The 106005-nt window shown below is 47.9% G+C and overlaps 6 protein-coding genes across 6 annotated transcripts; 3 read left to right on the forward strand and 3 right to left on the reverse strand.

Annotated features, from left to right (window-relative positions):
- Positions 1 to 9926: 9926 nt before the first annotated feature.
- NUF2 (NUF2 component of NDC80 kinetochore complex) lies at positions 9927 to 23099 on the reverse strand (the record flags this gene model as incomplete). The annotated part of the gene is made up of 13 exons (XM_080348801.1): positions 9927 to 10076; positions 10652 to 10787; positions 12522 to 12697; positions 13423 to 13563; positions 14470 to 14607; positions 15354 to 15416; positions 16364 to 16460; positions 18256 to 18329; positions 18932 to 19029; positions 20004 to 20065; positions 20747 to 20823; positions 21766 to 21840; positions 22977 to 23099. The coding sequence occupies 13 exons, from the start codon at positions 23097 to 23099 to the stop codon at positions 9927 to 9929; spliced, it is 1410 nt and encodes a 469-aa protein (XP_080204927.1).
- A 2937-nt stretch (positions 23100 to 26036) lies between these two features.
- Positions 26037 to 29450, forward strand: LRRC52 (leucine rich repeat containing 52; the record flags this gene model as incomplete). The annotated part of the gene is made up of 2 exons (XM_080349094.1): positions 26037 to 26661; positions 29179 to 29450. 2 exons carry the CDS (start codon positions 26037 to 26039, stop codon positions 29448 to 29450), a joined length of 897 nt encoding a protein of 298 aa, XP_080205220.1.
- A 1351-nt stretch (positions 29451 to 30801) lies between these two features.
- Positions 30802 to 36551, forward strand: MGST3 (microsomal glutathione S-transferase 3). Its single transcript, XM_080348957.1, has 6 exons — positions 30802 to 30846; positions 33065 to 33188; positions 34277 to 34350; positions 34969 to 35026; positions 36120 to 36192; positions 36342 to 36551. The coding sequence occupies exons 2-6, from the start codon at positions 33072 to 33074 to the stop codon at positions 36467 to 36469; spliced, it is 450 nt and encodes a 149-aa protein (XP_080205083.1). The 5' UTR covers positions 30802 to 30846; positions 33065 to 33071; the 3' UTR covers positions 36470 to 36551.
- Positions 36552 to 36777: 226 nt separating this feature from the next.
- ALDH9A1 (aldehyde dehydrogenase 9 family member A1) lies at positions 36778 to 48032 on the reverse strand. Its single transcript, XM_080349167.1, has 11 exons — positions 47562 to 48032; positions 44110 to 44255; positions 42858 to 42987; positions 42396 to 42530; positions 41696 to 41892; positions 40763 to 40903; positions 40036 to 40224; positions 38460 to 38547; positions 37942 to 38083; positions 37289 to 37401; positions 36778 to 37178 (listed from the first exon to the last, which is right to left on the reverse strand). Exons 1-11 carry the CDS (start codon positions 47926 to 47928, stop codon positions 37084 to 37086), a joined length of 1743 nt encoding a protein of 580 aa, XP_080205293.1. The 5' UTR covers positions 47929 to 48032; the 3' UTR covers positions 36778 to 37083.
- Positions 48033 to 48417: 385 nt separating this feature from the next.
- On the reverse strand, positions 48418 to 67707 carry TMCO1 (transmembrane and coiled-coil domains 1). Its single transcript, XM_080348578.1, has 7 exons — positions 67570 to 67707; positions 66161 to 66238; positions 62697 to 62756; positions 59110 to 59156; positions 58451 to 58518; positions 54764 to 54908; positions 48418 to 49610 (listed from the first exon to the last, which is right to left on the reverse strand). Exons 1-7 carry the CDS (start codon positions 67637 to 67639, stop codon positions 49512 to 49514), a joined length of 567 nt encoding a protein of 188 aa, XP_080204704.1. The 5' UTR covers positions 67640 to 67707; the 3' UTR covers positions 48418 to 49511.
- Positions 67708 to 71356: 3649 nt separating this feature from the next.
- Positions 71357 to 90716, forward strand: UCK2 (uridine-cytidine kinase 2). Its single transcript, XM_080348750.1, has 7 exons — positions 71357 to 71498; positions 81016 to 81175; positions 82048 to 82144; positions 82997 to 83139; positions 87548 to 87645; positions 89615 to 89663; positions 90433 to 90716. The coding sequence occupies exons 1-7, from the start codon at positions 71400 to 71402 to the stop codon at positions 90570 to 90572; spliced, it is 786 nt and encodes a 261-aa protein (XP_080204876.1). The 5' UTR covers positions 71357 to 71399; the 3' UTR covers positions 90573 to 90716.
- Positions 90717 to 106005: the final 15289 nt, after the last annotated feature.

A 106005-nucleotide genomic window follows, 5' to 3' on the forward strand; every position in this document is an offset into this window, starting at 1 on the left:
AATACAGATCTACTTCACAGGAAGAGATACTCTCTGTGTTACCAGAGATGGATTTTCATCTGGATATCACTCAGTGTGAAATTAAATCCTGGTGCATTTGGGAAATGGTCCACGGAGAGGTGATTAATTCTATTAGAGGATCTGGAGGGAACTCACTCCTGTTTGTGGTTTTGGGGTTTTTTTGGTGGTTTGTTTTGGATTGTTTGGTTTGGTTTTGTTGGGGTTTTTTGTGTGTTTTTGTTTGTTTGTTTTGTTAAGGAACAGAAAAAGGAGTCCAGAATTCAGATTATAGCAGAATTTCTTCTGGAGCTGATCCTTGAGACTGTCATTGTCATTGACAGGGTTATTATTAAGTGGCTGTCCTCATAAGAAGCACACTTTAAACTCTGCATTTCCTAACATTTTGGAAGTTTGAGGGCTTCACTCTGGCTTTCCTTCCCCTCCCATAGTGGCTCCATGGAGATGTACCTGCAACTGGACATTTCATGGTGCTGCAGCATTCACCTCCCTTCTTTCAATAGAATAAACCAAAGGACTGTCCTGGTTTTGTAAATTACACTGGCCCTCATTAAAAGGCTTTCTTGCAGTCCCAGTAAGAAGTAGTCCCTTCATAAGAAAACAGATCCAAGATGCCAGTGAAAAAATCACTTGGCCATCAATTGTAGGAAAGGAGCCATTTTCTGGTTTGGTTGGGTTATGCTTGTTTGTAGTTGTTTTGTTTGGGGTTGTTTTGTTTGTTTACATTTTTCTGGGGGGGAGGGGTGGTGGTTTTGTTTGTTTGGTTTTTTTCGTTCCCCTTCCTCATATTTCATCACCTTCCACTACAAGCACATCTTTTTGCTTACTCTGTTCCTTGTATGTTAACACACACTGCTTATTCCAAAACAAACAGGATTTCTGGCATTGAGAAGTGAAACCTCTCCCTTAGACATCACTAGAAGCACCTTTCAGTACCAGCACCCACTGGAATTTGCTGCCAAAGTAGAATGAAACAGGTAGCAGGGAAGAGGAGCTAAGTGAAGATGAAGAAGAGGTATGAAACCTTCTACCCACAAAGGCTGTAGGAACACAGGGCATCCACAGGGCAGAAGAAAGCTCAGTTTTGCTGAGTTAAGAAGAGAAGCAGGTGGAGTTGAAGACCAAAGGACACATCCAGCAGGGTCCAAGGTTTTTTCTGGCAGGCTGAGTATTGAGCATCATAGCTTATGATTAAGGTTTTCCTGCTATCAGCTTAACTCTCCCTTACTGTAAGTTGTTTGTTTTTCTCCCACTAAGACTTTCCACTACTTATCCCACAGGTCACAATTTCCCCGTTCTTTCCCATTTTTGGTTTTTGAAATGCAGCATGCAAAGCTGGATACATTCTGCTAGCCTAGGCTTCACCAAGTACCACAGAGTAGTCTTATCTCACTCCTGACCCCACAACTTGCACATGACATTCCTATTAATACTCCCAGGAACAAGATTTCTTTTTGAAGGAGCATCACTCTGACTCACTTAGCTGTGATCCACAGCTGCAGTACTGATCCTTTCCTGCAGTACTGCCTGCCTAGGCAGTTGTTTCACATTTTTTTAAATCAGATATTTCCTCCCTAAAAGTAATGTTTGTTGTGAATTGCATCCTATTGATCTCTAACCATTCCTTCAATTTGCCTAGATCATTTTGAACTGTATCACCTAGTGCAGAGAGCTCACAGAAGGAAAAAACACCACCACACACACCCCACACTAAACAACATTTTGACAGTAAGCAAAGGGCAACTATTCTTTGAGAAAAGTGGAATCACACCCACTGGAAGAACCTGTTAAGCAGATTCAGTTTGTGCTGCTTCTACAGTGCTGTCCTCAAGGACAACACCAGCAACTGCAGTCCACAGGCGTTGCCCCAACTACCCCATCACCCACCCAGCAGCTCTGCAGCCCAGAAGGAAGTTTCCCCTTTGAGTGATCCATGTTCAAAGGAAACAAGCTCAGAGTGCTTTCTTGTGCCATCCCAATCATCATAGCTTGATCCTTTCTATCTGATAGTTCAAAAGCCTTTAGAATCCCAATGGCATAGACCTTTTCACACACGAAGCACCACATACCGACCCAGACAAACTCTGTTTTTTTTCATTTCAAACCATAGTGAGAATGCCAACACAGCAAACACTGACCAGCTGACACATCTCTACTGATACAGGGCAGGACAGCTCAGATGGAGCTAACACGTGCTCTACAATATGTTCACGGCAGTTTTAAAACAGGAGATTACACTGATGCCCCATTCAGAAGATGTCAGACTGTGTTGGCACATGGTCACAATGTGTTGTTACATGGTAATTTTCCCCTCAGCCCAAATATCACCAGCTAACATTCTGGCCAGCCACTGTGTGGTAATCCCAGGCAGAAAGAAAATCCAAAATTCTTTCCCTATTAAATCTGTGTACAACATAAGACAGTTTTTCTTTTTCCTTGCATTTCAGATTTTTGCCCGGCTGCAAGGAAATAGGGGTTTAAGAAGAACACATTAAGAAAATGCTTTCTTAACACTAGCTGCAAATTCATCTGTCTCCTCGATGCTGATACATTTTCCTTCAAAAGTTCGCATCCTTTGACATCTTTGCAGTCCCTTCATGTTCCTGCTGCTGTTTCTCAGCAATAGATAAGAAAACTTCAAAACCTTGCTCTGCACCGGCAATAATGAGATGCAAAAGAAAAGATTTTTTTCCAATCTTTCTACATAAAAAAAGGCCTGAATCAGAGCCCAGCAGTGCACAAATATTACTCATGTCATTGACACTAAGAAAAGGGGAGCTGTGAATAAAAAATGTTAAAAATGAACACAAGGAGCATTGTTTGCATATCAGAAAAATTAATCTACATAGGGAAGTGTAAGAGCCTGCAATTCAGAAAGCAAAGAATTAGGACAGCCCAGCTGAGAATAATTTTCTAGCCAGTTAATTTAATTGCATAAATCATTCCTTTGTTAGCAATAAAGAGATATAATTAAAATGAGATTGCTTCTCATTTCTATTCTCTGGAAACTAAAGGAATTGATTTTGGGGAAAGCATTCTTCCAAATACCAGATCGGCAAATTACATTTACCTTTTTAGAAAGGCTAAATTATTTTGCACTAATATCATGGAGGGTTTAATTAATTATAGATCTGCCATATGATCTTAAAGAAATAATTTACTTAATGCCCACAGAACAGAAGTTTTTAAGTGTGCATATCCCTCTGATAGATGGTGTGCAGATTTTTACAAACAGGTCAGAAGTTGAACAGGTGGCTGTCAGGAGAAATACAAGGAAATATAATAAATGTTTAAAGATAGGGGATGGTTTGTAAAGAGATATTAAAGTACTGCTTCCTATTTACTGGGACATACCTGGATTACTGTTCTTTGAACTCCTCTGGTTTTCTTCTGTTGCAATGAAGGTTGTTTGCTATCCACAAATCTTCAGGGCTCCATAAGTGTTAAGAGGTTAATAACAGAACAACAATAGGAGAAAAAAAGTGTGAAGCCCACCTATAAATACCAACTATTGTAGGGGTTGGCCACCATCAGGTCCTTAACAATGGTGTAACACAATACATCTAAATACAGAGGTCCCACGGCAGTACCACTGTCACACTGTACACCTCATTTTGTAGGCTCTGCTTTCTCCTCACAAAGAGTCACAGACCTTGGGAGATCACATAGGGTATTGAATTCCCCGTTCTTCACTTACAGACAGAAAGGCAATAGGTCTCAAACAGAAACGACCAAAAAAATCCCACACTACATGTAGACCAAACACCACAGCACTTCACCCAAATTCCTAAGACCTACAGTAAAAAACAAAAGCCATAACATGAAACAAAGCATCACCAACACTCCAGTTTTCACCAACACAAATACAGAAGAGTGTTCTTAGAAACAGATGAGTCTTCCCAAATCTTCATAATGCCCACAGCTCATACACCCTGCTGAGGGTCATCTGATGGGAACTCTGAAATTTAGTGATCAGTTTAGCACTGAGTTTGCAAGCAAGATGCACCAGATGATCACTCAAAATACCATTATGCTAAAGAGGAAATACCAGAGGTCTATACTAACACCCTGTCTGTATCATGCCCAGCTCCTATGGATTCTGGGGAAGAAGAAAATTAAAAAAAAAAAATCTCAGAAGCTTAGTTAATAAAGTTGGCAGGGAGGAAAGGGAGTCTTTTCTATATGTGAGGGATGACCAGGGGAAATACTCCATCACAGAACTCATGGCATGAACAGGAACATAATTTCCTTCTAAACCTCTCCCCACCAGACTGAGTTTCCTTCTAGAGTAGTCTCCAGCTCTAAGATTCCTTCCATGGTCTTATCTAAGCGCCTTCACTAGGCAGATTGCCAGCTAGTTTCCAAATTTCATTCCTTTGAAGGTTACAAACTCTTCCACCCCAAAAGCAGTTATAAAGGTATATACATACAGCATCATTTCAGGGACCTGCCTTCTCTCATCATGTTCTCTTTGTAAATAGTTATCATGCAGGAGATCTCAGATATGGTGGTGACATCGGGGGGGGGAGGGGGGACGACGACACAACAAACAAAAGCACACAACCCAACTTTTCATCTTCCATTGACAGTCAAACAACCTGAAAAGCAGGAGGAATACAGAGAAGAGTTAAATGACCTGAGCAGTTAAATCAGCTGCACTCAGCTTCTGCTGAAGCAGCCCCAGGCACTCTCCCTGGCCAGGCAAGCATCACCATCTCATGGACACGCTGAGTTACAAACACCACACTGTCAAGAAGGGCAAGTCAGGCAAACGTCTTCTGTATCCACTCCAGCCTTCCTTCTACAAGAAAGGAAGAACAGACACTCCCTTCTACGTTGTAGAAACCACTAGTAACTTCAAGGACTTTTGTCACGCTGCCCACTCTCTCAAATTGTCCTTTTTAATCAGGTGAAAACTGCCACCCTTCCACAAGAGGCTTCCCCTGCCATCGAGGATTCCCAAATCTGATGCTCTTCAAACAAAGGTACAAATTTAAGTCAGGCTGCTTTGATGAACTCTCCAAACATCCGCAAAAAGTTTTCTACATATCTCAGACAGGTATTAAGCTGCATCATTTCTAAGGAAGACACATCCTTATGCAGTAAACCCTGCATGCTATGGAACAGCTCAGCAACATACCTGCCTGGCAACTCCGCTCTCAGTACCAGCATAGTCCATCCTCTCAGATCTGCAAGAAATAGGAGCTTCTCAAGAAGCCAGTAAACTTCTTCAGTACAGCCACTAAGTCATTCCTACATAGAGCCCATAACACACACATTGGCCCTGTCTCATCAGCTCTTCCTTTTCCATGTGCTTTGTACAGTGGGGGAACAGCACAGGGACAGCCTTGTCCCAGGAACATCATTCTTCATGTAGGCCACCACTGCATAATGACACACATCACTAGAGAGGATGCTGTGGAAGATGGCAGGTAAGCTGAAAAAGGAGAAGGCTTTGCATGCAAGAGTTAAATAGCAGATAGATTAGATCTCATCATTTGATATTTCCAGCAAAAGTATTGTGTTGCTATGGAAACCTCAACATAACCCAGGTTTTCCCTCCTTTTGTTTGTTCATTTTCTGCAAACACTGGCCTCTCCCAGTCCCCTCTGGTGACTTGCAACTCACAAAAACAATTCTTTTTCCAATGTCCACTTCCTTGCAAGTATATTTTTCAGTACATTGCCTTTCACAATATCACTGACACAACCTCCAAACTCCTCTTTTGCAATAAGTACTGTATAATTTGCTACCCATCACGAAACTCAGCTCCTAGGCATGTTGCTCTCTTTCTGCTCAGGAAAAAGGGAGAAAACCTTCATGGGAATAAAATTTCTCAGGCTTCATTCAGGGAGAAACCACATCTACAACCTCCCTTCTCCTATAGTCAGCAAGGTGTGCCTCTAGTTATTGTGTTTTAGGGCTTGTAAAGACCTGTCTCACTCTAGGCATTGCAGGTGTTTACTCCCAAATTGCAACAGCTCCACCTGTGAACTTTCCATAGAGAAAAATGAGACCAAACCCAAAAAAGCAACCTAAATCCCCATGAAATTGACTTTGTATTTGCAGTAGGATCAAACAATGTGGTCAGGCATTGGAATGGCCTGCCCAAGGAGGTGGTGGACTTGCCGTCCCTGGAGGTTTTTAAACTGAGATTGGACATGGCACTTAGTGCCATGATCTAGTAAACGGACTAGATTTGGACCAAGGGTTGGACTCTATGATCTCTGAGGTCTTTTCCAACCCAGTCGATTCTGTGATTCTGTGAAACTGACTTTGTATTTGCAGTAGGATCAGACAACCACATTGAAGCAAGGAACAAAGCAAGGTCCTGTGGATTCTTCTGTGTCAGATGGCCCAGGCCACAGCAGTAACTATGCATATACAACTTGAGGATGCACACAGAATGAGAAACTTGCAGTACTACTGCAAACTGGTGAAGAGTCGCATACAGGTGGTGACATTGGTGACACCCTGGAAGGGTCACTTTAACTTACCTGTCACACTGCCCCTTTTAGATTGTCAGAACTGTAAGGCAAAGACCATCAGGGACTGTTATACAATATACAGTATAGTAAGCGCCAAACCTGATTCTGGCCCATTGGTGCTAAAAACAAAAGTGACACAAGGTGATATTGAATGAGAGGAACAAACCTGACCCAATCCCCATCAAATCACACACATACACAAAATAAAACCTTGGTCGCTATCTTGCAAGACGTCAGTGCAGTTTTTAAGCACTGCTGCTGTGTTCTGCCCCTCTGCAGTCACCCTGCTCTTACTTGGCAATGCAATACAGACCAGCAAGAGAGAACCCAAACCCTTTGGGGTTGAAGAAACAGAAGCATATTGCAGTAGTGCTGATACATACCTACCACTTATTTTGTGGCACCCACTGACATCAGGAAAGTCCACCATCATCAATATTCTGCAAACTTTTTCATACAAATTCTAGCACTAAAAATACCACAAATCAAGAGGTCCCTTGAATGTCACAGGAGATCAACTAAGTGTAAAATGCTACAGAGTTTCATAGTGTCACATACAGTTCTGTCCCCATTTAAAAAGCCTCAAGCAACAGACCATTCCCTTTTTAGCTTTGTAAAATGCAGGCAAAAGGAATCTAAATATTCAGCTCAAACTTATCCTTGTTTTATTCCCAGGCATCTCTAGCCATTTATTTCACTCTGTCTATACCTGGTCCATAAGCTTTGGAGACTTGGTGCCTTACCTTTGCTTTACAAAAGGTAAATGGGCCCTTCAGAGCTGAGACCCAATACCATATAATGCAATGTGCTTTCATGGGTACTGGCAACTTCAAGATACCTTCATATTCCCCAGCTGGAGGACAACACCAAGAAGGACACAGCAGCTTTTTGCAGTTGTTTGGATGGTCTGCACACAAAGCTGACTATCAGTCATCTGAAATCTTTACATTTAAAAAAAAGTTTTAACTTTTAATTTACCTGGTTCTGGCTAGTCCTAGAATATATGAATCTCAAGCTGCAAAGCTGCTATTCTAGGGTTGCAGATTCAGCAAATTTCCTTTGGCTTCCTCAGCAAAGCTGTGACAGAAACAAAAACATGAATTCATCACCACTCTGTGCCAAGAGCCCCACCAAGTGGGCAAACACACCTGCAGCTCCTCTTCCAGCTCACCCTACATCAGAACAGTAAGAACTGCTGAAAAAACAAAGCTTGTGCACCTAACCCAGCCCTACTCACTGTGGCCAAAGCCTAACAGAAAGGGGACTTCTGAGACAGAGATCTGAATATCTCCTTTCCAGCAAGACTTTTCATTAAAAGCAAAACAAGAGAGTGAAAAAAGCTTCCTTCACAAGGAAAGCAGCAGCAAGACATATAAGCAGGGAAGAGGCATCACATAGTCTCAAAGTTTCCTTCACGTTCATGTACCATGACAAACCATAATTTAAGTTGCCCACCCATTTCCCATCTCACCCATTACTATTTTTATTCCTTGCAGAGATACCCAAGCTGGTTTAAATTGGACCAAAGCCCTGTCCTCCCTCTGAGACAACATATCTTCACAGCAGGAGACACTTACCTTCCTTTTTAATAGTTTATGGCGAGGAGTCTGTGCAAAGGAAGGATACTTACAAATAGCAGGAAGTTCAGGCTCTGCTGTCTGTACGTGTATTCTGGATGTTCATAAGTCTGAGCTCATCAGAAGAGGTATTTTCATCTGTGTTCATGTACAGAACTCTCCCAGCTGCATACCATAACTGCTGATAAGCTCTATGCCCTCTCCTCTGCCCATTTCCCACCCCACCTTGGCTCCATACACACTTTTTTTTAATTCTAAGCTAAAACTGTTCAGCTCTAAGTAAGGGGGCTTGGGAACATGCTATGGACAAGCTGATGGTCAATCCATCTTAAACTTCCTGCTCCTGGAAAGGGACCTCCTGAGTGGTAGCCTACATTCACACCAACCTTTAGCTGATCTAAGCTACTGCCTGATCTATGCAGGTTCCATAAAGAAAAGCTCTAAGTAAGACCCAGATCATGCTGAACCAAAGCACAAAGCAAGTGTCTCAGCTCTGTTCTGTATTGATCTGAATTGGCAGTTACCTGGTTACTCGAGCAGAGGTGTAAAGCCAAGTTTGCAGGATATTTATATGAAGATGAGTAGATGTTATGTCTTCCACAGAAGTTTTCATACTCCTGTCAGGGCTACATTCTGCCCTGGTTTCCTAAAGATCACCTAACTTAACTGTAGCCCAAGCAGCACAATGCAAATTTGGTACAAGCTTTATATAGCACATAAAACACTGAAGTACATACAAAAAAAAGTGAAATGTATATAAACAGTGGTATGCCAAACTGCAGAGCAGCTACTAACATTCAATTAGTCTCAAAGGTAGACCACAGGGAAGGTTGTGAATGTCTCATTCCACTATGCCTAGTCTTTTATATCAGCTTAATGATAAATGTCCATCTATAATTTGCTTATTTCACACCAGTGTCTGAAAATAAAGGAGTTCTACAGTTCTGTTTGATTTAGGCCTTGACAGATGGATGACTCTAGGCATTCAGACAGAAGTACTAACAGAAAATACCAAACATGAAAATTTTGAATAACAGTGCCCTCTTGAGGGAAATTGAGCTGTATCACCTTATCAAAGCCACCCTCCCTTCACTGCTCTTCAGCTTACACTGAAACTCCCCCCACTCCCTTGCCATCAGTTCAAGACCAGTAGAAGTTCTTGAAAAGCAGCAATAGTCTCATTCCAAGGAATCATTTCTCTCTAGATAAAATACAGCTTTATTTATAGGTATTTTAGCTACAAACAAATAGGCCATTCTGAAGGCACAAAAATCATACTGGAAATACATAAACCTGATACTGGAAACCATAAGTTTTGCTTCTTCATGAATTGCAGCCTTTTATTTTACCCAACAGCTGGTGTTGCAAAACCCAAGAGGAGGAGCCAGAACATAGCCTTTTCATTGTCCTGCAAATTCCTAATCACTGGGATAAGCAAGCACGATCTTTCTAGAGAAAGTATCTTAATATTTATAAGCAGTTACCTGAAGGACAGTTAGTTTATCCCATCAAAATCACATGCTGGCTGGAGTAATTCCTTCTAGTATCTATTTGAAGCTTTTGAGAATCTCTTTCCCAATAGCTGCTGTAACATCCAGGCTGCAGAACACAACCTCCAACCTGTCTTTATGAGAAAGTAGATATGACTGTTCTACTTACACACTACCAACTCAAAGGAGTTTACTTTGAATGTGTACTGCACCATCAAAATAGAAAGATAACCAACAACCCAAAAATTATCAGAGCAGTCAAAGGAGGAATGCTTGACTTGTTGTATCTTGTCAAGCTGGGATACAGACTGGACTGACATGAGAATACAAGTGGAATACAACTGAAAACAGGTCTAAGAACTACTTCCAGAAGTCTGAAGTCCAAGCAGCCCCTTCTTCAGTTCAGCAATTTTTTCTTCTCTTGAGGTTGCATAACTTTCTGCTGTCTTAATGAGAGATTCATGAAACTTCTCCAACCCAGCCTTCAGATTTCGGGATATTTCCTAGAAAGAGGAGATAAAGGGAGGAGCAAAAAACAAAACATCCATCAGCAAAGTTAACATTTCTGCTTCATAAGGATTTAAATGAGAGCAGTCCGGTCGTCTCAAGCGATTTCAAAGGTAACTCATTCCAGGCTTAAGAAGCAGCATTCACAGAACACAAGAAAGTTACAAAACATCAGAAGAATAAGAGCAGCCACAAGTAAAAATCCCAATGTTATAATTCTGTTGTAACACTAGAGGTGACAATACTAAGACTGTCAAAACCAAAACAAAACAGCACTAGCTCAGTATTCACACTACTATATGTTAACTTGTGTCCAGAATCTTTTCCCTCAGGTCTGCAAACCTCATTTCTCCCGTGGGCCACCTACGGCCTGCAAAGATGAGCACAAACCCAGTTACACCACAAGCAGGACATGCTCTCCCTCCCACTATCCACCCAAACCACCACCTGTACAAGCTATTTGTTTTTAGGGCAAATGTTCCTTTTTCTACACAGTCCAAGTTAAAAATCAGTTTTGAGAATAACAAGCAGAACTCCTTCAGGAAAAAAAACACAAACAAAAACACCTCACCTTGGCTTTCATTTCTTCTTTCTCAGCATTCTCCTTCAACTGCTGAATTTTGAATCTTGTATGTTGTTTTTCCTTTTCAATAGCTGTCACTTTATCACAGACAGCACCCCTCTTCTCCTGCAGTTTGTCACAATATCTAAAAGTGGGAGAAAAAGTTAGTACTGAGACATGACCAATCCCAGATTAAACTTAACCCCATCACAAGCCAAGTTTTCATTTTATAAGCATGAAACTAGCAGCTTCTAGAAGCCATGCTATATAGCATTTACTTGCTTGGAAACTTGTCCCATTCTTAAACCATAACTTAGGTACAAGAAGTGAAATTCAAAGTGAAGTTAAAGGAGTATGTTGAAGATCCTCAGCTGCTGCCAATCAAGGCAACTCTGTGACATCTGAACAATGCATTTTCCTGCTTTTGTGTAACATAGTACAGGTGTCAGTGAAGAGCTCAGCCTAAAGGTCAGCCACTGGACCATGTTAACCACTCTGTTTCAGCATAACTGGAAGCTACACATTTTCCTTAGCCTCAGATCTCCTCCCACTACTCCTAGACATCTATGTATGTTATCTGCAACTTCCAGGCCATCATTTCACTGTATATCAAATAAAGACCAAATAGTATTTCCCCAGCTTGCAGATAAATTCAGATTGCTCCAGCTGTGAGCTGCCATATAATCATCAAAGGAAACAGGAGATTTACTCTGATTTCAAGTGTAAAAGCACCTATGAGTTTATAGTAAGCATTTGTATAATAATTACAGTTGGAACTGTAGCAGTTGCCTTCTCTAAAGAATGGCTAAAATCACTCAGAAAGAGCTTTCTTACATCTTCCTATTCGAGGGAAGAGTCAGGACACATTCTCTTATTCACTGGCAAAAAATGCTTTTTCAACTCAATACCTCCCATACCCTCTTTCTTATCAAAGCATCTAATTGCATCACTCAAGGGAAATATCCAACACATTAAAAACATAAATCAGCAACTTCACATAAAGGGCATTACATTATTTTCATTCATTATTTGGAGGAAAAGTAACTTTAATCTCATTTAGCTGGTACAATACACTAAATGAGGAGCAAAGAAAGCCTGGAAATCTCACTGCCGTTCTACACACCACACGAGCCTTTCAGCATGACTAAATTGTAGCTGAATCTCTTAGCTATATGGAAAAAAATCTCTCTTCCATCATAGTTAATCTACCCAGCTAGTAATTTCCCATATTGCCTTTCCTATCCATGTAGCAAAAAAAAAAAAGATATTAAATAAGGTTTCTCTATAAGAGTTCCGCACTTCTAATCTCACAGTGAAGCCATGACCTTACAACACTGCAGTTTGCTGCTGTGCTGTAAACACTGCCTTGCCACTTGCCTTTAGCATATGGTAGGAAGGAAGATGGGCTAAGAGGCGTTGATCAAATGACACTTTTCCTTTTGTTTTAGAAGCATCATGTCAGGATAATACTCCTCCGAGATACGAGCCCCATTTCCCCATGGGTCTCAAACATCTTTGATAACGAGCAAAAGTGGCAAGGGAAATTATGAAAAATTCATGAAAGGCAAATGGGGCTTTGTTGAAGTCTGATAAGTTGGAAAATTATCCCAATGTGACATTCTCTTTAAGAAGATAAAAGAATCAAGAATAAGCATTATAAATTAAATTAGCGCGCCAATGAAAGAATTGCTGTCAAGTCACACTGCAATTATTGATTTGAGACCCTAAGTCCCTGCCTGCAGCGCTACTGGTCTTCACGCAGAGCTATCCCACATCACTCATTTTCTTCTTATTGCTAAGCTAGGTGTTTGTTCCAGACAAGAATTTTGGTAGCACATAAAGACAGTAGTATCAGGCAGCAGTGTCAACTCATCCATACTCAAATACAGTGTGCTTATATTGCTCAACTTCCTCGCGCTTCTTTTCTCTCCTTATTTCAAGTGTAGACAGCTTCTCATGTTTTGCAGTGACCAGTCTCTTTAAGGACATTTCATCTGTCTTTGCCTTTTTCAGTTCTATGTGTGCATTCTCAAGCTGGTCCTCCAGATTTCTGACCTAGAGAACAAAAGTATTGAAATTAATTAAATGAGGGAAAGATAATGGAAACAGCACACCCTGTTAGTTTATTGAGATTAGAACTAGCTTCCTGCTTTTTGAAGATCTGATTGCTAACTAATTCTCCCAGTTAAATCCCAGTTCCCTAGTCTTTATCCGATTCTAAATATACCCAAGTTAACAAGATCCCAGGACTCTGAATCATTTTCAGAAGTTACTATGAATTCTGCTATAGCTCTTAGCCAAGGGTGATTTGAACACGTGCCATACAAATACCCCGAAAGACTGCATACTATTTTCAAAATGCTTCTAAAAATTGCATTCTCCCAAGACTGAGTAGCAAATAGCAAAGTATTGTGTTGCAACAAACCTTGCATCAGGGAAAGGCTGGTTTAGTAACATTAATAAAACTAAAGGCATTTAACATGATTCTTCAAGTATTTATTTTTTGCCCTTAGTTTCTGCAGAAGAAACTGGATCTTTTCTTCCATCATTTCCTACCAACAAGTCCAAGATAGCTCAAACTATTTTAGGTCATGTTTCTATAGTAACTAAGGCTTTGACCATTAGAAGTGGTCAACAGTCCATTAGCTAGTGGCATGCAGCAAAGTAGCAGCTCTGTGTTACTGATGTGTTAAAGAACACAATTTTGAAGTTATCCAAATTCTTTATTTTTGGAGAAGAGGGGAGGTGGGAACTTTCACAATACAGACGATAATACAAACCTCTGCTAAGACACTGGCCAGTCTCTCCACATTTGCTCCTTGTCTTTCCATCTTCTTTTGATATAACTGCACCTCTTGTTGGCATGATGGCAGAACCTCAACTAGGTCTCTATAAACTTCATATTTCTCAATAACTTCTTGCTTTAAAGAGAAAAGACTATTAATAAACCAGCTTTGGAGTTCAGCATTTATTTTGTGTATAATTAATACATATTGACCTTTTTACCCTTTCTCTCTATTAAGTAGTTAGTGAAATAAGACCTTCAGTTTGTTAAAAAAAACACCACACTTAGAAAGCACAAGAAAAGTAACATGCAATTGTTTTACTTTGAACTAACTAGCTTGTTACAAGAGCTTTCAGGAAAGAAAAAACTGTACAGTGAAGAAATTATACACTGGAAGTTATGTAAAGCATTATAAAAACAGATGCTTGGAACTACAGTAATGAAGTTCACACCTTTGAAACAAAAAATACACAGGGAGACAAAGTTACACAAGTTTAACTGATGTATGAGCAATCGTGAACTATAAACATTGAAAGACTGGACATTACTATAAAAAAAAATAAGCTAGGAAGAGAACTCAGTGTTCCACATGCTAGTGGAGACAGCCACCAATTCCAGAAATAAGGAATGATAAGAGAAACACTATGTAGTACGTGTTCTAAATCCAAGGACATTTGTGAACTGCCAAAATATTGTCATCTCTTGAAAAATAACAGCCAGACAGGTAGAGTATAGATTCAAGAGTTCTACATCTAGTTTCACAAAAACAGTTACTCATCCAGGACAAAGCAGAAGTGACTGCAATCCTGATTAAAAAAAAAAAAAATCCACACCCCAAAAAGCCACCAACACAAACAAAAAGCCACCTACAACCAGTCTTCAGTTTTCTCTGAAGCTGTGATTTCCTTTCAGACTAACTACTGTCTGTTGATTTGTGACTGGATGTGTAAGTCGTTCAAGAAACAGCTCCAGATGATGACAGTTCAGTAAAACATGTGCTTTTTATAACAGAACACCTTCTGTGAACCGAGAAAAACCTCACCTTGGATTTCTTGAGTTTTTTAACAGTCTCTTTCATCAGTTCTTTGTAATTTTTCAGTTCCTCTGGACTCTCCACTATTTTTGATTTTAGCTGCTCTTGTTCTTCTTTCAAAGTAGCCATTGTCACTTTAAGCTCATTCTAGTTAACAAGACAAACACACTTTCATTATTAACAATTAAGTGAACAAAGGAATTGTGAGGGATGGTTTGCCTGGATCTTTTGGTTAGACAAGTTCTTTTCTCTGTTCTAAGTCATTCCTCATTAGAAAGTTTGTTTAAAAAATAAATTCTTCTAAATAGCATTAACATTCCCAATCAAATCAGTTAACAGTCCTTTTTTCTCCCTGAGCATGCTTATGGCTGTGGAACACTAAGTCACAAGAACAGCAATTAACTAGTACTCCACAAAATACCTGCTAATTAGTGTGTATTACTTCAGAACCCCTCACTGAGGGCAACCCAGGCAGTCACAAGGTTTCAGAGCCAGATATATCAGCCTAGGAGAACAGTAACAAGCTTCCTGTGCAGCTTCTCAAAAATCTCCTGTTTTGTCCCCACCAGGTAGATCAGCGGCTGCCTCATTAGCCATTCTATGCACCCAAGGTAAGGCCACAGCTTCCCAGAAATCCAGATCGGCTTCCTGAACACAGACAGAGCTTTACATTGCAAAGGTGTGTATTCAAAGTTAACAATAAAACAAGCTACTGCAATAAAGCTGCCATGGGAAGAACAAAAAAATAAATGAAGCCAAATCAGTTAAAAAAACCCTAATAATCACCACCTGAACATCACCTAGCTCCAAGAATAATTTGATCCTAGAAAGAGACAGACAATCTCTTAGTTGACCTGAGATGCAAGCTACAGTTTACACAGAGGTGTACTTACCAGCTTTCGGGTCCTCTCTGCAATATCTGTCTTCTTTTGTGAAATCACTTCTTGCAAAGCTGTCTAAAAAACAAGCAACAAACTTCAAATAAGCATCTCTACAACCACTGCCTCCTTTACCCTTCTATCACAGATCTGTCTACAAGAGAAATCTTAAGTATGATTTCTTTGGAGTGGCATAAGCAGCAGACAAAATTGCATCCTGTAAAATTTAAAAGATGAGTAAGGAGATAATTGTCACAACAGCCACTGGGATCACTAGGGATGCAGCCAGCAATAGATAACTAGGAATAGGGATAAGAGATGGACCGCCGCTATCATACCTGACCCTGGCACTGTTACACACACAACATCCTCCACCAGAAGCACTGCTCTCAAGAATAAAACTAAGTTAATACAAGATCACAAATAACAGGTCAAACACATGGTTAATAATATTAATAATAGAGACAGGATTTAACATAAAAAAACCTACATATTTTCTGTTTGTTTTATTTTCCAAAACAGCTGAAAACATTACCTATGAAATCTTAGAGGCAAGTTGCCATTGCTGATAAGTTACCCCTGCAATCAACCCTAATATTTTTGCCAGGCATTCCCTCAGGTGACCCTTTTCTTAGGCCTCCTTTCCTGCCATGGCTCATACCTCCAATTCAAATTCTTCAAATTCAGGTGGAAAACAAAGAAATTCAACAAGGAAACCATACACAACACACTTCTGAACAGTAACACAAGTATCCCCCAAGTCATTCCAGTAATGCATCTCAAAAAGAGTCTATTACACCTTTGTATTCCCTGATTTCAAGTATGTTTCACGTTCCTTACAGTGAAGTGAAGAGTTGGTGCTATCAATTAGACAAGACATTGTATTGTGATGACCTTTGTTTTATATCAGAAAAATCTCCTTTATCCTTTGTAGAAACAGGAGGGGAACAAAATCAACAGGAATAAGGAAACCTATGATCAGAAGCCACAGTAGCATTTCAGAGAAACACATAACAAGATCATACTTGCTTCCGACGATAGTCTTGCCTTAGTAGTTGCTCCAGCTCTCTAATATCTTCTGTCAGTTGCTTGACCTCTGCTTGATGTTCAACTGGAATGGTGCTAAGCAAAAAATAAAGATATTGGACAGTTTCAGCATTATTATAGTCAGGTCAGAGTACAGTAGATAAAACAATCATTCTCTCTAAAGAGTTTACAACCAGTAATTTCAATAAATAGGGCAAGACAGTCTCAATCAATAGACCTTGTTCTCTTTTGCTTGTACGATTTCATAGTTAAAGTATAATCTAAAGAGCTATTTTGGCAAGAAGTGGTACAAGCAAAACAAAGGACTAAATTTAAAGATAGTGCTAAGCAAAGCACAAAAGAACAATACTTCTACCAATTTTTGTTGTGATTTTCATTTATGATATTTGCATAGTATTACCTGCCATAGAAACAACTTGTACAAGGGTAGACCTATAGGTAGCTAGAGAAGGTCCTGTATAGCACATACCAAGAGCAGCTATCAAAGACAAGAAAATATTTTGGAAGCTAGCCATCTCTGCATCCTATTATCCACAGCAAACCCAAAATTTAATGGTGCAAAGACACAGGACTAAACGGCCTGAAACAGAGAATGGGGCAAACATGCCAAATAACTAAGGAAGCCAACTTTACCCACCTATTAACTTAAAGATAGGCTTCTTATAGCTATAATAGAGATAAAGACATACTACTAAAAACTATAACAGCAAAAGCTTTCATCATAGTCCCCCCAACATACAAAATACAATATCTTCTCAAAGCACCCCCCCACACACAAAGCCACATTTTCATTTTCTGCCAGCAACTCTTCTAGCCTAGTGCCAGTAGCGCTACTTCTATAACTGAGTGCAACTCAACAGCAATACCTCTATATTTTCTGGCTTATTCCCTGGGAAGGCTCATTCCTCAAGGGGGCTAACCAGCAAAGTACTCAGAAAAGGGCCAAAGGAGAAGTCAAGTCAGCTCAAATTAAAAGTTCCTATAGTAGTTATCAAACAATTCTGTCTGATAACACAGCTCAACTACTCAGTTCCTGTTTAGACACCCCATATAGAATCAGAATCATTTAGGTTTGAAGAGACCCTTAAGTTCAAGTCCAACCATTAAGCTAACACTGCCAAGTTCACCACTAAACCATGTCCCTAAGAACTGCATCTACACATCTTTTAAACATCTCCAGGGATGGTGATGCCACCACTGCCCTGGGCAGCCTGTTCCAACACTCAACAACACTTTCTGAGTAGAAATTGTTCTCAATATCAAATCTAAATCTGGCACAACTTGAGGCTATTTCCTCTGATACTATCATTTGTTACTTAGGAGAAGAGCCCGACCCCCTTGGCTCCAACCTCCTTTCAGGCAGTTGCAGAGAGTAATAAGGTCTCCCCTCAGCCTCCCATTCTCCAGGCTGAACCCCCCAGGTCCTTCAGCCGTTCCCCAGCACACTTGTGCTCCAGCCTCTTCTCTGAACTCACTCCAGCACCTCAAGGACTTTCCTGTAGCGAGAAGCTCAAAACTGAACCCAGGATTCAAGATGCAACCTCACCATTGCCCTGGTCCTACTGGCCACACTAGTGCTGATACAACCCAGGATGATGGTGGTGTTCTTGGCCACCTGGGCACACTGCTGGCTCACATTCAGCTTCTGTTGACAAGCCCCCCTAGGTGCTTTTGCACAGGCAGCTTTCCAGCCACTCTTGCCCAAACCTGTAGCATTGCATGGGGCTGTTATGACCCAAGTGCAGCATCCAGCATTTAGTGTTGTTGAATCTCATACAATTGATCTCAGCCTATCCAGATCATGTGCACTGAACAGAAACAACAGCCAAGTCAAGTAGTGCATCTCACAGTGCTTACTCCTCATACTCACTTCAGTTTCTCCAGTTTCATTGCTGCCTCCTGATTTGCAGCCTCCAGTTGTTGGCGTTTCTCCATGGCCAGTTTCTGCAAATTAATATTTGGATTTTTTTTTTTTTTATTTTAAAGGAATATGGTTTCTTTCTGGGCTTCTATTAGAACCCTGCTCATCATTATTTCACATGAAATGCACCATTTCTAACCTACTTATATATTCAGAAGAGAAGCCACCTGCAATTCCCACTTCAGCCCATTGACTTACATTTATCTTTTCTCCAAATGATGTGAGGTGTGAAACCTTTGCTTACCAGACTAAACTATCAAATAAGTTACTGGAAAAAAAATTCAGATAATAGCTCAAGTAATAACTTGGCCATGGTCATACAGAAACCTTGACAATATTGACAAACTCATCCACTCTTCAAAACTGACATGTTTCCTCAAGGGCTTTGACAAGATTTTTGTTAAACCATTTACAATAGCTGTGCAAGCTTATTACATGTAATACAGCTGTACATGTTTTACATAATATTAAACTACTACTTTTGTGTATTACTTGGCAACATTGAAGATTCAAATGCCATGTTTAAGCATATGATTAAAAACCCACAACCTTTATGTTCCCAGTTCCAGGTTAATATTAATTATCCTTAAGTAGGTATCTGGAGTAACATGGCACCCAATCTTACATAGTTCTGCTGTAACTCCAAGTAAGCCTCACGTCGGAATTCTCTGAAATTCACAAAGTTGAGAATGCCGCTCAAAAAGCGAGCTGTCCTCTTTGTTTCTGAAATAGGAATTACAAGCCATCAGTATTCTGGTTTCCACATGCATTACCATTGCTTAGAAAAAGTTGGGCAAAACATAATTCAGAGAAGAGACAGAAATTACAAAACAGAGTCTAAATTATTTCTTCCCCTACTTGTCTCACAAAGATTTCACTGACTACACAAAAACTAGCACTACGCTACAAATCTCCAATGTCTTAGCAGTTCTATGCAATTCCACAAATGAAAACGGCATCTAAGAGAAAGACAATGAACATACAGCCTCCCATTAAAACAGAAGTCAGGGAGAAAGTGTATCGATCTTCAACTACAGGTCTGAAGACAGAGCCTCACTGTAACTATGAGGCTAACTGAAGACAGCAGTTTGAACTGCAGGGACTTTTTGGCTCTATTGCAAACAAACTTTGTGGAAGATTATTACAAAGGCTTTGAACGTCTGAGACAAGGCAGAGCCACAAGAATTCTTCAGAATAGCCTTTACTAAGCTGTTTTTAATTGTACCAGAATCACCAGTCCTAGGTATCAAAAATGGTGAAGGAAAAATTAAATTGCTTCCCACACAGGCACCAGCATAAGAAATACCTACAGCATGCCAGAGTTGTCAGGATAATTTTCATTACCACCTATTCCTATACTATTTCAAGTATGTCACAGTCTGCTCTCCAGACCAGCTGTTCAACAGACTCGTCGCATGCAGAACTCCCCTCAGTTATTTAACTGGATTAGTCTACGTAAGGAATAAGGAGGAGAACTGCTCATTAGAACCAGTTGGTCCAAGGGCCACAATAGTAGCTCTGTATGGCAATATAGCACAAGAATGGCGAGGAGGTTAGTTAAATGGCTCTTCTTGTGACGTGCCTGCAGACACAAGCTGGAAGCCAGGGACAATCCTCCACCAAAGAGAAAAAGCACCTGGATATCAAGAGACACCCACCAGCCCAGGAAACACAAGGATTAAAATGCATGTTCTTACTTGGGTTTAAGATATCATCAATTTGAAAATCAGTAATCTGGCACACTGAAAGTAAGCGCTGCCTGCAAAGAAAACAAAATAAAACCTTATCTGCAGTGACCATTACTCAGTTTTTGTGCTATATCCATTTACTAAAAACCAGAACCTGTCCTCTCATTCCAGAGCATATGTACAGCAAGCACATAACAGTAAGTCTCAGGAGAACAACACGGTAGGACTCTACACACAGATCAGCATTAAAAATGTGTATTCTTACAGCATCTCAAAGAGATTTCTATAGACAAATTACTTGCCTATGTAACAACTTCTCAGCTTAATTAGGGAACACCTACACTTAGCTGTTAGTCTTTTCTCCCCTTATAACTGAAACAAAGCTTGAAGTCAAACTCACCCCATTCCAACAGAAATATCTACACGAATTCAGACAGCAAATTTACACAACAGGTACTTAAAATCCCTCTTCTAGGTGTAATGATGACCCTCTAGACATTGAGAGTATAGATGTCCACTCCATCTTGGTGAGGGTGGATTATTCAGTTAACACATTCATTTTCACAAGGTGGCTGGCTGCTGAGAATTTTACTCTACTTAGCACTGCTGTCCCTTCATATGCAAATTTCACCTTGCTCAGAACCAACAAGCAGTACAACCACAACACCAAAATCCATAAAACCCTGCTACTTCTCGTAAATCAGACCTTTACAAGGAATAGCAATTGAAGAGATGCAGTATCTTTTACTTACATGTGAACATACAAATTACAAACAGGTAGAAAGCCTTCAAATAACTGTGGATACGTTATCTCAGTGTTGACGGGCATCTAAACAGTAAAGAGAATAAAGGCATAAGTAGAGAATACTTAAGAACGCACACATTTATGTCCATAACATAAGATACTCCAAGTAGGTTAAACACACTGAGGATCTTCTCTCCATCCACAGGGAACACGTGCTCGAGGCTGAAGAATTCCATCAAGTTAACCAGCAGACTATTTTAAGTGTCAGGTTTGGCTGGTCAAAATACAAAAAGACAATAATGACTAAAAGCAGCAACATGACAGACTCAGGAATTCAGTCTAAACTCTGTTTAGATTTGTTCAAAACTGGTACCTAAGGACAGACTTCACATTATCCACCTAACAGGAAGCAGCTCTTTCTTTAACCACCCAAAAATTCCCACACAACTGTGTTATGAAGAAGTTGTAAGGAGAAGGTAGTGGTATACTGTCACTTTTTACAATATTTTAAACCTCATAATGCAGTATTCCAGCCAATGTAATTGCCTGTAAAGAACTGAGTTACCTTGTGCACATATGAACTTCCCTTTCAGTTTATCCAAAAACTGCATGAGAAAATACTACTTATTCTCACTTTCAGGAATCAGTTCTTGTCTAACAGACACAGGAGTTAAGTTTCAGTTAACCTCCAGCTGCATTTCTCCTTATTTTCCTCTCAGATAGTAGAGAAGCATAAATGATCAAACCTTAAAAACAACATTTACTTTCCTTCTACATGAGTTTAACATCTACACAGAGACCCTCCTCCAGTCATAGCCAAAGACGTATACAGCATCTCTCACACAAGTTTTTTTGCAAAAGAGGCAGAACTACTGAGCTCCCATACATGCAATTACAACGTGGAAAACGGTAAGCTACTTGCCATTTGCTAGAGAGAAGGCAAGAGGGAGATACTTCAACATTTAATTTGTTAAGTGCAATGTGTTTTCCTTTCATATTTCGTTACACCTGCTGCTACAGACTTACCATGTAGAAATGCTCCAAGCTGATTCCATACACCTTCTGCAGGATTCTCATGTAAATCAGGCGTAAAACATCAGGCTGCAAGAAGAAAGGGCATGAATCAGTATTCCATATGATTCATTGTCCACAGCTCTCAGACTAGGCCATAAAAGTAGTTCTGCCTTTAACACATCAAAACTGATTTCACTGAGGCACCAAGACGAATAAGTCTTTCTTTCCAATAGTTGGCAGTTGAAGCATTACTGTCACATAATACAATCATAAGAGACGGCAATCAGCTCAGACAACTACAGCCCTCACTGTCACAGCCACTTATTGTTTATCATTACACTGCTGCTCACTGAGCAGTTTTCAAACCAAGTGACATCAAAATAAGAAAAAGTCACAGGAACTATAACCCCATAGCAAAGTGTGCCCTTCATCTCATCATTAAAACACAGAGGAAAAACATCTACAAGCTAAACAGTTATTCATTTATAACACTAAAGCACCATCAGTACAAACCAATCTTCTTAAAAGCAATCACTCCATGGTTCCCTAAACACACAGGGTCAGCTCAGTCCTCTAGCAGGGACAAACACAGAGCACAAGGAAACACATCGAAACATCAATTCAACTCTAAAGCCACTGCTCTTTTGCCAAGGACACCGCAAGACTACCTTAGAACTAACGGCAAGACCATCAGAAGAAAGAAAAGGCGAGGAGAGGATGCTTTTTACAGGACTGGTTTAAGGGTATTAGTAAATGTTTACAACGAAGCAAATGTCTACTCAGGTTAGTAAATGTTTACTCAGTTTACAACGAAGCTATTGAGACTATGAGCCTATGCCGAACACAGTGGCTTATACCACGGGACTGAAATAGACAGACCTTGTAATTTCATGTTTGTTCGTCTACGAACCCACCCCCTTCCTGGCGAGGCTTGAACAGGCTGCTCGCAAGCTGAAGAAGGGAGAAGCGCTAGGTTTAGTCCTTGAGCTCTTAAAAGACCGATCTGCCCCACCGGGAAAACTTCTCAGTTTACCGAGAAGGCGCCGGTGTCCGCCACGCACCGCGCAAGCCGGGGGGCGAGCGGCCAAGGAACCAAGCGACGTGCAAGGAAACCTCTGGTGCCACGGCACACAGAGACAAAGCTCTTCCCCCCACAAAAAAAAAGGGTTAAGAGCCGCCCGAGCGCAGCGGGGCTCGCAGCCGCGGCCCCCGCCTTGGCGCACCTTGGGGTTGTCGAACACGTCCTCCCTGACCAGGTTGCGGGCCTCAGAGCCCGCCAGGATGTGGCTGCGCAGGTAGCTGATGATGTCCTCGGGGCTGTAGCGCGGGAAGGTGAACGCCTCCATGCCGGCACCGGGCAACGGCCCGCCGCGCGCTCCCAACCGCCACCACAACCGCGCGCAGCTTGAATATGGCGGGCGCCCCCTCCGGCCCCGCCCCACCTCTCTCGCCGGCCCGCCGGTGGCCTATCGGCGGCCGCGCCGGTGGGAAAAGGGGCGGGGCTTGTTGAGGCTCCGCCCCGCCCCGGCGCGCGGCCGCCCTGGACCGTTAGGGGCGTGTGTCGGGCGGTGATCTTAGCGCCGCGCCTGCTGCAGAACAGCGTTCAGATTTCCTCAACACAAGCGCCACTTTAAAAAGTTCGGTGACGGGTTCACTCTATTATTTACCGCATGGGGGAAATACGCCAAGCAGAATGCTGCTGACCCTCTCTGCAGGTGCCTGTACCCGTTCACAAAGCAAACTGTAGGAAACAATTATTTGTAAATATAATAGGCTCAGGCAGGATCTCTCAGCAAAGCCATTTTTTAATAAGATATTGCAACACCGGGTGTTCTGCCTAAAGGTAGGCACACCAAATAGTGCAAAAAGCCCCTGCTTATATCCCCCCCAAATCCCTCCCCTGTTCCCCATTGGTTGGTACATCAGGATTTACAGACTATCCCGACACCTGCCTCAGTTTACACACAATACCCTTCCCCTTATCAATCTATTTAAAATATGGATTCCTTTGGCTACCCTTCCCCCTAAATTAACTTGTAAATACAGGTATCAGTATGCATAAAGGTATCAGTATATATTCCGGGAAGAGATTGTGTTTTACATTAAGGATTCATAGTCCGATGTCTCTTGGTCCTCCACCCCTGCTGGGGTCAGGCACCAGGTCCTCTGTTATGTAAAAACAACAGTTCTTCATTAAATGTTCCTTACACAAACTTTCAGGCTCTTTCCTCTCTGATAACCATTCGCCACGGAATCTGTATTGTAGAACTGTGGCAGCGAACTTTCAGGCGAGGCCTTATGACCATACGCAGAGCAGGCTTTCAGGAGACAAGATTCTCAGAAAATAAAACATTTACTGGAGTAGGATAGCAGAAGGGCTGGCTCAAGCTGGGTACCTGCGCACAGGTCCGCCCGAGCATAGAAAACTACAAACTTTTATATCTTTACAGACCATTCACATCAAGATCCAGTCCCACAGCAAAATTTCATTTGCTCCCCATTGGACCCTTTTTCTCTGACTCCACACGGGCCTTTGTTTTGTTCAGTTGTAGACATTGGTTTTGGTCCATATCCTTGAAGGTGCCATTTTGTCTAGATAATTCTTTCTTCTTAGTAAAGTGCAAAAATAGGCCCTGCTTTCCAGATGTCTGTGATGTCTCTGTGTTAGCCTTGGATCATTGTTTTCCCAGTCAGTCCTATTTTTCCCAGCAAAATGCAAGCTAGACTTTACCTTCCAGGCGTTTAGTGTAGTCTGCAGTTACTTTTGGTAAATACAAGTAGGACCTTACAGCTTAAAATTGAGGGGGGGGAGGGCGGGGGGGCAGTGCATCCGTTTTGGGGGGAGAGCGAAGGCCAGAGAGTGCAGGGTCCTGCGTGAAAATGCCCCTTCAGACACGAGTGTGGTGTGTTTGCTATAACAATTATTGAAAAAATATCTTCTTTAACCTCTTGGTCCAGGCCCATACCTGTAAAACCTATCAGTTGTCAATGGCTAATAAAGAGGGGCTCTGCACTCCTTCCTCAACACGATCTCTGCCTCTGTGTGCATCTTTGTCTGCGTCCCAGTGCGCGTCGGTCCTCATCACCGCAAAGTCCCTGAACAATATCAGAGTCACAGAATAGTTAGGCTTGGAAGGGACCTCTGGAGATCATCTCGTCCCCCTTGGCTGCCTTGTCCTGTGTCCTGCAAGGAGACAAAGCCTCTCCAGTGCAGCACTGTGCTAGCAATGAGATCAGACTGGGTGATATGGAGATATATGGCTTTGACTACGATTACACATTAGCACAGTATTCTGATTGACTACACTCTAGGATTTTCAACACGGCCAGAGATATCCTCATAGAACAATTCAAGTATGCAGAAGGGCTTTGAAAGTATGACTACATTCTAGGGTTTGCCATACACGGACTCCACTATGATGTACAAAAGAGTCTTCTGATGAAGATCGATGCTTTCCATTTGGTCCAGCTGTGGACAGCATATAGAGGTCTCCAAACAGTGCCTGATGAGGACGTAATTGAACTCTACGGTGGTACGCAGCACATCCCCCTGTACCAGATGAGTGACTTCTAAGGCAAGGGTCCTTCACTTAAGCAGTTTAGGGACATTCTTTCTCTTCCTGAAATGACACTGCTCTCTTCAGTCACTGATCACTTCATAACTCATGGCACTGAGTTTGACCAGCTGCATCTTTACAAGAATATATCTGATGCAATTAGAGATGTACATGTGAAAGGAGCGATGTGCAAATGGATTGAAAAAGATCTGGAACAGTGTATTCTGCATGGGGACGAAATCTATGCTGTGCTAAATCACCTGGTAAGCCACAAGAAGAAACTCTTCCTCTTCTGCTCAACCAGTACGAGTGACCACCTCTTGCATTTTTACACCATTTGTGACAAAGTTTGCACCGTTCACACCTGCCCTGTGCATTTTGGGTGCTCAAACCCCATGCACACCTTCACTGCGCCTCCACTCAGCCGAGAGCAACACCACGTGAGGCCAAGGCACCATGCCCAAAGCCGAGCGGCTTTTGCAAGCCATTGACATCACCCAGGTGTCACCTGGCACCCAGTGCGACATGGAGATGCTGCAGCCACCGTTCCGCACTTGCCGATGTACAAACTGGGCTCAGTTTCCAGCTGGGCGCGCTGCCAAGGAGTCAGGTGAGACTCAGACACAAAGTGCTTCTTGACAGCCTAGCAGCCGGACACCTCCTCAGCATGGCCGTGACAGTAATGCAGCTTCCATAGGCTGCTGGCAGCCGGGAAGGTGTTAGACGATGTCTCCTTCAGGTAGACCACAGCCTCTGAGCCTCATGTTTCTTCTGGGGATGGGGATGGCGTCGGAGAGGAACAACTGCCCGAACAGGTGTAGCTGTCAGTACCTGGAGGTGAACTGCACAGGACAACAGCTGCAGGAGTTCCCTGCAGCCATCCCGCTGGACACCAGGCAGCTGATTCTGGCAGCAAACAACGTCTCGTACCTGCCGGCTGTGGAACTGAGCTTCTTGTCTGATTTGGTCTATCTGGACTGCAGGAAGAACCTCTTGGGGGATGACCTGGATTTTGCTTTCATCGGTGTGACCAAGCTGGTCTATCTGGACCTCAGCTTCAACAACCTCACGCAAGTCACCTTCAGCACCTTCTCACACCTCCTCAGCCTAGTGGTGCTGAAGATCTCAGACAATCTCAACCTTGTGGCCATCGAGAAGGATGCTTTCGCCAACAACACCTGGCTGAGGCACCTGGATGTGAGCCGGACGGGCTTAACATTCCTGGACACCAGCACTGTCCGGGATCTGCCCAACCTGAGGTTTCTGGGGCTCAGTGACAACCTGTGGCACTGCAACTGTTCCTTTTTGGACTTCATCACCTGGATGACAGAGAGCAACGTTCATTTCCCAGGTGAGGGCTGTGCAAAGGGACCTCTCCCCTCCCTACTCCTGCAGATCTGTGTAGAACGGAGAGGGCCTTCTGTTCTCTTTCCCAAAACTGTGCTGATGCATGTTGACTGTGGGGCCCGTCTTCTGCTGTTGCAAAAACACAGATCCGAGCAGCTGGGTTCCACCCACCCTCACACTTGCTCACCTCCTCAGGACAGTCAGGGAAGCATAGCCTGCAGTGAGGACATTGCTGCAGCTCTGAAACACCTTGCTCCAGCCTCAGGAGGTGTCCCTGTGCCCACAGCCCCCCATGGCTGCAGCACCAAGAACAAGGAGCCCAACGTGGCTCTGGGGAGATCTGCACTGGGAAAGCTGCTCCTGCTCTGAATTTCCTGCTTTGTCTCCATCTGCTCTGATCGTTTGGTGCTGCTGCAGCACCAGCATGTCTGTAACGATCAGTTAAACCCCTTCTCTCTGTGCAAATGCTCTCCCACCTCCATTCTGACCTGCTTGGGGCAGCCTCTCCAGCCATGAGCACTCTGCCATTTTGCCAGTGTCCCCATCACCTCGAACACCTCCCGCTGGCCTCTTCCCGCACAACCTGCTGGCAGGCAGACCTCATCCCTGCAAACTCTACAGCAGTCCTGCTCAGTGCTGAAAACAAACCTGGGTTGAAAGCCTGGCAGCTCCTCTTCTGCTGTCATCTCTCACTGACAGGGGCTCCAGGAGAGTTTAGCTGCTGACTTCTGCGGGGCTGTGATCACACCCTGCTCTCCACCGAACCATTTCCATACATCAAGATTGTACACAGTGAGCTTTTTCTTAAGAGCAGAGCAGCTGTTGTGCTAGGACACATAAAAATTACAAATCCTGCAACTTCCAGCCATTATGGTGCTCCTCAGCCCTCAGAGCAGGTACATTTGACTGATTTTCTGCCAGACTGTGACCTAATGCTCAGAAATTGGCAAAAGACCTTTGCTGTTCCTATGGGAGCTCTGGTTTGGGTCCCAGCTGATATTTCATGGTCAAAGTAAAACAGTATTAGCTGTGCTCAGAAAAGCAGCCGTATCCTTACAGCTGGGAGGCTCCATATGTTCCCACTCTCCTGCCAGCACCCCAGAGCAAATTTGCTCTAAGTTTTCCAATACAAGAAATGCAATGCAGGTGAGCGCTGAGTCCCACAGGCTGCAGCAGCATACGGGATCTCCAGGACTTCTTTCCTTACAGCACATTGGATCCCCAAATCAGCTGTTTCTCATGATATTGAGAGATTCTAGAACTGGGCCATGGACACTGAGTGTTCATGAGGCAGGGTAATCACCAGCTCCCTTTCCCAGAAAAGCACTGGTCCCAAGGGCAAAGGTTTATTTTGCAGCTGCAGTACATGAACGTGATTTTCCAAACTGAAAAGGAACACAGCACAGCACATACTAATCAAGGAAGTTTGGTGTCCATCAAAGAAGAAAGGGGCACAAAAGAGCCCAGAGGAGAAAAGGGAAGGGCAAATGGATGCTGGTGTTAGGACAGAACCGAATTAAGGGCATCTCTGTGTCTTATTAGATGTAGTAGCTCCCTAGAGAGAGTAAAGATTTTTATTTTCCTCATAGATGTTACAAGCAGTACTGTTCTTAGCAGTAACATTGGATTCAGCACACTGAACCCTGGAACAAGTGAATAAATCTCACTGCGGGCAATTTGAGAGGGCAGGAGTAGGAAAGGAAGGGGCAGCAAAGTCCAGGGGTACGAGTGTGGCTCCCTGCACCATGCTCTGGAAAACAGGAAAGCCAAAGAAACCAGGGAGGCTGTGGAGCTGCTCTGCTTCCCTGCTGTGTTGGGCTTTGCTGTGTCCTGGAGAGATGCCCACAGGAGAGGGTTATACTTGGGATGATGAGATATCGCCATGAACAACCACTGCAGCTATATCACTCAGTAATATATCATATAATGTAATGTAATGTAATGTAATGTAATGTAATGTAATGTAATGTAATGTAATAAAAATCCCCTGTATCTTGGTCCTCTCCCCTGCTGCCTTTCCATGAGGTCCATCCATCCAGTGCATGAAGTTGTGACCAGCCTGTGTCTGGCACTGTAACTGTGCCTGGTCCAAGGAGTTCAAAACCTGCAGGAAAAGGAGAGAACTGTGCTGCTACAGACACCAAAAGGAGATGGTGCTTTTTATCGCGCTCAGCCTTTGCTACCTTCAGAGGGAAAAGCCAGCATCTGTTTCGTCGTGGCATATATTACAATACAACAGGCTATAGTCATTATTTCAGTAGAACTGAATCATTGACGAGTTTCCTTTTCCTCTCTCGCAGAGCAGGTGAAGCTGCGCCTAACCGCAAAGCACTGCCATTGCCAAACTTGACTCCCTGGCAAGGGTTTGCCTGTCTGATTTTACCTAAGCCTAAAGGAGAGGGGTGTGAAGTCTGCAGACATTTTTCAGGAGTCTAGCAAACTCCTCCATCATTTTTATAGCAGGACTCCTGCTAATTAATGCTTAATAAAGAGAGTCTAGCTTCTGTTTATCCCTCTGCAGATGCCGACAACATCACCTGCTACACTCCAGCAGGGCTGCGAGCCCTGAAAATACCTGCAGTGGAGGCACAGCTCGACTTCAGCTGCCTGACTCAGCTGTACAAGCAAGACTACATTTTTCTGTGCCTCATTGGCTTCTGCATATTCTTTGCTGGCACTGTGGCAGCCTGGCTGGCCGGCATCTGTGCGGTCATCTATGAAGTCCACACTTTGAAGGGGGAAGAGGAGAAGGAAGAGGAGGAGGAGGAGGAGGAGGAAGACACAGTCACTTAGGATCAGCCCTACAAATCCTTCTGGACTCCCATCATGGGAACTGAAAGCAAGCCCTTCCTGCCTGATTTCCCACATGATGTCCTGCTCTAGATGCTATTTTTTTTTGAAGTGAAATAAAACTGCAATAGAAGAAAGAGTCTCTGTGCTCCAGTTTCACTCACTGTGCTACTTCCACTTGTCTTCTTCCACTGGGACTCAGGACACTGGCAAAATATTCATTTAGGGAGGGCTGGCATAAGAGGTGTGCACAGTGCCAGGTATTTATGCTCCTGCTTTATGAGACCACGGAAAATCAGGGCCGTAGGGTCAGGCTCAAAGAGGTATGACCCAGGTCATGGGAAAAGCCCCAGCACTCTGCTGTAGCCGAGGGGTTCACCCAGCCCTTTCTGGCCAGAAAGCCCAGCAGAGCTTCTTGGGTACAGCCCACATAGTTCACTGGAGCCCCAGGGTGTGCCAGGTGCACCTGGTCCCCCACCTTAACAGCACCAGAACTTTCTGCAACGCAGGGAATCCAAGAGGTTTCTGCTGTCAACAGGCAGGTACGTGAGCAAAGAGATTAAACCCAAGACTCCTAGGGGCCTGGGGTCCCTCTGGGTCTTGCTTTTTTCCCCATTACACTGGTGGCAGCAAAAGACACCATCTGTTCCCCTACAACTTCCTGTAACCCTGCCGGTTTGTGAACATTGACAGAACTGGAAAGTCCAGCTCCAGTTCTGCATCACATATCCCTAAAACTGGGGGGTTTAAAATGTGAAAAATGTTGCTTACACACACTCCACCTATTCTTGGAAATGGTATGTGCTTTGGTGCCACAGTCCTGGGGTTGCATATACAGACCAGAATAAAGGGAGATGTGAATAAGATCCTTCATCTCACTAACACTGGTAATTGCCAAGAGAAGTATCTGCTTACATGACCAAGTACAGCAACTCCACGTGTGAAACAGTGGCTTGTGCATCCAATACTAGCAGGACCTGCTGCAACAAATGGGAGAAGTGGCAGAAGATTTCCGCAAGCATGGTACAAATTACCATGCTGTCCTAGAGCCGTTAAACTATAGGCTGTGAATCAAAGCTGAAATCTTTGTATAATTGCTATGACAAAAATGGTTAAGAGCAGACACGGCGGTGCGCTTTGCTAAGGATATATATGTGCTGGGACACATATGGAGAGCTACCGGGTAGGACACACACCTCCTGTGCAACGCCCCGGGCGTCCTGGAACACATCATTTTGGCAAACCCCGCTGCAGATCTAGAAGGATCCGTGCCAAACCCGTCTGCCAGAACACCGCCCGTCCCCCGGCCGCCGGGCCCCGCCTGCGGGCGGTGCCGCGGGCAGAGCCGGCCCCGCTCCCGCTCCACTCCGCTCCGTGCTGGGCTGCGCCGCGCCGGACGGTGAGTGCGGGCCGGGGACCCCCGCTGGACCCCCCGGGGCCGGGGAGGGGGCACGGGCGGAGCGGATGCATGCTTGTGCTGATTAGCCTGATGATAATGAAAATATAACGAGCGCGGTCACCCTCCTCCTTGACTTCCCGTTTATCCCTCTGAGTGCGAGAAAGTGCCTGTAGGACGAGTTTAGGCCGGGTCCGGCCGCACGGGGAGTTCTGCCTCTGTGGCTGAGCCTGCCCGCTCGCCTGGTGACAGAGGGGACAAAAGACTCCCTTGGCTTGAAACCCTGAGCTTGTATCTGGTAGCTCAAGATTCCAGCCACGGTGCTAGAGAAGTTCTATTCCCTAAAAATTCCCTGCACAAGGAGACTTAATCGGCTTTGCTGATTCATAATAACTGTAGCATTAGGGCAGACTTGGTAAGAACCCTTACTCTGGAGCAAAAGCACCCCCGTGCAGCTCTTTTCTCCCAGTCTGTGCTGTGTCATGCTCCACAATCTCTTAGGTGTGTAACTCCTGCTTGAAACATTGCTGCGTGGAAGGTACAAATCCAGCCCGGTGCAGAGCGGCGGTGCTTGTCAGCAAAGTCCTTGCAGCTGCAGACAAGGTTGCAGAAAAGCACAGGCCACCAGAATCCGGGAGCAGCTGCACAGCATGCGGTCCGAGAGAGACCGAGAGTCCATGGGCTCCAGATTGATAGAGCAAAGGCTCACGGTAGAGTTTTACACCAGTAGCGTAAGAGTAGGAGCTTTGTAATACACCTGGCCTAGTGCTTTGCGGGAATGAATTGTGCTCTTTGCTGCTGAGATAAAACCCCAGGTTATAACTTGTTATCGTGAAGATAAAATGCCGCGTCCTTGCTGACAGGTGGGGTTCTTCACCCACCTTATAATTTGAAGAGGGAAATGTGACCATCAGCCTGCTCTGTGCACCAGGAATGTGTTGTATTTTCAGTGTTTCATCTGTCAGGCACTAACCTCTGTTACACGTGGGTGTAGCCACCATTTCTACTTGAGATTTCCAATGGTCTTACTTAAAATTGTTCACCAGACTTCACATAGACAAAGCCAGGTGATATTTTCACCATACTCCATCAATAATAATCCCTTTGCAAATGAGAAATAAAAGCCTGTGGTCCCTGAAGGCCCCTTGCGAGAGGTGCTGCTGCAATAGGAAGGCTGTTGGCACCGGTTCTGTGATGTGGCCTGTTTTCCCCTGCACTGACAGATTGTGTTGGTGGGATGGTGCAGGACACACCAAAACCTTGCTACATTGTGGAGGCACCAGATGGAGGGAGGCATCAGCTGGGGTGTGGTTTGTGGAGGGAATGGCTCAGTGGTGGTGAGAGGTCTCTGGGATGTGTCACCCAACGCCATCTTGGGTGTTGCAGACAGCAGACCTCTGAGGTTTGGGATTGTGCGAGAGGACTGGTGTCAAATCGCAAGGGCCCTTGTCCTCACTTGCAGGTTGCGGGGCAGCATGGCAGAGCCTGCTGGATGCACCTTCTGCTCCGTGCTTTCGTCTCAGGCCTGTGCAAGGAAGCCAGAACTGTTGAATACAAACCACACAGGCCCCGATGTCCCCTGGCCAGCAGACATGCTGGTGCAGGCATTGGCAGGTGCCAGCAGCCGCATGTTGCTGCGGCTGCTCGCTGACTTGTGACTCTGAGAGGGTTCCTTGAAGCTGCAGCATTGCTCATCTTGCCAGTGCCTTTTTGCTGAAAAAGTTTGGTTATTATTGCAGTTGTGGTGGTTTTTATTGCTATTTTATGTAAGGATGACATCAGTGGTTCAAACTAACTGTCACATAGCCCAGCTTCTTTCAGCTTTGGGTATTTCTGAGCCAGTTCTAGCTTGTCTGTATTTTAATTCCCAGTTTACCTCTCATTCCCAGAGCTTGCCCAGTTTCCCCTTGAGTATATGAAAACTGCCCGCACTCAGAGCACCTCAGCAGGGAGTTCCACAGGTCTGTTTCCTCCTGCACGGAAAAAAACAAACTAACAACCAATCTCTTTTGGTTTGTTTTGAATCTATTTCCTGACTTCATTGATGGTTCTGAGTTCTGGTGTTGGAAGTGGCTGTAAACACTCAGTTTCTGTCCACCTCTCCCATGCTTGGAGGGCTTGGGTCCGTGCCCAGCAACTCTTCCACGCACATCTGCATGGAGCGAGCTGCCACCTCTCCAGTCGCACCCCGGAATAGTAACGGGCTCTCTGTTTCTGACAGCACCGAGATGGCTGTTCTCTCCAAGGAGTATGGCTACGTCATCCTGACGGGGGCTGCCAGCTTCGTCCTGGTCACACACCTCGCGGTCAACGTGGCCAAGGCCCGCAAGAAGTACAATGTGGATGTAAGTGCTCAGGCTGAGGGAGCGGGAGGATCAGAGCAGTTCTGTAGGGGATGTTGCAGATGAGCTAGGTAACACCTTGCTTATTTTTGGGTGAACTGCTGACAGTTCCTGCCCTGCACACGTACACAGAAGGGAGGGAGCTGGTGTTCTGGCTCTCCAGATTGGAGCAGACGGCACAACAGAGCTCAGGGTTTGGCAGATTGGGCAGTTGGCACCGAGCTGAGATGGCTGAAAGCTTTGAGCTCAGAAACTGTGATGAGCAAGAAACCACACAGCCGTTTTTCCTGCAGAGAAGGCCGATGCAGCACTGGGGACAAAGGGCAGTGGAACATAAGCAACAGGAAGGTTTCTCAAGCTCAGAGGGAGCACGTGAGCCCTATCACAAGCCATCTTTCAAAGTGACCTTCCCTCGCATCTCTTGAGGAGCCCATGAGCTGGGCAGGGCTGTGGGCTGCATGAGGGTGGCCAGTCCTGCCTGTGAGTCAGAGCAAAGGCTCCTGTGCCACCCCGAATGCAAACACTCCTTTGCTCCTTTCCCACTCAGGGAAGTGTCAAAAAGGGGTGTGCTGCAGGCCCCGGGTGCCTCTTGGGGTCATGCCACTCCTACCACATGAAGTCAGGATGCACAGAGATTTCGGGCTGGGAGAAGCTCAGCTCTGCAGCGGTGAGGAGTACAGCACCCTCCCAGCCTGTTCTGGGTGATGTCCACCACCAGCTCCCCAGAGGACACATCCTCAGTAATGCTGCTTTGCTCTCGCAGCCAGAGAGATGCGATTTAAACAGGGAGGTCACAGAGCACCTGGGTATCTTCTTTTCGAAGCAGGGCCACCGCCATGGTAGTCAGGTTGCTCAGGGAGTTCAGGAACTGGCTTGGGGCAAGCAGCAATTTCAACAAAGCAGGTGTGGGTCACAGGGCAGGAGATGGGCTCTGACTTGCTGATGCGAGTCAGCCTTGCAAGCACTGCTGCAGCTTGGGGTTCTGTGCGGAGAGGTGCTGCAGGGCACGCTCCTCGCTGCTGGAAAACGCCAGGCTCCCCAGCTCAAACCACACTTGTTCACGTTCTGCTGCTGATTTATTTTTTTGGCAGTATCCAACCATGTACAGCACAGACCCTGAAAACGGGCGTATATTCAACTGCATCCAGCGTGCACACCAGAACACGTGAGTAATGCCTGTGAATGCAGACCTTGAAAACTTGCTGCTGCCACATACTTGGGTTCAGGCTCAACGCTTGAGGAAAACACATGGCCACGTAACGCTTACAGTGAGGCCATGTGCTGGCTCCTTACCATACCTTAAACCATGAGACAGGGCTGTGAAGAAGCCTCTTCTTCCTTCCCCATTGCCCGGCTCTTTGCCTCCATGGGTGGATCTTAAGACACTGGAAGCCTTGTTTCCAGAATAGTCTGTCTGGGGGCTGCTGATCTATCGTGCTGCCCAGATCTCCCTGGGGAGAGGCATTAAGTCCACCCAGCTCGAACATCACATCAGAGTGGTGTTGGGAACAACTCCTCCTGGGTTAGTTAGCATTAGTACGTAGCATTTAGCAGTGGCTTAAAGCACAAAACAAAACAGGTGACCGTGGAGAGGGCACACAGTGTGATGTCCCTAAGAGTGTGTGTGTGTGCTCAGATTCCCTCCTTCCTCCATCTCTGACCACAGCACCAAGCACAGAGACCCATAACAGTCAGACCCCAGCAGGGGATACTTGCAGCTTCTGCTGTTTCCTCTTTGTAAGTAACTCCAGCTCAAATACAACCTCTTTGCTTTTATTTTCAGATTGGAAGTTTACCCCACCTTCCTGTTCTTCTTAGGCACCAGTGGACTCTTCCACCCGGTAAGTGATGCTACGTTGCAGGTCTGTGAGACTCAACTTTGCTCTTGCTCCTTGACTTAGGGAGGGCAGGGGGCAGCAGGCCAAGCTAGCCCACCTAGAAGCCAAGTTGGCTAGCAGCAGACTGCTTCACAGCTGTGTCCCTTCTGAAAATGTAGTTTTGGAAGGTCTTGTACAGGGGACCCACAAGTATTTAATAAACTCATTACTCCTGCTTCAGCTTTAGACCCCTTTCCTTCTCCTAAGGATGCCTTGTTGGATAAACTGAAGCATTTGCAGCCTCCACACCATGAGTGGGAAGGGTCCCACCAACCCTGCCTGGTTCTTCCAAGCCCTGCAGGGTCCTGCTAGACAGGAACGAGTTCCCCTGCTTCTAAGCACACTTTCATGAGGAGTTTATCAGCTAAGAATAGACAGGGAACATAGTGATCTTCCCACTCACTTCCACCACGAAAGGAGGTGTGCAAAGGATCAAAAAAAGCCTGGAGTAATTTTAACTGAAAGATGTAGGCAACTTCACAAGGACACAGGTGTGTGGGAGAGGCCAAAATCAGTAGCTCGCTCTTTGCCACCAACAGAAAAATCAGGTCCTTACTGAATATTCCTTTTCAGAGGGAAGGAAGCAGCATAAGCAAATGTGGCAAACTGGAGCAACATTGCAGTAAACTCTAAATTAAGAGGCAAGGTGGAAGTTTGTAACATCTCCAAGAAGAAAACCTGTACAGCAGCTGGAGGCAGTGCAGAGGGGCCTGGGGCAACAGCTGCCTCCAGGATCCTTGCACTTGCTTTAGTTCACTAATTGGACAGTGTCTGAATGAGATTCAGCACCTGCTTGCTGTATGACTTAATCCCTTGCTTGGCAAGAGCTGTGCTACAAAACAGCAAAGCTCTGCAGCACATGGCATCCTGAAAATGGCTCCTCCTGTACAAAACTCAGCCCAGGATGCTGCAGGAGTCACCAGCTCCCCAGTGTCCTCGCACAGGCAGGACCCATGCCGTAGTTGGTGGTTGTTTCTCTGAAGCAGGGCTGCTCTAACAGCTATGCGCACAAAGCAGCAAGTCACCAAAACCTTTAATGCTTCTCCTTTCTCTCTAGCGGATTGCCACAGGGCTGGGCATCACCTGGATCCTTGGGAGAATCCTCTATGCCCATGGCTACTATACAGGAGGTAGGTCTGTACCCTGCAGCACTCATAGTAGCACAAACTGAGGGCAGGTATTAGGGATTTGTCCCTAGTTCGTGCTTCCTGTAATTTTCAGGATGCAATAGTCCTTCAGCAATGGGCTGCTGACCTGACAAAACATGTTTTTTTTCCAGATCCAAAAAACCGAAGGAGAGGGGCCATGGGTTCCGCTGCACTGATTGGGCTGGTGGGCACAGGCGTCTATTCGGCTTGTCAGCACCTTGGCTGGATCTGCCATCAGAATGGCTGCTGGGGAAACTAAAGCAGTTTGTGTTTGTTTTCTTCTAGAACATTTCATTTCCTTGTTCTGTTTTCTCCACATTCAATAAAATGAAGTTGTTGATTCTGTATTTGCATTCTAAAGTTAGAGGGTTTTCTCAAGCAGCTTTGCAGAATGCTAGAAGAAGTGTGGTTTTGTAGGACTATGGAAACCTGCCCTGCAGGCTGAGATGCCTGAGCTTTTATGATTCTAGTGACTGAAAAGCCATCTTGCAACCTGTTTAACCCACACAGCAGCAGCCCTATTTCTGCACCCCTCAATTCATGTCACTCTGAGATAAGATGTTCCAAACAGAGTTAGTGTTTATTTGCTAAAAAAAGATGTAGGCAAACATTTAAAGTTGTTGCTTTGTTATGATTATAAAGAACAGTAGGCCTATAGTAAGGATGTCAACTAGCTTTCACTCGAGAGGCAGCGCTCTATCCTATGCTTGAGCTTGCTACCACTCTCGTTGTGCTCCCTACTCTGCTGCTCCAGCTACGCTCCCCTCCCAGGCACTTTGAATTTTAGAGCACGTTATCGCTGTGCGAATGATCCACATCTCTGGCTGACAGGCAAGAACTGGCTGGTGGTTCCTTGAGCAGGCCCCAGAGCCACTAAAACACAGATTCCACATCCCCCATCTCCACGCAGACAGTCTTCAGCTGCGAGTAGTACTCTATGGCTGCGCGCCCGTTCTCTCTGCCAAATCCTGCAGGGACAAGCCAGAAGTGAGAACACAGCCCCAAGCAGTGCCACGCACTGCTCGTGCCCTCTGTAACTGTCACGTAGTCCTACCAGGGAGGGTCAAACAGAGCTCACCTGATGCCTTGTATCCTCCGAAAGGCAGCTCCACGGGGCTGATGTTGTAGTTGTTAATGAAGCACATCCCAGCCTTGAGAGCAGCTACTACCCTGTGAGCCTTCTGGATATCCCTGCAGGAAAAGGACAGTTCAGCTGGATGCCTTCCCATTCATCCCCTGCCAGCTGACAGCCCACCGGAGAAAGGCCAGCAGGTTACAGTGGTTTTTGGAGCCTGACCTGTCCTACTGTCTCTGCCTGCTCAAAGGATGTAGCACCTATTCCCAAGGACACTCAAAACCGCATTTGAGAGGGCAGGACAAGGACACCAGACTCTGGCAAGTGGCCAACAGCCATCTTTGCGTGCTTGCAGCAGCACAGCAGGCTCCTGGTAGACGTCTCCTGGAGATGCAGGAAGGCAGGCAGCAAGCCAAGCACAGGCTGGAAGGAGTCTGAAGGACAGCCGGGCCCACCTAACCCCTCAGGAAAAACTAGGAGGAGATGTGCAGTCACGTACAAAGTTCCCTGTCGGCAATCCCTTGCTCCAGCTTGTCTGGAAGAGGATATCTGTGCCCATGCCAGGTATGGCAAGAGGAGCATCAAGCTGCTGCAGTATTTCCCTTCTCCTCTCCTCCCTAGACCACTTCCACAGCAGCCACGCTACCCAGTCATACCTTGTGAAGACGCCACCTGCCAGGCCAAATTTGGTGTTGTTGGCTCTCTCCACAACCTCCTCCTCCGTGTCAAAAGGCAGAATGGACATGACAGGCCCGAAGATCTCTTCCTTCACGCACGTCATGTCATCCCTGCAGTTCCCTGGAAGCATGGCAGAGTTCATGAGCTTCAGGAGGAAGAGGGAGCAGAACAGCCTGTGCATTCAGCAACCCACGCAGCTTCCAAGACAGCACTCAGCACTGCACAGCCTCCCCAGCCCACCTAGAAGAGGGGCAAGTCCCACCCTGCATCTCAAGGCAGCAAAGGCACTAACTACCTGTGTCCTGTCAAACCCTCCAACAGCAGAGATTTCTCTGGATGCAGTTCTGCGTCCCTCAGCTCTCTCTAATGCACCCATACACCTGTCCACACTGTGGATGCACAGTGAGACAGGTTACACTGAACACAGCTTCCTCTAGAAAAAACTCAGCAACGTCCATATAGAAGACAGCAGTACCATGAACAGGAAGGATCATACCTAACACACAGGGTCGCATGTAGTAGCCATTTTTCAGCTTCGGATCATCTGGTACATACAGGTCCCCACCACAGAGCACCTCTGCTCCCTGAAAAAGAGCCAAGCAGAGGGTGGGCAGGCATGTCTAGGGACATCTGCCCCTCTGCCGCAGCTCTGGCTGGACAAAACTCCCTGCTGGGTTTGCAGTCCTATCAGAAGAAACATGCCTGTGTCCTCCCTGGTGTCTCTGCATGTCAGGACTGCTGGTAGAACATCACTGATACACCAGGTCCAGGGGGTGAGACCCATCCTAAAAATCCAAACAATGCTGCTTCGGGGTGCAAGTGCCACAGGAGCCACTGTAGGCTGGAGAAGCAGCTACAACTAGGAACAGATCCTCAGCATCACATTAACTTCCACATCTTCACATTGTGTGATTTCCCTCATTAGCAAGTCAATCAGTTCCTTAGCAAATCACCTGATGAGAAACACCTACCTCCACAAAACATCCCATTGCAGAGATGGGGATTTCTCTTCTCATTTCTCACATCTCCTTCCACATATCACAGAATCACAGAATTGACTGGGTTGGAAAAGACCTCAGAGATCATCGAGTCCAACCCTTGGTCCAACTCCAGTTCATTTACTAGATCACGGCACTAAGTGCCATGTCCAACCTCACTTTAAAAACCTCCAGGGACGGCGAGTCCACCACCTCCCTGGGCAGCCATTCCAATGCCTGACCACTCTCTCTGCAAAGAATTTCTTCCTAATATCCAGTCTAAATTTCCCCTGGCAGAGTTTAAGCCCATGCCCCCTTGTCCTATTGCTGACTGCCTGGGAGAAGAGACCAATCCCCACCTGGCTAGAACTGCCCTTCAGGTAGCTATAGAGAGTGATGAGGTCACCGCTAAGCCTCCTCTTCTCCAGACCAAACAAGCCCAGCTCCCTCAGCCTCTCCCCATAGGTCTTGTGCTCAAGTCTCTTCACCAGTCATGTCTTTTCCTATTTCCAAAGCCTCATCTAGCCCTCTTGGTTTTCACTCAGTTCCCCTTCTACAGCCCATCCCCAAATAGGCTACAAGCTGCTCATATACCTAGTGCTGGCATTTAAAACACTTTTACACTACAATCTGGAGAAAAAAAATTCCTGGGTAGATCTTACTGTTCTTACAGAGACTGTTTCCAGCTGCCTGTAAATTTGGCCACTGATCCTTAGAAAGCTCTTTCTACAACCAACAAAACTGGAACCAAAATGAGAAAACAGCCAAGTGTGCCAGGTGTCACCACAACTTTTAAGAGAGATACCAGCTCAAATGTATGAATTCTCTCCTATTTCAAACACTGCCATGCTGGGTATCTCACAACCTCTAAAACTTGGCAACATCAAGATATGAAAAGTCACATCACCTTCAATGCTGATTTAGAGACGTGCACTGGGTCACTTTTAATCTAGTCACCTATCAAGTGCACCTATCGAATAATTCTTAACCACAACATAAAAACCAGCTTCAATGGGAAAGCATGGGGCAAGAAAAAAGCTGCCAGTCTGAGAGACAGACATTTCAGGGCAGGGACAAGGCATCATCACAACTCACCTGCTCCTTTGCCTGCTTGATAAAGCCCTGGACACGATCCAGGTGAGGCCGGTTGATGAGGGCTCCCATCCGTGTGTCTTCCAGAAGCGGGTCTCCAACTTTAATTTTCTGGGTGCGTTTCACCACCTCCTTTGTGAAGACATCCAGTATCTTCCTCTCCACAAACACCCGCGTGCCATTGCAGCACACCTGGGATACAGGACAGGCTGCTCAGAATAAGGCACACAGCACTCTGCAGTCCTTCCCTGCTTGGGTGCTGCTAGGGAGGCTCTCCAAAAAGCCCCTGCACAGCTGCTAACACACCTCACTTGTCCCTGGGGACAAAGACAACCAGATTTACCTCGCTGCTCCCGGCTGCACTGAACAGTCTGTGCTGGACATAGTGGTACTGATGCCACCAGGTGGCAAAAACGCATCAAGTCACCAGCAGGAGAGACCTTGAGCAGCCTTTCCAGTTCTCAGAGATGACCCCAGTAAGCCAATTATAGCAACAGGATTACAGAAAACCTGCAGCACACGTGCAGATCCCAAATTTGGGATGAACAGAGCCCCATAGGGCTGTGGCTCATTGCACTGGACTGGAACCTGCTGCCTCAGGGAAAAGGGTGACAAAACTGGAGCTTCAGAGCACCCCTTACCATGCAAGGTCCCAGGCTGGCTCTGCCACCCAGTTCTTAAACCACCCCACCACAATGGGGCCAATTGCTCCTGCCCCACAGACACACACCTCGCCCTGCGTGAGGAAGTTGGCCATGAGGGCTCCGTTCACGGCGTTCTCCAAGGCACAGTCCGAAAAGATTATAAGGGGGGATTTGCCCCCCAGCTCCAGGGTGACTGGTTTGATCCCTTTAGCTGCCATCTCCATGATCTGAGGGAAACAAGGAGAGAAGAGACAAGTGACCCACTGGTAAATGTAAATGGGAGGCTGGCAGAGCAAGGTAAGAGACACCCAAGGGGAGAGTCCCCACAGGGCCCTTCACCAGCAACAGAAGCAGCGTGAAGGGCAAGCTGGGTTTCCTAGTGTGTTTAGTTCAGACCGGGACAGTCTCAGAGGGTCTGTTTTCTTAAAAACAAAAGCAACAAAACCTAACGAGTCATTTGCGGGAAGCTGTAACTGCATCTGTGTCACTGCATCCCACGGGTACACACATGCAAGGGGCAACAATTCCCCTCTTTCAAATCAGAGCTTATTTTTAAAAGTCTTTTTAGGGACTTGTAACTCTTTGAAGAATAAATTGAGGGTGAGAAATTCACAGAAACTAACCTCCTGCTTAAAAACAGTGGCTTGCATGGCACTAAATGGAACTATTACCACCAGAAACACACGTTTTCCCAGTGCTGCTCTGATTTACATGCCCTTCTCCCCACACAGATTTTTGGCAGCTCTGAGACTTCACTGCAACCAGGAACTAAATAAGTGAAGATGAAAAATTGCTCCTCTGAAAGGACTGAGTGCCCAAGCCCATGCCCAGCAGGCTACCTGGAGCCCCAGTATAACCCTGGACATGCAAACTGCTTGCTCAGACCCACAAATGCTAACTCACACCCCATCTTTACAAGCCTCATGCACAAAAGCTCAAGGAGGCGTCAACATCCACGGCGCGTGAGGAAGGCTGGCACTGCAGACCCCTCGCGTCCCCGAGCGCAAAGGTGCCTTTACCTTGATGCCAGTTGGCACACTGCCAGTGAAAGAGATTTTGGCCACGTCTGGGTGATGACAGAGGAACTGGCCCGTGGCCACTCCGCCCTGCACCACATTGAAGAGCCCCTTGGGCACACCAGCCTCTGTGTAGATCTCTGCCAACCTCACCACTGAAATGGGGGTGAAGGGAGAGGGCTTGTAGACCATCGCATTACCTAGAGGAACCCAGACAGAGGCAAGGTGCAGTTAACATCCAAACTGCTTTAGAAAAAACAAACAAACAAAACAGCAACAAACAAAAAAAAACCCCACCCCACACAATGGATTTGTCTCAATAGATCCCAGAAGATTCCCCCAACAGAGGGGGAAACAATTTCAGCTGCAACCAGGGAAAGGGAGGAACTGCACCTTCCTGCTGGGAAGGGCTGGGGGAGATGGGGCTGCTGGTCCTGCGCTGCAGACGTTTCCAAAGACGTTCCTCATCTGGCACAAAGCCAAGCGATCGGCCTGTTTCCCAATGCACTCCTTGCCCCTCTTAGCTTCTGCTGTGTTCCCACTTCCATTTCCTTTCCCTTCCTGCCACAGGAACAGCCTGAAGTTTCTGCCAATCCTTCAACACCTCTTTCAAGGTAATCCTAGACTTCATCCCCCAAATGACTCTCCCCTACAGAATCATTTGACTTCAAAGAGAAGCTCGCGTGGGCAGAGTCTCCATTACCGCAAGCCAAGGCCGGGGCAGACTTCCAGCAGGCAATCTGGAACGGGTAATTCCAGGCTCCAACCCCAGCACACACCCCGAGGGGCTCTCTACGAGTGTACCCAAAGGATCCCCCGGGAAGCTGGACGTGTTCACCTGCAAAAAAAAAAAAAAGCAGCAGTCAGAATGTAGAGGAGAGCAAAGCCCATTCCTGTCTTATCAGAGCTTCAGGGGCCAGACCTCACTTTGACTGGGAACAGAGACACACTGCTTTTACCCCAGCAAGCTCACAGAAAGTAAGTGCACACAGAGCATGGCAGCGTTAGGTAGAGATCTCTGAAAACCCTTCCAGGATCTTCGGAAAAAGGAGCAGTCCATCTCTTAGAGAAGTCAGCAGCAAAGATGATCTCGTGCCATGGAAGTTATCAGGGAGCACAAGTGGCAGGACAGCGAGTAAAAAGCAAACTCCAGTCATGTTCTCACCAGCTAGAGATCCTGCCAGTCCTGCGTAATACTCCAGGCACTGCCAGGATATGTCGATGTCCACTCTGGCTTCAAAGATGGACTTCCCATTGTTGATGGTTTCCAAGGTGGCAATTTCTTCTCTCTGCTCCTGTGAGAGGTGCAGGACAGTGACAACGTGTTAGAGAATCCTGTAGCAGAACTCTACATGGAGACAGCTGCTTCCCAAGCACACAAGTCCGAAACAAGGCTCTGCCATCAGTAAGCCGGGCTCTGCCGTAAGAAATAGTCATCCCCAACAGGTACAGTCCCAGTAGCTATTTATCCATTTCCCAGTGGCAACTGATCACAGGGGAATGTCAAACAGTCAGCTGCTGCCATCCACTACTAGTCCAGTCTTGCTTAACATCCCTGTTTTTATCTAAAAGATGAGCAAACCTGAACCCAGAAGCCAGCTGGTAAACAATGATTAAAATTCACAGAACTAAACCGCGAGGAAAAGCAAACAGCAAACTCAAAATGGAACCAGAGGACTTGGTGAAGGACAGACAAAGCAATGCAGCTGGGAAGCGTCCTTTAACAGACTATCTCCCAGGCAGAAATATTACCCTGCTGTGCAAGGCTGGCAGAAGCTTGGCAGAGTTTTCTCGTCATATATTCACACTGGGGAAAGGTCTGGTTTCTTACAAATCTGTTCCTCAACAGGGTTTAATTTTGATGTCCAAGAACACGTTATCTCACAAAGTTGTGAGTGATTAAAACTAGCTTGTTTGTATAATCTCTCTCCCCCATGTGTATTATCTAGGGTCTTACCTGGTGTCTAAGATAAAAACCAGTATTCCCACTTTTTTTTATTGCTACAGCAAGACACAGTCCAGTCACGTGACAACAGTGTCGAACAAGCTGAAAGTTCAGCAATGTGACAGTTATGCAATTTCAGCTTTGAAATTGTGTGCAGCGAAGCATAATCTTTGGACTTGCGAAAAGAATTACGAGCCCTGCAAGATCTCGACTGGGTGGCTTCAGTTTTACATCTTCTAACAGAATTAAGCAGAGAAGATACACACTGGCCTCAAATAAAGTGATAAGAACAAAGCCCTTGTCCAAAGCAACCTACTGTTTCTTCTGATCAAAGGTGGGTTTTAACTCCTGCATTCCTCCTGGAGCTCTGGAAGTCCTGCCATGAGCCCCCAGCAACCACATTAACCCATAAGAAAGCGGAGAGACAGAACCAGCCCCTCTCTAAAAGCGAGGGCGAGCTCCCACAACATACCCGAATAATTCTGGCAGCCTCCAGCAGCACCCTGCTCCGCTCCATGCCAGACATCTGACTCCATACATTAAAGGCAGCTTTTGCACTCTGCACAGCCAGATCCACCTCCTTCTCCCCAGAGCAGAGCAGCTTGCTTATCACACGACCTGGGCACATTTTAAACGGGAAATAAATAAGAATCTCAGAAAAGGGGGCACAAAAGAACATGGTTTGTCTTGCATCAAACCCTAAAGACTTTATGACCTGGTGGCAATTACAGAAACATGGTGGGACAGTTCACATGACTGGAATGTGGTCATGGATGGCTATGCCCTTTTCAGAAAAGACAGGCCAGCCAGGCGTGGTGGTGGAGTTGCTCTCTATGTGAGAGAGCAACTACAATGTACTAAATTCTGCCCAGGAGTGGATGATGAGCGAGTTGAGAGTGTATGGGTCAGGATCAAGGGGCAGGCTGGCAGGGGTGACACTGTTGTGGGTGTCTGTTACAGGCCACCAGATCAGGCTGAGGAAGTTGATGAGGCCTTCTATGGGCAGCTGAGAGTGGCCTCGCAGTCACAGGCCCTGGTTGTTGTGGGTGATTTTAACTTCCCTGATGTTTGCTGGAAGGACCATTCAGCCAGCCAGCCACAGTCCAAGAGGTTCCTCCAGTGCATTGATGATAACTTCCTCATGCAGATGGTGGAGGAGCCGACTAGGAGAGGTGCACTGCTGGATCTCATCCTCACTAACAAGGAGGGTCTGGTCGAAGCAGTAAAGGTTGAGGGCTGCCTGGGTTACAGTGACCACGAGATGGTGGAGTTCAGCATCTTGTGTGGCAGGAACAGAATAGCAAGTAGAATTGCAACCCTGGACTTTAGCAGGGCTAACTTTGGCCTTTTCAAGCAATTGCTGGGGGAAATCCCATGGGCAAGACTGCTTGAAGGAAAAGGGGCCCAAGAGAGCTGGATTGCATTCAGAGATTGCTTCTTCCGCACTCAGGATCAGAGCATCCCCACATGTAGGAAGTCAAGGAAGGGAGCCAGGAGGCCTGCGTGGTTGAATAGGAATCTATTGCGTATGCTCAAGCAGAAGAGGAGAGTTTACAGGTCATGGAAGCAGGGGCTGGCCACTTGGGAAGAATATAAGGCTGCTGTTAGAGGATGTAGGAAGGCAGCTAGGATAGCCAAGGCCTCCTTAGAATTACAGCTGGCGAGAGGGGTCAAGGACAGCAAAAAGAACTTTTTCAAATACATAGCGGATAAAACTAATACCAGAGGCAATGTAGGCCCACTGAGGAATGGGGTGGGTGCCCTGGTGGCGGAAGATACAGAGAAGGCAGAATTACTGAATGCCTTCTTTGTCTCTGTCTACTCTGCCGGAGGCTGTCCTGGGGAGCCCTGTACCCCTGAGACCCCAGATGAAGCGAGGTCAATGGAGGAGCTTGCTTTAGTTGATGAGGACTGGGTTAAGGAGCAATTAAATAGACTGGACATCCATAAATCCATGGGTCCAGATGGGATGCATCCGCGGGTGCTGAGGGAGCTGGCTGAGGTCATTGCTGGACCGCTCTCAATCATCTTTGCCAAGTCTTGGGAAACAGGAGAGGTGCCCGAGGATTGGAGGAAAGCAAATGTCACTCCAATCTTCAAAAAGGGCAAGAAGGAGGACCCGGGTGACTATAGACCGGTCAGCCTCACCTCTGTCCCTGGGAAAGTAATGGAACAACTTATCCTTGGTGCTATCTCAAGGCATATCAAGGATAAGAAGGTTATTAGGGGCAGTCAGCATGGCTTTACCAAGGGTAAGTCATGCTTGACCAACCTCATAGCCTTTTATGAGAATGTTACAAGGTGGATGGATGATGGCAGAGCCGTGGATGTGGTCTACCTTGACTTCAGTAAAGCCTTTGACACAGTCTCCCACAGCATCCTAGTTGCTAAGTTGCAGAGGTGTGGTCTAGACAATAGAGTAGTGAGGTGGGTTACAAACTGGCTTAAGGAGAGAAGCCAGAGAGTGGTAGTCAATGGTGCGGAGTCTAGTTGGAGACCAGTATCTAGTGGAGTACCTCAGGGGTCAGTACTGGGGCCAGTATTATTCAATATATTCATTAACGACTTAGACGAGGGAATAGAGTGTACTATCAGCAAGTTTGCTGATGACACTAAGCTGGGAGGAGTGGCTGACACGCCAGAAGGCTGTGCTGCCATCCAGCGAGACCTAGACAGGCTGGAGAGTTGGGCGGGGAATAACCTAATGAAATTTAACAAGGAAAAGTGTAGAGTCCTGCATCTGGGCAGGAACAACCCCAGGTTCCAGTATCGGTTGGGAAATTACATATTAGAGAGCAGTGTAGGGGAAAGGGACCTGGGGATCCTGGTGGACAACAGGATGACCATGAGCCAGCACTGTGCCCTTGTGGCCAGGAAGGCCAATGGCATCCTGGGATGTATTAGAAGGGGGGTGGTTAGTAGATCAAGAGAGGTCCTCCTTCCCCTCTACTCTGCCCTGGTGAGACCCCATCTGGAATATTGTGTCCAGTTCTGGGCCCCTCAGTTCAAGAAGGACAAGGAACTGCTGGAGAGGGTCCAGCGTAGGGCAACCAAGATGATTAAGGGAGTGGAGCACCTCCCTTATGAGGAAAGGCTGAGGAAGCTGGGTCTCTTGAGTTTGGAGAAGAGGAGACTGAGGGGTGACCTTATTAATGTTTATAAATATATAAAAGGTGAGTGCCATGAGGATGGAGCCAGGCTCTTCTCGTTGGCAAACAATGATAGGACAAGGGGCAATGGGATCAAGCTGGAACACAAGAGGTTCCACTTAAATTTGAGAAGAAACTTCTTCTCAGTAAGGGTGACAGACACTGGAACAGGCTGCCCAGGGGGGTTGTGGAGTCTCCTTCTCTGGAGACATTCAAGACCCACCTGGACATGTTCCTGTGCAACCTCACTTAGGCGTTCCTGCTCCAGCAGGGGGATTGGACTAGATGATCTTTTGAGGTCCCTTCCAATCCAGAACATACTGTGATACTGTGATACTGTGAGTCCAGCCACCTATACCAGGCTACAGAACTTGACACTGTGGTTCCCACTCATTTGCAATTGGCTTTAGAAGAGGTGCTGCAGTTCGGCTGGTCTGAATTAAAAGATCTGTCGCTTTCTACAGTCTTGCTCTAGTTACTAATTACCTCCAATTGTTACAAAATGCCCCCGTTTTCCACTGCAGTGTGTTGTACTTTTACCACCAGCTCCAGGACCCTGTTACACATTCCTCAGCATAGTTAAACGCTCTCCTTCTTAAATTCTGCCGAAACCGAGGTATCTCAAAATAAATAAGAAGAAATGTTTAAATCGTGTCCTTTGCCAAGATATCGGGCACCGCTGGATGGTTCTGACTCAGAGTCAGAACTGATTTCTTACAGATCTCAAGGAAGCACCTCCGCGCACCGGCCCCCACACCCCGACCCGAGCGGGTACCTGTGGCCGGCTCGTACACGTCCTCCGTCGGGCCGCCATCCACGGGCCGAACGCGGGCGCCCGCCCGGTAGTTGAGGGGCTGGTCGGTGGTGAAGGTGCCAGTAGCGCTGCTCATGGTGAGGCTGGGGCGGAGGGCGCAGAGTCGGGGCAGGAGGTTCGGCAGCTGGCAGCGCACCAGCATGTGCCGGGCCGGCGGAGGGAACGGATGGCAGCCCGTACCCCGCGGGGACTCCGCCTCCACTGGGGACTCGAACCTCAGGACCGCGGGCCCCACCCCGCGCCCAGGCTCCCCCTGGCGGCTCGGAGGTACCGAGCAGTAGCGGGCTGCACGGAACTCTCCCAAAGCCATTAAGGTGCAGGCTGTCATTACACTTGATTAGATTTAGCCGTCTTAGTCGGATCCAGCAAGCATACGCTGCAAAATAAACTACTTCAGCAGAGCTGATCCATGCAGGTAGAGGCCTGGGATGTTTCTGGCTTTGCTGTGAGTTCAGGCCCTTGAAATAAGAGAAGCTACACACGGGAAAGAGGAATTGCAGGACCAGGGCTGCTCCCTGCAGAAGGTTACAAGTCAAAAATGCACCCCAAAAGTCAGACAGCATCTGTATACACTAGATGCTTTCCTTCAGCTGTCAAACACTCAGCTTTGAGACACAAGGCATTGAATAGAGGTGCCATACTCACGATTTATCTTTTAATAATACTATTAAAGTTCCCCAAACTGATTAATGAGAATTAATTCAATATTTAGTATTTATATGATTAATGAGAATTAATTCAATATTTAGTACTTAATATGGTGTTGCACATGCTCCATGCTGCCATAAGGTGTTTCAGATTTATCCTCTCACCATGCAACTAATCACAACATCCCAGTAAGAGTTACCACATGATAAACCTCTGGTCACAGATGCAAGAAATCAATAGTTCCTCTGGGTGCTGCCTAACTTGAGAGCGGCAGCAAGATTTATTCACCCCTTTTAAACAATGTGAGCAGGCTCCAGCCAACAAGACTCAAACTGAGAATTATTTGGCAAAGCAGAAGACAGTGTAGAGAGCTTCCTGACCGGAGAAGGAAGACTTTTAAAGATGCATACTGATCATCAGGCTGTTCAGCAGTAAATTCAGGGACTATGAACAAAGATCTGCTGTCAAAACCCCTCTGGTAATAAAGGGCTCGGTAGCAGTGGCTGGCACCAGCAAAACTTGACAGCTTACTCAAGTTTGCAGGCCAGGTTTGTTTCTGTAATTCAGCAGATTCTGTCTCAGCAAACAACTTATACAAAAGCTGTATGATGCCACCAAAAAAAAAAGTCTCAGTGGGGCTGTACTCTGCCAGCAAGACGAAGGCTGACAGCGTGTCCGGGAATACCTGCCACCTCTTAAGTTTGCCTGGCACAGGGGCAGGTTCCAGTGCCTCCAATCACCTCAGCCAACAAAAAACCTCACCCTCCACGCTGTAAGTTTTGCAAAGGGAGAAGTCAGCACACCTACTTGCTCAGCTCCCTACTACACAGGACTACAGCCAGTACGTCTCAAGCAAGAGAGTCACTTCACAGTGTGGTTGCTCTGAATTTTCCAAGTTGTCTACTTTGCAGATCTCACTCTTGCTGTCCAAGTTGATGTCCATGCCGCAGACTAAATCAACTGTACTACATCAATGTATTTCTACTTGTCCTACAGCACAATTAAGAGACATCTAAATCAACATGCCCATGCCATTTATTTCTCAGAAACAAGAAGTCAAGTTATCTTTTGAGAACTTTCTCGATTTGATGAGCAAACAACTGCTGGTAGAATACTCCAAATGGAAGATGTTTCCAAGACCGTGTCCAATGCTGCATAGGTTGTTTTTGGACATGTGAAGCCCGGTGCAGAATCCCATCTTGCTACCTCCCAAAGACAGTCTTGTGCACTGGTCAGACCTTCTGTGAAGGCTGTAACTGTGCTTTAGGAGAACTTCCCTGCCTGAGGTGGTGGGCCAAGGAAGCCCCCTGCTTGCTTGGTGGCAGCCCGGGAAGGAGCAAGACCGAGCATCTTCTGGATGTTCTGCAAAAACAAGAACAGAAGAACAGGATACTGTCAGACCATGATGAGGGAGACAAAGAGGGAAAAAAACCCAAAACAACTCTGCTTACAAGTACAACCTTCCCATTATTTTTTACAAATTCAGGTTCTAACCCACATAGCGTTACCAGTCTGGCTAGTATATATTAGACCTCTATCCCTATACATTCAAAAGAGCTTAGCACAGAGCCAGACAACCATCCATAATGGCTACAATTAGAGCTGGGCCACTCTCCCCCACCTCAACAAAAGCCTTCTAATCATTAAATCCATGTTTTGCTTGAGAGATCTTTTCTCCCTCCAGCTTCACACCACAGTCAGTTGGCAGATACCTCATTAATGTCTTTGCACACAGATTAGTTTAAAAATCAACTTGCAAGAGTTATCTTTGCAATTTAACTGCAGCACAGACACAGGAGCAGGTTCCTAACATCTGCTCACAGGCAGAACCATAGCAGCCTTCAGTTTTCACAAGTACCCTTGTTTTCCGGAAAACAGAAACCCTGTTTTCTGGCAGCCACCAGAGCCTGAGGGTCTGCAAGCTGGCGAGGAAGGCACTCTCAACATAGCCACAATTTGGGTCAGCAACATGGCAATCAGAGCGTGTGCCAAGTCCAAGTCAGGAGCTTAGGCACAGAATTAACATGAATGCCAGTGATGCAGACAGAACAATGGCTTGGTGGAGACATGCAATATAACAGTATACATGTAGCAAACCCCCAAAACTGCCTATTGAGATGACCTCATCTGCATCTGAGCAGGGTGTTTCAACAGAAAACAATAAACAAGGAAAGAATTATGTAGCAGAGTCAGACATGAGCTAAAAACTCAGAGCAGAATATTTAAATGCGATGTTTTTATTGATTTTTGAGAAATTCCTTTTGAATTTTGCAACAGTGAAACTACAAAGAGATACCAGTTCTTTCATCCTTCACTGTAAATAACTTCAGCTCAAGATGCTGCTCACGCAGTGCTGGCAAAACAGGGACATCTGATGCAAGGGAAAGAAGAAAACAACTGTGTCCTCCACATGGCACCAGCTGAATCTTGGCTATCAAGACAATAAAAGGAGGAAAGAGGATTCTCTTCAAGCCTGAGTGTTCTCTCAAACATAACTGTCGGGATAGGCCAGATAGGAAGGTCATAGAGTTCTTGAGCTTTTTGATCATGGAATGAGAACCAACTAAAAAACCAAAACAAAATGCAGACAGAGCTTCATAATTCCAGAGTAGCTAAGTTTAAAAAAAAGTTGGAAAACATTTCAGGTGGAGACTAAAGAAAGAAGGTTTCAGTTCACACACAAGCAAAACAGTAAAGGAGGGGAATACTTGAAAAGGAATTACATCAGTTTTAGTCTGTGGCCTCCATAAATCAACCACTGGCTGATATTCAGCAACTGAATATGTATTAGAACATTTCACTGTGGGAGGCTCCTTCCTGTGGTTCCCATTCTCAGAGCCTCCTTAGTCAAAGAGATTGACAGGAAGGAGAAAAAAGAAGCTAATGGGCAGATTCAACAACACCAGAGGGTGCTAAAGAGTCAGCAGCAGGCACGCCTGGGCTCCGACCAGCTTTGTAGTGCCCCACTCATGGAGCAGTGATACCAGCTGAGCATCCATGGAAGCAAAGAAGCATGTGCTACCTCCGCCCTGTTCCTTCAGGTACCAAGAGAAGGCTGGCCCCCCACACTAGCCGTGAAGCAAGCTTTGCTAGACAGCAATCCTCAAGTCTACACAGCTGGAAAAAAACAAGGCTGGGGCAAGGTCCAGCAGAAACTTGTCCAGTCTGCTGTGGGCCATGTTGCACAAGGAAGTCTGCAGAGTCTACTTCCAACACCGACAAGACCTTCAGGAGCAGTGAGGGAAGAATGCAAGATTTAAAGATCCAAATTCACTACCTGAGCTCTTGTGAACTTTTCCTCAAATGACTGCAGGAAGGACAAGACTTGCTTCTGCTTTTGTCTTTGTACCCAGAGACAAGGGCCTCAGAGACAAGGCAACGAGTGGCTCCCAGTCCCAAGATCAGGCTGTGTGGGAAAGTGGACTCCTGGCAGGAGAGATAATTGCTGGCTCCTGCTCCCACTGGGAACACATTTCAGAGAGAAGCAGCCTAATCTACAGTTCAGACGTGTGTAAAAAGGAAGTGAAGACCAGCAAACGCCTGAGGAACAGCAGCGTATTCCTCTTCACAAACAGCACAGGTGAAGGCTGGGAGCTCAGAAACAGGAGCGGGGACAGAGGATGTAACCCTGACATTATGCCTCCCGCCCAGCCCAGCCACAGACTTTCCCAGCTGAAACCCAACAGCTCAAGGACCCTTGGAAGGCCTCTCCCAGCAACCCTCCTCTCTCCAAACAGGAAGGCAGGAGGAACTAGGGGACAGGATTTACGTGCCAGGGAGAGCTGGGAACAGCGCAAAGGAAGTTACTCACTGCAAGTTGACTATTTTGGGAGATGCCGGCCAGGTCACAGCCAGCAAGCTTCCCAGTCACCGTTTGAAGAGTTTATCACCCCCATCACTCCATGAAGAGACTGCCTGATGCTGCTACTGCCTATCCCACTAATGTCAGTTTAATCACCGTCCTGTTAGTCTCCCCTTCCTCACGTACTCCCCCTGCATTACCCTCCAGGTCACTTTTTTCACACACTCAAGTTCCTCTACTTCTGAGCTCCACAGGGACATCTCTCTTCCCTGCCTTTGATCCCTTCACAGGCAGCTCCAGGATTTAAGGGAAGGCTGAGAGGTGTATGGTCTCCTCAGTTTGTTCACAACCTGTTCTCTGACATTTGGTACATCTCTGCTCCTTCTCCTGTGTCAGCAGCATCAAGCCAGACACTGACTCCCACATCAAAATAGCTGTTAGACCAAGGGAGGAGAACCGAAGCTGACCTGGTGAGATTTCCCCTTTTGCCCAGTGAAACACAAAGGGTGACAAAGCTTTCACATCCAAGGTAATCAAAAGCAGAGAACGCAAGTCTTTGGCACCATTTTAAGCTCTTAATTACTTTCTTCCCCTCTCCTCTGGCCTCTCACAGCCTTTCAAAGTGCTCTTCCCAATGCTGTTATCATCCAAGTTCCTTCAAACAGTAACAAAGCCAAAAGCAGCATGCCAGCAATCACAGCTTCAGTTCTCAGCTTCTGCACAAACTGACATGGCCAGTCCCTGCCCTTCCCTCCATGGAGCACAGAGGAAGAAACTGAGCTGCCCAACAGCTGGAGAACTGCAGGTGTAATTAACCACCATCACACAGGTAAGGCAGCACTAACAAGACTGCAATCTAACACTTCAGAGCACAACTCTTCTCCAAAGCAATAAATTAACTTCTGTCTACCACAGGACCTTCAGCATGAACTCTCAAGCACAAGGGCAATTTTTTTTCCCCCAGAATTTCTCTTGAAAGCCCAACCCACTGCAAACAGCTCCGCATTTCTGCTCAGAGCCAGACCGGACCACCACTCTGGTCATGCCACCTACTGATTTCACAATAGGCAGTAGCAGGAAATGCCCAGGACTAGAACTAACCACAGGAATTATATTTTTGGACAAAAAAAAAATCCATGGGGGATTTTTCAGCAAGGGAGTTCCCCAGTCAAACCAAAGGGTGCAGAAAAATCTTGCTGTTGGTGCTATTTAGTTTCATACAATAACCTGCAACAAAGCAAAGAAGGGACTTTCACGTAACAGGTAAGTAATAGAGCAGCACCCTGCAACGTTGTCTGAAGGAACAGCATCAGACCACAACATCACAGGAATTCACGAAGATGATCCAAAGCACTAAAAAGGTCTCATTTCTTTTGAAGTAGCAAACACTACTCCAGCTACTGGGAAGTGAAACAAGATTTATCTTGCAGCAAACAGAATGAGGAAGCCCCTAGCCTTTTGCACTCTGGCACTTGAAGTGAGGGGTGAGCTAGATGATCTCCAAGTGACACTTTCAACATAACTTATTCTACAACTCATTTTCTGTTTTCACATAGGATCAGACATAGATCCATTTCAACACAAGTACTCGATACTGAGGGCTACAGAGAATTCAATTCACTAGCATGCACTCTGTGACTAAAGGAACTCTGTTACTGAGCTACTCCATGAAGCTCATCCAAACTTCTGACAGCAGCTGCCATAACCTTTGCCGATCTGCTTTGAGCTTAAGTGCCTCTGCACCCCCTGAGGAAAAGCAACAAGCTGGTCAAGGAGGAAAGCAGCAAGAATTCAGAAAGAGAATCAAAGCAAAAGAAAATACAAATACAGGAGAGCAGATAATTTGCAGCTCATTCTACCAGCATTCATCCAGCCCCCGGAGTCTAACTTATCCCCAGCACTCCCTGGGAAAATCTGGCAAAAAAACCCTAGACTTCAGGTTGCACTGAGAAGTCTCATTTGTCCTCACCAGCCACTCTGCCACTTAAACTGCTTGTGAACCTTCCTGAACAGGCATTTCCCCTTATTCTCAGTGATGTTTCTCTCTCAAAAAAAAAAAGAAAACAAAACTAACCAGCTTTTCTGAGGAGCTGTGTGTAGCCTACTCTTAGCTCATCCTACTAGACCCCCTTTCTCTGTCACATTCCTAACACTGGGAGAGACTTGACACCAAAGGTAAAGATCTTAAGACTCTGAAAAAAGTCAGGCAGTCAGCAAAAACAGGAAGGACAAACCCAAAAGAACAGGTTTAACTCTTTCCTCACTTTTCTACCAGCTTTATGGACTGATTGAACCTTGATAGAACCTCAAGCCACCAAGGAAGTTCCCCTTGAAAATACTACACTTCTCTTTTCTCATATTAACTTAAAATTACTAAGAAGGAGTATTTAATTGGCTTCTGATGGAGACAACCTCTTAGTGCTGCAATCCGCAAAGTTATCAGGCACAGACAGAATCCATTTCTGCTAAGTGTCGTAACACCCTGGTACAAGTCTCCAGTCAAGTCTTCCACACCAGTCCAGAATAGTGGCTGATTTTATAATCCCAATCTAGAATAACTTTGAATGATACATGGGAATGAAGGCAAACACAGAAACCACAAACAGATCAACATTATACATGCGAAACTGGACAGCAGTAGTAGACTCCTCTTTATGGATGGAGATGTGATTTCCCTGCTCCAGAGATGCAACAGACACAACAATGTTCTCACCTGTCTGATCGACATTGTGCAGAGAATGTAGAGGAAGATGAAGGAGCAGTCGGTGTAATCCTCACCTAGAAGGTTGCGGTGGGAGAGACCTTGGATGTACGAGAGGGGGATAAATGGAAGCTTTGCCACCACTCGGCCATCAAATCTGGAAAAGAGAGCACTGGATCACAACTGGGAACAGTAAAAGAGCCTTCGGCTATAGAATGAATGAGTGAGTATCTTCAACAGGCCACCAGAGCAGGTAAGACCATGTGGAAGGCTAAAAAGCCACACTGCCCTCCCCAGCCCACCTCTACGTACACACAAGGAGGGTAGATATATCTGTCTCACACCCAGTCACCCACAGGGTGAGTAGGCTTCCCTCAACACCAGTTCTGCCATAGTTGAAGTGTTTCATAGTGATTTAAGTGATCAGCTGAACAAGCTGTTGGGTTTATGAAGCCTTGGTTTGTGTTTTGCAGTTTACTGGTACATTATATTTAAAAGTCAAATTTAGCAGATTGTTTCCCATAACAGTCAGCACTTGACCAAAAGATGGATGACTATCACCCTGCTGTATTGCAGCCACTGCAAGAAGATGGACTCTCTGCTTTAAGCAAAAGAGCGTTTTTTAAGCAGAGCATAAACCAAAGACACCCTTTCCTTTACTAGCGCAGCTATACATCTCAGCAGAAGAAGGATGTGTAAGAGCCACCAACAGAATGCTTTTTAATACCAACACTCTTCTCTGTGTTAGCTCTGAAGATGAACGCAGTGCAGATGCAGGACGATACCACATATTCCAAGCAGCCTGTCCCACTCTTGGAACTCCTCCAGGTCCACATTCCAGGGCATCAGGCAGAGTGTGAATTCTGGCCAGTTTGCAAAGATTTCTCTCAACCCAGACAGGCAACCCAGTCTTTTGAAGTAAGTGTGTATGATGCCTCATCAGCATGTGCATATTTGGATGTTATTTTCTCTGCATGTGCTGATTTTCTAACAGGTGTTTCTTGTTTCAAGATATCCTAAATGAGCGTTCTTTCCTGTGGAGATACATTCACACAGCTACAGCTCAAACACACGCCAACTTTGTTTACATCTCACAGGCAGTTTGGCTAAAGAGCTAGGAACGGATGTTTATCTCCCTGTAACATCCCCCAGTGGCTTAAAATTCTGCGTTATTCCTGCTGTGAGAATGACAAGTTCTTCAGCAGTAGCACCCCAAGGTACCTGCTTTTAATTCCAGCCAGGTTTTCACAGTTATCATGAAGGGGTACTGAAATGCACAACTCCTGGAGTAGGACAGAATGATTGCATTTAAAAGTTTCTGACAAGAGAAAATTGAGACACACAGAATCTAATTTCTCTCCCAGGAGAAATCCCATCTGCTTGGAGGCCAGTACTGCTACAGATCTCACTGCCCCAGCATACTTTAAGCCACAACAGTCATTCAGTTGCTCATCTTCAGCACAGCATTCTGCTCTTGGGTTTAAACCAGCCTTCTTGACACATGCACACTACAGTCCACCCTGCTGCCCCATTACTACTGACACTCCAAGGAAGAGAGGAAGTCATCACAGCCATTTCCATTTTGGCTAAGCTGGCACTTGGCAGAGGTGAGGTACCCAGTGACAGAGCAGCAGCATCTGTGTAGTATTTGTCCAAAGGGTGGCACATCATACTACTTCCCATGCAATTCCTGCTCCTTTTGTCCCTCAGAGCAACAAACTCAATCAAGAACAGGAAAGGCAAGCAAATGAGGCTGCAGCCACTGCAGGTGTCAACTGCCCTTTTTCCCCTTTTCATACCACACCCAGAGCACCTCTACGGATGACTTGACACCAGTAGCTTCCCAGAGGAAACCAAAGAGCCTCCTGATTTCATAACTGAAGTTCTCTGCTCCCGAGACAAGCAGCTGCTCTTAATGCCATGTCAAGAAAATGACAGTACATACATGAAAACCAGCTCCATCAAACCATTCTATAAGCTTCAGGCAGTGCAAGTACAACCCACCAAAGCTGCCCTTCTGATACAAATGCACTTGCTACCTTGTACTGAGACCAGGAACAAAAAATTGTCTATCTAGGCCCAAAGGCAAGACGGCCAAATCTATATTTTAATTCAATAGCCTCAGCTATTAGCAAGAAAGCTATTTCAGTTCCATCAGTGAACTCTCTGGATATTCCTGCTGCTCATGTTCAGGTTCCCTCCAAAGAAAGAGGCAGTTAAAGGAAAGATGTGCCCAAAAGCTTCACGTCAGCTCTTTGGCTTGTAGCATAGTCTCTGTGGGCAGGAATCCTCAAAAAAAAGAACAAGACAAGTAAACTTTGTGGTCTTGAAGGAGAAGAAACCAATACACTGATTTTTAGGTTAATATTTATGGAAGGAGGAGCCACACAGGATTTAACCAAAATCAATTCCTTCCTAAAACTCTTAAAGTCCTGTAATGCTTGTCAGTCACAGCAAACTCAGAATTGCCTCTTCCCATTCAAGGAAAGTAGACAGAGCAGGCTGAGTTTTTTCGGTTTGTTTCAGGGGCAGTGGTGCCGGTGGTGTTGGTATTGCACCCAAATAGCTAGGCAAGCACTTGAAAGCATCAGGTACAGCACTAAACCCCACCCCCAAAGATACTATGCTGCTCGGTACATGACTCACGATGCACCTCCATCCCCACTCAGGGCTGCAGTTAAATAAGCCATCAATGACTCAAGATTATACCCAAATTTTAAAGTCTTTTAGTGCTGTGCTCCTCTGCTCAGTTTCACAGCATTCCAGGGAATGCTAGATGCTGAAGTCTGACTAAGTTGAATAAATAAAGAGTCCACACAGTGACACTTCTGTTATTATGTTACCCCGTTAGCAATTTTTCCACCCACAGATCTGCAGTAAAACAACAATTGACTGTATCCTGGCGACTGCCAGCACAGAGGCCAAAGGTTTTGGGGCCCAAGAATGTAAAATCCCATTTGCATGACAAGTGTATTGCCCAGATATTAAGCAGCCTCCCAAGGGTTATACTAACCATATTTATGTTATCTTCAGATTTAACAGCCAATGGGAAGGTCACATTTCAAGATTGAATCAAGTTTTAAAAGTCAAGCAGAGTCTTTCAGTTTTGCATGTCTGAAAAAAAAAAGCTGTCTATAACTGTGCAAACCAGTTTGGGCTTTTTATGTCTTTGTTATTTTAAAGAAAACTAGACCTATCCCAGGTCATTTTTAAAGCAGAGGAAGATTAGAGCCCATGCCTGGACCTGTTAGTATTTTAATTCTGATCACCTTAAGTAGGGCAAACTCTGCAATTATAGCTCATTTCTAAGGGCAAGGGAGCTGACCTAGTTTTGCTTGTGAGAGCATTCTTTGGTCACACTACTACAGCAAAGCCAAAGACACTGAAGACTGTAGCTGCTTGCCTGACATCTACCAAACCTGTCAAGATGTTCCCAAGCAAAAAGGATGTTAGAATCGTGTCTAGACTGAATGCAATTTGTTCAATTTTATTCCATTCAGCATGCAGTGTTCCCTCTTCAGCAAAACATGTGTGTGTTGACCAAACAACTGCATCTGCATACAAAATATTTATCCATTTTATACAGATTAGTGATGGGTTTTGGATGGACTGTCACTATAACACTTCGGGTGATAAAGGGAATGTAGATAATATATTTACCATGACAATTTAACACAAATCCAGAAATTTGATACTTACATTGAGTTAAACATTCCCATCAAGGCCGTGAAGCAGAAGCCAATGGCAAACATGGATTTCATCCGAACCTGCAAGCAGAAAGGCCAGAGATAATCAAAACAACAGGCTTACGCTGAGGGATGATGGGCTCACATCCTTAAGAACCGGCTTTGTACAGCATCACTGGAAACTAGACGGAAAAAAAGATGATCCAGAAGGCCAGAGGGATTGTAAAAGTGACTGAAGAACACCCAAAATTTGGTCAATAGTTGGGTATAAAGCCAGTCAGAGTGGATCACAAAGGTGAAGAGCTGTTTTTTGGGGGAGAAAAGTGCTCAAGAATTGTCCTGTTACCTTCTCCAGGTTGTTGGGTTTTTGTTTTGTTTTTTCCTTAAGCCCATACAACCAGTCAGCAGGGGAACTTGCAAGAAGTCAGACAAATTAATTCTACTTTGAAAGCAACATGGAGACTTATAAAGATGAAAACAGCTAAGATTGGGCATGAGATGAGGCAGTAACTGCTGGAGAACTCTGTGACTCATACTACAGTCTGTAGCCATTATAGATAATCCAGAAGGGCCTTTCAGGAGGAAAGGTCTCTATGTCTACCAACCAAAGTCTTTCTGTTGGAAAGCTGATTGAAATCTTCAGCAGCTGGGAAATGGCTTTAATTTTCTTACCATTGACAAGTCCCTGTTGTTATTCTTCAGTTTCTCTTCTTGTCTCTCTGGAAAGACAAAAACAAAACCAGTTATGATCAGTTATACCAACCTAGAAACCAGAGTGTTTTCATTTCCAGGAAGACTTAACATTTTTGGCTCTCTAAACAAATAACACTCCCAAAACCAACTCCAGCTCTCTACGCCAGACAGTATAAAGTGAAAAACTGGACATAGTCAACTGCTTCTCCACCACAGCAGCGTGCAGCAAAGCAGGCACAAAAGAGGAGGAGGCTAGAATCACACATTCAGCACTTTTGGAAGAAATGCACAGAATGTCAAATTCGCTAACTCAACCAACTAACACAATAACATCAACAACACTGCCAGAAAACAGAGACAGTGCCTCTGTATCACACTTCCAAAAGAGAGCAGTCTCAATTTGCTGCACACCAGGCTCACCATCATAAAACACATTAGATAAGTAAAAAATTCATTTTGGAGATGTCAGAAGGGACTCCAAAATCATATACAAAGCTGGGAGCCACACTTCAAGGCTACTATCTTGCTGGTCTTAATAATGAATTTCGGACCCTTGTCACACCCAAAAGATTCTCTAAAGAGGAAAGACATCTTTTACATGAATTTCACTATGTCAGTACTTTTTTTCTTTATTGCTATGCTTTGCAAAGAATACTTCAAAATACTACTTCAGAAATTTAGTCCGTCTTTAAGTCACCACAAACTTCAAAGACCCACAGTTTTCTGAGAGAGTATTTTCCATGCTCCCCATTTGAAGACTACTTCGGCCTTGAGAATTATCCACCACCTGTCACCTTTCTTGTCCCACAACCCCGTTGTCCCTTGTCCACTACGCTCCTCTCAGACTGGGGATCCAGAGGGGCAGACAGGGCTGAAAAAAAGATGTGGACTATGAAGAAATATCAAAAAAACAATGTGAGCAAAGAGAGGGAAGATGCAGAAGGACTGTCAAGGGCTATCGAGCATGCGAGTTGTACTGAAACTTCAGCAGGGATCCACTGGACAAGAGGCCCATAGCACTGAAGCTCCACAAATATCTTTCAAGCCCCGGCTAAACACAGGGACTCACAGTAAGTGTCAAGAAAAGCAATAGCAGCATCCAGTTTCTTAGAATCCTCATTGCAATTTGCAATTGCTCTTAACTACAAACCATCCACCCCAGCAGGATCTTTCCAGACACCTGCTTCCTGACCCAGGTGGAGAGTTTTGTTCTGGGACATTTCAGCAACCACAGGCCAGCTCTTTAGGAATCACATTTGGCACAAATACTTGTTTTTTCCCCTCTGCTACATAACTAACCATCTATTTAGAAGGGCTAAAGGTTACACAGGGATAAAGAATACAGTCCAGATCCCCCAATATACCTGACCTGTTCCGCACCCATTTCTACAAATTCAAAACAAGCAGTCTTCAGATGTCCAACCACCTTACACAAATGGTCTATTCCTGCCCAAGTTATACATGAGCAGCCTTTAAGTACTTTGCTGTACAGCCAAGTAGAGGCACAAAGAAAGAGGACCAGGTGAAAAAGCAGCACCTTGGACTCAAAAGTCATCTTATTCTGCTCATTGGAACACAAACCACAAGGATACAGCAATAATCTTATTTGCTAGCATTGGGTTGTTTTGTTTTGTTTTTCTTTTGCTGCCTAACCAGGACTCAGGTGGACTCCTGGGAACATCATTGTCTTTTCTTCCAGGGGCACATGGAACACAGAAAGTGATAGCAAAGTTTAAGCCAACAAACGCACTCCTTAAACTGAAAAGACAGAAGTCTGCAGCATAATGTTAAAGGCATCCTGTTCCAGTCATGTGAAATGTGATGCAGACACAATGTGACCAAAGTCAGTTCACTTTACACTTAAAAATAAAAAGTTTGGCAAGTAGGAAACACCAACTTAAGCCTTCCCATGCAACTTTCACCTTACCTCCTTGTGCATAACCATGATTCATCCCTTCACTAACCATGCAATATCATACACACACCTCCTGCCTTATTCTGTGCAAAAATAGATGCAGCTGAAGCAGGTCTGTACCACAGATGTGACTGATGTGTAAAGCCTCAGCTCTTTTTTTAAACTAGAATGGTAGAATTTAAAGGAACTCTGGCACAAGTAAATTTGCTCTTACAACAATGCTACATCTCACGGAATGATTTGACATTCAGTAAGTTACTGGAATCAAAGATTTCAAAAGCAGTTAAGAGCTGCGAGTCATTTTCTGGATGCCGAGCTTGACATTCAGGGCCTGATTTTTCAGAAACACTAAGAACTCAGCTTCGCCTGAAGACAAATGAGATGCTCAAGTTATGCAGCACTTGTAAAAAAACAAAACAAAACCAAAAAAAGTCTCAGTGTTTCAAGGCTTGGCCAGCAAGCATCATAGCAAACAAAATCAGTGGTCATTTCCTAAGTTCTGTTCTTAGTCCCTTTGTGCTTTGTTTTTCATTTGCAAAACAAGATTATTTCAGTGTATTAAAAAAAATGGTGGGGCATCTGAATTCCTCAGGTTCTACTGTTTATTAGTTTAGTCCAAGCACAAGTAAAATATCATCTGCTAGTAATACAGCTCGGATGGTGCCCTAAAAAAACCAACATTGCTACATTGAAAAGTGACCACATGTAACATTAAAAAGTTGTCTTATCCACTAAGTACGAGTCATCCCATGCAGGGATTATTCAATATTAGAACTAAAAATGCACAAGAGGAAGAATTTTGGCTCCTGTTCCTTCACGAGTCTAATGATAACAGGTTTTATACCTTGGAAGAACTGTTTGAAGATATGTTTATAATTATCCCCAAGCTTTGTACAGATCAAATGACTAATCCAGCTACCTGGTGTTAGAGAAGAATGAGGAAACCAACTCCCAGGAGCTCTCAGAAGCGTTCCTGCCACAATTTCTGTAATAATTTAACTGAGCTTTGCTGTACGTTTTAGAGTCCTGCAGATAACAGAACTTTTTAAAGCTCACATCCATTAAACTTCTACCATGTTGTTCTTGCATAGTTCAGTACGTAAAGTTACTTTTATCCAGAAAGACTTAAGTTTATTCACAATAAAAACAGTAGAAAAAAATAAATCACTACCTAAAAATTAAGCAAAACTCATTTAGCAAACCTGAAATAAATCTAAGTGCAGTAACAATTAACATGCAAACACCTTCAGCTCTGAAGTATACAAATGAGAAAAAAACCACACCACAAATTACGCAATCACACAGACACTGCAAGCTGACAGTGCACTGCAGCAAAGAGCTTTGACAACAGAACTTAATAACAGTCGTGGATATAAAGGCTTAAATCAGAGAGAAAGGCAACCGGTTCAGCAAGAAGTGCTGCTACTCTCGGGGATGCTGCCCTTCTCTGCATTTGCCTAAAACCATCAGAAGGCTAGATCTCTCCTGTCTTGGAAGAGGAAAGCAAAAGTGTTCATATTCTTGTCACCAGGCCAAGAACCAGCCCTAGTACCACTTTAAATAAATAGTTTTGAAAGGCAGGATAATCACTTCCACAAGTTTCTCCACTTTCTCCCATTCTTGGGGCACCACACTCCTCTCCCAGCCTTACCTATTTTCTTTTTCTGCTGCCGGCCTGCTGATTCAGTTATTGTTTCCTTCTTCTTTTCCACTGCCAAGTGAAAAGATAGACATACTATCATTTCTGCATAGTGACACCACCACCCCTTTTTCACACACCAAACAAAACATTTTATTCCTCTAGAGAACAGGGTCACAAAAGGAAGCTAGGTATGACTAACAACATACTGAAAAATCAACATGTTATAAACCAGCAAAGTTGGCCCCACCAGACACTTAGAAATAATTCTTTAAAAATTCAGAACCCTAGACAAGATATCAGAATACTTAAGGGGTTAATTTTAAACTCTCTCAAGAGCCCAACACATTGTTAACTGAGCAGTCTGGGGACAATTTTGGCTCAAGTGACCCTTGCTAATTTGTCATTAGTATTAGACAGTACTTTTGATTCATCAACTGTAATCAAAAGAGCTTTGTGGCAAGCTCTGCTCCCGATTATCTGCAACTGGAAGCAGAATACAGGAAAGCCTGTGTTCTCATACATCCCTTCTTCACAGGCAGGCATTCTCAGGGGAAATGCTGTCCAAGCATTTGAGGCAAGCTACAGCCTCTCCATTCTTCAATTAATTAGTACTGAAGCACTTCCAATATTTTAAAGTAGGAGCCTAAGCTCAAAGTTACTAAAACCCCAAATCAGACACTTAGCAAGCATTTGCAAGCAACTACCACTGCAGCAAAAAAGGCTAACACAAAGCCAGCAGAGTGAAATTATTACACAGCAAATGGACTGTTCATCTGCAAAGGCTCTTCTGCTGACAGCAAGAGCAGTTTTTCCACAAAGTAAGAGACATTTTAAGACCTATAACAAGAGTACTATAAGAAGTGAGGATGATGTGCATGGCTGTGGTCTAACAACAGATAGCAACCTCTTTTTACTCTAACCTCTATGTATCTGTACCATATCTACTCTACCAATGGATAGACTTGGCTCCTCGTGAGCTCACAGAATCAGCTCAGAGATCTGAGCATTATGACTCTCCTCTCATATGAAGTCCTAGCTCAGCACAGATCTTCTAGCCTTGATTTCCAAGCACAGGTGAAATAAAGACAGCAGGCCTTCCAAATCACAGAGGAATTTGTACTGCTGCCTTCTGAAATGCCTGTGATATTTGAGTCAGTCACAACTTCTACGAAAACCACACTAGCCCAGACAAGATACCTAAACATCATCTCTTCTGTGGTAATGTAGTAAGACACAATTGTTTTTTCCAAAGAACACAAACATCTCTGATGGGCAGGCTAGCACAAGGGGAAAAAACAGGGAAGTCTGCTCAGAGGGAATGCTGGAGAGAGGTGCCAAACGACACAACACACCCAGTGCTCACAGAACGCTCCCTCCACAACCTTCCTTATGCAAATCCAGCTGGGGATCCCAATCAATCCATCCAAACCATAGTCCACATAACCCCATGGCCCCAAGCTCTAACCCCAACTGGACAACACTGACTCAGGTCCACCTACCACTCCTAGCCCCAACATGAGGCTTCTCCAGACCTCAGCTCCACTCTGTGCAGTGCTATTGAGCCTCATACCAACCCCGAGGAACTCTACAGCCCTTATTCCCTCACGGTTTGAGCAGAACAAGTAACTCTAAGGCAGTTGCACAAGCATGTCTGTTGAAACATATATGACACTACATGGCAGCAATTCTAGATAGCCTTCAGCCTTGCAAATTTACCCCAGAACACTTACTATAATCTCTGCAGCAGGTTCAGATAATCCTGTGCCTCTCAACAGAAGTGAGAGGACAGGAAGAGACAAAGCAAATGGCTGTGAGTAACAATGTCTGCTCCAGCACACTGCTTGGCCCATTTGTTTTTACAAATCCTCAGGACTGCTAGGACTCTCATGGGAGAGCTTAAAGGTCTCGAATGTGTTTTTTCCTGTTTCAGATGTGTTAGATAACAGTTGAAAGGTGTGGCTCAAGTGGTCTACTCTGCAAGTTGTCTGTAAGCCATCGGGTCAGCCAGATGTCCTCAGTGCAGTGGGAAAAAAAATTTCAAAGCTAGATTCTTAGTGACTCTTTATTCAGTTTTACTTTTTTTTTTGGTTGGGGGTAGGGAAGTCAAACAAGGAGGTTAGAAACTAATTGAGATGCATGAGCCTCACATCTTTCCCTTTGCAGATTATAGCCTAGATACCAGGAGAGCTATAAAAACAAACAGCATTAAACTCTTAAAGCAATCATTAAACCCCAGAGATTAAGCCCTGCGAACTGCTTTCAGAGTTCCATAGCACAAACACACCAGGATATTAAGTTTTCAGCTGGGTTTCAACTGCTTCTCTAACTTGCTCTTCTGGGGCTAATTCTACCCCACACATTTTTGTCAGCCAAGCGGGATTAAAGCAAGGCAGGCAGAGATGCAATCCCCATTGGATACTGCTGTGATGACAAAAGCCCCTGATTCAGGAGCTTCGACACAAGTATGACTATACTTCAACTTCTCAGTTTATTTTGCCCAAGGGAAGGCTGGAAAAAGCTAGACTGCAAAGAGCACACTTTGATAATATTGTTCCCTGGCATAGTAAGAGCACTGAAATCATGGTGAAATCTTTCTAAGGTAAAACCAGCTCAGGTTTGTCCCCAGCTGTTGTGTGTTCTCTCTTACAGCTGCAACCTATGTAGGGTACGTACAACAGAGTTTGAACAGCCAGCTGAATTTCTCCTCTGCCACTTGGCTTCCAATACAGACCACTGAAACACGCCATGCTCAGACTGTCCTGTTTACCATTTCTTTTATAAAAATATCCAATGCATCTCTTCTGACTGCTCACCTTCAGCTCCCTATTCCCTTTCTCCCTCACACTTTGTTTAACATCTCCCAGGCCTCTTGAATGTGCTCTCCATGGAAGTAACCTGAGACTTTTTTCCTAATCAATTCTGTTTGTTTCCAGTTTACACTAGTATAATTTATTTTTACATCAGCTGATAGCTCAGACCTTTCTATCATGACTTTGTCTTTACTCATCCCCACCATTAATCATCACTTTCACTCTTTATGTACAATGCTTTCCTCTCATGGTATTCATTATTCAACCCTAGTTCTTTCTTAATATAGATACCTCAAATATCTCAAATTCTTCATCACCCTTGAAAAGCAGAAACTGCATCTTTGAACTTATTTCAGGTTTCTAAAGGAATCTACATATACAGATACTGGCTACTCATGTTCAGAAGAAAAGAGGGCAATACTGATCTCTTACTCCCCTCCAGTTCTCCATTAAGAGGAGAGCCAATTCAGACGCACAATAGGTTTTTGCACTAACCTTCCCTCCAACAAAAGAATCAAGGACAGAATGAATCCCCGCCCCCCGTATGGATTTGTGTACCTTGTAAAATTAAGCTCCTATTAAAGCCATTCAATTTGCCATCTGCTAAAGCAGGATGTAACAGAAGAAGCAAGACACAGTTTCTAGAGTCTAAAGAGTACTTACATTTCTTACTCTGTTTTTCCACTTCAGCCTTTAATCTCTTGTATTTGTCTGTTCGGTATACCAGCACCCAAGTTATACCTGAAACAAACATTCAGCAAGTAACCAGGTAAGTAGAGATCTCTTACAATAAGAAGGACACAAGTTAGTAAATACATATACTAAAAAAAAAGTACATGTCACATCTACAAAAACACATTCTAATATGGCAAAGGTATCACAAAGCACCAGCAAGCTATATCATCACTTTCCTTCAAATCCTCTTCTCAAGTTTCATGTAGCAATGGTGGCCATAAAATAAATGTTTTAGAAGTTACCAGCTCTCTGACTGAGTTTTATGGGACTCATTCAGTTCCTTCATGCTCATTTTTACCTGCTGTTGTTCACCTTAAAACCAGAGACTGATTACGGCAATAAACATTTTTGTGTTCCGCATTTTTATAGTGCCTAATTAAGGCTTGAGAAACAATCTCCGCTCCTACCAGGACCTGCCCATTAGCAGGATCGCATTTTGAAAAGGAAAATAGATGTAGTAGACTAGAAGAGACCTTGAGAGGTGCTCCAGTCTAAATTCTTCCACTCAGTCATGATCAAAACAAGTTGTGCCACAAATGCAGAACCAGTGGTTTGTGAAGAGTTTAATCTGAGCTCCTACACAAAGCTTTTGGCCCTTTTTTGGCTGTGGTTTGTCAACAGGGCTGTGCTGCCGAGTCCCTGGGATCACCAGCTGCAGAGAAGGGAACCCTGTAGGTGCTTCTGAGGCCAACACACCTTTGTGCTACAAAAAACAATGGATGCATACAGCACCTAACATCAAATGCAGTGCAGCAGGCCTCATAAAAAGTAAATATCATATTCCACCTGGGACACTCCCTGCCCTTGAACACCCAAAGATGCTGTTTTGCAGCTCTGGTACAAAGGAGATTTGGGGATACAGATTAGTGCTGGGAAGAGGGAGCTGCTTCTGACTTTGACTACGCCAAAAGGTAATAATTTAAATTGTATTTACGAAGTTGCACCGATTTCAACACCTGCCATTGAAAAAACCTTCTCAATATGAGTCACCAACATTGCAAGTTCAGGTGATTTTTGCATGTCCTTCTCATAACCTTCATTTTCCTAGACCCAACAAGCCCCATTCCGACCACTTCACACCAGGGGTGCCTTCTGTTCAAGAGTTACTCACCGCTGAGTAACCGAACCTCATTTCACACTCTCGCTGTCCTGTTCGGAGAAGCCACCGCCTCCAGCCAGCCCCCTCACTGCCACCCCGAGTGCTCCCCGTGCCTCCTACGGACGGCACCGCCGGGCCGGGACCGGCCCCAAGGCCTCCAGGGCCCAGCCGAGACAGGCCCCGCCGGCCCGCTGAGGGGAGGACGCCGCAGCCCGCCCCGCGGCGGCCCACCACTCACCCTCGGCCAGCAGCGCGGTGCACACGGAGATGAAGACGATGAGGAGAGTATCGGCAAACATGGTGCTCATGGTGATCCCAACACCCTCCCCCCCTAACGCCGCCGCGCTCCCGGAAATAGACCCCGCCACCCGGAAGCTACCGGGGGCCACGTCGCCTAGCAACGGCCGGAAGCGATAGCCCGCGCTTCCGGGAGACACTGCTGGCCAATCGACGCCGCGCTGGGAGAAGAACCGCGGGAAGGACGAAGGGCGGGGAAAACGCGACAAGGCGCGGCTCTGATTGGCTGAGCGGGCTGTCAATGCTGCCCGGGCCGTGACGCCCACACGGGTCCCTCCGGGCAGCTCCGGGACAGATGCACAAGGCGTTTGGTTTTGTGGAATATGCTCTTTGCAGCCACGATGGGTTTGGCTTGGAGCAGCCTTACTGGTTTATAAAATTGTGCCCTGCGTTAATTTGCCAATGGCATGGGTGTCCTGTTAGCACATGGCAGCAGGAGGCCTTTTCTGGAACAAAATACTTGAAAATATGGTTGCCTGCCCCTTATTGGGTTTCATTGCTGGCCCGTGCACTCCTCATACAAATCCTGAGCTCAGCAATTGAAAGGGCGGGAAGCAGGGAAATAAATCTCAAGTTACTGCGTGTGTAAAATATTTGTGGCTGGGGTGAAAATAGGAAGAACACTAATGAGGACAGCAAAATAATGGCAAGGATTTAGCATGGAGACTAATTGACTACTGTTGAGGCTCCCGCAGTTACACCTGGAGCAGCAGAACCAGGCCAAATCCACAAGTTGTAATGGGGTACAGAGACCTAGAAAGCAGAAACACAGAAAAGGAAAGAGGGCAGGTAGGGAAGGGCTGGTTTGCGCCTGCCAGTGGGTAACGGAGGAGTTTGCCGTCAGTGGAAACTGATGCACTGTGGGATTACACCTGCAGTGCTGAGTGAAAAATAAGGTAAAAAGCCCCACCATCACCCTTAAATTAAACACTCGGTTCAGAAAGACAGAGAAAAAGACGTGTTTCAGAGAAGGCACCGCAAGTGATAAATGAAGGCGTGAGATTAGACAGCAAACATCCTCCAGAGCCTGGTGACATTTGCGTACAAGGAAACACGAAAGCCGTATGTGTGCAGTAGCCACGTGTCACTGAAAGTTGCACCTGAGCACCCTCTGTGCCCTGTGGAAAGTCACGGTGCTGCCTCCAGGAACCAGGAGCTTCCTGCGAGATCAGAGGACAACTGAGAGCAGAACGTGGCCATGAGCAACGAGAGAGGGAGTGAGAGCCATCAGGGAGACAGGGGTGAAATTAAGGATGGATATTTCAATTTAGGGTGAGCAGCAGGAATATATTAACGGCTGCTGATGCGGCAGGACCCACAATAATATTTTGTGTCCTGCTGTGTGCCACCTGACACACTTGGCTGTGCTGTGTGCCATGCTCTGCCCTCTCTCCTTCTCTTTGGAGCTCCCTGGCTGGCAGATGTATCGATATCAATCAAGGCAATATCTGAAAATAGTTTCTCTTGTACCGCTATGGGAAGTCATTCACACTGCATCGGTTATCGACACTTTCACAGAAAGTTGTGCGGCAGAAGCCGGGCCAGAAGGAGACCGTCAATGACATGAACCTCTTCCCTCTCTGATGTCCGTGCTTTGAACTGGAGGCAGAGGTGACACGGGCTTTGTAATTTCATCCTGTCATTTTGAGTCACACCAGGATCCTTATCAGCAGATTTTTTTTTTTCAGACAACAGAAGGCATATTACTGTCAATGGCATTTCCTTTTTAAAACAGCATTCTGTGCTTTGATCAACATGTAAAGGACAGATGAAGAGTTGGGCGCAGTTTGATTTATCTAACAAGCTTGGCATATGAGAAAAAGGAAAGCGTTTGCGTAATACATAGCTCTGGACACACAAGTCAGGGGCCAGTGCAATCTACAAACATTCTGGCTACAGCAGAGGTAATATTTATGGAGGAAACCTCAAAAACAGATAGGAGAGAGACGTGTCCAAACTGATTTCACATACTGAAGTCTCCGCACTTAAACTGAACAAAAGATGAAGTTGCTTTGCACAGTATGTCAGTGACCGGCAGCTAGGAAGAGGAGTGCATATAATTCTCAAGCAAGTTTCGGGAAAAGATGCCGTCTAAAACTAACTGGGATTTGATCTGCTTCCAGTTTATAGCCCTGGATGGATTTCAAAAGAGCTGTTAATCTGATCTTTGCAAGTTCTCCTTGTGTTCTGTGTAACTAAGCCTTGAGTATCCTTAGCTCGTACTTTTCAAGGGCCCATCAAGAGGTGTTTGCTTATCCTTCCCTCTCCAGGTGTGTCTGCTCCTGCCGTGTGTCAGGCACCTGGCTGAGTGGGGACACGGTTGGAGGGGAATTGAGAGCGGTGGGCAGAGACGGGACACACCTTCCCAGGAGATCCGCTCTCACATCCTGCGGAATGAGGGCCGGGAAGCGGGACCCGTCCGGAAAAACATTTCCACACCTGTTTTGGTGTTTTGAAGTGGGAAGTTAAAACCCTCGCTGAAACTTACAGTGCTATGAACAGGGTCAGGAGTGAACCTCAGGGCATCGCTTAGGCCATGGCCTGCCCCAGCGCAGGTTCAACTCCATTAAAAACTTCCTATGCAGGAGCTTGCCCTGTGCACTTTTTTAAATCCTCAGCAGTAGAGTCCTTACTCTCCCTAAACAACCTATTCCGGGACTTAACCGTTCTCACATTTAGAAAACATCCCTGAATATCTATCCTGAATTACTCTTGTTGCAATCTGAGCTGGCAACATTTTGTTCTAATCCCCATGGGTAAGAGAAACGTATTCCCTTCCTGTTTGTGGCAGCCTTTTATGTATTTGGGAATGGGTATCATGTGTCCCCATAGCCGTCTCTTCCCCAGACTAAACACCATGGTTGCTGCGGTCCCTCTGCAAACCTGTTCCTCAGACCCCACCAGAGTTTCTCCATCATCCCTCACCTTTCTCAAACGCAATACCCAAGGGCGCTGGGCCCCAGCAGAGGGTTGCCACCGCATCCTGCCTACGTGTGCATGTGCCGGTGGAATATTTGCCTTTTTCACGGCCACAAAGTGTTGACTCTTTGATCTGCTGTGCTCCCGGATCTGTATCTGTAGAAGGGCTGGCGTGGCAGCACGTTCCCATCTTGCATTTTCACAGGTGATTACTCCTACCTGGGTACAGCACTTGGCACCTGGCCGCATGGACTCACTCCCTGGATTTCACTGAGCCTTTTTCCATTTCGTCAAGAGCATTTTGACTTGGAATCCTGGGCCTCCAGAGCGCACGCGGCTCCTCCCAGACGGATCATGTTTGCCAAAGACATAAACATAATTTTTATTCTTGCCTTTGTGTCGTTAATAAACCCTCTTAAGTGCTTGCAGGACCAGGGCCTGGGTGGCAGAAGGCAGAGTGGGGGACAAATAATGGGGGTCCTGCTGGGGTGGTCCCAGCACTCGCTGGAGGTGATGGCGTGTTGGGCTGCGGGACTCAACGAGCAAAGGGGCAAAGCATCCCGCGGGCAGAGGCGGCCATGGCCACCGGCCGCATCGCCTTTGTGCGCGGGCGGGGGAGGGCGGCGGCGAGGCGGGGGCCCATGTGGCCGGCGTGCTGCGCCGTGCCGTTCCGTGCCCGCCCGCCGGCAGGCTGGGCCGGAGCATGTGCAGCTGCGGCAGGCACCTGGCAGGGAGCCGCAGCGCCGGGGATGTGAACCAGGCGGGGAGGAAAGGCCCTTGACTCATCAGATAAATCCAGCCCCGCACGGTAGAGCTGAAGGCGGAGGAGGCGGCGGCAGCGAGCAGGGGAGGATGGCGGGGGACAGCGACCAGAGGCTGGAGGAGCAGGGGCAGCCCAGCGGCAGCGAGCCCTTCCTCATCGGGGTCAGCGGCGGCACGGCCAGCGGCAAGGTGAGCGGGGGCGCCCGGGAGAGCGGAGCGGCGGCCACATGGCAGCGTGGCGGGGCCGGGCGGCCGCCGCGCCACGTGCGCTGCCCGGGGATCGGGGGAACCGGGGCCGGGCGAACCGGAACCGGAGTCTGGCGGGTTCTCTCCCTCGCTGCCCCAGCACCGCACGCTGCCGCCTGGGGAAGGACGAGCCGGCGGAGGGAGCGGAGCCGCCGAGGCCTCTCCGGGGGCGGCGGCTGCAGGAGCTCCGGGGACACGTGGAGGGGGGGGCGCAGGCTTTATCCCCTTCCCGGCCGAGACCCGGGTCCCCTCCGCCGCTTCGCGGGGAGCAGGGCCAGGATGGAGCAGGCATCCCCCTGCAAAACCCTCCCGTGGCTTCAACAAGCGCATCCCCTCCGCCACCCCTGTCCCTTGCGGTGTCCCCAAGGGCTGCTCGCCCCGCGGCAGACCCGCAGTGTGCGTTGGGTGCGGCGCAATTATTTAATAACATTTATGCATATTTTAATTATATCGGTCGTGCATGGCAAGGGGATGCCCTTTTCTGGCCAACTTTAGGGTAGCAGGGGTGGACATTCTGCAGCGAATGCTGACTCACAGCAGCAGAACGACCTCCTGGCCGTGCCCGGGGGGGATGGTCCTTGGCAGCCGCCGGTGGGAGCGGGGCGGGGGGCGGCGGGGCCGGGGGAGCCGCTCCGGCCGCGGTGAATAATGCGGGTTTTCTCCGGGGGCCTCCTGCACCCGAACTGCAGCGAAATGCAACTCCACCAACCTTACGGCTTTTCTTTTTTGCACCTTTTTTTTCTTCAGTCATTTAATGCAGTGGCTTTTTTGGTTTAACCAGCGGTAGGTTGCTTTCTCTCCTAATAGGTAAAGATAATTGTTATTATTCTTTTTTCTTATTTAAGAGAAGTAAAACCAGAACCACACCTGATCAACCCTCCTCTGCAGAGCAGCACAGACATTCTACCTACATTTTTAAGAGGTGTTTCAGAGAGCATTAATAGATTTGGAAGTAGCAATACGGCTGAAATATTTCTTGCTAAGGAAACGGAATGTGGGCAGAAGACAGAGCCTTCTATCTCTGGGTTGATTCGTGTTTGGAGCAGGGCCTTTTTTCTCTTGAAGGATGGCATAATCCAACTGCTGTCCCTCGGCCCACGTTAACAATGTGTCTCTGTACCCTATTGATTCTTGGACCACTGTTGCTGCTGCAAGGGGGAAAAATCCAGATATAACAGGAGGGGTGGTGAGAGAGGATGCAATCTCCTCCACTGGGAACCAAAGCTGGATTGTTCCTGCAGCTCAGCTCCCAGTGACTCAAAGGCACTGGGCTTGTCTGCTCTATGTTGCGTGGGTCTACCTCTCTGTAGCTGTCCCAATAACAGTGTGTCTGGCGCTGCTGAACTGTTATGTGTCTGAACATTGTGTTTCTGGCCCGCAAGGTAAAAGGAGCAATTACAGTACAATACACCACAGTTGTTCTCAACTTCAAAGTGAAAATGCTTAGTAGCAGCAGGCAGCCTTAGAAAAAAAGTAGGGAAATGGTCCTTTCTAGCAAGGGAGATGTAGTAACTGGCTTTTCCTGTCTCTCAGCTTTGATTTCCACTCCTCCAGTGATTGTTGGCTGCTAGAAACCTCTCTGCAGTGCTGCCTATGGAAGGGAATCCAGCAGACCAGCACAAAGTTTTTTGGGAAGAGGCTGCAAGAAATTTGCTGGCAAAAAAATAAAAAATAAAGCTTGCTCAAGCAGAAGAAACGGGGAAAAAAGGACCTGGGGCTTGTGTATGCAGGCTCTCAAATGTGCATTTGATGCAGCTGCAAGGCTGGGGTGCACTGGGGCTGTCCTAGTCTGGCTAGGGACAGTGGCCTGTGCTTGGTGGTGCCGAGTGCCGCAGCACGCTCTGGGAAAGCAGCGGTGAGGCTGGTGCGGTTTGCTCAGCCAAGGGCTTGCCTACAGCTAAAATCCATGCTGGTGTGCTGGCTCTGGGTGAAAACAAAATGCTCCTGAAGGGAAAGCAAAGCAAACACCTTTCCCACTGGGAAAGCGGCAAATCCATCCCACTCGCCTTCGCACCAGTTGAGGGTTGTTGTCATAACACATCCCTTTGGCAGCACAGCAGCCCAAAGATAACGGAGGGCGCTTGCCTTCCAAGAGCCCCCACAGCTCCTCCCACGGCTGCTTTTGTTGAGTCTAAGATGGGCGAAAAAGGCTCTGTGGTCCCTGCCTGTCCCTCTTGATGTACCAGCACAGTCAGGCTGTGGAAGGAAGGGATCCTGTTTGGAGCTTGCTGCAGCTTGTCGGTGGTGCCCTGGGGAAGCTGGCATCCGAAGCGGCCAGCCTTCCCCGAAGAGCCAGGGGGAGGGTTTGGCTGGTATTTCTTACAGGCACATTCGTGAGAACTCAAATTCAAAGGCTGACTGCTGTTCCCTAGTGAGCAAATGAGGCTTGTGCAACTTTTGGTACTCAAATAGGACGGAGAAGCCTGAGTGCTCTCCCGTGTTTGGCTCTTAAAAGAACTCTGGACTGCGGTGGGTGCAAAGCCAGGGAGCTGCAGAGGTCCTGGGCCCGCTGCAATGCCGCAGCCTCTACAGGGACAGTGCCAGTCGCATGGTGGCTGGTTTGTGTCAGCTCAGCTGGGACAGTCTCTTCACAAAAGCTTGCTGGGAGGCAGCGTTTCTGCCACTGTCCTCCAAAATCCAAGCACTGTGTGGCCCAGGCAGAGCTTGCTGCTGTCTCCTGATGTGGAGGAGATGACATGGCATTAAGATCCCCTCCTGTGCCAAAGCTGGAGAGAACTGCAACCGCTTCATTTCCTCGGAGGGATTCCCAAGGCTGGTTGTAGCATTTTCTTTCAACCTATATGCTTTCAAGTGTTCTGCTAAAGCTCTTTGTTTCCTTCTTATACCCATGGTCTTTGTGCTAACAGCTTCTTCCCTCCCTCTTGCAAGAGATTCTTCACTACCAAGGACTGCAGCATGCAAGGCAGGCGGCCAGACTGGAGGAAAGTTCAACAAACTGGCTACGGGGATGAGCTTGGAAGTGCTGGGACACCTCCTTATTCAGCTTAGCTCCTGAAACCCGGCAGCTCTGCCGGCAGGGCTGCTGCGGCTCGCTCCCGGCAGCAGTGGAAGCATCTGGTGCTGGGGTGGTTGCAGGGGTGGGGAGAGCTCTTCAAACTCGGGCTGAAGCATTAATTGCTTGTCCCCACATGCTGCAAAGCGAGGTTCTGTTTGCTACCTTCCAACAGGAGGTTGTAGGAAAAGACAGATTTACAAAGGGCTGAATGCTTTTGTTGGGTGCCTGGTCCTCAGACTGGTGAGGGCTGCATATGGGTGTCACTGTGGCTCAGTGGCTATGCCGTTTAGATCTTGAGTTAGCACATAGAGCTGCAAATGTCTCTTTGAACATGCAGCCTGAGAATTTCCAGGCTGCAGAGCACAAAGATTGCAGCGTGTGTTCACCCAGGTGTATTTTGCACTGTTAATCCATTAGGCACTTCTGCTTTAAACACGAAAAACACTGAGGCGGAGCTGGCTGCCTAGTAGAGAAGGCTGGTGTCACCCAGCCAGGGTGGGACAGCCAGCACATTGGTCCCCAGGGAAGCAGCGTCCTACAGTGCATCTCACCATGGGGTGGTTCCCTCTCCACGTGGGGCTTCTTGGATGACAGAGCTCAGTCCCCTACACTAGCGCAAGGGCTATAGTCCCACACAACATCCTGGGGTATGTTGCCACCATGTCATGTCACCACCTGGATGCCAGGCAAAGAAGCTCAGGGTGAGCCATGGGAAGGGGACTGTCAGGGATTGCAGCAGTGCTGTGTTGGTTCAGTGCCGTTTCCTGGTGACGTTCATTCCATGGCTGGCAGGAGCTCTGAATCACAAGGTCTGACTCGTTAAATGCTGGTGTCAATGCGTGCTGGAGACTCGACAAACTTTCTAGTAGAACATTATTCTGTGCCAGCCCCTGATCAGAGTGATACACATGACGTTTTGACAGGTCAGCCCTTTCCTGTTGCTGATTGAATGTGTGTGTGTTCATTATGGAGCCTGCTTACCGTAGTCCTGCAGGCTCAGCCAGCTTCAGGCCATAGAGTTTATAGCAGGGGCTAGAGAAAAATATCCTGTGTCTAAAACCAGTGGATTGGGAGGGATTGTGTTAGCGGGGTTGTTTTCCTCCCCATGCATAATCTGTGCTCAGATCCTCTGTGCATGCCTGTTTATGCTCCAGCCCAGGACTGCTGATCACATGCGCGATGTCCCAGGGTGAGTGAACACAAACCTGGCTGTCCCAGCCCCGGATGGGTTAGCCTGCGGCTCGACAAGGGAAAGGCAGGAACGGTGAACCTGCCTGGGAAAGCTCTGGGTGGAGGACCAGGCTTTTGGTACGAGAATAGCAAGTTTCCAGTCCCAGTGCTGTCATATGGATGCGCTCCATTAGGAATGGAAAGGGTTGCATGGGTCATGAAATTGCTCTCTGCTGTTGCAGGCAGATATTTAATAGATGCTCTGGGACCCTTCCTAATTTGATGTCTGTTCTGTGTGTCACCCCAGTCCACCAGCCACTTCTTAATATTCTATAGTTAACCTTACAAGAGAAGACCAAAACATGAGCTGGAGAGGATGACAGCATTGCCATGACTCTTGATTTCAAGGACCCAATGGGTAAAAGTCCCCTATGATGCATGCAAAGGGCACCATGCTACAGGGGACATCAGAGAAATGCAACAATTGCAGTGGTCCCTGTTGTGATCTTCAGGAAAATCCTGCTAGGTCCCCAAACTGGAGACTGTTTTATCCACGAATGTGTGATGAAGACACCCTGGCCAGGCTCCTAAGGATGCAAAGCCACTGACAGCCCCTGCCAAGCCTGTTTGCATCCAGATCCTACAGGAAGGAGGTTGTGTCAGGTTGTGTCCACAGAGTTATAACCTCTAGCCCAGGATAGGTCCTACAAGCCAGGACAGAAGTTAATTTATTGCCCTCTGTGCCACAGTGAACCTGGGGCTGAAAGCATCAGCTGTGTCCTGCCTGGTACCTTCATGCGGTAGTAACTGCAGCACTGTTCTTCAGCTTCCTCCCTAATTCCCATCTGAAGTCATGATGTACTGGCTGATCAGAGCTACCGAAGAGGGATTGTGGGATAATCTGTATAATAATATTGGGGAATTAGTCAACTCCTGAAGAATATCTGAGCAGCTGGTTATAGGCCACAAGTGAATATGAATTAAATATGTAATGTAATTAATACATTTCAAATAAATGTCAGGAGTAGGGGTCAAAAAATCTGTTGGAGTTTCTTCCCTTGCGCACCACCTCTTTCCTTTTGGGAAAATATGCTGAAGTTCTTCACTAGGTGCCCTCTGCATTTTCCTCTGCTGACAGAATAAAGCTGTACTTCTTCCTTAAACACTGGTTATTTGTGTGCCTGGTTCAGAGGAGGGATCCTGCAAGGGGAGCTGCAGCCGCTTCTGTGCAGGATTAACATCTCGGAGCTCTCTCCTCGCTCTGCGGTGTGTGGATACCTCCCTCCCAACCATCTGTGTGTGGTGTGGGTTGGTTTGCAATTAGGAAACAGCTTTCTTGGGGAGCAGCTCCAGCACAAAGCCTGGGGGAGTGCAGCTCACTGGGTGGCAGCCAGTTTGCTCCAACCTGGGGCTGAGTTCCCCTCACTGTGGTGTGTGGCAAGTCCGGAACAATGGCAGAGGATCCAGGGCTCCCTACCTACATAGTTGGGAAGTCCTGCGTCGGTTTTGTGTGGATAATATGGGAAAGGTGTGCTTGGCAACTGTAGAGGCTCAGAGGCTGCTGCGTCCTGTCTATATTTAGTTTTAAACAAATTCCGAAGGAGGGGAATTATTTTCCTTGAGAAAGCATCCTGTTGCTGGGAGTGTGCTGCAGCTGAATCGCCATCAGCGTTTGCTTTGGGTCATGGTGAGGTATGGACAGACAATATAGGTCTGGGGAAGGGGCTGAGCAGAGGCAAGGAGCCCTGTCTTATATATTATTTTCCTGCAGATGAGGTATGTCACACAGGGCAGAGGTAGGGATGGGGCTCAAATCGCAGAATTTCTGTGTTGGGATTTATCTACAGCATCACATCATCATCTTCAAGTCATCCTCCATGTGCCTCTGCAGCCCTGGGCTTCTCAGAGAAGAAACAACTGTCATCTTCTCCTCTAGAAGAAGCAGTTATGAATGGGAAAAGGAAGGAATCTGAGCCCAGGGTGTCCCTTCACCTGAGTGCCAAATGCCTGTGTGAGCACCATGCATCCCCTGGGTTACTGTGCATCCAGGCTGGTTGCACCCTGGCACAGTACTTCACAGTCATAGTCTTGGTCTTTCTGGGCATCTGCAGGTCTCCCCAGAGCCTAACCACCATAATTTCCAGTTATTAGTGTATTTTTCACACTTCTGATTAACATCGGTCACATGTACGTGTGTCGGTTTGGGAGAAGGGGGTTTAAGCGGGGTACATGAGTCATTCATTTGGAGGGACGACTCCTGGGGCTGGGAGTTTCTGTTCCTGCTGCTCAAGGAAATTTGTAACCTTTGTGTTTCTGGTTTTTCTTCCTCTTTAACATAGGTTATTTATCCACCAAGGGGAAAAACTGCCTGCCCAGCCGTAGGAGGTATTCAGGCTGGCATCGGGGAATGCCCCCTATGAACTGTTCTTGTTTCCATCACAAATGATTGTGAGGAAAGGAAGAAACTTTCTTCACTTAGACCTCACTGAGGTTTGCTGCCCCACTAAAGCAAGCTGAATGCAGCCCTCGGGATGGTGGGACATGCCATGTCTCCTGCTGTCCCTACAGCGCTCATGCAGGTGTCACCTGTGAGCAGTGTCCTGGGCCATGCATTCTGCGGGACCAAGGTGACATCCTTGCCGCTCAGGCAGTGCAGTGCACTGGACCTGAGCTCTGTCCTGAGAGGAGAATGTCCTTGTGATTATCTTTCTCCATCGCTTCTGATATCTCTCTAAAGCCCACCAGAGAAAAGGGCAGGTTCTGTAACATCTGCCTGGATGCTTTTGTGTGGGGCACTGGCCACGCCAGAGCATTGGGTGGTAAATTCATCCAGGATACCCTCTGATCCTTGTCCTGGTCCCCTGTGGGTGAATGTACGTGTGAGCCAGAATTTATTCCAGTCTCTAGCTGCTGAGGGCTACTTTCTCCTTGGGTTTTCTGACCATCCGATATCTTGAGCTGTGGGGTATGGAACAGGAGGGGGATTTTCAGAACTGATGAGGGCTCTTTTCCCTACTTTTCCAGCATGAGTAGACCAGAGATTAGAGTGCATAAGGCAGAAGAAAGACTGGATGGAACTCTATGATGCCCTAAAATTGTTTTATTACCCATCCACATGCTGAGGTCCAAGGGGAGAATTTGAGTGCAACTGTGTGTTGCTCTCGCTGATCCAAAGCCCCCTGGGCTGGGGAAGCAGTTTCTGGTGCAGGTCTTTATGGGGCCTGCTGACCTACAGGTTGGGAATGTGTGCTGGAAGGTGATTTATTCCAAATTGCAAAAGTCCTGGGAAGTTTGATGTCCTTGGCAGCTGTGGCCAAGGCTGAACCCTGCTGTGCTGCATCTCCTTGCTGCACGGGAGAGAGAGCAAGGGAGGAAAAGTGAATGAGAGGTGCTGCGCATGCCCTGTTTTCCTGAAACCTATGGGATGCAACAGGACAAGCAACAGGACTGACACAGGCTGGGGAAGGATGTGGGGAGTGGGAAAACAGAGGAAATGGAGATTGGGCTCTGGCTTTGTGTCTGTGTGTGCCGAAGGGCGAGTGACTGGCACCGATTTGCAGTGCTTTGTTCTGGGTGGCAGCAGCTTTCTGCAGGGCAGGGATGCTGACGAAGCACAATTTGCCAGCTGCAATAGGCAGCAGAAGAAGGTGGGATGCTCAGAGAGACCCCATTCCTGACCCAAACTCCAAATTTGTGCCCAAGGACGGCTGTCGGGCAGCCCGAGCCGGCTGGTTCTGCAGCAGTGCTGTGTGCGGAGGCTCTCGGCTGGGCTGGGGCTGACTCACAGCACCGCGGTCACAGCCAAGTCAGGTCAGCCTGGCCTGGAGGGGAAGAGAACGTCTCTGGGGACAGGAATGCCGTCAAATCTTCCAGCTTCTGAGGCAAACAGCCTTGCCCTCTGGCTGCTGGGGTGAGCTCCTCTGCCAGGCGTGCCTTCCCCTCCCTGTTCCCTCGCACCACCACTGTCTTCAGCTCTGCATCTGGAGGTTGCCAGGCAGGTAGGGAGCAGATGGTTGAGCCAGCAGGAAGGTGGGAGCATGGAAAGAGCCACAGGCAGGCTGGGACAAGCAAACCTCTCTCTGCAGAGCAGAGCGCTCAGTTGAGGGAGTATTTGTGGTAACCGAGGCCAGGAGCGGCTCAGCTGTGGATCTGCAGCCAGCACAATTTGCAGGAGTTGAAGCAGCTCATTTTGGCGCCAGGAGCATCTGCTTCTCCCCGAACGGAGGATGGCGCGAGGCAGGAGCGGGGCTGACGCGTAGGGTTCCGCAGACAGCAGAGCACACCCCGCCAGCCTGACCTTGGCTTCGGCTGGCTGGGGCTGGCGTGCCGGCTGCTGGTTGGTGATGCACTTAACACCGCTGTGTTGTGCAGTGGCCAAGGACCCGTCTGGCTAAGGAGAAGGGACTGAGGCAAGCTTTGGGATTTGTCCTTCAAGCTGAGCTCTGATTCATGTCGCGATGGCGGGGTCTGGTGTGACCCTCAGCCACGGTGCTTGCTGCGGTGCCGGCAGTGACTCGGTGAGGTGCTGGTCCCTGTGCCAGCAGCGCTTATGGGGACCTTGCACCGGCAGCCGGAGCCACGTGGCTCTGCAGCTGCTGGCTTCGCAGTGCCCTTATCCTCACTGTGACAAGAGGCTCCAGGATATGAGGGTGCTGCTCCTTCCAGCTGTGGCGGAGAACCCTGATAAAGTCCCCACGCTCTCTTCGTGGTGTATTTTCATCCTGGGCTGTGTTTAGGGTTAGAAAACAGCCTGGTTCTCCCTCTCTGAGGACTCTATCAGGCCCTGCCCGTGCTATGGTGTGGTTTTTGGGCTGGACCAGGGCTTGGGGAAGCAAGGCACTGAGGCTGCCTCCCAGGGAGGAGGCTCAGCCCTGGTGCCATGGACAGCTCAGCTCCCCGGGGAGCTGCTGGGCAGGCTGGGGCTGGCCGAGGGGGCCTGGGGCTGTGGCTGAACCCAGGCAACAGCAACTGGTTTCCTGCTGCAGTTTGTGCCCAGAACGGGAGCTGTGGGCAGGCGACAGGGATGGAGGAGAGTGAGGCAGGGAGCAAGCTTAGTACTGCTTTCACATTGAAGGGCTCCATGGTGATGCCTCTGGAGCATTTTTCCTTCAGTGGCTTTGGGCTGTGCCTTTGAGGGGACCGTGAACTCTCGGCTGGAGGTCCAGCAAGGAGTGCCCCGTGCACCTAGGAATGGCTGCTACCCGGACACATCCTCCCTGTGTGCCTCAGATGTCACATACCGCTGACCTGTCTCTTCTGCTGTTCCTTTCGCAGTCCTCAGTGTGCTCCAAGATCGTCCAGCTGCTGGGGCAGAATGAGGTAGACTACCGCCAGAAGCAGGTGGTGATCGTGAGCCAAGACAGCTTCTACCGGGTCCTCACCTCGGAGCAGAAATCCAAAGCGCTCAAAGGCCAGTTCAATTTTGACCACCCAGGTGAATGCAGAATGACATCGGGGCTCTGCCACGCAGTGGGGGGTGAGGGCTGGAGAGGGACCCCCAGTTCCACCAGCAAAGAGCTGTGGGTGGCTTAGTTAAGCTCTTGTGGAGCTGGGTGCCTCCCTGGCAGGGGGCCGGGGGCCACCTGTGTCCCCTGCAGTACAACCTCTGTCTCTCTTGGGAAAGAAACTTCCTCTGGGGTGGTGTTTGTGATGAGAAAGGGCAGGTTGAACCCTCAAACTCCTTAAGACGCTCCTCTTCTCCCTGCAAAAACATCCCCCAGTTTGAAAACCTTTTTGGTGCAGCTGGGTCGGGGCCAGAGAGCTCTGGCCTGGCATAGCCCCCAGGAGCCAGCAGCTCCATGTCCCCCCTTCAAGGAGGGAACTGTCTTGTGAAGCTGCTCTGCAAACCCCTCCACTGAGGGGGCTTCACCCTGTTGCTACAACAGGGGCTTTTTGAACTATCTCTGGACTTGCTGGGGAAATTCCAGAGCTGCTGTCCCTTCATCCCCATGAGGACAATGGCCAGAGGCAGCGAGCCCTGAGCAAACAGCCTTGTCTGTCCAGCAGCTTGAGACTGAAATGCTGCTCCAGTCTCTCCGAGGGCTGGAGCCCAGGAGGAGATACTTTCCCGAGCCCAGGCTGTCAGCACCACTCTACAAGGGTGGTATAGATGTCTGCGGGCCAGATCTGGGGGTTCCGGGAACACTGGGCCTTGCTACATCCACGGGGACATACAGGGCTTTCCTGCCGAGTCTGTGCGTCTGTCCCCAGCACAGGGTGCCAGCAGGTCTGGCTTGGCTAAGCTCAGCATCTGGTGGGTGGGAGAGGTCACAAAGCTGCCTTGGGTAATGTTTCCTCTCTCCTCAGATGCCTTTGACAACGAGCTGATCGTGAAAACGCTCAAAGAGATCACGGAAGGGAAGACAGTCCAGATTCCCGTCTATGACTTTGTCTCTCACTCCAGGTCTAACAGTTGCCCCTGCCTTACTGAGCCTCTGTTAATGCCCTGCGGTGCTGCACGCAGCCCTGACAGCCCAGACCCTCTGCCCCACCGCTCCTGCCCACTCTGAGCCACCTAACGTGCCATCTGAAAGTGTCAATGCTGACTGCTCCAAACCCCTTGGTTAGGGAATCCAGGGCAGATACAGGCATGGCCTGGAAAGCTGTGCAGCTGTGCAGTTACATCCAGCAACAGGCAGATGTCAGTGGAGCGGGGCTTATGGCTCCCTCTTTCCTTCCCCCATCCACGATTCTTCTTCCCATAAACTCTGTGTCTGCAGCTTTAACAAGTGTTCCAGTCCCAAACAGTCTGGCACTGCCAGGAAAGGAGCAGGACGACAGTTCTTGCTCCTGTAACTCTTCCCTTGCATGTGTTCAGCTGTTTTTGCATGCCTGTGTTGGTCATGGATGCTGTGGCCCTGCTCTGTTGCATTGTGGTGTTAGGGGAGTGCTGCGGCTTCCCAGGGGAGCAGAGCTGGCCCTCGCAGGTCCCACAGGTCAAGCCCCATGTGTGGTCTTTCTGGGATTTATGGCTTGACACATAACCCTTGCAAGCAGCAGCTGGCCAAGGTGGGGGGAGAAGGGCTTTTGTGCTTCTTACTCTGCCGTTTGTCCTTCTGGGAAGCATACATATGCCTTGGATTCCCTCCATCACAGTGGGGTAGGTGTGCCCACTCCTCAGTCACCCCCCTGGTGCAGCAGTTATGTCCCAGGGCTGGAGCAGTGCCTAGGAGCACCGCTGTTTCCCAACCCTCCCAGCCTCTCTTGGCTTGTTTCCTCCTTCACCAGCAAATTTGACTCTCCTTCCCTCTGCCAGGAAAGAGGAGACGGTGACCGTTTACCCCGCCGACGTGGTGCTCTTCGAAGGCATCCTGGCTTTCTACAGCCAGGAGGTGCGGGATCTCTTCCGCATGAAGCTCTTCGTGGACACAGATGCAGACACCCGGCTGTCCCGCAGAGGTGAGGCCTGAACACGCCTTGTGCAGCAGGGACAGAAATGTCACTTAACTGATCTGGGCAGCTGGTCGCAGAGGCAGGTGACGGTGACCAGAGCAGAATGGGAACCGGTGCAAAGCTGTGCTGCTGCTGCTAGCAATGAGCCAGGGAGCTTTTTCTTCTGATGCAGAGCATCACACAGGGCAGCTTATGTCAGTGGAAAGCACCCTGCTTTATGTTTCTTAGGATTCAGTGGGGGCTTTGCTGCCTTGTCTGTGATTCCTCCTTTGATGCGTGCGACAGTGTGAGTGCTGAGTGTGCTGTGTCCTCGCGTGGCCCAGTGACACCAGCCCTGTGCCATCAGCTGAACGGCAGCAGGGGAGGGTGCAATGGGTAAGGCAAAACATGGTGACAGTTTCAGTCAGAAGGCAGCACCTGGTGGATCTGCTCAGCACCTGGGGGTGGGTGTGCTCTGAGGGTGACATTTGGGTGTGAGGGCATCTATTGGGGATGATGCAGACAGGGAGTCTGGTTGTACATCTTGGTCTGTGCAAGCACAGCCAGCACAGCGTGAAGCCTCTTTGTGGTATTTGGCACAAATTTGGCCCTGAAAATGTGAATATCCCTCTCTAGGACTCCTCCTGTCCAGCTGGCCTGGCTGTGGATTGCCAGCTGCCATAGGAGGGACTCTGCAGGGTCTGCATGGCTTGAGGTGCCTTTCATTTCCAAGCAGCTTTTAGGAGTGGTGTCACTGATGTAGCACCTGAGTGTCCTGGATGGCTAAGAAAGCATTTGCAGACTCTTGGGGCAGAATTCAGTTGTGTCTGAACTGTCCCTACCCCTGCCTGTATCCAACAGCCTCCACAGGGTGTCCAGGGATGCAGAAGATGACTTGGAGGAGAGGTCCTGCCCAGACCTCTGTGCCATGATGAGAGGAGCTTGTCTCAGTGTGTCAATACGCACAGGAGTGTTCCACTCTGCAATGGAACTGGTCTTGCCCGCCCTCCACTGCTGGGATGTCATCAGTGCTGATTAAAAGCTCCTTTTTACGCGTCCTTCTTGACCCTGCCTGCTGCTCTTGCATGACTCATCTAGGGAGGTGACAGCAGAGTCACTGCAGGGAGACGCATTAGCAGGTCACAGATGCGCATTTGCTAGATCCTGCAATGTGAGCCTTATCCCTTAAGCAGACTGTACTGTGCAGGAACTTGAGTTCACACCCAGACTGGGGTTAACACACCTTTTTGGCAGTGCCCCTTATCAGCTCTCTGAAGGCACGGCATTGCCTTATACATTTGCAGTGCCAGATGACCGTGTGTGCATCCCAATCATACTCTGGCGTGTGTGCTTCAGTAATTTGGATTTGGTACAGAACTGTGAGCTTCAGAACTGGTTGAGATCCCGTTGACTAAGAGCTGAGATCATCCAGCTGCTGACCACAATTCAGAGCTAAACCTTGTTGTGCTGCAGCTGTTGGACGGGGTCCTGAGCCACATGGGCCCAGGCCATTCTTGGGGTATTTCTTCCACCCACCATCAATCACTAAAGCCTTGCAAAGTGACAGCTGGACTGGTTGAGGTGCCGGTGTCTCCTAGTTAGGGCAACTCATCAGCCTCCTGATAGGGACCTGACTCCTTAAGTTGCACCAGGGGAGGTTTAGTTTGGATATTAGGAAAAAAATTATTCCTGGAAAGGGCTGTTGGGCATTGGAACAGGCTGCCCAGGGCAGTGGTGGAGTCACCATCCCTGGAGGGGTTGAACAGACATGCAGAGACCTGTTGTTAGGGACATGGTTTAGTGCCAGTGTTGGGTTAATGGTTGGACTCAATCTTGAGTGTCTCTTCCAACCAGAACTATTCTGTGATTTGGCAGACTCCTGGCCTGCCATCAGCAGGTGGTAAGGACCACTGCAGCAGCAAATCTGTTTACTGTATGTCTCCCTGGCATTTCTGGGAAAGGAGAGCCTGTGTGTGAGGTGCTGAAGGTATAGTTATGTCCCTGGAATATAGCTGGAGGCAGCTTGTAGCCAAAGTCAGGATCTTGCATTGTGACATGGCCCTGAGTGATCTTGCTCTCCCAGAAGTCCTGAAGAGTTGCAGCAATGGCCTTTTCAGCTGGGCAGCAGTGGGAGATGAGGTTCCTGGAAATGTAGCTGACAGCTCTGTTAATCAGTAGTGCTGGGGTTCGGTACGTGCAACTCACACTGTCCTCATTGCCGCACCTCTCCCAAAAAAAACGCTGCTACCAGAGCACAAGGGACAAGGTCTGTCTAGTGCCTCCAACAGCCTGATCCGTGTGATTCTGGCTGAGGTTGCTCACTACTCTGTCATAGAATCATAGAATAGAATCATAGAATGCTAGGGATTGGAAGGGACCTCGAAAGATCATCTAGTCCAATCCCCCTGCCGGAGCAGCTTCTGCAGAACAGTGACTAGGTCAGGTGCCATGTGCGTGTTTCAGGCCTGATTTGAGTGATGTCTGCCTGCTGGGTCTGGATGGGTGCCGGTCTGTCCTTGGGACACTTGCCTGACCTGCAAGTAGAGGGTGATACCTCCAGATAGGGTGCGTGGTCTTAGCCTGGGTTGCTGGGACGTGGTACAAGGCATTAAGTGCTTGACTTGTTTTTGGGTGTGGGGTGATTGCCCTGTGAGCGAGCAGGAGAGTTTTGCCCCATCAGGGCCAGTCCTCCAGCCTGGGCACTCGCCCTGTGCATCTTGCAGGCTTCCCACACGCCATCCCAGGCTGAGTGTGCTGTAAATACACCCTTGCTGTAGAGCAGCCAACAAACAGGGTGTGGGACCTGGGAAACAAAAGTCTCTCTGTGTCCCCTTTTTAAAATTTTCCTTGCCTGTTTTTTCTGTATTGTTTGGGCTGGGTCTTGCTCCCACTCTCTGGAGAAGGCATGGAGCTGGCTAGAGGAGGCTGGGCTGGGTGAGCCATTCCTGGAGCAGGCAGGGAGCTGGCACGCATCCTGCTGCCAGCTCTTTTCTTCCCCCATCACCTCCCCTGCATGGAGCTGCGAAAGGGCACGTGGTGAAGCTGCTGGTCGAGGGCAAGAGTCACTGGGACGGTGCCAAACCACTGCTGGGAGAACCGTGCTGTCCCCTCCCGGCAAGCACATGGGCATTGTCTGGCAGTGCTGTGGATCGGCTCTGCTTGGCACATGGAGAAGGCTCGCTCTGAGCCCGCTGCCAGGCACTGGTGTGCTGCGGAGAAGCCAGCCAGCCCCCTGGGGAGAGCCGAGAGCTGTCTGCTTGGCCATGGGGCTGTTCTTGGCTCTTAGCCCTGTATCGAATTCCTGCTGGACTGGGGCATTTGTCCACACTGAAGTGGCTTCAGAGCAGAGATGGCAACGACCCAAATACCTCGTGCAAATAGGGTGTGAGGCTCGAACGGCAGAACAAGGAGGAGGCTGGCTTGTTCTCCTGGCTTCCTCCTGAGCTGGTTTCCTCCAGGCACCCCTGGTTGTGGGAGCCTGTACCACCTGCCTGTCCCGCTCAGCTGAGGACAGCACAAGAATCACAGAACAGTTTGGGTTGGAAAGGACCTTCAAAGCTCACCCAGTGCCACCCCTGCCATGAGCAGGGACATCTTCGCCAGCTCAGGTTGCTCAGAGCCCCATCCAGCCTGGCCTGGGATGTCCTCAGGGATGGTTCATCCACCACCTCTCTGGACAACCTGGGCCAGTGTTTCACCACCCTCAGTGTAAAAAATGTCTTCCTCATGTCCAACCTGAATCTCCCCTCCTTTGTTTTAAAGCCATCACCCCTTGTCCTGTTGCAACAGGGCCTGCTAAAAAGTCTGTCCCAATTTTTGCTATTGGCCCTTTTAAAGTGCGAAAAGGCCACAACAAAGTGTCCCTGGAACCTTTTCCAGGCTGAAGCCTGGCAGAGCTGGGCAGGTGGGTGAGTTTTACTCTCATCACCTCTGCAGACCTGACTTAAACTGCACCTTAATATGTGTATGGGTGAACCCCGCTGCTTTATGCAGGGACAGGAGTTGGACTCTGATCCTTGTGGGTCCCTTCCAACTAAGGACATTCTATGATTCTATGATTTTTCTGTTCTTTGGGCACCTCTGCACTGGGATAACTGGGAGAATACGCCATCCTTGGGGCAAGGCAGAGTGACAGGAGGGACACAAGGGCTGATGCAGTCAGGACTGAGGTGGCACTGATTACAGCTTGCAGAGCTGAGGATGGAGGGAGGCCAAGAAAAGCCCTTGGTCAGGTCAGCCAGCCCTTGGCTACTGGGAAAGCGGATTAAAAGCATGTAGCTGGGCTGGGGTGTGCTCATACATGTGGGCAGCAACTTCCAGGAACAGAGACCTCAGGGAAAATACCCAGTGGCTGGCCAAAGCCTGTACTGAAGTGAAGGAGGATGGAATGATTAATGTCTTGGCTCCTGACTGTGCTTTGACATCTTCTCCGCAGTGCTACGAGACATCAGCGAGCGAGGCAGGGACCTCGAGCAAATCTTATCTCAGTACATCACCTTTGTCAAGCCTGCCTTCGAGGAGTTCTGTTTGCCAGTAAGTAAGGGGCGTGACACCCACAGGAGTCTGCCAAAAATGTCCCATACCCTTCCCAGGTGCTCAGACAGGAGCCTTTTGTGCCCCAGAGCTCAGGTCAGCCTTGCCCTGCCTTGCTCCCTCCATGCGGGCACTGCCAAAATGGGGATGCAGGGCAAGATGGAGAGTATTTATACAGCCACTGCCTTCCTGGTGAGATCACCCTCCCCAATGGGAAGGCTGACACAGCAAGATAAACCCCTCCCTGCATAGGGCCTGGCAAACCAACACCTGCAGCTCAGCAGATACCAGCCTGGGAGGGAAGATCCTTGGCTGCATCTAGCCAGGGAAGGGGAGATCCCTGTCCCCAGGTGGTGTCCCCTGTGTCTGCCTCCTGTTTTGGGCTGTCCTGCCTGCCCTATTCACCCTGCTGCTCCTGGCTTCTTGCTGGCTGCATGCTTGGGAAAGCAGAGGAGCTTCTTCCTTTGCTGTGTGCTGTGGCATGTGGCCTTTTGGGTCACACGTCCTGGCTGGTGAGGTCAAAATGTGGAGCACACAGGGTGGCAAGGTCTGCCTGGGGAAAGGAAAGAGATTTTGGGAGCCAAGGCATGACTCCCTAGCAGACAGGGACTCTGCATGCTGCTGCAGTCCTGCAGAACTTGCAGGTGAAATACCGCATTTGCAGGACATCAAACATCTCTCCTGGTCCTTGTGGAGAGGAGGCTGCTCCTTGGTTCTCAAGGCTTTTCAAGCAAATATAAGACATTTCTTCTTATTCTGGAAGAACTGAGCCAGAAGAGTCCACTTTGGGAACTGCTGGCCAGCAGCACAGGCAGGAGTTGAACTTGTTTCCAGCTTCAGGCCCTGGCCACAGAAACATCTCTGTGCCTGCCGGTGGCCAGCTCTGCCCCTTCCCATAGGAGGGGCTGATATTTTTCTGTGCTGCAAGATAATTTTTCTGGCTTGTGGGCAGCACACTTTTCCCTGTCTCACTCAGATGTGGCTGTGGGAACCAAGGTCCAATTCCACTGTAATCCCAGAAAGGTCCAGCTTGGTACCTCCCCTCCTTGCAAGTCCCCAGCAAGGTAAATCCACAGCTTTACAAAGCAGCGGATGCTGCATCAGTCTCTTCTGTTGAAGAGTCTGTAGGAGGATGAAATATAAAACAAGAAGGGTGGAAAACAACTGCTTTGTCCCTACCCACTGGCTTTGCAGTGGTCTGCTCCCACTTCCAAGCTGGTAGTGGGCTCAGCTGCAAAGCAGTTGCATTCGGATGTTGAACAGGCTCAGCACCCACTGTTGCTGTTACTCGACTCCTAAACCAGCTCTGGGCCAGCTGGTTCAGCAATGGTCCAGCATGTCCTGGTGATTTTTGATATGGCTGGAAGCACCTGGAGGTGTCAGATGATGCCATTTGCCCAGCGGGCTCCTTGTTTACCATGGTAGACCTTGGCTGTCAGGAAACTGATGAACTGTAAAAGCTGACACAAAATACAGGGCAGGAAACTGAGACTGGCACCTGCAGGTGAAAATAGGTCAGACTGATGTCCCAAATCAGAGGTTTTCTGCAAACAATGCTAGTAGAAAATTCTCCCCCCATCCCAAGCAGATCAGTGGCTGTGCCCCACATGTCCGCACGGCCCTTGCTCTTGTACCGAGCCTGGCTGGATTCAGGGGGGAGCTTGTTCCCAAAAGCATCAGCTGCTGGAGTCTTGCAGTCATGAGGCTTTTAAATTTCAGATTTTGTTAAGATGCCTCTTACTGGAATCTGTATGAGCTTGTTAGAATGGAGTCAAGGTGCAAAGTGTGGCCCTTGAAACGCAGAGCAGAAAACAGGAGCACCCAAAGTGTATTATCACTAATGTCCTACCTCCCAGCGGGTGTGAGTTTGGCAAGGGGAGGGGAAGGACCTTCCCCAGGAAGCAGGGACAGTGCCCTAGCCTGGTTTCTCTCCACTTTCCCTGTAACGCAGTGCTTTCTCTCCTCCCAGACCAAGAAGTATGCCGACGTGATCATTCCCAGGGGAGCAGATAATGAAGGTGAGTGGAACCAGACCTTGTCATTATGTGCTGGCAGCCAGCTTTGTGCTGTTGCGGCAGAGTTAGGTAGGAGGTAGTAGGACCTGCCACAGAGGTGACTCAGGCCACTGCCACCCAAGAGAATGTTATTCCCACACGAGCTGAGATGAGCCTCTCCCCTTTCCTCCCGCCTGGAGCATTAGTGAGTGGGAGTTTGTGCTCCTCTGAACAAGCCTGGGAGCCCATCTATGTGAAGTGCCTCCAGGAAAACACCCACTTCAACCCACACAAAGGGAAATGTGCTTCTCCAAGGCCAGATGTGCAGCTGGGACAAACACCTGTCTGGAATCAGCCTGACCATACAGGCTTGAGTGCTGAGCTCAGAGGGATGAAGTGCCAGTGGGGCAGCTCCTGCAGCTCCCCACCATGTGAGAGGAGGGGATAGGAGCAGTGGAGACAGCTGCGGGTCATCAGCTCTCGCTTCCCTCTAGTTTCTTTACCTAGGGGAGGCTTAGATTAGATATTAGGAAAAAACTTCTTCACAGAAAGGGCTGTCGGGCATTGCAAAAGGCTGCCCAGGGCAGTGGTGGAGTCACCATCCCTGGAGAGGTTTAAAAGACACATAGATGAGGTTCTTAGGGACATGGTTTAGTGCCTCAGCTGGGTTAATGGTTGGGCTAGATGATCTTGAGCGTCTCTTCCAAGCAAAATGATTCTATGATTCTATTCTACTCGCAATGATCCTAATGCATCTCTCCCCCCTTGTCTTTCCCTCCCTTTTTGCTCACAGTGGCCATAAACCTGATAGTGCAGCACATCCAGGACATTCTTAACGGAGGACTCAGCAAACGCCAGAGCAATGGCTACCTGAACGGCTACACTCCTCCCCGCCAGCGGCAGCCCTCAGAGTCCAGCAGCCGGCCTCACTGACCCCGGGCGGCAGGCGTGAGGCTGGGGACGGAGGGCACTCGGGGCCCTGCCACTGCCCCTCTGTACATACTGTCCGTTCATTCCCCCCTTATCTATTTAAGAAACCAGACGGAGACGAATGCCTTTAATTTTTGTATGTTGGAAATGCCGAAATGAGAAGCAGCCGGCTGCTTGGGAGCCTGGACCGCCCACAGCTCCTGGCCTTGCTCAATAACTCCTCCAGCACGGAACCAGCTATAAATCTCTATAAATATAGAATTGCTCTATTTTTGTGTAAATGCAGAATAATGTAAAATTACTTGCCATAAGGTATCTGCCAGGCTTGGTGTTGCTGGGAGGGGGCTGGGAAGAGGGTCTGGGGAGATGAGGTTGTCAGGATCCTCACCTCAAAGGCGGAAAGGAAAGAAGAACATTTAACATCTGCTTTAGTGTTATATCCTGGTGGTCTCCATCCCAGGGTAGGTTTTTGGGCTCTGGTGGAGGTGGCGGCTTGACTGACATGGATTTTGTGACTGGGCTGGTGTTGCCTCTTCCTGGCATTGCTGTTCATGTCTGAGCAGCCTGGTTTTGGCTGGCAGACACCACGCAATGCCCCTGGGAGTTGGGAGAGCGATGTGTAACACCTCCCCCACCTGCCTCTGCACCTCCAGGTCCCAGTCCCTCAACAGCATCGCTTTCTGTGTCTGACACCCCCCCACAGGTGTGGGTCTGCAGTTGCACCCTCTAGCAAGGCCCTGGGAAGTGATCATATAAACATGGCACGGTGTGTCTTTAGCAGTCTCACTGCCTGGCTTGGGTGGGGACAGCACGTGGGTACCTTCAGCCCCTGTAGAGCTTGGTGGTCACACATGTGGTGGGACTCCTAGGCAAGCCTTGGGCTCAACCCCAAGGCCAGAGGTTGGCTTGCAGAAGGTCAGAGGTACGTCTCACATGTAAAAATTTTGCTCTTGGATGGGAGAATGGTTAAGGGAGAACCAGCCTCTCCTGAAAGAAAGGGGCAAGGGATGATGAAAGGCAGTTGCTGAGCAACCTGAGGACGGAGACAGCAGTGCGTAGTGGTTCCTGGGTTCTCTAACATCCCCATATGGGACATCTGCAGGTCCTAGCTGGATGCCCAGGAGTCCTCTGCTGCCCTTTTTCAGAGATGTTCTTGCCTGGCCTGTGTCCCTTTCATTGTGTCCTGGTGGAGGACGTTACCCCTGCAGTTTGTTGGCCCCAAGGCTGCTCAAGGGGTGCCCTCCCTTACTGAGGGTGAGAATTGGTCTCTCCTAACCTCATAGTGCTGTAACAGCCATGTCCCAGGAGAGTCTGGTGGGGTTGTCCTGCAGGTCTGGGGATGCCTGGAGAGCAAGGTGGGGCAATTGGGCTGGGGCAGGGGCTTGGTGTGAACCATGGAAGATCCTTAGGCCCATACTGCTGGGATGACTGCGACACTGAAAAAACCCTGTTTCACAGGCATCCCATAAAGCCTGGAGCAGGGACCCTTAGCCGCCTTCTCTTCAATTTTCACTTGTTGCAGAGTATTGGTTTTGCTCTGCATGGGTAAAAGCTTAAGACCTTAGAAACTCAATGCTCCATCACTCGCCAGCCCCATGTGAACTTTGATTTTTAACAGAGAGCACAAGAAAGGAAACACCTCCCCCAGTGACAGTTGGTGGAGCAAACTCATTCCCTCCTGATCTGTGATGGGGACACATGGCAGCCCTCTATGGCGCTCCCTGTCTGCAGATGCTCCCCAAGGTATGTCAGCTTTGCCATAATTGAGAGAGGGCACTGGTTAATTCTAGGTACAGCCATAGGGACCGAAGCCCTGCAGAACTGGTGAGGCTTCTTAGGGCTTAAGCAGCTAAGAGCTCTAAAGATAAAGTACTGGCCTCCTCTCCCCTATAAATAGAGACAGAACAAACGGACAGTGGTGGTTCTTGTCCCCTTCTTGGTGCTGCATGTTGGATGCCTTCTCAGTGTAGAAGCAGGCTTGGCCAATGTTGTCTTAGTTCTTCAAGTCCCTGAGCTAGGCTGTGAGATGTGTCCCTGTCCCTTCTCATGGGGACACACAGCAAACCAGCCCATTAAGTTTCACCTTAGGCATAGCTTAAGTGCTAAAGGTCACCTGAGGTCAAACGGTCACCTGAGGTCAAACGGTCACCTGAGGTCAAAAGGTCACCTGAGGTACAAAAGGTCACCTGAGGACAAAAGGTCACCTGAGGTCAAAAGGTCGCCCGAGGTCAAAAGGTCACTATAGGTCAAAAGGACAGTATAGGTCAAAAGGTCACCTGAGGTAAAAAGGTCACCAAAGGTCAAAGGTCACCCGAGGTCAAAAAGGTCACTATAGGTCAAAAGGTCACCTGAGGTCAAAAGGTCACCCGAGGTACAAAATGTCACTATAGGTCAAAGGTCACCAAAGGTCAAAAGGTCACCCGAGGTCAAAAGATCACTATAAGTCAAAAGGTCACCTGAGTTCAAAAGGTCACTCGAGGTCAAAAGGTCACCATAGGTCAAAAGGTCATCTGAGGTCAAAATGTCACTATAGGTCAAAAGGTCACTATAGGTCAAAAGGTCATCTGAGGTCAAAAGGTCACCATAGGTCAAAAGGTCACTATAGGTCAAAAGGTCACCTGAGGTCAGATGCCAGGATGGCACCCAAGATGCCTTTTGTGTCCCTCGAACTCAACGAGACCCCAGGATCGTCTGACAGGTGCAAGGCAGGCTTCCTGAATTACACAACGCAGACAAGGGCTGGAGCTGCCCTGCCCGGCACACGCTGGCATCGCACTGTGAAGTTCCCTGGGCCCTTTATGCGTGCCAAGGGGACTGTTATGGGACGGCCCTTTCCCCTATCACAACTTGACCCCCCTCCCTGCAATTCCCAGCCCCTTCCCAGCCCTTGTGCCTCCACTCAGCTTTCAGAGGGCCAAGGGACCGAATCCTGATGGTTGTTCTGCAGTGGACACCAATCGTGCAAGAAGAAGGTTCCACTTACACAGCAAGAGTTACTTGCATATTTAACTCGCTCACTTAAGACATTAAGTTTTGAAAAGCAGTCAATAAATCACCCCTAGCAGAACACTAGAACAAATTTGCTGTTATTTCAGCCTAAAGATTGTAATACTGGGGATTCAGTTAGAAAAACAAAAAGGTGGTTTGCACAGGTAAGAAAACATTTTTTTCCAAATCCCAGGGGAAAATTCTGCTTTTGTCATCCGCGAAATTATGAGTCAGTGTCACAGAATCATAGAATCATTTTGGTTGGAAGAGACCCTCAGGATCATTGAGTCCAGCCATAACCTAACTCTAGCACTAAACCATGTCCCTAAGAACCTCATCCAAACACCTTTTAAACCCCTCCGGGATTGGTGACTCCACCACATCCCTGACAGCCTGTTCCAACGCCTGACAACCCTTTCCTGGAAGGAATTGTTTCCAATTGTTCCAAATCTAAACCTCCCCTGGCACAACTTGAGGCCATTTCCTCGTGTCCTATCACTTGCTATTTGGGAGAAGAGACCAACACTCTCCATGCTACAACCTCCTTTCAGGTAGTTGCAGACAGCGATAAGGTCTCCCCTCAGCCTTCTGTTCTCCAGGCTGAACAGCCCCAGTTCCCTCAGCTGCTCCTATGTGTATATTACAGAGCAGCAGCAGCGATGCATTCAGTGGAGAAAGGTCTGCCTGGCATAACTGTCATCTTTCACTTTTCAAAGATGGACAAAATACCAGAGCACATCTTCAGAGCATCATCGCATCAAACAGACTGTAGCCTGTCATTTTAGGAAAAAACATGGCATTTGTCACATGTGAATGTAGGCTACGGTAGCTGCTAGATACCAGCTCCTTCACTAGTTATTAAGGGATTATAAACTTTCATTTGTAAAATAGCTCTATTGATCACAGCAGATAATTACCTGCTAATAATGGCATTCCTGATGAATTGTTCCTACCATGAAATTTTCTGCAGTGGCTTTGTCACTTCTCTATTGGTGAGGTTTGCAGATTACTGCTTCATGTTTGAAAGCAGAACAGGTTTGCTGTGTTTTTTTGTTTTGGTTTTGTTTGGGGTTTTTTTATTGTTTGTATTTTGGCTTTTTTTGAAAGGATGGTAGAGGCAGAAACAAACCACAATCATAGATGTTAAATCAGAATTCAACTCCAACCATTTAGGTGATTGTTCAGGAGACAGAGAGAGAAAATAAATGAAAATGAATTGTCCACTGTCCTTCCACGTTGAAATCATCTTCTCTGTGTCCAAATAAAAGCCTTTAACAGGAAGAACTATTGTTTCATCAGAGCTGGAAGTGGTGAATGGACACCATCATGGACTGGGAGCAGTTACAAGCAAACACAAAGAGATTTATTGGGGAAGTTCCTGTGACAGGAGGCAGGAGAGACGGACTCTCCTCCACACAACAGTTCAGCTCTCCTGTGCAGAAGGGCGGCAGAGTATGGGCCCAAACATCACTCCCTGGATGTCAATCTGCTGCCTGAGGAGCAGCTACATTCCTGGTGCCATTGGTTTCTGTAGGCACAGACATAGTAGCTCTCACTGCCCTATCTTCAAATGTCTCTTTCTGGGCAGTGAATCTCCCACGACCACCCCCTGTGACCATACCAACAAGCCAGATATTGACACCAGCTGCAATTCCGCTTTGTCTCATGCCTGGCATTCTGTCAGGGCTATAACAAGCACTGGACCATTCCATACATTTCAAGATGAATGTATTGAAAGGCTCCTCAGAGCATTCTGTTTGAAAGATCATCTTCTGTCACTCTGTATCACCCTTCCTTTTGTTATTCCACAGCCAGAGTGGTGGCTGAGGCTTGCCTGCGGTGTGAAAAAGACACAAGGCTCAGCGTCCTTTTGGTCCAGATATACGAGGGGTTCACCACATCTCATTTCACTCAGTATCTGAAGCTCAGTTCACCATTGCCTTGAACCACGCGTTTCTGAGTGAGGAGTGAAGCAGAATGCTTTGGCCTTTTGCTCTTTCTTGCAGAGGTTCGTTGTGGATAAACGGGGGGTTTTGACATTGTGCATACACAAAATGAAACTGAGGCAGAGAGAGATTTGCAAGAGTGCTGACACTCAGGTGTTCCCCATAAATCAGCATGTTCAGGTCCCTCTGTGACCCTGGTGAGGGTTGGATGGAGCTTATGGATTAGGAGCCAGAGGGTCAGTCTGGCAGGGACTGACATTCCTCCTTTTTACTGCTGCATCTCTCATTTCCCCTGAGCTGGGAAGAATTTCAGATAAGCTCCGCTTGACATTCTAAAGTCTTAAGTTTTTTTGTTCCCTGTAATTACTCCACTGAACAACCAGTCTCCCAGATTGAGTATGCTTTTTGGAAAACAAATTTAAACCAATATAGACTAATTTGCTCACCAGTTCCAGGATCAATAGCACTTTCTGACAGCCACAGGCCAGGTGCAGGATGAGAGGAAAGAGAGGCAGACACAGAAATAAACAAAAAACAAAACACAAAACCCAATAACAACAACCCAAACTTTCTCTGCTTTCTTAAGTGAACTGGACAGGCAGCCCAAGAGGTTAGAAACAGGGAGAAATGCTTGGAGAGATCCTGGATGCTGCAAAATTACTTGACAGAATCTCCTCTTTCCCTTACTACACCCCAGTAGCCTGACAGGAACTTTGCCTGCAATGACAAACTGCACTCATGATGAACAAACTGAGCACTGGAGAAGTTTACTAGAGGAACAAGATTAAAATAAAAGTAGGAGCTCTGCTTGTGGATGGAAGGTGAGTTCCTTACAAGGACAAACATTTACTTCACTATTTACAGACCGTGGCACAACAGCAGTACCCAGGCTCCCAACTGAAACTGAAGCCTCATTTTATGGGGATGTTTTCCATTATGTGCCTCTACAGTACCCTGCTTCCCAGAGAGTCTGCAGTCTAAAGCACCAAACCTTCTACCATACCTACCTACATGGAGCACAACAAAATGCTCCATGTATAAGAGCTGCCCAAATGGTAAGGAAAAGGCAGTAACAACGGGAACCTGAACTTGGCAGTTGATTTTGTGTGTGTGATGATTCAAAGGCACTATTTCTGTGACAGTTTTTTCAAGTGTAATTTTAAATTATGCTTCTAGTTAGGGGGGGAAAAGGTGCTGGTTTAGGTTTGTGGTGTTTGGGTGTGCGTATGTTTGGTTTGTTCTCCCATTTAATGGAACAAAATCCTCTGAAGATAAGTTTAAAAGCAAGACTGCGTGAGAAGGACCACACTCCTACATTCTTTGGAAACAGGTCTAGCTGAATTAATCTATTCTTGAACAATCTAAGTAAACTCTAAGTTATACGTAGCTATCTACCAATCTCTAGAGAAATCATTCTAGCACCAGTATCAGTGGTGAATATGGGGAGATCCTGCAAAGAAACCTGAAGTTGAACAGAAAGAAAAATAATGCACAGTGCAGATAAAAATGAACAGTCTAGGAACGAGTTTTCATATGAAATTTTCCTTTTCTCCATCCTCCATAAAATCATAAAGACGAAATATCTTTGAAGGAGTTTAACAAGAATTAATGCTCAGATGGTGATACCAAGGAAATTGACGATTGCTCCATCACATGCAATGGTCTTAACCAGCCAACATGTGAATCAAGGAAGGAAAACTCAAGAGACTTCAAGCACAGGAACACTCACACTTTCATGGGAACAACGCGGTTTACGGGATGACACACAGAGAGATTGAGAACACTCGCCTAATTACAAGGTGGTGGTAATTATTGATATAAAAGTAATGCTAAAGGCAGATGAAAAGTGGTGGTGTCATTTTTTAGGCACAGAGTTACAAGGACCAGAAACGTCAGGTCAAAATTTCATTTCAAAATTTTTATATGTAGGACTTTCAGTCTAACGACAAGCTGAAAATCGCACTGAGGCGAACGATCAGCTTTCTTTTATAAATTATATTAGGCTTTTTTGTATCTTCTTTCTTCTCCTCAACAAGTAAAATCAGACTACCACTGTGGGCATGGTGGGATGTGCACTTCCAGCTAAAGGGCCTTCGACAGGTTATACAGAAGTATGTTTTTTATGAGTGTAAGGAGTGATAGCCCAGGCCAGTGTGAATGATATCTTGGGCTGGAAAACCGCCCCTGTATGTATGATGTGTGATTGTTTGGCCTGTTGTGTGAATGAGTGGGTCAGAACGCCACCCATAAGATATGCATGGGAACCTGACTGAAAAGAGTCACAACATGAGTGTGGTGTGTTTGGAATAACACTTCTTGAAAAGACATCCTGTCTAACCTCTTGGTCCAGGCCTGTATCTGTCAACCTATAAATTGAGAACTGTTAATAAAAGTCAGCTCAGCTCTGCTCAGCTCTGCCTGGCTCTGCTCTCACTGCTAACAAGAACTCTGTGTCCGTGTCTCTCTGTTGGCATCTGTATGCGTTGTTCTCATCGCCACAGGAGATGTGTCTTAAGGAGGATGAGCACAGAAAAGAGAATCACTGCACTGTTACAATGCACTTCTATAAGGAATATAAATGCCAGGGCATGCTGGAGATTTTTCTTGAAATTTTTTGCTTGTTTTGCCATCAAGAAGAGGGTTGCTGCTTCCAGGATGCACGTAGTACCAAAATGACACATGCTACAGGAAAAACACACTTTAGTGGACTAAACAACTATAGAAGGTCAAGCAAACTGGCTGCTCCCAGCAGTTTTCCCAGGTTTCCCAGACGTCTCTGCTTATAATATGGCAGAGTACTGGATAACTTTGGATAAACCCCATTTCTACTCGGTTTTCTGTTGAAACAGTTCTGGCTGGAATAAAGTCTCTTCAGAGATGGTTTCTTCAGAGATTGACTTCTGGGGTGCCTCACAGACTCCTTTCTTGTTGCAAATCCGCCGGTGCAGGCTCTGGCTGCAGTTGCACAGGAGACAGAGAAGGCTCTCCTCGTCTTGCCTTTGCCTTCGCCAACTTCTTGGCGCGCTGCAGCCGGATCTGTTGCCGGAGGCAGCGCCGGACCCGCCTCAGGACCCTGATCATCCGGGCGACTCTGGCCTCCAGCCGGCAGAGTAATTCATATTTGTGGCAAGTGCACAATTTCCAGTCGTCTGTCCCAATGGAAGATGAGGCCGTCCGTGTCCTTCCCTGGAAATGACAGCGCCAGGGGCACAATGAAGCGGGTGGGGGCTTGAGGGTCTGAGAAGTGACCTGCTGGGCTTGGCTTCCTCTGGAGGAGCTCCAGCCTGGCAGGACGGCTCTGGGCTGAGCAACCTCTGGCAGGTCCCGTGTTGTGCTGGGGCTCCCCGAGGGTTTCAGCCCTGTGGCTTGGCGTGTCCCTGGGGAAGGGCCAGAGGACCTCTCGGGGCCTGCTGAGGCTTCCTTGCCCACGCTGGGGTTTGTGTTTTCATTGCAAGCCACCTTGGCCAAGGCTGCTGTGCTTCCCTGCTCCCCACCACACAGTCCCTTCCTGTGTGACCGATCTCGATTGCTCACCTGTCCCTGGGGTCTCTCCACATTCCTCCAGAGACGAACTGTGATCCAGGCCATGCAGAGCAGCCACACGGCTTGTCCGGCATTGGAGATCAGCCAGAACATGTCCACCCAGGCAAGGGAGTCCCAAAGCTGGTCCAGAGGGAAGAGCAGCTCACAGTCTTCGCTCTCGGCCACAATGGGTGGCTGACTCTGTTCTGCAGGAATGCCTCCCGTCCTGACCCTGATCCAGTCTTGGAGGCTGCCGAGCTCGATGCTGCTGGCCCATTCCAAGAACGGGTTCTCTGCGACTACTGGCGGTTGCTTCAGGCCCTCAGGAACGACACTCGTCCGGCGCCTGACCCAGTCGCAGGGACTGCGAAGGCCAGTGCTGCCGGGCCATTCAGAGAACGGGCTCTCTGCCACAACCGGCGGCTGTGTCTGGTCTTTGATTTGGGTTTCTGTCCTTAATGTGAGCAAGCTGGGGAAGATGGGAAGCCCAATGGCACTGGGGAACAGAGGATACATTTGGAGAGCCATGGTGAGCAAAAGAATTGAGCTGAGGCTCATGGTGGCCTCTCCGGAGCACAAACCTCTCGATACGTGAACTGGTTGGTCTATCAACCCTGAGCACTGTTCAGGCAGCGACCACCAGGACCGAATGGCTGCCACCCACGTCTGCGCTGGCTAGGGTTTCCAATGTGACATCAGCAAGTCTCTGTGGTGTCACAGAACCTTTCCCCACCAGGACAGCAAGTGATGAAGGCTGAGGTGGAGCTAGGAAGGACCGGAGCAGGCAGGTCTGGAAGCCTGCTGCTCCCACTCCTGTGCCCCATGGCGGACACAGGGCACACCAGGGGTGCAGGACCGAGCTCAATGTGATTTGGGCTGTGCCCAAACTTCGAGGAGCTGTGCCCAGAGCTCCATCCTAGCCGTGTTCAGTGCTGTGCCACAGCTCAGCAGACATGACATGTTCCACACCAAAACCTTTTGGATGCCAAGTGGTAGCCTGTGTTAAGAGGAAGGCCGAAAATTCACTCTTGGTTTGATAAAATCCTTAACCCGTGAGGAGTGTGACTTGTCTAGAATTATTCATGGAGGGATTATGACCCACGGGGTCCTGGGCAAGCAGTGGCCACTGCCCCTCACTGGGACGTGGGCCCTCCTGGGATCCTCACAGGACATGGACACCCAGCCAGGATGCAGGGCCCTCCTCCTGCAACCTGGGCACCCGCGAGGCTCCTCACAGCCATGGATGCCCGTTCTCTTCCACCCCAGGTCTCCCGCTTCTCCCGGAGCACGGGCTCCACCAGCCCGCACACAGAGCCTGGCTCGCACCACTGCCTGTCATGGTGCCGCACCTCTGGATCCCCATGGTACCAAAATGACATGCGCTACAGGAACAACAGATTTTATTGATGGAGTGAACAACACTAGAAGGTGGAGCAAGCAGGCTGCTCCCAGCAGGAGTTCTGCCAGTTGTCCCAGCCATCTCTGCTGCACGGCCCTGCCCATTGGCTGTTGTGCCAGGTTGACATGGGCAACCCACCAGGACGTGGCCACCCATTGGCCATGAGCACCTGGCAGATACACTGTTGCCGGGCTGCTAACTGCCTCCAGCCAGCAGAAGAAGGTGTAGTCTGGGGAGGTGGCCTCAGCCCAGGAGCCTTGTGTGGGCTGAGGCATGTCCAGAGGTGGCACCAGCTGGCTGCCACCCTGACGACAATTCACTGTTAGAGGGATGAAAAGGCTGCTGTTGGAATATTTGTCCACCTGCTTCCTAACACCTGCCCCTCTTCCTGGTGTGGTGCTTGCCCTCACACCAACCTTTGGAGGTCCTAGGCTTGAAGAACCCAGTGGGTCATGGAAGGGCACGGGCCACTGCACCCTTACAGGGACATGGGGAGCAACCACCACACAGCTCACCGTGATGGGGGCACCCACCACAAACCTCATGGAGAAGTGGGCACCAAACCAGGATATGAGTCCCTTCTCTTGGGACGTGGACACCCATGGAGCACCTCATGGCCACGGATGCCCCGTGTTTTCTTCCACCTCAGGTCCCACTCCGGAGAGACAGCAGTGCTCACTCGCACCATGCCTTTGTGGCAGTTGCATGTCCTGCAATGAGATCCAGAACTTTCAGTAGGGCAGCTGATGGGCAGTTCCACACCTTTTGTGCCCCACTGTGCCTGTCTTCATGTATGCCCCTTGGTTGGTGCCACCTGTCACATCCTCCTCCCTGGGCGCATCGTGACTCCTCACGTTCACCTTCCCCTTGGCTGGGGCAGCAGGAAGGGCTGGACCCTTGGTCAATAGACAGGGTCCTCAGCCAAGGAGGTGCCCAGGCCTGGACAAGCTGAGAAGCTTCCGGACCATGCTCGTAATGACCACAGCCAGTTCTGACCAGGCTGTAAATCGGGGCTCTGGCTGAAGACCCCCTTGGAGTGGTCATTGAGCAGCAGGTCTGTGGCCAGAGCCCTCCCATTAGAGAGGGATGACATTGAAGGGGACTTCCTGGGACTGAGTGCCCTTGCCTTTTCTTTGCTGACTGGTTTTGTTCTGGATATATCCTTGAGCAAGCCCTTGTCCACCTCAGGCAAGTGCTTATTTCTTCTGGGTACCCTTGAGCGAAAGAGGTTTCATGTCTAAGTGTGTGCGCGATGTGGATCCACATTATTCTCATGCGGTCGTGCAGTAATAATATCCCCAACTGGTATCTGAACCTGTGTTCTATAATGTTGCTGGAGTGGTGAATAATTTTGGATAAACACAATTTCTAGTTGTTTTTCTTTATTAAATAGTTCTGTGCAAAATGAAGTCTATTCGGAGCTGGTATCCTTCTGAAATTGACTTCTGGGGTGCCTCATGGACTCGACTCTTGTTGCAAATCCACCAGTGCAGGCTCTGGCTGCAGTTGCACAGGAGACAGAGAAGGCTCTCCTCGTCTTGCCTTTGCCTTCGCCAACTTCTTGGCGCGCTGCAGCCGGATCAGTTTCTGGAGGCGGCGATTGTCACTTCTCAGGGACCTGATCATCCGGGCGACTTTGGCCTCCAGCCGGCAGAGGAATCTGTGTTTGTGGCGAGCGCCCCTTTTCCATCTGTCTGTCCCCATGGAAGTTGTGGTCGTCCGTGTCCTTCCCTGGAAATGACAGCGCCAGGGGCACAATGAAGCGGGTGGGGGCTTGAGGGTCTGAGAAGTGACCTGCTGGGCTTGGCTTCCTCTGGAGGAGCTCCAGCCTGGCAGGACGGCTCTGGGCTGAGCAACCTCTGGCAGGTCCCGTGTTGTGCTGGGGCTCCCCGAGGGTTTCAGCCCTGTGGCTTGGCGTGTCCCTGGGGAAGGGCCAGAGGACCTCTCGGAGCCTGCTGAGGCTTCCTTGCCCACGCTGGGGTTTGTGTTTTCATTGCAAGCCGCCTTGGCCAAGGCTGCTGTGCTTCCACAGGGACCACACAGTCCCTTCCTGTGTGACCGATCTCGATTGCTCACCTGTCCCTGGGGTCTCTCCCCATTTTTCCAGAGACAAACTGTGATCCAGGCCATGCAGAGCAGGCACACAACTGGTGAGGCATTGCAGATCAGCCAGGTCATGTCCTCCCAGGCAAGGGAGCCCCAAAGCTGGTCCAGAAGGCAGAGCAGCTCACAGTCCTCGCTTTTGGCCAGAACGGGTGGTTGACTCTGGTCTGCAGGAATGCCTCCCATCCTGACCCGGACCCAGTTGTGCAGCCTGCCAAGCCTGATGCTGCTGGCCCATTCCGAGAACGGGCTCTCTGCCATAACCGACGGCTGTGTCTGGTCTTCGGTTAGATTTTTTGTCCAGAATGTCAGCCAGTTGGGGAGGATGGAAAGGCCAAGGCAACTGGGGAACAGAGGCACCGCGCAGAGAGCCATGGTCAGTGAGAAAACCAGTCTGAAGCTCATGATGGTCTCTCCAGAGCAGAAACCTCTCGATTTTTGAACTGTTTGGGGCTATCCCCCTGAGCAGTGTTCATGCACTGACCACCAGTACCAAGTGGCTGCCACCCACGTCTGCGCTGGCAAGGGTTTCCGATGTGACATCAACAAGTCTCTGTGGTGTCACAGAACCTTTCCCCACCAGGACAGCACGTGATGAAGGCTGAGGTGGAGCTAGGAAGGACCGGAGCAGGCATATTTGGAAGCCTGCTGCTCCCACTGAGGCACTCCCGGTGTACACTGAATCCAGCAGGGCTGCAGAACTGAGTTCAGTATGATTTGGGCAGTGCCCTGAACTTCTCAGTAGGAGCTGTGCCCAGAGCTCCATCCTAGCCGTGTTTAGTGCTGTGCCACAGCTCAGCAGACATGAAATCTTCTGCACCAAAGCCTCTTGGATGCCAAGTGGTAGCCTGTGTTAAGAGGAAGTCAAAAAATTCCCTCTTAGTCTGATAAAAACCTTAACCGCTGAGGAGTTTGACTAGTCTAGAATTACACATGGAGCGGCAAGACCTCTGGTGTCCTGGGCTATCAGTGGCCACTGTCCCTCACTGGGAAACGGGTGTCCTTCAGGCATCTTGCTGGGACACGGGCCCCCCTGGGATCCTCACAGGACATGGACACCCAGCCAGGATGCAGGGCCCTCCTCCTGCAACCTGGGCATCCGCGAGGCTCCTCACAGCCATGGATGCCTGTTCTCTTCCACCTCGGCTCTCCCACCTCTCCCAGAGCACAGGCTCCGCACACAGCAGCCTGGCTCGCACCACTGCCTTTCATGGTGCCGCTACTCTGCATCCCCACGGTACCAAAACAGCACATGTTACAGGAACAACACATTTTATTGAAGTGAACAATGCGAGAAGGTCAAGCAAATGGGCTGCTCCCAGCAGTGTTCCCAGATGTCTCTGCTTATAATATTGCCACAGTGATGGATGATTTTGGATAAACCCCATTCCTAGTTGGTTGTCTTTATTAAATAGTTTTATGTAAAATGAAGTCTGTTCGGAGCTTGTATCCTTCTGAAATTGACTTCTGGGGTGCCTCACAGACTCCTTTCTTGTTGCAAATCCACCGGTGCAGGCTCTGGCTGCAGTCCACACTTTAGTGGACTAAACAACTATAGAAGGTCAAGCAAACTGGCTGCTCCCAGCAGTTTTCCCAGGTTTCCCAGACGTCTCTGCTTATAATATGGCAGAGTACTGGATAATTTTGGATAAACCCCATTTCTACTCGGTTTTCTGTTGAAACAGTTCTGGCTGGAATAAAGTCTCTTCAGAGATGATTTCTTCAGAGATTGACTTCTGGGGTGCCTCACAGACTCCTTTCTTGTTGCAAATCCGCCGGTGCAGGCTCTGGCTGCAGTTGCACAGGAGACAGAGAAGGCTCTCCTCGTCTTGCCTTTGCCTTCGCCAACTTCTTGGCGCGCTGCAGCCGGATCTGTTGCCGGAGGCAGCGCCGGACCCGCCTCAGGACCCTGATCATCCTGGCGACTTTGGCCTCCAGCTGGCAGAGTAATTCATATTTGTGGCAAGTGCACAATTTCCAGTTGTCTGTCCCAATGGAAGATGAGGCCGTCCGAGTCCTGCCCTGGAAATGACAGCGCCAGGGGCACAATGAAGCGGGTGGGGGCTTGAGGGTCTGAGAAGTGACCTGCTGGGCTTGGCTTCCTCTGGAGGAGCTCCAGCCTGGCAGGACGGCTCTGGGCTGAGCAACCTCTGGCAGGTCCCGTGTTGTGCTGGGGCTCCCCGAGGGTTTCAGCCCTGTGGCTTGGCGTGTCCCTGGGGAAGGGCCAGAGGACCTCTCGGGGCCTGCTGAGGCTTCCTTGCCCACGCTGGGGTTTGTGTTTTCATTGCAAGCCACCTTGGCCAAGGCTGCTGTGCTTCCCTGCTCCCCACCACACAGTCCCTTCCTGTGTGACCGATCTCGATTGCTCACCTGTCCCTGGGGTCTCTCCCCATTTCTCCAGAGACGAACTGTGATCCAGGCCATGCAGAGCAGCCACACGGCTTGTCCGTCATTGGAGATCAGTCAGAACATGTCCACCCAGGCAAAGGAGTCCCAAAGCTGGTCCAGAGGGAAGAGCAACTCACAGTCTTCACTCTCGGCCACAACGAGTAGTTGACTCTGTTCTGCAGGAATGCCTCCTGTCCTGACCCTGATCCAGTCTTGGAGGCTGCTGAGCCCGATGCTGCTGGCCCATTCCAAGAACGGGTTCTCTGTGACCACCGGCTGTTGCTTCAGGCCCTCAGGAACGACACTCGTCCTGAGCCTGACCCAGTCGCACGTTTTACTGAAGTGAACAATGCGAGAACGTCAAGCAAATGGGCTGCTCCCAGGAGTTTTGCCAGGTTTCCCAGACGTCTCTGCTGCACGGCCCTGTCCCTTACGTGTTATGTGTTTTCTCCTACCCGTTCCCACCCTGCAGGGACAGCAGTGCCCACTTGCACCATGCCTTTGTGGCAGTTGCATGTCCCACAACGAGATCCAGAACTTTTAGTAGCATAGTTGATGGCTTTTCGACACCTTTTGTGCCCCACTGTGCCTGTCTTCATGTATGCCCCTTGGTCAGTGCCACCCATCACATCCTCCCACTTTCCGGGGCACCGTGACTCACTGGGACATAAAATCATAGGGTAATTTTGATTTCCAGAGACCCTCAAGGTCATAAAGTTCAAACATTAAGCTCACACTGGTACTAACCCATGTTTCTAAGAACCTCATGTCTGTGTCTGTTAAACCCCTCCAGGGATGGTGACTCCACCGCTGCCCTGGGCAGCCTGTTCCAATGCCCGACAGCCCTTTCTGGGAAGAAATTGTTCCCAATATGGAATCTAAACTTGAGGCCATTCCCTCTCATCCTATAATTCGTTATATTGGAGAAGACACTGAACTCTCCATGCTTCAACCTCCTTCCAGGCAGTTCAGAGATCAGAAGGTCTCCCCTCAGCTCCTGTTCTCCTGAACCCCCCAGGTCCCTCAGCCGCTCCATCACACTTGTGCTCCAGCCCCTTCCCCAGCTCCGTTCCCTCCTCTCAACTCGCTC

The sequence above is a fragment of the Nesoenas mayeri genome (assembly GCF_963082525.1).
Source record: "Nesoenas mayeri genome assembly, chromosome: 8".
NCBI classification, from domain to species: Eukaryota; Metazoa; Chordata; class Aves; order Columbiformes; family Columbidae; genus Nesoenas; species Nesoenas mayeri.

Bases quoted from the DNA above. Each gene is read 5' to 3' on its own strand.
- UCK2 (XM_080348750.1), top strand. From the start codon at position 71,400: ATGGCGGGGGACAGCGACCAGAGGCTGGAGGAGCAGGGGCAGCCCAGC. The intron at 87,646-89,614 runs GTAAGTAAGGGG...CTCTCCTCCCAG, and splicing joins TCGAGGAGTTCTGTTTGCCA to ACCAAGAAGTATGCCGACGT. The intron at 89,664-90,432 runs GTGAGTGGAACC...TTTTGCTCACAG, and splicing joins CAGGGGAGCAGATAATGAAG to TGGCCATAAACCTGATAGTG.
- ALDH9A1 (XM_080349167.1), bottom strand. From the start codon at position 47,928: ATGACAGCCTGCACCTTAATGGCTTTGGGAGAGTTCCGTGCAGCCCGC. The intron at 44,256-47,561 runs GTACCCGCTCGG...AAATGTGCCCAG, and splicing joins CGTGTACGAGCCGGCCACAG to GTCGTGTGATAAGCAAGCTG. The intron at 42,531-42,857 runs GTGAGAACATGA...TTTTTTTTGCAG, and splicing joins ACTGGCAGGATCTCTAGCTG to GTGAACACGTCCAGCTTCCC.
- MGST3 (XM_080348957.1), top strand. From the start codon at position 33,072: ATGGCTGTTCTCTCCAAGGAGTATGGCTACGTCATCCTGACGGGGGCT. The intron at 33,189-34,276 runs GTAAGTGCTCAG...TTTTTTTGGCAG, and splicing joins GCAAGAAGTACAATGTGGAT to TATCCAACCATGTACAGCAC. The intron at 35,027-36,119 runs GTAAGTGATGCT...CTTTCTCTCTAG, and splicing joins CCAGTGGACTCTTCCACCCG to CGGATTGCCACAGGGCTGGG.
- TMCO1 (XM_080348578.1), bottom strand. From the start codon at position 67,639: ATGAGCACCATGTTTGCCGATACTCTCCTCATCGTCTTCATCTCCGTG. The intron at 66,239-67,569 runs GTGAGTGGTGGG...TGTTTGTTTCAG, and splicing joins CACCGCGCTGCTGGCCGAGG to GTATAACTTGGGTGCTGGTA. The intron at 54,909-58,450 runs GTAAGTATCAAA...TCTCTTTTCCAG, and splicing joins ATGGGAATGTTTAACTCAAT to ATTTGATGGCCGAGTGGTGG.